Source organism: Suncus etruscus, chromosome 4 (genome assembly GCF_024139225.1).
Source record: "Suncus etruscus isolate mSunEtr1 chromosome 4, mSunEtr1.pri.cur, whole genome shotgun sequence".
NCBI lineage: Eukaryota > Metazoa > Chordata > Mammalia > Eulipotyphla > Soricidae > Suncus > Suncus etruscus.
Window position 1 is genome coordinate 65,697,850 of NC_064851.1, and position 144,179 is coordinate 65,842,028.

Below are 144,179 nucleotides of genomic sequence, written 5' to 3' on the forward strand. Positions count from 1 at the left end.
GTGGTTTTTTTTTTTTTTTTTTGTGGTGCTTAGCGTCATTGTTGGAGTCCTCACTGGATATTTGACACTTCTTTTTGTACTGGTGGAGTGTTTCACCTTTTTCTCCTTCGTCTCTCTAACTGAGGATGAGACCCTCTAGAAGAATTCCGCTTATTTTCTGCATATTAGACTTTTACCCCAGTTTACTACTTTTCTCTTCTTCAAACAAAACCACATAACTTGAACAGGCTAGTCCTGCCCCCCAGTTAGAGGGGGAAACAAGGGAGGCACCAGGACCAAACAGGCGCAAGACTACTAAGTTGTAGGCAGATACAGAGGGGACAACATATTCTGGCAGCCCTGGGGGTGAGGGAAGAGCATATGGGAGGTAGGACAAAAACGGAGGTGTAGGGAGGACAAATTGGTGATGGAAATCCCCCCTGATTTTATGTAAATATGTACCTAAAATATTATTGTCAACAATATGTAAGCCACTATGATCAAAATAAAAATTATATTAAAAAAAAAGATAGCACCTTCTCAAGTTCGCCTGTGATATGACTTTTATCCATAGTTCAATGGCTTTTGGGTAGTTGAGCTTGGATTAAGAACTAAAAAAAATCATTATTTTCTTTAAAAATACAAAAATTCTATTGTATTTATATTAAATTAAAAAGATCTTAAATAAAGATACTTTTCAGGATCAGGATCACTTTTGTGACCTCTACCTTCACTGGTATCAAATCTTAAAGCTTTCTATCCAGTCCTTGTCTCTTTGACAGGTAAATTTCACCTAGTCCAGATGAAGTAAAAAAAAAAAACAAAAAGAAGTCTAGATTTGGAAACTTAATTGTGTTTGGATGCCAATTCTTCATGCTAACCCTTGAGAGAACTTGCTCTGAAACTGTTCTCTCATGTGATCATTAGGCTATGCTTTTAGTTAGTTTTTGATCGATTTATTTGTTTGGGTGTGGTTATTGAAATTCTTGTCCCCAGTTATACTTATTTTTTTTCTCTTCTTTTCTTTTCTTTCTTTATGTGCTCTGCCATGTTCCTTATCTCAAGACCATGGCATTTTTTTTTTTTGTGGTGCTTATCGTTATTGTTGGAGTCCTCACTGGATATTTGACACTTCTTTTTGTACTGGTAGAGTGTTTCACCTTCTTTTTCTCCTTCGTCTCTCAAATTGATGATGAGAGCCTCTGCAAGGATCCCGCCCATTTTCAGCGTATTAGACTTTTACCCCAGTTTATTACTTTTCTCTTCTTCAAACAAAGCCACGTAACTTGAACTAGCTAGTCCTGCTCCCAGTTAGAGGGGGAAACAAGGGAGGCACCAGGACCAAACAGGCGCAAGACTACTAAGTTGTAGGCTAGATACAGAGGGGACAACATATTCTGGCAGCCCTTGGGGTGAGGGAAGAGCATATGGGAGGTAGGACAAAAACGGAGGTGTAGGGAGGACAAATTGGTGATGGAAATCCCCCCTGATTTTATGTAAATATGTACCTAAAATATTATTGTCAACAATATGTAAGCCACTATGATCAAAATAAAAATTAAATTAAAAAAAATTTTAACTGGGGGGGGCAGGGAAGGGAGCCAGGGATGAACATTTTGTCTTTTTTTTTTTTCCCTTTTTTCTCCTTTGAATAAATGTCACTTTTGAGGCAAAAGAAGGAAATATATATTTTAACTAAAACGCTATGACACAGAGTTCTTTTTTTGAAGTGTGTGTGTGCATGTATGTGTCTTTGAGGAAAGTATAAATAGACAAATATACAAAAATATAGCCCCTCTGAGTGCACTGATATTATTAAGAATGAGCTAAATGGACTGAGCAGAACTTTTCCTGGGACCATAAAGGATGACCTTGGTGTTTGACAATGTCCAGAGCTTCTAGCCAGTCTTATGACAGTATGCTTCAAGGTTAGAGACACCTTGTATCTGTTAGACAAAGGGAATTTTCTTTCTAATTTTCCCAATGTTTAATGTGCCTATGCAAAAAACAAACAAAAAATTAAAACTACATCTTTTCCCCCTCTCTTTTTATTCTCTTTTTTCATTTTTTCTTCTTTTAATTTTATGTATAGCTTCTAGATAGGGGCTCCTACATTTTTTATAGAACCATAGAACATGAATCATATTGTTCTACCTAATATTTTTATGTTCTCCTACAAATTGAAAAGCGAAAAAAAAAAAGTGGATGGGACCCAGGTACCAAGTGGTCTCAGGAGTATTGAGTGGAAACAAAAAATGATCAGCTCTAAATACCCAAACTAAAGTTAACAACAATAGAGTCAGGAGACCCAAACTATAACAAGCTATACACAAAATGGACCTGTTATACTAGCAGTCCAAGGGGCTAAGGGTGGAGGTAAGGGATGCATGCTTGGAACTATGGTGGAGGGAGGTCAACACTGGTGGTGGGAATGACCTTAACTCACTGTCACTATATACTTGAAATACTACTGTAATTCACATTGGTTTCAATTAAAAAAAATAAAAAAAGAATGAGCTACATGTACAAAGAATAATAAGCCAAAACTATGATTTATTAATTTTAAATAATTGAATATTAATACAGTGAAATCTATTTTAGAAAATGAACTTTCTAGCAAATAAAATTAAACACAATAGGCAATTAAGAATTTCTAAAAACAGGGGCTGGAGAGATAGCATGAAGGTAGGACATTTGCCTTACATGCAGAAGGACAGTGGTTCAAATCCCGCAATTCCATATGGTCCCCAAGCCTGCCAGTAACGATTTCTGAGCATAGAGCTAGGAGTAATCCCTGAGCGCCACCAAGTGTGACCCAAAACAAAACAAAACAAAACAAAACAAAAGAATCTCTAAAAACATACAGGGAACTAGATGAGTAACCCAAACTGGTATCTAAGACAATTAAATAGAAGGATAGTTAGAAAAAAATAGAGATTCAGGATTTTCTTTCACACTTCAATGTTACTTTGATTGGAAATGAATGCTTATTATCTTCTAATTAAACAAAAACAAAAGTACAAAGAATAAAAATAAGCTTATTGACCTTGGAAGACAAATGCCTTATACATGGAGAAAAATTTTATTTATTTATTTATTTATTTTTAATAATAATTATTTAAGAACTATTTTTTAAATATAATTTTTATTTTGATCATAGTGGCTTACATATTGTTGGCAATAATATTTTAGGTACATATTTACATAAAATCAGGGGGGATTCCCATCACCAATTTGTCCTCCCTACACCTCCATTTTTGTCCTACCTCCCATATCCTCTTCCCTCACCCCCAGGGTTGCTAGAATATGTGGTCCCCTCTATACCTAGCCTACAACTTAGTAGTCTTGCACCTGTTTGGTCTTGGTGCCTCCCTTATTTCCCCCTCTAACTGGAAGGCAGGACTAGCTAGTTCAAATTACGTGGTTTTGTTTGAAGAGGAGAAAAGTAGTAAACTGGGGTAAAAGTCTAATACGCTGAAAATGGGCGGGATCCTTGCAGAGGCTCTCATCATCAATTTGAGAGATGAAGGAGAAAAAGAAGGTGAAACACTCTACCAGTACAAAAAGAAGTGTCAAATATCCAGTGAGGACTCCAACAATAACGATAAGCACCACAAAAAAAAAAAAAATGCCATGGTCTTGAGATAAGGAACATGGCAGAGCACATAAAGAAAGAAAAGAAGAGAAGAGAAAAAAAATAAGTATAACTGGGGACAACAACTTCAATAATCACACCCAAACAAATAAATCGATCAAAAATAGGTAAATAATAATAATAATAATAAATGAAGATAAAAACAATATATAAAAATAAACAATGTTTTGTGCTTTTTGCTTTTTTTTTCCTCCTGCACTGGCACAGTAAATATTGGGGTCATTCGAAAAGGAATTCACTTGGCCTAAGAGATATGGGGTTTCTCTGTCCTTGGAGTATATTGTCATGGGATCAACTATAGACTCTGTTCAGGGTCATTTACTCTCCCGGTGGTGCTTTTGTGGTGTTTTGAAGACTTCTGCTTTGTCCTGGGTGATACAATCAGATCTCTGTATCTAGAGATCTCGGTATCGGTACAGGTCCAGGGGTGGGTCTTATGATGAAGTCAGTCTTTGTGGTTCTAGAAGTTCTATTCCCTCAGTGTCATTTTAATCCATCTTCTGTGGTTGGTGGTCTTGGTCTTTGCACTGAACCTAGGATGGCACCTAGGATAGCATCTTTCTTTGTGTTTCCAGAAGCCCCATTCCATTACAATTGTCTCTGCCAGACCTTTGGAACTGGGTATCATGGTTATTGTGCAGGTCGTAGTTCAAACCCTAGACTAGGGCTTTTTTATTGGTCCCAAGATATATACAGTCTGGTCATGGTTCTAGCAGCCAGTCATCTGTAAATCGCGATCTTGGCTTTTGGACCTACCAAAGGGTGACAAGTCTGCTTTTGTCTTATTGTTAGCTGGTAAGGTAGGATAACCTGCTCTTAGGTCAAGTTGTTCCCATTTTCCTCGTTGTCAGGATATCATATTAGAGCTGGCACTTGTTGGTGACCCCACAGTATTAAGGCTGTCCCGGATGGGATTTGTTTCCTGCAGCTGTTGTGAAGAACTGTGCCGTTTCTATGTCTGGGATCCAGGGTTCAAGGCTGGATGGATGGTATCTAATCACCTGAGGTCTAAGTTGATTCTACATGACATATTTTCAAGGTAGGAGATATCCCTGTATTGTAAACAACTATGAGTTCCTATCTCTAGTAGATAAGAGCTCTTTTTTATATGTAAGATTTCCCCCCTTTTTTTAGTGTTAAGCACTATTTTTACAAACATGTTCATAGCTGGGTTTCAGCCATAAAATGCTCACCCCGCCCCTTCACCAGTGCAAAATTCTCACCTCCAATGTCCCCCATTTCCCTCCTCCCCTAGCCCTTACTTGTTTTCAAGACAAGAATTCTACTTCTCTATATATAATTGTAGTGGTAGTTGATAGTGTAGTTATTTCTCTAACTGCACTTGCCACTCTTTCATATCATGGAATGGTCCTTCTGGGGCTCATCTCTATTGTCTCTGGATATTATTACTATACTTTCTTTTATTTTTCTTAAATACCACAGATGAGTGAGACTATTTTGTGTTTATAGCTCTCACTCTGACTCATTTCATTCAGCATATCTCCATGCAAATTTCATGATTTCATTCTTTCTAACAGTTGCATAGTATTATATTGTGTAGATGTACCACAGTTTCTTTAGCCACTCATCTGTTGTCAGGCACCTGGGTTGTTTCCATATTTTGGCTATTGTAAAAGCACTGCTATGAACATTATTGTACTGTGTTATTGTGATCCTAGGATATATCTATCCATAGTAGTGGTATTGCTGGATCATGTGGGAGCTCAGTTTCCAGTTTTTTTTTTAAGGATATTCATATGTTTTTTCAGAGTAACTGGACTATCTGGCATTCCCATTAGCAGTGAATGAGATTGCCTTTCTCCCCACATCCATGCTGCAGTAGTTGTTCTTGTCCTTTGTGATATGTGCCAGTCTCTGTGGCATGAGATGATATCTCATTGTTTTCATTTGTATCTCCCTAATTATTAGTGATATGGAGCATTTTTCATAAGCCTTTTGGCCATCTGTATTTCTTTTTTGAAGAAATGTCTGTACATTTTTCTCCCTATTTTTTGATGGTTATATGTCTTTTCTTGCTAAGTTCTGTTAGTATCTTGTATATATTAGAAATATATTAGCTCCTTATCTGATGGGTATCTGGTAAATAATTTCCTCCATTTTATGGGTGACCTTTTAATCTAGTCACTGTTTCCTTGTCACTATTTGTTGAATCAAAGCAACTGGGCATATAATTTAGATGTAGTATATTTGGATACAAGTAATGGAAAACCCAACTCAAACTGACTTTTAAAATAGATATTAAGTTAGGGCATCTGCCTTACACTCGTTAACCTACAACGGACCGCAGTTCAATCCCCCGGCGTCCCATATGGTCCCCTAAATCAGAGTGATTGCTGAGCACATAGTCAGGAGTGACCCCTGAGCATCACCGGGTGTGGCTCAAAAACAAAAACAAAACAAAACAAAAAGGGGATATTAAGTGGACAGAGCAAAAGTACAGTGGGTAAGAAATTTGCCTTGTACAGTCAGCCTAGGTTTGACCCCTGACTTCCCATTTGTGGTTCCACAGCTTACCAATGTTAGAGTAACAGGTGTTTAATTTTTTCAGGATAATTCTTCCGGAAATATCTCTGGATTGGCCCCCTACCTACTTGTTTTCTATCTATGGGGGTAGTCCTTTTCTTCCCAATGAAGACCTTGGATCAGAGAGACTTCTGGTTTTGATTCCATAGCTAGCCTGTCTGCCTGTCGGTATCTTTGCCTGCTTGCAGAGAGCTTGTGGTGGAAGTTGCTGTTTTATCTTCTTAAACTGTATCAATTATTTCCTGTGTCAGCGTTGCTTCCATATTCGTGTTTCCCAATCCCTGTGGGATTTAGGTATGAGGCTTCCACTTCATACCAGGAATGATTCTTGAATACCACTTGGTGGGCTCAAGCCAAAAAATAAATAAGGAAGGGTACTAATTGGAACTCATAACCAACAATCCACTTACGAATTTTTCTGGTGACATAATACAGGAGTCCAATTCTATTTTACTTCTTTAATTTCCCCTCTCCTGGATACTGACTTTGCTCTTCATCTGATATGGAAATGAAATCAAACATATATAATCATCACACCTCCACAAGAACAATGAATTTTGGGTTTTTTTGTTTGTTTGTTTTTTGGGCCACACCAGTGATGCTCAGGGATTACTCCTGACTATGCGCTCAGAAATCGCTCCTGGCTTGGGGGACCATATGGGACACCGAGAATGGATCCAAGGTCCGTCCTGGATCAGCTGCCTGCAAGGCAAAATGCCCTACTGCTGCACTATTGCTCTGGTCCCAGGAATAATTAATTTTTTAAAAGTTTTTCCAGGAGATGAAGTAAATATCCCATAAAATCTCTACTAATCTGTCACTGGCCAAACTGCATCTTGTTTACAACATGAAAAAATTCATTGGCAAAGGAGGTGGATATATTATTAGGGCTATTCTTAGAGTAAGGCTCACATTAGGACATTAGGACATTTCCATAGGAATATGAACTGCATTAAGGAAGATATGGGATTATACATCTGATAGTATTATTATTCTATATAGTATATATTACACCTCATATAGAGATTATATAATATTATTCACTATACTATGTTAGTGAAGAGAAAAGGGAAATGGTGACTATGTTCAAACAACATAAATAGTGATATAGTTCTGGTGCTAAAGGAGTTTACCCTTCTGAAAAAAGGAAGTAATATCAGTAAGCATTATGAAAAAAAAGAAATTGAAGATTCTCTGCTTTGATAACAAATATTTACTGTTGACAGTGTTATAGGGACATTTGCAGACCATACTAAGGAATGAGTATTACCTGAAGAAAAGAGAAAGAAAACAGAATAGTGAACAAGAAGGTCAATAAGTTTAATAGGTTTAAATAACTGAAAGTAGTACCTATGGCCAGACCCTAGAGAAAGATATGAAAACTAAGTCTTTCACCTATCAGGACAAAAATTATAAATTCCAAGGACAAAGACAAATGTATAGAGAGGTAAAGGAGCAATGTAGTTTGTATAAACAGAAAAGACCAATGAGGATAGTAAATACTGCCTGTTCCAGTGACAAATGAAATTGAATTAAAAAATAAACATATCCCATTTTTCTTCTAGCAAAATTAAAATGAAATCTAGAGTCGGATATTTGGTGGAACACTTACTGCAGTAAATGTAAATTAATAAAACTTTTTTAGAAGTCAATCTTTGATAAGCCTCCCTCTAGTTTTTTTTAATGACTCCTTTATGAACCAACCAATTTTTCTTTAAAATTTATCTAAAATGAACATAAAACACAAAAGAGGATAAATATGTTGGCTGTAATTCATGATAGTATATGTAAAATCACTGAAAATCAATTATAGGCAATTTTGGAAATCATTGGAAAGTGATAAAATATGTAGAAAAATTTAAGGTAGTCTTTTCATAAACTTGGCCATGATTTGAAGATAGCATGGCCATTATAGGTTAAGCAAACATATACATGGGCAGATATTAAAATACATGCACATTTACACTATGAGAAGCCACAGGTTCAGCTTTCATGGTCAAATTGGAGTTTGTTAAGGGTGGAGGTTTATTAAAGTAATGAAATATTTAGAATGTAAAATAAAATATAAAATGTACACTTATTATGAAAAGCATAAAATGTCCCATTTTTAAATCTGCCACATGTCACCATAGCTAGAGAAATACATTTATTAATTTAACCTCAAACCTTCCTACCACTTTTCAGCTTATATTGGATATATACTCTGATAATAACTGTATAGCAAAAATCATTTGCTAAAATTATCTATGAGGATATCAGAATAACTCAGTATTTTATATCATTGCTCAGATTCATTATATTTTTATTTTGGTGAATGGGTCACACCCAGCAATACTCTGAGTTTACTTCTGACTTTGAACTAAGAAGTTACTTCTAGTGAGGCTTGGGGGATCTTATGTGGTATCAGAGATCCGACTTGGGTTGGCCATGTGCAAGGCAAGCATCCTACACACTTCACTTCATCTCACTTCACTTCACTTCATTATTCCAGCCCCTCAAATTTCATTTTTAAGTTATAGAATGCATAAAATATAATAATAAACATATACATTTTATTCATAATATTACTAAAGACTTTGACCTTGCAAAAACAAGAAGTTTAATCAAGTTATTCTCAAACTATTCCCATTCCTCTCTAAAATAAAAACACTTAAGCCGATTTTTAATTGCCTTATTTAAGGCAATTAGACTATTAAACAAGATGGAAACATCTACATATATTAAATTTCAATAAGAACTAAATTCTCCACTTGTAATAGCAATACTACATCTGTAATGTACACATTAATACATTGATATTAATAATAGCAATAAGTATAATATAATAATTAATATCAATAATTTATATTAATATATGTACATATTAACATATGTAATATACATATTACAATATAACATATCAGTATTTCCACATATTAGTTTCTGCCTTCAAATATTCCAAAATTACTTCTTTATTTTCCTCTTATTTCCAGTGCCAGTCACAAAAAGATACATTTATGTAGCAGTACCTTCCTGTCACAAAGTATGAGTCAGCACAGTGGGGAGTGGGAGTATTCCTGGAAACCCTTCCTACATTAGACTTGCTAGCAGTGATTTAATGATGTATGCATCCTGCTAAGCTAAATTAAAATTTGTCCCCAAATCAACTTGTACCCCAAAATGCCTACAAGCTCCCAAAGAAAAGATATATTGTTGGGTGTGGATCAAAAGCCAATATATATATATATATATATATATATATATATATATATATATATATATATATATGATGAAGGCAAGTCAAAGGGGAAGAAAGATCTGTAGTTCCAGAGTAAGTGAAAGAGTAAATACATAATTATTAATTTATATTATTTTTACACATTGTATTGATATAGACAAACATGTAATACACTGCAAAATACCAATCAGATCCTTAAAAGGTGTTCTGGCAAGTGAAATGCCTAGAAGTTTACTTAAACTTCATTAGTTTCACATTAAATCTAGCTATATGAATAAGAGAAAGGTAGGTAGAGAGAAAAACCTTGTGAATACCGGTAAGATCATAATAATAACAGATATTTTTCTGTAGGACAGAGGTATGGAACACAGTCCAGAAGCAGAAAAGGAGATAGAAGTGATTCCAGTAGACAGAGTTGCATATTAGAAACAAAAAGCTGAAGAAGTGTTAGCTGAAGGTTATATGGAGAATTGGAGCTAAGAAAGAAGGGAAAGGAACAAGAGTTTTTTTGGAGCCTATGAAAAAGACAGCCAGGGTGCATGAAAGTTTTCTAGGTAATGTTGAATTCAAAATAGTTAAAGAAGATGTACTTGAAAAGTCATCGTTGGGGGAGGGATGAGATATACCGGTGGTACTCAGTTCTTACACATATCTCTGTGCTCAGGGATCACTCCAGGTAGTGATTCAGAGACTATATGTAGGGAGCCAGATTCTCCCTCACAGCCTTAGCATAAGCACAGTCATCTTGTAGCAAACTGCCATTTTCTAACAGGCCTGTCCTTTAGCTATACATTGTGTACATGCAAACTGGCCATGAGTTGACACAGATCAAAAGAACCATAAGGTCACACTCTTCTGGCTCAGGAAACTCAGATCTATAGATAGAGCATTTGGTGTGATAATAGGATGTTCCTCAAGAAACTTGTATCAAATTAACAGGCACATGCCAAACCTTTTGAACTGCATGCTTGACAAATGCATGCTTGACAAATGTTTGCATTGTTCCCTCCTCCCTTGGTGTAAAAACTATATAAGTCATGGCATTTCAAAAATAAATTGACTCCATAATCAGAATCCTCGGTGGTCCCCTTTTTCCCACCCATTTCTTTTACAGGTGCAGACCCTTTCCATGACCACGAATAAACTGAAGCTGCAGGCCGGCACAACTATATATGTTAAGTGATCTGTTGTGTATGTAAATATTTTGGGGGATTACTATGTTGCTCACCCTAATCTGATTAGGTGATTGTGCCCTACCCTAGGGTGTGACCTGGCATTCTGCCCCCACCCTAGGGTAGGACCTGATTCTGCTTCCACCATTGGTTGGTATCTGATCCCACCATTGGGTGGGACCTGACTCTGGACTATAAGAGCAAGGGCCTGTGGAAGGCGAGAGGCTTTTGCTCGCTGGAACTGAATCGGAGTCTTTGGACTTCAGTTTTGTCCATCCGAATAAAGCAAATATTTCCACGAGCCTGATTGTCTGCGAGCTGTTTACCCGCCGTTTCACCTCAGAACCGTGGGCTAGACAGGGTGGCAGACACGTGCTACGAGCTGGAAGAAAAGGGCCTCATTCTCCATCCCTCCATCAGTCAACCTCTTCAGGGGCTGTCCTGCTACAGTGATCAAAACCAGGTCTTTCAAGTGTAAGGCAAGTGTTTGGGACTAAGCAGTTTCCACCCTAATCAAGACATTTCTTCTTTGCAAGTGCTTGTCCCACAATTACCTCTGAGCTGGGCCCCTACCTCTACCTGTTCTCCATCTATAGGGTTGGTCCTATTCTTATCAATAAAGATCTCAGATCAGAGACTTCCACTGGCTTTGGTTCCACAGCTTGTCTGTCTGCCTGCCTGTGCCCTTCGTCTTCTTACAGCTAACTTGTGGTGGAAGTTCCTGAACCTGATGCATCTCCCAAAATTGTGTGGACTATTTCCTGTGTCGGTGTTGATTCCAGACCCATGTTCTCCTATTTCCCAGTATGAGACTTCTACAGAAAGCACTTCTCTCCTCCTCTCTCATAAAGAATCCACCAAGTTTTAGGGTTGTATGACATAGCATCTAGCAGAATTCAGCTTAGAATTCAAAACTAATGAAAATGCTAAGTTTCGATAACCCAAGACTTGATACTTTATTAACAGATCATCACTTTAGTCACTATACACCAATTTCTCTGCTCTTACTCCTATTTTTCAGCACACACAATTATGAAATCAGGGTAGAGTATATTACTCTGATCCAAATGGGTGAATTTCTCTGTGGCTTATGATGAACATTCTTTACTGAATATTTTTAATGAATATGGAAGTAAAATAGTACAAATAATGTATTTAAAAAGTGACATAAGAAAAAAGTAATATGAATTTTCTTAGGCAAGGAAATTGACAATCCTCAACAAGAAGTAATATAATATTTATTTTTCTATTAGGATTAGCATCATTAGCACTGTGTAGACATTAAAATGGTCACTAGGAAAAGTCAGATATCCGGAATACTTTTTTTGTTTTATGACCTTCTGTAAGGTCCCACAATGAAAAGATCACTTATAATGAAACTAATTGGGAAGGATTGAACATGACTGGCATGCTACTAATGGAGACCATTTCTATTTGTGTTCTGCAATATGATATGGGTAAAAATCCAATAAAATGAAGCCAGGTGTTAGAAAAAATAAAATTCTTTGTTTAAAGTTATAGTTAATATCAGGAACAACAGGAAAGTATAATTACTGATAGGATATGTTTCCACTCAATTCTATTCTATTACAAATACTAAAACTAGTCTGCAAAGAGAAAATTCGCCTAAATTCAAAAAATATCATGGGTTGGAATCTAGGAAAAGCAAATTATTTGGTGACTCCTACTACCACTATTAATGTCATCTCTAATAAGATACCTAAATGTAAGCCATTTGGTTGAGTATTAAGTACAACAGCCAATACTAAAAATTAAAACAATACAAGATGCAGAGACAAAAATTTCCAGGTGTAGTTTTAAAATTGAAAAATACTGTCATGACATAATGTCTGACTTTGAGATATTAAGACATGGAACACAGGAATGAAAGGGTAAAATGGGGGGGGGTGCTCATATATTGAGAAGAATTTGCTGACTTGTTCTAAATCAACTCCTAGAACTATGAAAGTTTATTAACTCAAAGTAGATTATTCCAAGATGATAACATTTTAAAACTTATTTTTCTTATTTGAAATAGGGTTGTCCTTCTGAAATGCAGACCAAAAAGCAATACACAAAAATGATATTCCCTAAAAAGCAAAACAGAAATCACATGCTTATTAAACATTTCAGTCCAAAATATCCAGGTTAGATTGAGGCTTTTCTTTTAGTAAACTAACTGTATTTATTTTATAACAAATATTTAGAGTAATACATTTTAGAAATAAAAGAATATGAGACATAGACAACTTAGGCTATTGACCTTCATTAACAAATTTCCCAATCTGTGGGTACATTTAATTAATATTTTTTGGTTTTGGGTTCACACCTGGCATTGCTCAGGGGTTACTCCTGCTCTGCACTCAGAAATCGCTCCTGGTAGATTCAGGGAACCATATGGAATGCCGAGATTCGAACCACTGTCCTTCTGCATGAAAGGCAAACGCCCTACCTCCATGCTATCTATCTGACCCCATAAGTAATTTTTTAATGTTGGAATTTGACCCAAATCCAAACCATGTACCTTACCAGGAAGCTATATTACAGTCTGTGTACTGTAATTTAAATGGTCTCTTATGATCAATTGCAATTCTTGAGGCTCAGAGTGGCAGATGAAAAGTCTAGGTGATGTACCAGAATCAAGGAGAAATCTTGTACCAAGTAAAATATATTTGTGAACATTTTTATGGAAACTTGTAGTCATTAATTCAATTATACTTTTTTTTAATAGTTTTCAGCACTCCATGGACTCTCAAATACTGTGAATTCAGCCCAAGTAGTACTTCAAGGGAAACAGGGCCTACACAGGACTAATTCTTATGAGCCTCTATAAAATTGGGGCTCTCATATTTTCAGGTGCTATCTGCTCTTTGGAATATTATAGCCAAAATAAAGGACCATCACTGTTTCTACTATTATAGAAAAAATATGTTTTCACAAAAACTTATCTCTTCTTCATCCATGACGTACAACTAAAACATGTTTCCACTGAAGAAAAGTGTTGCCTTTGTGGCCAAATTCTACAACAGCTCCGGGAAGAAAAAGAATGAATGCACTTCCAGGCATGTTCTCTAAAATCTCTTACCTAACCAGGTATGATACCTCTTTTATCCCAACTACTACCTGAATAATGACTCATCTGAATCAAGATCCAAAGATAATAAAACTGCTATCATCTTGTGAAGTAAAAGATGAAATAAAGCCAAAACAAACTGTGAAACAGATCATCACAAGTCAGGATAAAAATAGCAAGCCACTTACATAAAAGGTCAAGAGATCAACCCAAGAGGCTTATAATGGAGGAACCTGAAGAGAAACAGTCTGTGTGAGAACAGCAGAACTCTAGATTTCTCTGGTCCCAATAAAAAGATAAAAGATAAAAAATAACTTTTTAAATAAAGACAATATTTATATATATAATTTATGTATACAGATTTTATTGAGGTAGCAAGATTTAAAATGCTGTTAATTATACTTTTGATTCAGACATCATTTCATTCCTTTACTACACCCATCACTAGAGTGCCTGTTTTCCTCAATAATCTCCAGATCCAATGACTTACGCCACTTGTTGCTCCCATATTGTTTCTTTATATCCTACATTTAAAAGAGATTTTTTAAGTTTAATACTTCAATTATCTGCCAAAAAGGACCCTCACACTGGCAGTATTAGTGTTGTACCAGCACTCTCAACATTGATTATACTTAGGACATATCTGCCATTATATACCTAAACCTCACTTTTGTCTCACCTCTGTCCTTTTGACTTTCTCTTGTCTATAATGTGTAAGTCAGTGTCTCCCTTTTGCACAAGCTGACGACAAACACAACTTGGATTTCTGCATTATTTTGAGTAAATTTCTATCTACACTGAGAATAAGAATACTGGGTTCACAGACACTATTAGCTTGATGAAGCCTCTTCCCAATATCCTCACTGCTGTAAAACTATTCATCAACATTTGGTCATATGCCAGTTCTTTTTATTTAATTTTGTTCTGCACTTGTGCCTCAAACAGATTTTTATTTTCCACTTCCAAGTCCTCACATATCTAAGTCTCAGATTTGAACATTTCTCATAAACTACTAAGTAGTTATCCTATCTGAACAATGCTTCAAAACCTCAACACAAGTGTCTTGATTATTTAGTATCAAAGGTCTTCTGTTGCCCTAGGCTACTAGGACTCTGCTCTACTAAATATTATTGGTTCAATCCTGTGTTTCCTATTTGAAAATGATAAATTCATGACTCCAGGCCATAATGAGAAGACTCTTGTTTCTTGTATAAGACTGAAAATTATTGCTGAGGAGTGTAACCATTCTAATGGTAGAATATACCAAGTTGAAGATGAGATGAGTAAATAGCCAGATCATAAAAGTCACGGGCAAGGAGACCATTGAAGAACTGAGTATAAATTTGTCATAGGACCAGAAGTAACAAGTTGAATTAGGAAGCTATCTTTGAGTGAAGACATCATATTTTAAAGAAAAGTTTTTATGTTTTTATGTTATAAGTTCTTATGATCAAGGGAAACATAAGGTTACAGAAACAAGAAAGTAGAAGCAAGTAATTGGACAGATGATGTTATATAATTTTAAAAAATTATATTACCCACATTGATATAGGTTTGATTCACTATATCTTCACTTTGTGTGTCCTATGGCCTCATAAGAGTTAATCAATCACAAGGCATCTAATCACAAAATAACACCCTAAAAATACCCCATTGAGATTTTTTTTGGGGTCACACCTGGCAGCACTAAGGGGTTACTCCTGGCTCTATGCTCAGAAATCGCTCCAGGCAGGCTCAGGGGATCATATGGGATGCCGGGATTCAAACTGCTGTCCTTCTGCATGGAAGGCAAACGCCTTACCTCCATGCTATCTCTCGGCCCCCATTGAGAATTTTGTTTGAGTAACTCAAAAGCATATTGTGAGATGGTGAAGAATCAAGCCCCAGGTACCTCTAATTTTTACCAGGTATGTCTAGGCAAGCTTAGATAGCACTGCCTGCCAGAGTTAGCTGAACCACAAAAAGCCTTCCACAGTCTGCCCATGATTAACATTGGACAAATCACCTCCTGACAAATTTCACTACCGTCATAACTAAACTGACTGAATTTATCTGTGAATTTATCTGTGAAATTGAGTGTCATTTACCTAACTTTTTTGCACCTATAAAGGCTCTGGATATGAGGCAACTCATCACACAGTGATCCTTGGGGGATTATTATATGAAGAATACTGGCATGCTAATATATATCTCCTAAGTAATTACTTGTACTTGGCTTCAACAATATCTCATTCACTGTAGGGTGAATAGTAATGATGGTAATTATAGTAATGATAGCACATAGTAATGATCTCCTAGAGTTGATATAAGTAATTGAAATTATATATTTATATAGATATTATCTAGTAGGCATCAAATAATGGCTACTATTAGTATTATCATTAAGTTATAAACTTTTTATAAATCTTAATCAGCAATAAAACCCAGGATCAAATAAGTGGAATTTTTTTAACACTAAACTTACTTCAATAATAATGAATCAGTATTTAAAACTTAAATAATTTTGTATTTCTTCTCTGAACAGAATAAGCTAACTTCTTTGTAATGTAAAAGTATAAAATCACTGCCAAACGTACAGTACTCCCCAGTAATGTTCCAAGTTTTATGCTAGTTTTTGACTAGTTGCTGCTGACTAGTTCTTGGGATCCGGTTAAATTAGAGAACTTTTTGAGTCCTCTTGAGAAGAGTGGATGAAAGGGCAGCAAAATATGAAGAAAAATGAGCACAGAATATGTGTGAAGAAAAAGCATTCTAAGTTTAATGTCTGGGACAGGCATATAAGAAGTAAATTGTCAAGCCAGCGAGGTGGCACTAGAGGTAAGGTGTCTGCCTTTCAAGCTCTAGCCAAGGAAGGACTGCGGTTTGATTCCCCAGAGTCCCATATGGTCCCCCAAGCCAGGGGCAATTTCTGAGCGCTTAGCCAGGAGTAACCCCTGAGCATAAAATGGGTGTGGCCCGAAAAAAAACAAAAACAAAAAAGAAGTAAATTGTCAGTCATAGTTATGAAAAAGATTCCTACAATTACTAAGCATAACAATAAAAAATACATAAGGATAGGGTGATAAGCAGTAAGAATCCTGAGTTACAAAGGAGAAGATTAATTTTAACATCTCAAAATCAGTTCCTGGCAAGCTAGCCTCAGATGCACTATAAGAGATTAATGAGAAGAGGGAATTCTGTAGGAATTCTGTCAAGTTCCTATTCTAAGGGGATAAGTTTCCATTGTTTTAGAGGTCGAAATGATGGAGAGAGCTAAGTCTACAAAGATGTAATTCTTAATTTCTAGGAAAAGTATAATAGCCTGAAATCTGCATCCTAGGCAAAAACCTTTTGATTCCCAGAAGAAACTACAAGGACAATTTGAAGAAAGAGAAAGAGAAAAAATATTGTCTATAACTTGGTGCTGAAAATTTCCAGGCAACGAGAATTTAATCAAAGCTATATTTTGGTCTGAAAATAGGCACAGCAGAAGGGAGAATTAAGTTTAGATCAAATATATATGAAGGAAATATAATGTTAGTACCATAACATAAGTCTCAAAAATATCTCTACAAAATTTTACCAACTCTCTATGCAGGGGTGAGACTTCCACAGCAGGCCTTTTGGTGAAAATCCTTTTGGGGTATTTGAATAGCCACCCACTCTAAGAATATGACCTCCTAGCAGGTCTTCTGTCCATCCCCCTCAAAGAAATATAAAAATTCCTATAAATGGTGCAACAACTAGTCATCTTTAAGCTGCTTTTTTTCATGTAGACTGTCTTTCCACACCCAATTCTCTCCCTTCCTCCACCCCTCCCTCCCTCCCTCCCTCCCCCTTCCTTCCTTCCTTCCTTCCTTCCTTCCTTCCTTCCTTCCTTCCTTCCTTCCTTCCTTCCTTCCTTCCTTCCTTCCTTCCTTCCTGCCTGCCTGCCTTCCTGCCTGCATGCCTTCCTTCCTTCCTTCTTTCCTTCCTTCCCTCTTTCCTTCCTTCCTCTTTCCCTCCTTCAACCCTTACTTGGTTCTAACCCCATGTTATATCATTTGGTCTATTTATATAAGTTCACATAGTTCACTTATTTATATAAGTTCACTGAGTTTCTTCTTAGTAAAGACAATGAGCACAGTGAGCTTACTTAGTAAATGTTACATAATAGTAACTGTTAAATGCTCCTTTAAAATTTCACGAAGCTTTTATCTTTAGCTTCTACTTTGGGATAATTATATACTTCCTCAAAGCTATTTTTAGCTCTCATCAGGAAAAACAACTGAAAAAAAATGTGTTCACAGTCCTGCCAAAACTATGGTGAAAGTGATTTAAACTCCAAATTTTATTGCAAGTACTCAAATGGCATTCAAAATATGGATGTCTAATTCCAGCAATATGGAAAACTTCTCCACCCAAATCTTCCTGATTGAGGTGGTTATTGCATATATTTTAACTATATCATCACTGTCAATCCCAACAAAATGAGATTATACAAAACAGAGAAAAACACCTTCTACTTATAATTACCCATCTGTCTGTATCGCTGCTCCTCAGCTATACCATAAATCATGTTCTTCCTCTACCCTTTGAAATCTTAATTCTATTATATTTATTCCAAGATCATAAGTAACCCCTGATCATCCCTACAGGAATGAATTAGGATCATCTTTAAAGCAGGATTTACACATCACAGAGTCAAAAAATTATATGGACCATTAAGTCACTGGATCAAACAAACACAATTTTAGTACACTCATTCTCTTAACTAGCTGTGTCAGAAACCTCCACAGGACTTTTCACCAGACAAGGAGACAGGGCTGCTCATTGGGCAGATATGGAATAGGCTACTTACTGGTCTCAGCGTTTGCATCTTGACATCTGTTTGGTTTGGATAAGTCCAGTATGATTTTCACCATGAAATGATTCATTTCCAGACTTTTTCAAACACTTTCTGTGAATCATCATGACAGGAGCCAGAAATCTAATAAGCACAGAACCCTGTTTCTGGAGTTTAGTGCCCAGTGGGGGAAGAGGGGAACCTGGAGAAAAGATAAACCTAGACTATCAGATCTAGTATATGTCTTTTTTGTTTTAGTTTACAGCTGCCATCACCTCTTTGTCAGATTACATTCTGTTTCCCTTCAGTGGTGCATATTGTATTCCTTCTATTTGTGTTAGTAAAATTCTTTCTTGTCCTTGAGAAAGCTCAAATGGAATATGCTTCTTGGCAATAGTAACTTTAACACAGATTAATATAAGATATTGCAAAGTCTTTTTTCTTCTTGGCAGGGGAGCACAGATTAAGCTAATTTAATAACCCAGAGGCCCTAAGGATTTGCTCTTGGCTCTACATTCAGAATTTACTCCTGACAGGCTCATTATAGGAAGCCAGGAATTGAACCCGTGTCAGCCACATGCAAGGCAAACACCCTCCCCACTTGTGCTATCACTCCAGTCCCCAGATATTGTAATGTTCTGCACTCTATGTTAATCATGGTTTTCTTTGTAAGTTCATATATGTGGTTTGAAGTCAAGCAAGAAAACTCTATCTTTCTTCCTGTGAGAGAAAGATATCTTTGGGTCATTTACCATTACTTTTCTTACTAGATAATTTCTGGAAGAAGATGTAAGAGCAGAACAAAATTACCTTATTATTGAGGACTCTCCAGCATCCAGGACATTAAAGTCTTTTCATTTTAAATCTAGAAGAAAATACTAGTAATACTTATCTGAGCAGGTCTGGCTGTGTAAACCCAGTTTTGGTCCCCTTCAGAAATTTAAGTTCAGACAAAACTAACAGCTGGTTCACAAACTGGGGAGCAGTCATTCATGGTTGAACACAAGAAAGACAGTATACTACAAGGGTGGAGAAACCCCATATCTCTTAGGCCAACTGAATTCCTTTTCGAATGACCCCAATATTTACTGTGCCAGGGCAGGAGGGGAAAAAAAGCAAAAAGCACAAAACATTGTTTATTTTTATATATTATTTTTTTATCTTCATTTATTATTATTTTTTTATTTACCTATTTTTGATCGATTTATTTGTTTGGGTGTGGTTATTGAAGTTCTTGTCCCCAGTTATACTTATTTTTTTCTCTTCTTTTCTTTCTTTATGTGCTCTGCCATGTTCCTTATCTCAAGACCATGGCATTTTTTTTTTTTTGTGGTGCTTATCGTTATTGTTGGAGTCCTCACTGGATATTTGACACTTCTTTTTGTACTGGTGGAGTGTTTCACCTTCTTTTTCTCCTTCATCTCTCAAATTGATGATGAGAGCCTTTGCAAGGATCCCGCCCATTTTCAGCGTATTAGACTTTTACCCCAGTTTACTACTTTTCTCTTCTTCAAACAAAACCACGTAACTTGAACTAGCTAGTCCTGCCTCCCAGTTAGAGTGGGAAATAAGGAAGGCACCAAGACCAAACAGGTGCAAGACTACTAAGTAGTAGGCTAGGTACAGAGGGGACCACATATTCTAGCAGCCCTGGGGGTGAGGGAAGAGGATATGGGAGGTAGGACAAAAACGGAGGTGTAGGGAGGACAAATTGGTGATGGGAATCCCCCCTGATTTTATGTAAATATGTACCTAAAATATTATTGTCAACAATATGTAAGCCACTATGATCAAAATAAAAATTATATTAAAAAAAAAAGAAAGCACCTTCTCAAGTTCACCTGTGATATGACTTTTATCCATAGTTCAATGGCTTTTTTGGTAGTTGAGCTTGGATTAAGAACTAAAATAAAATCATTATTTTCTTTAAAAATACAAAAATTCTATTCAATTTATATTAAATTAAAAAGATCTTAAATAAAGATACTTTTCAGGATCAGGATCACTTTTGTGACCTCTACCTTCTTCACTGGTATCAAATCTTAAAGCTCTCTATCCAGTCCTTGTCTCTTTGACAGTTAAATTTCACCTAGTCCAGATGAAGTAAAAAAAAACAAAAAGAAGTCTAGATTTGGAAACTTAATTGTGTTTGGATGCCAATTCTTCATGCTAACTCTTGAGAGAACTTGCTCTGAAACTGTTCTCTCATGTGATCATTAGGCTATGCTTTTAGTTAGTTTTGTTTCATTTTGTTTTTCGGCCACACCCGGTGACACTCAGGGGTTACTCCTGGCTATGCGCTCAAAAATTGCTCCTGGCTTGGAGACCATATGGAACACGGGGGTGGGGGGGGGCGTGTAGGGGGAATGGGAGAGAGGGTTTCCAAACTGCAGTCCGTCCTAGGCTAGCACAAGCAAGGCAGATGCCTTATGGCTTTCGCCACCGCTCCAGCCCCATTTAGGCTATGTTGTTTTAAAAAAAACTTCAACGATGTTATTATTTTTTTGTAAGATAATTAAAGTATTCTTCCACTACACAAGGTTTTGGGATAATGTTGTACACAAATATTTGCTTAAGACATTCTAATTAATAAACTAAGCACTAGCAGGTACCTGAAACAACTGATGTTTTAAGTTAGGTTAAGATCCAGTAATGAAATGGGCAAGTAAAGCTAATCTAAGCATCAAAATGCTCCTGATTTTGAGCTTGCAGCTCTAGTCTTATCTGCTCGGTTTTGTAGTAAAATACTCTCCAACACTGTATCATTTATCTAATCAATGATACTAAATAGTATCTAATACTAAAATAGTATCTAATACTAATAGTATCTAATACTAAAATACTAAAATTGCAGATATGCCAGTATCTCTCAGAAATTCTAATAAGTTGTTTTTCCTTTTATATTTAAATGCCTTGGTTTGGCTTATATATGAAGATGTCACATTATTCTAAGACCCCAAATTTAGGTGTCCTGATCATTCCTGAAAACCCAGGTTCTGATTTTCTACACATCTCTAATCATTGTTTTAAGAACACTTATTAATAATATTTATTGAGTGGGAATGGACCCTCACAGAGGTCAACACTGGAGTTATAGCTGTGGGACATAGACCCTGGTCTGCTGAGAAAAAAAATATCTTGAGATATTGAGAAAAAATTGAGAAAAATTTCTCAAGATTAAGTTTTAAACTTTATTCATCCCCCCCCCCCCCGACTTTGGCAAGTACATCCAGAAAAGGCAGGGCACATAGAAGCCTTATATTTATTCTTCAAAAATTTTAAGTCCCATTCACCATGTCAAACTTCTTCACCTCCTCTGCCTTGATTTTGGCTATTACGAATAAATGCCAGGTCTTCAGACAAATGGGTACATAATTGAGTCTCGAATATTTATCAGAGCTTACACGGGCCTTTCTCAAAGGGTTTATGTAACTCAATTAATTCTGTGTATGAGTATCTATGTATCCCCGATATTTCTACCATACTTAAGTTACTTAAAGATTCTGGTATTAGATCTGTTGATTCAAACTCCAAGGTGTCATATTAGATACTCATTTTGTTTGTTTGCTTGTTTTTTGGGGTCACACCCGGCAGCACTCAGGGGTTACTCCTGGCTCTATGCTCAGGAATCGCCTCCGGCAGGCTCAGGGGACCATATGGGGTGCCTGGATTTGAACCACCGACCTTCTGCATGCAAGGCAAATGCCCTACCTTCATGCTATCTCTTCGGCCCCTACTAATTTTTAATAACAAAATACAATTATGGCGTACTTTTCTATCAATATGCATAGCATTGTATGTAACTTTGGTTCCTATTATTAGTATTTAATGCAAGTAGAGTAATAACCATTCAATAAGGAGCTTTGCAAATTCTTCTAAGGCCTCAGTTCTGTTATCAGAAAATAACAGGAGCAAAGTGTCTTCTTGTAAATCCAAGGATTGCCTGAAAAGTTAATCTTTTGAGAATAATTTTCTCGGTTAAGAATATGTAAAAACACTGGATTTAAATGATAGACTGAAAATAGCTGGTCAAAAATAGTACTCATCAATGTTATCATTAGTATACTGTTAGGCCAAAACATACTGTAGAAAATGGAAATACTTTTAAATGGTCATCGAAGACATAATACCTCTGACAGATTATCACAGATAATGAAAGCATACATTGTTTACATGTAAAAGATGGTTTACATAATCAAGTGACCACATTAATATTACTTTTAGAAATTCCAAAATAGATAAAATGAGTACTAACCTATGATTATGTGAATATTATCCATTATTTGTTTTAAATCTTATTTAACCATTGTAATCTAAAAGGTCCTTCAGAGTTGAATTTCACATATACAGTGAATCTGGGCCATTCCTACCACCAGTGTCAACCTTCCTCCACCAATGTTCCCAGAGCGCATCCTATATCACCACTGTTTGCCCTCTGGTTTGCCAGTATAACAGGCTCATTTAAGTTTAGATTGTTAAAGTTTAGGTCTCTTGATTATATTGTTGTTGACTTTGGCTTGGATATTTAATTCTGTCCTTTTTTCCTCCACCAATGCACTTTAGTCCACTTGGCCCCATTCTTTTTTTTTAATATAGAAAAATGCACAAATATTAGGTAAAACAAAGTAATCTATGTCCCAAGGTTCTAGGAAAAAGGTAGGAGCTACTATTAAAGATAAAGAAGAAAATAAACAAAATAAATGAAAAAAAGGGGGTGGCAGTTTTTTTACATAAAGTTTTTTTTTACAAAATTTGGGAAAATAAAAAGGAAACACCTTTGGCCTAAAAACAAGGAGACCTACCATTAAAACATCCTGTCCATAATAACAACTACAGGCTCTAGTCATACTAAGTTGTCTAACCCTAAAATCTTTCTTCATGGTCCCAGTAAAAGCTCTCCTCAATTATGAGTGTTACAGTCAGATTTCTTTAATTAGAGATCTTGGTTTTTGCATAGGCCCTATGTTGAAGTCAGGGTGTCTTGGAGCATCTTCTGGTTTCATCTCACCATTAGGTAGAGGGGCAGGAAAGCCTGTCCTTAAAGGAAATTGTTGCTGTTTCCAAGTCATCAGGATGTCATATGAACCACTCTGTGAGGTGAGCAAGTCGGTGCCAGGACATTAGGACCTTCCAAGTAGAAGTTTGATTCCTGATTCTGGTGCAGAAAACCATGCCGGTTTCAACAAGAATCCAAGGTTTGGGGATAAATAACCAATGTATGATCAATTGAAGTCTAAGTCAAATCACTATGATAAATGTTCAGGGTGAAAGATCCTCCTGCAATATAAAATTTATGAGTTCCTATCTGTATTAGATAAGAACTTCTTTCTGTACGTAAGATTTTCCTCTTTTTTTTTAAAAGAAAAATAATATCTTTATTTAAGCACCATGATTACAAACATGTTTGTAATTAGATTTCAGTCATAAAAAGAACACCTCCCTTCACCAGTATCTATGCAAAAGGAACAATGCCATTACTGGTGCATATGAAGGTAAAAATAAGCTAAACAATCCTATAACTTGGGTTCAGATCTCAAGAGAAACTTAACTACCAGAACTTTCTACTAAAGAAATCCAAAAAAGGGATGGAGGAAATTATCTACATAAGGAAATACACACTAATAATCATACCTATTAAGGAAATACATCTAAAGAAATATACAAAGGAAATATACATATTGTCTTTAAGTCTTTAGAAATGATCAAAATTATAGTGGGGAGAATAAAATCCAGACCAGTTATTCAGCCTGTGATGTGATCTTGTGGGGTCTAAAAATGGCTCCCAGCAGGCATAGATCAGGAAATGTCCTCAAGCTGAGGGTCTCTCAAAAGTCGAATCTAGTAGCGAGCAACAATGAAGAAAGGTGGGAGAAAAGGGGCTGCCAAGTGAAAATCAGCAGAAGCAGCAGCAGCAGCAGCTTCTTTCTGGGCCAAGGCAAGGAAGGCTGGGAAGCTGTCTTTTCACTTTGGGGGCCAGTTGGCAGCTGGTTGGGCTACACAGAGGGAGCGTTCCAGTTCTTGATGAGTTAGGAGCTGAGGGTAAAAAGTGTTAAATAGGGAGAAATAACATATCAGGGATGAGAGGGTGAAAGCATAGAAAAGAATTTGTGACATGGTAAGCAGGGGAGGGGAAAAAGGAAGGGTTATATATAATAGGGGGAAGGACTATATACAACACAGACAAACATTAGGTACATTACAGACGGACATTAGAGAGAAATAGAATTGGCCAACACATATACCTGCGCACATACATAAACAATGAAGATTCATCCATAGGTTGAAAAACTGACCCAGGTGGAACATATCAGAATGCATAAAAAATAAAAAAACCAGCAAGTCAGAAGAAAGGTTTTCCATATTCTAAACAAATCATCATTGGTGCGGGTAAACTTTATTAAAGAAAGGCCTCCTCTTTTAGATTGTGCATAGAGTACTCTTGAAACAATCATAATTTTCAAGTCTAGAATACTAAGCAATATGGTAATGAGAACTGTAAATGAAGTCTACACCATAAAGTATTGTCTAACAGGTCTTGAGCATTCAGGTTCCTTTCCTGAAAACAAAATGAAATCATGCCATTATGATACCATAGAAAACTTTCTTGAGTTGAAAATAAATTGCAATAATATACTCAATGAATGAATCCTGTAATAAGAATATATGGCATGCAGTTGCCTATTCTAATGTTATCTGTAGATACAAACATTAGATCATATTAGCAGTCATAATCAAATGGAACATGAATAGATTAGAAAATTTGTGAAGAGATTAGTTATGATGCATTTAGAATTTTTTTCATCCTTTGCAACAAATTTATCTTTACTGTTTACCTCAATAAAAAATTTTCCATGATCAAGTTTCTTGACTACTAACCTATATAACATTATTGAATACTGGGGCTGGAGCAATAGCACAACAGGTAGGCACATGGCCAACTTAGATTCAATCCCTGGCATCCCATTTGGTCCCCTGTCTGGAGTGATTCCTGAGTGCAGAGCCAAGATTAATACTTGTGTGCCACAAGGTGTAACCTAAAACAAAAACATTATAGAATTCTATATATGTAGTATATGTGTATATAGATAAACAAACACACATTTTTTGGTTTTGGGGTCAACCTGACTGTGCTTAGGGCTTATTCCTGGCTCTGAGCTCAGAGTTCATTCAGGGCAAATCTTGGAGAACCATATGGGGTTTCAGGAATCAAAACTGTGTCTGTTGTATACAAGGCAAGCACTCTACCTGATATCCTGTCTCTCTGATTCCTAATTATTATATATTAAATTTGACACATCAGTGTGATAGTTTTTTGTTTTGTCAGTTGAGCTAAGCTACAGGCTGCAGTTACCTCATCAAGAACTAACCAATGTGTTGCTGTTAAGATATTTAATATGTGATTAAACTCTGTACTTATATCTTATTAAGAACCTGGTTCTATAAATTAAAGGTCTTGAAAACAAAATTAAGAAAGAGCAGATTCCATCTATTTAGTTTCAGCTTGTGCATGCAGTGCTAGCCTACCATATCTAATTACCTTCTCTTTGGATTTCAGATTTACCTACCTAGAAGTATAAAAAAGTTAATTGCTAAATAAATTTCTCAGTAATAAATATCTTCTACTACATTAAATCTTATTAAGTGTATTTGATATTTAAGGTAGGAATTTCTTCTAAAGATTCTTATAATTTTATTATCAGTGAATTTGCTGTCACTCATTATTTTCACAGTGAATATAAAAGTGTCTTATATTCAACAGACTCCTATTTTGATAGCTTTTCTATTTTAGGTACTATCGAATATAGATTCAATGACAAATTTCTTTTGTAAATCAATCTTCATATATTGTTTAAAATACATCTATCTATTGACAGTGAATCAAAACAGAAATAAAAACCTACGTTCTAATTGGCAAAAAAAATTTTTGGTGAGGAGAGATGGACACATTTTGGCAATGCTCAGGGTTTACTCCTGGCTCTGAGACATGAATCACTCCTGGTGAAGCTCAGTGGACCGCACAGGGTGGTGGGGATTGAGCCAAGGTTGGACACATGCAAGACAGTGCCCCTACCTATTGTAATGTATTATTACTCCAGGTCCAAAACCTGACACTTTTAGATGCAAATAAATTGTACTTACTATGAATTTAAAGATGGGTTTTAGAAAGCATTAGAGTTTACAAATGGAAGGGCAATATTAAATCTTTTTTTTTTTTTTTTTTTTTTTTTGGTTTTTGGGCCACACCCGGCAGTGCTCAGGGGTTACTCCTGGCTGTCTGCTCAGAAATAGCTCCTGGCAGGCACGGGGGACCATATGGGACACCGGGATTCGAATCAACCACCTTTGGTCCTGGATTGGCTGCTTGCAAGGCAAACGCCACTGTGCTATCTCTCCGGGCCCATAAAATCATTTTATTAAATTTAAAGAAGACACTCATTGCTTTTCCAAGTGAAATCCAATTTTTAATGAATCAACAGTAACATTTTCATGACTCTTCTAAATGGAATTTCTTAAAACTGCATCTTAGGACTAAGGAGTTTTGTCAAGTTTCATTTCATTTTTAACTACTATGAGAACTTTTAAAACTAGAATATGTAATTATAAGCACACAGGCTCTTAAAGCTAATTTGCAAATAAGAACCCAAAGTAATCAAGACACAAAACCAACTTGGATTTTGAATTTAATAGACAGTATTACCCATGACAAATATTTCTAGGATAAGCAACCCTTTAAAAAGAAACCTCAATTTTTAGAAATATTAAATTTTTATTCATGTTCTTACTAGGAATAACTTTCCTAGCTATATTATATACAGTAACCATATTTTAATTTTTAATTATTACAACCAAAATTCAGTTTGTTCCTCAATACAGATGAAATATATAGTAAAATAAATTAATATTAATTACAAAGGACTAGTACCAATACATACCTATAACATGTATTACCATTTACCTGTAATAACAAACATGTGCTTTGATATTTTTGTTTTTAAAACTGAGTTTTCAATGAAGGCAGTTTATCAGGACTATCATAAAAATAAATTTGAATTAAGCAGATCTTTAACTTAAAAGATTCTACCACTCATGTACCACTCATGGTAGAATACAGTGCCAGGCAAGTGCGTTCTCTCTGCTATATATACATAAATATTTTCAAGTAAACAAAAGAAAATTCAAGAAAAACTCAATATCTTTGTTAGCAAAGAAATACACAGAGTAACAAAAAGGTTATTTTATTTTCTCCATGCTTTCATTGACTATGACTGGCATACACAGAACAATAGGCATTAGTTGTATCTTTACACTCCCCTCATACTCTTCAGGAAGTTACATATAATAAAGTTATCTTGCTAGTTGTAGAGAAGGTATCAGAGAAATTACACTTCTGAGAGTTATAACTTTCAAATATTAAACTGATTTCTGATTTACTATGAAACTCTATGTTTTAGCAGAACTTAAGGTAAAATCAACACTGGCAAGATCCAGCACTAACACATATGGCAGCAGAAGAGGCACAAAGATACAGAGATTTCCCTCTTGATGTAGTCTACCTATGTACTAGGAGATAATGACTTCAAACATAAAGCCAACTATTTTCATGAAACAAGTAATATTTAAAGGAATAGAGGACTATTTCTTGTATGTCCTAGAGCATATTTAAATCAGAATCAGACAGAATGCTGTCATAAAAAAACTAGTACATTTCTGGACTCAACACCAGAACTACTGGCCCAAGGAACCTGCATTGTTAAGAAATATCCCTGGGACTATCCAAACATTTATACGTTGTTGAAGTTTGAATATCACTATTCCAGATTATTTCCTTTGAACTTTCTTTTAACTAAAAATATTCTTCTGTCATTCTTCTATGAGGCTAAAAAAAAAAAAAAACAGTTCTGATACGTCAGTCTGCAGTAATAGTAGTGTTATTTTTCCCCTTAAGAAAATAGGGGAAAATAGGCAACATATGATTTTGCACCTAAATTTTTCAAAGTTACATTATAGTACTTTTTTCAAAAAGCTTTCAAAATGTGTACATGATAAAAAAAGTTCAAAATTATTTGTAAACTGTCATCAGATCAAGATTATCCAGTGTAAAGACAACTGTTGTACAGTGTTGCCTAACTATCTAAGGCCCCCATAGTCATCTTTCACAAATATGAAATCTCAGCAAGCAATCCAGTGCTCTCATTGCCAATGAAGCAGCACCAAATTACTCCACAAAAGCACATAGAAAAGGACAGAGCAAACAAAGCTGTTTCAGCTCCAAGTGCAAGCCTTAAGACCCCTAGTACCAATACATGAGAATAAAGGTCAAGCTGACTTCCCTTAATAGTCTACTTAAAACTATACTTAATTTATGATTGAATCCAGTTTATATTGATTAGAAAACATGTTACACTTCAACATGCGGCTATATCTACAACATTGTTTATGTTGTATATGGTCTTCACAGACCAAACAATTTTACCTGTGAAAATTATAGATTAGAAACCAAAGAGGTAGGTAATGATCATCATCAGAAGATGATCCCAAACATGTTGCATTATATGCTTTTTTTCACTAGAAAGTGATCTTTCTCATGTTCTAGTACATTAGTTAGGTGTTTTTTTTTGAAGTCAACAAACTTCCAACACCTTAAATCCTGTTATCTTGCTTTGTGATCTTCAGACACTGAATTTTTAGAAATAGCTGATGAACAAAACTGTAAAGAAATAATACTGGTGACCAAAGTGTGCTGCTCAAGTCAGCAAGGCTCTTTAAAAATCTCTACTTTCGGGGCTGGAGAGATAGCATGGAGGTAAGACGTTTGCCTTTCATGCAGGAGGTCATCGGTTCAAATCCCAGCGTCCCATATGGTCCCCCGTGCCTGCCAGGAGCAATTTCTGAGCCTGGAGCCAGGAATAACCCCTGAGCACTGCCGGGTGTGACCCAAAAACCACAAAAAAAAAAAAACAAAAAAAAAACTCTACTTTCACATAGAAGGAAGTATGTTGGATAACACCTGTAATCCAATTCCTCAGTGGTGTAGAGGAAAAATGGGCTCCCTTTTTAGCATTGGCTCACAGAGCACTAAAAATCAAAAGTTGTGAAATTCCAAAAAGCTTTCCCGGTTAACTTACCTACATATAATGATACCTACATATAATACCACCAAGAGACTACACTTTCAATTCTTAAGGCCTTAGCATAAATCCTGTCCCTGTTGGTTGCTTTATGAAATGTGCCAGAGTTTCAGAGAAAAATATACAAAGTCCCTAAAAGCAGGAATCAACACACAAACCATCAGCAAGAGGGAAAAACAAAACAAAATGAAACAATACATTCCAGACCTGCTCTACTAATACTTGCTCTGTGCTTCTCTATATACTCTTCCCATTTCTCTATATAGTCTTCACAAGTGCCATGAGCTTGAGCAACAACAGTTCTGACAGAACATTGAGAGGTATAGCTGAACAACTGGAAACCCCCAAAGCTGCAAGGCAAAGACCTTCACCCATAAAGCTGCTCTGAACTTCTCAATCAAGTGTCAAGCCAAAAAACAAAACTTGTTTGATTTGCTTTTAGCCTTATTTATCTAGGATTTTTCTACTCTGCCTTATAAAAGGTAGTGTAACTATTTTCCCTTTCCCAGGCTTTTTGGAATACCTTCCAGGTAGCTATTTTGTTTGTTTTTGTTTTGGGGCCATACCTGGTGACACTCAGGGGTTACTACTTGCTATACGCTCAGAAACCGCTCTTGGCTTGGAGGACCATATGGAATGCCAGGGATTGAACCGAGGTTTGTCCTGGGTCAGCTGTGTGCAAGGCAAATGCCCTACTGCTGCACTATCTTTCTGCCCCCCCCCCCATTTAAAGAAAACAGATGTAATTTAAATAAATGAAAGTGTACAAAAGTTTCCTGTTGACTATGGAACATCACAGCCTGCATGAAGTATTTGTGTGGCTCAGCAGAGCAGGTCAGGCTCTTAGCAGAGATTTTTGAATACTTGGGCTACCACTAACCTTTAACAGGGCTTTAGTCTGAGATGTGCCTTCTTTATCTATAAGAGATAATACATAACTAATAAATCTTAGCGCAGTATCTAGTACATGAGTTTAACAACTGGTTTTTCAGTCATCTTTGTACTGGACTTTGCAAATTCTTGAGTGAAAGAATCTCTGCAGCCCACACTGGCTATCTACTCACAGAACCCGTTTACTTGTGGAAGAGAGCTATTTCTTGACTGTGTCCAAGCATAAAGGATTCCTATTGTGCTTAGACAAGTTTTACATTTTTATGTTTTCTACTTTAAAACGGTACATGCAGATAAAACATAAGCTATCATCCTAGGAATTATTACACAATGCCTCCTAAAGCACATGTCAGGTATAAAAACAATCCTGAAAAACATGACTTAATTAGTTTGTACATTGTTTCTTAGAGTGCACCAAAGTAAATTTTAATGACCTTTAAAATATCATTAACCCTCTGGGGCTATTCTTTTTCTAAAAATGAAACTACATATTTATCTATTGAAATGTATATGGAGGGTTTTTGGCTCCAACAGGATGACATAAAGCAGCAGCATGTTCCAGATAAAGAAGATTTTATAAAATAAACTAATAAGCAAATCTTAGCAGCATATAAAACACCTACAATTCAATGTAACTGCAGGCTCAGTAATGCACAATCTTAAATCCTACTACAAAACCAAAATCCAAGGTGAAAAAAAAAATCTTCCTACCAGACAGGATGATTTCTTTTAAATCCTGGAGTTAATGCTCATTTCCCTATAGTGTATCTTTGATAACAGATTTATAGTTGATGAGCTTGTTTTCTTTATACCTCCCAAACACACACATACAAGCAAGTAAATTTTAAGTATGAAATTCATGGAAAGAAGATGCAAAGTCAGATAAAGAATAACCATCATCCAAAATGGCTGGTAGTTTCAACAGTCACACAACTGTCCGATGTTCTGAACACACATAGATAGCACTGGGGCGAATCCGGCGCCTGGTGTGACCAGGAAGCTTCGGCAAAAACTTGAAGGACTTCGGCATCATGTCCAGGCAGGCGTCATGGAATTTTTTAATCCTCCAGTAGTAAATCAGTGGGTTCAATGCAGATTTGAGGTAGCAGAGCCAGAGTAGCCAGGTGCTAATCTCAAAAAAGTTGTGCTGATAATAAACCTGCTTGTTGAATGTTGCCAAAAGGCTGTAAGTGGTGAATGGGGCCCAGCAGACTATGAAGACAGCAAAGAGAATCAGAATGGTGGTGAAGGCACGCGTTTTAAAGCCCATGTCAATGCTCATCTGGAAGGGTCTCTGCAGACTCATGAGACCTAGCTTGCTAGCCTGGCTGAGACATATACCCTCAGGGTAGCTATGGATCCTCAAAGCGTTGTGCCGAAGAGTGTTGAGTATGCCCATAAATGAGTACAGTATCACCAAGAAGGGTATGAAGAAAGAAATGAGAGAAATCAAAATCACATAAGCCTGGTATCCTGGATTAGTTGTGTACCCAAATACACACTGCGGGGCTCGGGAAGGTAACTGCAAGTCAGGATTTCCTACAGCCAAAGGGAAAGCTATACAAAAAGAAGTTGCCCAAGAGACTGCAATGAGAACTTTAGCCCTATATGGATTTAGCTTATCCTGCTTCTGAACTATAATAAGAAACCTATCTATACTAATTATGAGCAAAATGGCTACTCCTTCTATCACAAACATCCAGAAAAACATAGCAGACACCCTACAAAAAAATTTCCCAAAAATCCATCTAGTAGTAAGGATAGTTACCAAGGCAAAGGGCATGTTCAGCACGGCAAGTAACATATCTGCAAATGCCAGGCTTGCAAGGAGAATGTTAATTGCAGACCGCATGGCTGCTTTTTGGTAAACCATCAGGCAAACAACCAAGTTCCCGAGAAAAGACACAAAGAGAATAAATATCATCAGAGCAAAAAGGATGATTTGGAGAGGCAAGTTGAGGCTCTCAAAAGCTGCTGGTACTGGGGATACCGCTGTGCTATTTACCATCAAGGAACTCATCCCAGTAAAAGCCATCGTTTCAAAACTATATCTAATCAGTGGGCCAATGCTGGGATGGTGGAATGGCGGAGGGGCTGTCATATTCATGTATGTATTTTCATACACTATGTACGTTGTGTTGGATGTCCCCGGATGGGATGCAGTCAACATTGCTAAGAATACCATGGTTTCTGTTGCATAGAAGGTGCCATCAGAGATGTGTCTCTCTCAAGCAGCAGAATCATGTTTCACTGAGGAGCCTTGAGACATAGTCTGAAATCCAGAGTTCCATCTTCCACAGGAATCCTTTTGCCCAAAAACAAGCCTGAAGCACAAGAAGTAAAGGAAAAGAGTTTTTGTAAATAATATTGAATTTCTTACCTTCCCCCTTGAAGGATTTCAAACTTTATTCATTATTTAAGAATCTTTAGGTCTCTAGTTACCTGAGCATAAAAAAAATTGTCATTGTGCTGTTTAATTCTAATAAATCGTGATTGAAATTCCCTGACATTCACACACAAAGTAAAGATGAACAGAATCAAAGTAACAATGTTGCCTTCTAGGGAAAAAAAAAGTTATAAATTGTTTAAATTTCCAATAATAACACTATGAACACAGATTTTACTATTTGATTCTCCTGTGATTTATAAAAAACTTTTTTTTTTGTTTTTTGGGTCACACCCAGTAGCGCTCAGGGGTTACTCCTGGCTCTACGCTCAAAAATCATTCCTGGCAGACTCGGGGGACCATATGGGATGCCAGGATTTAAATCGTCGTCCTTCTGCATGCAAAGGGAAACGTCTTACCTCCAAGTTATCTCTCTGGCTCCCAAATTTTGTTCTTAAGTAAAGGCCTACCCAAACAATGTTCAGCCTATTGGAGCTAAGAGGCCATGTTGTGTTAAAGATAAAATCCTGGCCTTTTACCTTCTAGAATACGTTTAATAAACCTTTGGTATAGGTTCATTTCCATTTTTACATGAGCACAAAACTAGATAGCAAAGAGTTCTGTACTATTCATTATTAAAGGCAAAGTACATGCTTCTAAACCAACAGCTTATAATAGATGATAGGTTATTTCTACTGAAACTCTAAAACAGCCTTTTGAAAATATATCTTCCCAGTAAATATAAGGGTGAAATTCTTCAATAAGAGAAAAAAGTGTACGTAAAAATATCTTATTCATATTTTTCAAGATTTCTTATCATATTTTTAGAGTTCACTTCTTATATTCACTTTTTTTGTGCACATCCACTTTCATCCTTTTTTGAAATGGTACATATACTTCCATTGCCACAATTCTCTTGAGATTGATATTAGCATGTATTAACAACTTGATATGTCAATCAGAAAACGAAACAGAAATTGTAAGAGATAACAAAAAAAAATTTCAGGTATGGAAAATCTATTCCCAAGTACTTACAAAGATGTTTAATTGCCGAAAGAATAAATACCAAAAATACTTAAAATAATTTTTCTTACCAACATAATAGTTGTCTGAAAGGGTTTTCATAATCTATCAATCCAATAACCAATAGATGGCCAATATTCCTGTACATTCAAAATGTGCATTTTTATATTTTATACATTTAAAAAGATTTTTGAATGTAAAAGACTTTATTTTTAATAACAGGACCATTTTAGATTAGATTTGGAGTCTTAAAAGACCACAAATGTGTCTAAGGACCCTAAAATGGGTAGTGACCATGTAAGAGAAAGTGTTTGTGTAACTATAGTAACATTTTTTTATTATGATAAACGTAATATTTTTATGCATTTAAATACTTAATTACATTTACAATACATGATTGATTGATATGATGTATATACCATTAACATACCACATTAACCCATAGTATTCAATGGCAACTTTAATAAAGTGGATAAAATTTAAGACAATAAAGCATTGTAAATAAATGATTATAAATCCAGAATCCTAATCACTTATTTACAATGCTTTATTGTCTTAAATAATTGTCTTATAATCAGGAGTATAAGGATTCAGGATTTATAATCATTTATTTACATGACTTTACTGCGATAAATGGGTTTTTCACTTAATTAAATGTGCACTGAATACTGTGGGTTAAATAGTTCAGTGGCATACCATTCAGTTCAGCTGCCTATCTCTTTAGTTCAGCCACGACTTGTGGACTGAAGACGGCAGAAGATGATTGGAGACTGTGCACTGTATGTGCACCAAATCAAATAACCTGTATGACCCGAGAATAAGTTGAGTTCGAGTATATACTGTACCATTTATTTTAGACGGTAGTTTTGTCCCTCTTAGATTTTATCTATCTTCACATATTCACTTTGAAATACAAAAACATAAATAAAATGATAAACAAAATCAATATCAAGTAGACTAAAGCACAGACATGAAGAAGAGGAGAGACAATTGATAGTTATAATGCTTTACAACTGAACAACCATAAGTTGCTTCAGAATTACCTGAATATATATAAGTAAGAATAAAGACTGTTCATCTTGAAATAATACACTACACTGTTGGTTTTAAATGTTGATTTTTCAGTGCTGTACACAGAAACATATGTCATCGTGCAAAGATACTTAAATTAAAAATAGTCATAAGATTAAACAGTTTTCTTAACATATTGAGGAACAGGATGCTTGAGATGCTAAGACTCAGAAGGAATTGACTTTATATAAAGGATAGTACAACAGCAGTGGCATTAGCCCAAGTGCTCATCACCTGAGAACAGAGTCCCCTCTCTTGCAAGTGATGCACATGGGAACAAGATGAGTGGACCCCAACCCAACACTACAGCAGTACCCACCAGGTCACACATAGGCCCAAAGAGAAGAGCCTAGCCTCACCTGCCAGTGAAGCGTCGGAAGTCAATTAAAGTGAACAGGTTCCAATCCAAAGTGTGGAGCCGGAGGAGCATGAACAAGGAGCAGAAAGGCCACACACTTTTCTTAATCAATGAACTCCAGAACGCATAGAAAATACCATACTACAAGTGTGATAGTGGGGGGAGACAATGCAGGCCTCCACTATGCTTAGAAAATGAAGAAAGCACCTCTGATGACACAATAAATACCAACCACCTATTCAGCCTTTCAGATAAGAACTTTAAAGAAGAAATATGGTGGATGTTCATAGATCTCAAAAGAAAGCATGAAAAGAACTAATGAGCCACAAATAAGAATCAAGATATGAAAGTTGAAATAAGAAAACACCAAACTAAAATAACAGGACTGAAAGATTTTATAAGTGATATGAATACCTCACTGGAAAGCCTCTCTAACAAAGTTACAGCAGCTGTGGACAGAATCAATGAGCTGGAAGATGAGATGCATATCAGCTCCATACAGCAGAAGAGATTGGTAAAGAGCTTTAAAACAATGAGTGGACAATGGAAAAAATTCTCAAAGTATCTGAACATACAAAAATAAAAGTCTATGATAAACTCATCAGAAACAACATAAGACTCATTGGAGGGCCAGAGCAATAGCGCAGCAGTAGGGCATTTGCCTTGCATGTGGCTGATCCAGGACAGACCTTGGTTCAATCCCCAGTATCCCATATGGTCCCCCAAGACAGGAGCAATTTCTGAGCACATAATCAGGAAAAATCTTTGAGCATCACTGGGTATGGCCCCAAAACCAAACTAAAACAAAACAGCAACAACAACAACAAATCATTGGAGTTCCAGAAACCTAGGAAGAAAATAAATCACTAGCAAAACTCACATCAACAGAGACTAATCAGAAACTAATTTGAGAAACTCTATGTCATAAAACAATAGAACCTGGAAGAAATGGATAAATTCTTGGAGTCTTACACATCCAAGATTGAACCGGGATGATCTAGCATTTCTGAATAGACCAATCACTACTGAGGAAGTTAAAATGATGATAAAAAGTTTTTCCAAAAATAAAAACCCATGCACAGACAGATTCACTAATGAATTATTTTCAAACCTTTCAAGAAGACTTACTACCAAGACTTTTCAGGCTTTTCCCGAAAATGAAGAAACAGAAACACCCCCAAATAGTTTTAATGGAGCTAACATCACCCTGACAACCAAAAGCTGACAAAAATGCCACAAAAAAGAACTACAGACCAATATCCCTGATGAATACGATGCAAAAATCCTCAACAAAATCCTAGGAAATAAAATACTATGCCTCATCAATAAGGTCATAAACCATGACCAAGTAGGTTTCATTTCAGAGATATAAGGATGGTTTAACATATGCAACTCAATCAACATAATATACCATATCTATAAAAGAAAAATAAAAACCATATGATCATATTAACAGATGCAAAGAAAGCATTTGATAAAGTCCAACATCCATTCATGATAAAAACTCAGCAAGATGGGAATGGAAGAAACTTTTCTTAGTTTATATAAAGCCATTTACCACAAGATCATGGCAAATATTAAATTCAATGGAGATAAGCTGAAAGTCTTTTGTCTAAAATTTGGCACGACAATCTTGCTATTTCTATTTAATATAATACTGGAAATACTTACCATTGCAAGTAGGCAAGAAAAAGATATCAAAGGCATTCAGATAGGAAACAAAGAAGTCAAGTTCTCACTGTCTACAGATGACATGATACTATATTTAGAAAACCCTAAAGACTACCCAAAAGTTTCTAAAAACAGTAGATTCATATAGCAAAGTGGCAGGCAGAAAACTTAACATGCAAATACTCATGGCCTTCTTATACACAGAAAACGGTAGAGAAGAAATAGATATTTAAAAAATTCCATTCACAAAAGCACCATAGAAACTCAAATACCTTGCGTCAACTTAACTAAAGTGGTGAAGGACCTACACAAAACTACAAAATACTGCTTCAAAATAAAAGTGAAAAAAAGCAATGGGGGCATATAATCTGTTCATGAAATGGGAGGATTAACATCATTAAAATGGCAATTCTTCCCAAAGCCTTGTAAAGATTTAATTCAATCCATCAAAGGATACCCATAACATTCTTTAAAGAAGTGGATCAAACATTCCTGAAATTCATTTGGAACAGTTATCGCCCATGAATAGTTAAAACAACCCTTAATTAAAAGAAGATGGAAAGCATCACTTTTTTCAACTTTAAATGGTATTACAAAGCAATAGTCATTAAAACAGCATGGTGTTGAAATAATGAGACCCTCACATCAATGGCACAAACTTGAGTATTCAGAGAATAATCACCAGACACACAATCAATTAATCTTCTACAAAGGGGCAAGAAATGCTACATGGGGACCAGAGCAGTGGTGCAGCGGTAAGGCATTTGATTTGCAAGTGGTTGACCTAGGAAGGACCATGGTTCGATTCCCTGGCATCCCATATAGTCCCCAAAGCCAGGAGCAATTCCTAAGGGCAGAGCCAGGGGTAAACCCTGAGCATCACCAGGTGTGGCCCCAAAAAACAAAACAAGACAAAACAAAAAGAAAAAGAAAAAAAGAAAAGAAAATGCAACTGAGTAAGTAAAATCATAATGTCTCTAAAACATAAAAATTTCACAATGACTATAAAAATTTTATAAATAAATTAATTTTTATGTTTATTCAAGGACCTAATACATGTCAGGCACTAGAGGAAATTTGGTGGATGGATGGTTCCTAAATTTCACATAATGGGTAAGGGATTAAAATAATTTTTAAGAAAAAAATCAAATAGTGGGATGGTTACTGCCTAAACAAAATAGAACAGAGAACTATTTATTTTCAATAATTCTAAAAACATACTTAAAAGAAAAAAACTGAAGTACATTGTAGATTTCCAGAAAAGTTCTGAATTTAAAGATACCAACTAATATGGAAAGTGCAGAAAAATTGACTGAAAATCTTCATGGATATTAAATATAAAACTGCACCTCCATGTGTGATGCCCTTTATTGATTAACCTAAAATCATGAACCCTCATCTTATAACTCATTCTCTTACTCTTACTCCCTACACCACCTGTTCCCAAACTACCAGAAGCCAAGTAAATGCTACCCTGCTACCCATGCTGAAGAGAAGAGCAACTCAACATGTCCAATAATTAAAATCCTAGAGGAAAAATCTCAGATGCTAGCCTATGATAGTACCACCAGAAAAATGCCAGCTTGGAGATATGTCACCCAGTAAATTCTGAAGTCTTGAACAGATGTGCACAGATTTTAACATGTTCTTATATTGAAGCAAAGCTTTTGCCTTTTACTTCATTACACTCTGCCGCCTCAGAATGTAAGTGTCACATGGGCAAGATTCATTTTCTTTTTTTTTTTTTCCATACCTGTGGATATTCAGGATATTTGCACTCAGGGATCAAACCCAGGTCAGCCCAAGTCCTACCCATTGAACTATCACTTTGACCACCTTCATTTTCTTATTGAGAAGTACAGAAGGCAAAGCATTATTTTCTAATTATAGTAGCAGTTATATTTAAAAGTTCTTTTTTCCTGATTCCCATGAAATTCAATTTTGTTTCCTTGAATTTTATTTAAGACTAAAAAAGCTTTGTGTTTCAATTTTCAGTGTACCAAGGTAATGGAACAGTAACAGTATGGAAATATAAGACAACTTATGTTGGTAATATATGCATAGCAATTCAATTTAAATTTAATGTACTCCTTACTTGCCATTTGGTGAAAACTTTTACTACATTTTCCTAGTAGGGCAAACTTGAAATTATTTGTGAATGTGTGCATGCTATATATTTGAACATATGCATACATGTATCCACCCTGTAGTCTGTGTACTGCAAAACTGATATGTGACTGAAGTAAATAGAACTATGAATATTTTCTCTCTATCTTCTTATAGCATTTTATGCTGGAAGCATGCCAGAATGTTACAATTACTGGTGCTTTTGTGGTTGGAATGGATAGTGAATTTTGAGGACTCCTCTCGGTCTGCCATTCATTATTTTATCTGTTATGGCAATGACTTAGATCAGATGTAGGGACTGTTCAAAACTGTATACCTTAAATTATTTTTTGTTTTGTTTTTGGGCCACACCCATTGATGCTGAGGGGTTACTCCTGGCTATGCACTCAGAAATCACTCCTGGCTTGGGGGACCATATGGGATGCCGGGGGATCAAACATAGGACTAACCAGTCCTAGGTCAGCAGCTAGCAAGGCAAAAACCCTACTGCTGCGCCACCACTCTGGCCCCTATATACCATAAAATTTTTAAGAAGTGATATGTAGAAGTGAGAAAATAATGACCAATACACTTTAGACTGAAAGAATATTTGACTACCATTCATTTGATAATGAATTAATATTTAAGATATATAATGCACTAGTAGAATTTTACAAGGAAAAAAATCATCCAAACCCATCAAAATATGGGAAGGAATGAACAGAAGCTTTCTCAAAGATATACAACAGCTAAAAGGTAAATGAAACAAGTAAATGCTCTCTACCACTAATCATCAGGGAAACTCAAATCAAAACAAAGAGATATCACCTCAGATCAGAGAGACTGGCACACAAAAAGTACAATAACAACCAGTATTGGTGTAGATGCAGAAAAAGGGAACCCTCATCTACTGCTGGTAGAAATTTCAACAGGTCCAGACTTCTTGGAAAACAATATAGACACTACTCAAAAAACTAGAAATTGATTTTTCATAAGATTCAGGATTACACTTCTTGAAATATACTTCCAAAACACACAATCCAGAAAAGACACCTGTATTCCTGTATTTACTGCAGCACTGTTCACAGTAGCCAAAATCTAAAAAACAAAACAAAACAAACAAAAATATCCCAAGTGCCCAAGAACAAAATAAAAATGGTACATATGCACAATGGAACACTACACAGCCATTAAAAAAGATAAAGTTGTGTGTATTGCTGCTACATGGATCTGGAGATCGTGTTCAGTGAAATTATTCAGAGAAAGGCAGAGTATTTCTCATATCCAGAATATATAGAAAATTAGTAGGGTAATAATAAGTGTCCAAAGATAATAGAAACCACATAAGAACTAGTCCTCAGCAGGAGATTAGGTCATGGAAGGGGACACTAAAGTGATATTTCTGATTTTCTATCAGTAACAAAACTGAAAAACACAGTGTAAAAGAAAAAGAAAGAAAGAACGGTGTTTGCTACAGAGGCAGGCCTGGAGATGGAAGGAAAACTGGGACATTGTTGAAGAAAAGTGTGCTTTAGTGAAGGCACTGATGATGGAACACTGTATTACTAAAAGGCAACCATGAATAGCTTTATAAATTCATGGTGCCTCGATTAAGAAAAAAAATTTTTTAATGATGTGGTCGGGTCATGGTTTATGATGAGATAGAAAGATATGCTTCTCATCAATTGTCCAGGTCCCTGCTAGCACTTTATGGTCCACAAATAATATTATAAATATCTAAATAGTCCTTGGCAGGAAAACAATATCCAGCCCCGGATTTAGATACTTATTTTAGTCATTTAAAAAATAATGCCCTCCTAGGAAGCAAAGATAGATTTTATTCATATCACTTTCCCCTATTACTACTGTGATTTGTTTGCTATAACTCAATAAATAACTGGTGAACTAAATTTGTTTATGCTGTGTTTTGTAAGCTTATGGGATTTCTTTTTACTCATTTTAGTATTTGTCAGATGATAAATGAGTCTAATATTTAAAATACAAAATGAGATTTAAAATGACAAACTATCAGACTTGTACCATTTTTCAATGTTCCATACTATTACTAATTTTAATTCTTTAATTTAATTTTTCAAGCATTTATTCCTAAACTGTATAATAAAATTTGGCTTTTGAGTTTGTTGATGCTACATATTAATTTCTGATTTTTTGTTCCACTAGCCAGATAAGATCTTAGCTATCATAGCAGCTCTGAAATTATTTCTCTTTACCATTCTCCTATCAAAATCTTTATTAGAATGTTAGAAAGACAGCAGAAGTGAACATATGCATTGATGCATAACTGCAAACACTAATATTAGCTGATATACCAACAGATTATTTTCCTTTCTATATAAGTTCTGAATTTCCTAGAATTAATGTTTATTTATTTTTATTTCTAAATATAACTCAATCATTTTTCTTCAACTTTTTCATATAAATTATAAGTCTATCAGTCAGGTTTTATACCTGAATATTATGGTGGTGGGTGGTGAATGGCCATATTCACTAGTGCTGGCTCTGTTCTCAGGGGTGACCATTGGGAGTGACCATTGGGAGTACCAAAAGTAGTACTCAGAATTCAAAACTTATTGGCTACAAGCAACATAAATGCTTTAACCCCCATCCTCTCTCTCACTTACTATAGCATTTTAATGAACACAAGGAAGGTAAAATTTGGGCCTCTGTTTGATGATAACTGTCTTGGATTAGATCAAATGTAGTTTTCTTAGAAAATCTTGAAGACATACTTTTTAATAAATATTTTATAACACTATTTACCAAATTAGTCATTATACAGTCATTTCAGGCTTTAAATGCCCAACACCAATCCTATCACTAGTGTAACTTTCCTTGTACCCATGCCCTCAATTTCCTATCAACCACTTTGCAGCCACAAACACATTTACTTAATATTGTTTGACATAACACAAAGGCAAATGAAATTATCAAAACTTAGATCAACAAGGGTCAATCTGAGATAATTGTTATATCTTTCCATGGGGTTACTAAAGTCAGTGTCTATGGATTCATTGAGCTGTAGTTGGTGCTAACAGCCTTTAGGCTTATGCTCTTGGTAGATTGCTATGCAACTTTTCCATCATATTTCACGTGATCTACTGGGCTGACACACAAATATACTTTTGGGGTATTGCATGGCCAAGAAGTCCAAGAATTATAGATCTAAAATAAAATTGGTGGGTTGGCAGATTAGTAAGGTTAAATTGTGGAGCTGGGTTATTTCTATTGGAAGATGTAGAGTATAGCAATGGGCTGCTGTAGTGTATGCAGAAAGGGGAATCTGCCCCAACCATTCTAACATTTCCATGGAGGTATGAGCCTGAACCCAACTACCTGAAAAGTATCTACAGCCATTATTTCCTTTTAGAGCTTGGTATAGGAGTTGCGGCATTTTCTGCTGGAAATGGAAAGATGGCCTTTTTAAAAAAATAAATAAAACTGAATTACTGTGATATAGAATTAAATCGTTGTTGATATTTTCTGTCTCTATCGCTATTTCTCTAACACTCACTCTTTTCCTTTAGGTACCGTGAATGAAGATATATTCTGAATTAGTAATTCTAAATGTTAAGGGCACCTAAAAATCAACTAGAGTACAATGAAAATAGACTGCTGGACTCTCTAATTTGCAATCTGGATGGGACCAGAATTTGCATTTCTGAAGAAAAGGTCGGTTAAGGACTTTAAGCTCCAAACTCAAGGAAAGATGAAGATCCAAAAAGCTTCTTCATCCCCACAAAAAAGAAGTTTTTATCTCTTATAGCCCCAGAGAAAAGGTTTCTGAAAACTAAACCAAAGACTAATCCTGTGGGTGGCTGTATTACAATGCAAATTAGATTCTCAAACTTACAGTATTTTCTGCTAAAGTTAGAACATGATTAAGAAATGGGAGACTTAAAAATATGGATGGCAGCATATGGGAATACTAATAAGGCTGAGGACCTTATTCTGCAAAGATTGTTGATTGAAATCACCTTTCTTCCTTCCAATATCTAATGAGGTTATGTTCTTTCCTAAAGAAGCACTAAGAGCCTCATCTTAAACTTAGCTTCTTATACTGTGGGTCATGGCTCCATATAACGGATTGAACTTTTAAAAAGTTTGTTTTAAATACATTTCTTTATGCTTTGTCAGTGAATAGAGATTTTATAGCTAATTTGTATGCTTCTATACCTGGTCCCAATAACATTTCTTGGGTGAAAGGTAGTGGTAAATGGAATAAGTTTATTAAGTCCCTACCTAAAGTCATTCTTCATTTTTGTTCTTTTTGTTCTTCCTAAAAAAAACTCTGCCTTTCAACCTTATTGCTTCTAGCAGAACACAGCCAGATATTACAGTTTCAAGTATAATCTAGAAAGAAGTACCATTTATTTTCCTTAATGCAAGATTTATATTCTAATTTAACAGAACCCAGAGCACATGCATAGAATTCATAAATTAATTGGTGCAAAAAAAGAAAAATAACTGGGGCCAGAGCAAGGGGTAAGGCCAAGCCAGGAGAAATTTCTGAGCACATAGCCAAGGAGTAACCCCAAGGGCGTCACTGGGTGTAGTCCAAAAACAAAAGCAAACAAAATAAAACAACTATGGAAAGATTTTGGCAGAAAGGACTGCTTAATTGGAATGATCAGGTAGAAGGTAAGATCTACTTCACTACTTCTATCTCTTGATAGAAGCCAAAGGGCACATACTTTACCAAAGTTTTAAAAGATACATTGGTTTAGAGGACCACTGGCTTTCTTGAAAATATCTGCAGTAGTCTTTTCTGTGCAAAAGGAAAGACAATATGCAATACTGTTATCCAGAAATAGGATCCCTGAATTGAAGAGAGTAATTTCTATACTACTGATCCATCTGGCAGCAGGCTGAATACACTTCCATCACTGAAGTTTGTTATTATTGAATAATACCTATATGCTAGATACTCTTTTAAATTGAACCACTGAGCATAATATCTGTATGTTTTATGTCCATATCATACTTGTAGCAGTAAAATGAAAAGCAAATCAATACTACTATACCTTGTATTTTTGGAGTAAAAATAATTGGGAATTGTTTTGTTAGTATTCTTAAACAATAATGTTTTAAGTACTTAAAATATATTACATTTGAATAAATGTTATAAGATATTATGATATTCAAATAGTAAATATATATCTTTTACCAGTTCAAGGCAGAGTGACTACCACAAAAAATAAACTTTTTTTTTTACTAATTTTCTGAGTAATGTTTAGTTTTTCCATGAAGTTTTACAATTAATTTATTAAGCATGAGGATTTATTTGCATTCATGTTATTCTTCCTCACAAACAAGAAGGACAAATGAAACTAAATGTCAGCAGAGGCTGTTTCAGAAGAGAATATTCCAAGTGATTTTTGATGACAAAACTAAAACGCAAGAAGCATAAAACAGTCAAAAGCTAGTAGAAGAGAAATTAATTATAATTAAAAGTAGGAAATGTATTTTTAAGTGACTGATAAAAGATCAACCTTCTGGAACCTTCCTAGAAATTAAAAAAATGATAGCCTGCAGGGGCAAAGGATTTTGTTAATTTCATCTCCTATTTTCATATCTCATGCTTTGTTTCACATTCATTGATTGGGTCACGGTTCTGCTGAGAATCTTTAGCAGTCTGAAAAATATTCTTTGGGGAAGATGCAGAAAAATTTAATTTCATCAGCCTTTTGGAATAGATTATAGAAACATTACTTTCCTGTCAGCAGTGCATCTCATAAAAGTGCTGATTTTATGTAAATATGTACCTAAAATATTATTGTCAACAATATGTAAGCCACTATGATCAAAATAAAAATTTATATTAAAAAAAAACAATACATGCATAATTCAATTCTGAAAAAAAAAAGTGCTTAACTATAAATTCAACATTTGGAAGGGAACACCAGTTCTTCTCAGATAATGAACCAGGAGTCTCAAAAATAAATCATAGGTCTGCCCAGACCTAGTGCAATGTTAAAATATTAATATCTCCTTTCTTCATTTATTTGCAGAGACAGGGTAACACCAATTTTTGTTTTGTTTTTACACCTAACGTAGTACAGCAGCATTCAGATTAAAATTACATTGTAGGGGGCAGAGACTAGCACAGCTGTAAGGCATTTGCCTTGCACATGGCTAACACAGGACAGACCAGGGTTAGAATCTCAGCATCCCATATGGTCCCCTGAGCCTGCCAGGAATCGCTTCTGAGTACAGAACCAGGAGTAACCCCTGAGCGCCACTGGGTGTGACCCAAAAATAAAACAAAAAACCCCCCAAAAATCTGTAAGCTGTAAGTCTTATCTTAAGAAATACATTAGCTTTTTAAAGATTTTTTTTTATAAAAGCTTTGTTTCTCATGTCAGAAGCAATCACCTTGCTCATTTCTTAAATTACTGTTAGGCAAAAACAGTAATATGCCAAACTTCTGATTTCTGACCTCACATACTCAAATTCTCATTTAACATTCTTCACTTGGATAACACAAAGGCACTTCAGAATCTTTCTGTCCAAAATTAACTAGGGAGGATGTTTCTTCATCACTCACCTACAGTCCACATATTGCTCAGTAATATGATTGCTAACCATCTAGATATACAAACAGAAATTGTCACTTTAACCTTTCATTTTCCATCCTCAGCCATAATCTACTCTTCCCCGAATAACTATGTATTTCAATTTCCAAATACTTTTGCCACTCAGCTACTTTCCTACTCCTCTGCCTTCATCCAGATCCATATTACCAATAACATTCACGAGATAATTTTTTTTTTTTTACCAACTCAGCAGTGCTTTGGAATCACTCTTAGCAAGCTCAGGGGACCATAAAGATGCCAGGGATTAAATCTGGGTCAGTTGCATGCTGGTAAATTCCCTACTCTGTCATTCCAAGAATTCCAAGATATTGACAACGTGATTCTCAACAACAGTGAGCGTGCCTGCTATATAGTTGGTATTCATTAAGCATCTGCTCTATGAACAACCTCTTGCTAATCATTCACCCATCCCCTGTTCACTCAAGAATTTCCTCTTATCATAACAAAGTGAATGAATGAGGGAAGTAGAAAGCCTGTCTCGAGTACAGGTGTAGGGGGGTGGGGAGGGAGATCTGGGAAATTGGTGGTGGGAATGTTGCACAGGTGAAGAGGGGTGTTCTTTACATGACTGTAATCATACAACTATAATCATGTTTGTAATCACGGTGTTTAAATAAAGATAATTATATAAAAAAAAGAATTTCCTCTGGTTACACAACCAAGTCAGGCACCTTCTTTCATTTTATTGTGTTATGTCAACATGTACTTACCTTTGAAGATGCTGTCAGCTAGTATTTTAGAGTTCTACATGGCATTCCTTAATCCAAATTTGTTCCTGTGCCTGCCCCACCCCTGTCTTATCTACACACTAAACATCAGGAAAAGAAATGTGAAACATAGTTTTACGTAGCATTGTATACTTAAACCCATTTAAACATCAGTCACATAGTATATACTCAATAAAAAGCACCATCACCTTCTTCATAATCTAATGTCCCCCTTTCTTTTACTGTTTGTGAAACCCTTAAAAGAAGAGAAAATTCTACAGCACTGCATTTATAATTCTTAACTGCAACATTTGTATCTTGTTTATTTGAGAAGCAAACTATGCTGATTAGTTCAATAATAAAGGAAACACCAAAATCAGTAACCAAAGGGATCTGGCCCCAAGATAATACGAAGTCTAGGTAATGATATAATCTGTATGTCCATCCTCCCTAAATGGGCATATTTGGAAATGATCATGTCACCAGAGCAGGGAACTTTCCTTTATCCCTTTGCCTTGAAAGTTTATATCTGCAATATCAAAGAATGATTCTATCCAACATTTATGGCACCCTAATCTCAGGTTTCCAGACTCTAAAATTGGAGAAAAAATATTTTATTCATGATACCTAAAATCTTATAATAAACTCTGAAGAGACTAGGACCAAAGCAAAGAGACCAAACTTATTTGATTTGTCATCCCTTTGCAGAAAACAAAATTATTCAGCAAACCCCTGAAAATAAGAACAGTTCCTACTAAATGGATACAGTGACCACCTTCTCCTGAGACACACACACACACACACACACACACACACTCACTCACACAAGTAGCATTTACCACTGGAGAAAGAATTAAATAGAAAAACAAAATAATTGTATGCCTATTGCCTGGAAACTGAATGTTAATACATTTGCTAGTTCACATAAATTAAAAGAACATGAATTTAAAATTAAAAGCTGAACAATATGGCTAGAGTCATATTAGAGTACAGGGGTCAAAGTGTTTGCCTTGCATGCAACTGGCAATCCCAAGCACTGGATATGTTTCCCACAAAAACACTGTCAGAAATGATCACTGTGCAGTCAACAGTAAGCCTGGAGAACCACTAAATGTGGCTTCAACACTTCTCTCCATTTCCTAATTCCTAACTTTGTCAAAAAATTTAAATGATAAATAAATAAAATAGCATCATATCATAAGATATTTTATTTTATGTTAACAATGGAATAAGACATACAGGAAACAAGATATAAAGCACAGAGCCAGAAGAGTCAACAATGTACTTTGCAGCCAGTTTACTAACCTTCCAAATCTCATTCAAAACCCCTTTCTTCTTGGGCTTTGATAACTGCCCTGACCCTATCAGCCTGTCCAAATATATCCTCACAGAACTTTAGAAATTCTGCTTCTTCAATGACTTAACTCACATTATTTGCTATACTAGAAGCATGGATCGAATTTTAACTGACTGTCTCAAGTTGATCTTTAACTCAGTCCAGAAGTAAAATATGAAAATAAAAAAATCCAATAAGGGTAATTTAAGTCATCAGAGAACCACAAGAGATAGAAAGAATGTCTCTCACTTGAGTCTTTGATCTGACCAGGTTTATGGAGAGTTCTTGAAAGCCTGTCTAGGAGACACACGATGAAGGTGTGTGCACACCACCTTAATTTTAACTTTCCTTCCTCCCTCTGTTTCTTTTCTTAACTTTTTTTGTTTAAAAACAATGGTCTATAATGTTGTTCATAATGCAGTTGTTTTGAGTAATCAGTGTCCCAACACCAATTTACCACCCATATGACTCCACGATTGTCTCCAGTTTCCCATTCACTCCCCAAACCTGAGCTCTTAGCAGGCACAAAAAAATTATTTATGTGCTAGTTACAACAAAACAGTATTCCTTCCCCCCCATCACTACTGCAATCTAAGAATTGCATTTCTCAAACAGCCTTTCACTGACTTTTGTGGGGGTTTTTGTTTTGTTTTGCTGGGTTTTGGCAACTTGCCCCAAAACATCCCCATGGTTTTTTGTTCCTTAGTGCAAAATCTGAGTTTAGGGCTTGGGACAATAGGCACAGCAGGTAGAGTGTTTACCTCACGCAAAGCCAGCCTGGCATTCCATATGTACTTCCAAGCTTGCCAAGGGTAATTTATTTTTTATCTTATTTTTTTTTACCATGATTATATACATGATTGTAGTTGGGTTTCAGTTGCCCTTCACCTGTGCAACCTTATTTCAAGCTCTGGTTTCCAGGAAGCAGTGAACAAGAGATACTAATCTAAAATACTCTGCTACTATTATTTTCCTTTGCTGCTACTATTATTTTCCTTTTCTAGCCTAACTTGTAGTTAATGATCTCACCAAACTTTTACTTAAATCCAGGACCAGCAAGCCAAAATCCAATCCTTCTATACAGCACAAATGACTCTATCCTACCCATTTTCTCCCATTCTTATTGATAGGATATAAATTATAATACTGTCACTAATTTTTATACATACCTAATTCCAAAGTCACACCTAGCACCAGTGTTCACTTCTCTCCATCCACAACACTCCAAATCTTTGTTCTCAAAACACCCCAATGACAGAGATGTTCATATCTCAAACACTTCTCTGTTTTTGTTGCTTTGGCCAACACATTTGTACTCTTACTATATTCCTTTATATTCCACATATATGAGAGAGATCATTCTATATCTATTGTTCTCCTTTTAACTTCATTTGACATCTTCCCTTGTTCCATACAGAAAGTGCAAACTGTATGGTTTTTTTTTTCTTTTTTGGGCCACACCCTGTGATGCTCAGGGGTTACTCCTAGTTATGCACTCAGAAATCACTCCTGGTTCAGGGGACCATATAGGAAGCCGGGGGATCAAACCAAGGTCCATCCTAGATCGGCCAAATGCAAGGCAAACACCCTATCATTGTGCTATTTCTCCAGCCCCCAAACTGCATGATTTTATCTTTCTTACATCTGAGTATTCTACTGTGCATTTATATCACAAGTTCTTTATTTTGTCATGTATGGTTGAACATTTGGATTGTTTCCAGATTTTGGTTATTGGTAAATGCTGCAGTGAAACAGAAGTGCAAGTATCTTGTCATAATAGTATCCATGTCTGTCTATGCAATTAACTTTCATTACTTCGTTTTACCTAATGGCTGCATCGTGTGGCATGCCACAATTTCTTTAGCCACTCAGTTGTTGTTGGACACCAGGGTTCTTTCCAGATTTTGGAATAACATTGCACTGAACAGAAGAGAGCAGAGATTATCTTTTGTGTTGTGTTTTTGTGTTGCTGAGGTATATCTCTAGGAGTGATATTGCTAGGTCATATGGGAGATCAATTTCTAGCTTTGTGAGGAATGTCCATATGTTTTCCCAAAAGGCTGGGCCATTCTACATTCCATCAGCACTGAATGAGAGTCCCTTTCTCTTCACTCCATACCAGCAGTGGTAGTTGTTGTGTTTTTTGATATGTTCTAGTATATCATTGTTTTGATTTGCATCTTACTGATGATTAGTGATGAGGAGCATTTTTTTCATGTGCCTTTTGGCCATCTGTATTTCTTCTCTGAGGAAATGTCTATTCATTACTTCTCACTATTTTTTTGATAAGGTAAGATTTTTTTTTTCTTGTAAAGTTCAATCAGAGCCTTGCATATTTCAGATATTAATCCCTTATCTAATGGCTATTGGGTGAATAATTTCTTCTATTCTGTGAGTAAACTCTGTATCATAGTTACTTATTTTTTTGAGCTATAGAAGCATTTGAGTTTGATACAATCCCATTTGTTTATCTTTGCTTCCATTTGCTTACTCAGTGGTGTTTCATTCCTTTTTTTTTTTTTTTTTGACCCCCATTCACAATACAGACCAGGCAAAGGGCCTGGGTTGAGGTACATATGGGGTGCATTTACTGTACCTCCCCTTCCAGTCAGTGTAAAGAACACAGCCTGTGGTAAGCATTGGGAGACCTTATCTTTTCTTTTCTCTTTGTTTTTTTTAATTTTATATATATATATATATATATATATATATATATATAATATATAATATATATATATATATATATATATATATATATATAAACCCTTCACCAGTGCAACATTCCCATAAAGTGTCCTTCCTCCCCACCTTGAAAATGGCTTTAACTTCAAAGTCATGAAGCATTCTGCTTACAATTTTCTCTATGTACCTTATGGTTTCAGATCTGATATCAAGGTCTTTAATTCATTTTGATTTGAACTTTGTTCATGGTGTTAAGGGGAAGTCTCAGCTCATTCTTTTGCATGTAGCTGACCAGTTTTCCCAACACCACTTGGTGAAGAGGCTTTCCTGCTTTCTCTTTGTGCCCCTTTATCAAAAAATAAATGTTCATGAATCTGTGGGTCCATTTTCAGATATTTAAGTCTATTCTTTTCCATCTTTTTTCCCCCAAAGATATCTTTAACTATTTGTAGATGTTTATTTCTCCATATGAATTTTAGGAGTCTAATCCATTTCTTTGAAAAATGTCAAGGGAATTTTTATAGTGGTTGCATTAAATCTGTACAAAGGTATAAGAAGTGTTGAAATTTTTATAATAAGTATTAATCCTCCCAATCCATGAGCAGAATATGTGTCTTCATTTCCTTGTATCCTCCTTTCTTGAAGCAGTGTTTTGCAATTTCCTTTATATAATTCATCTCTTTAATTAAGTTGACACCAAGATACTCAAATTTTTAGGCACAATTGTGAATAGGATTGTTTATTTTGATATATTCTTCCTCTCTTTCATTATTTATTTATGTATAGGAAAGCCATGGATTTTTGCATATTAATTTTGTATCCTGCAACTTTACTATACAAGTCTATTGTTTCTAGAAGCTTTTTTGTAGAGTCTTTAAGATTTATATATATACATATATACATATATAAGATATATATCATCATTGTTATCTGCAAACAATGCAAGCCTCACTTCTTTCTTTCTTATATGGATGCCCTTGATGTCTTTTTCTTGCATAACTGCTATGGCAATTACTTCCAGTACTATATGGAATAAAAATAGTGAGATGAGACAAATTTGTCTTTTGCCAGATCTTAGTGGAAAAGCTTTTAGTTTTTCCTTATTGAGTATGTTTGCAATGGATTTGTAATGAATGGCTTTGATAATATTGAGAAAAATTCCCATCTTATTGCGAGATTTTTATCATGAATGGTATCATGATATCATATCATATCAATGGTATCATGAATGATCTTGTCAAAAGCTTTCTCTATGGCTCTTGATATGATCATATAGTTTTATTTTCTTTTATTTGATATGCCACATTATGTTGATATTTGTGTATATTAAACTATCCTATGTCTACATTGTTGGTGTGTGTTGTTGGTCTATGTTATTTCCCCATTGTCCTGCTTGTAGTTTGTTGCTTTCTACATGTTCATGTCTGTACATGACAGAATTGTATGGTCACAGAGAGAAGTAGAGCTCCTCTGGCTCTGTCTATCAGGGCAGAGCCAGCAGATATGACTTACAAGGGTGTTCAAGGCACTTAGGGAAGCAAAGGACTTTCTCTGTGCCTGTCTTTCAGGGCAGGGGCAGCTCACCTGACAGACTACAGTGTTCTGAGCACCAGTAGGGAGGCAGAGGCCTTTTTCTGGGTCTGTCTATTAGGGCAGAGGAAGCTCACCTGGCAGATGATGGTGTTCTGGGCACCAGCAGGAGGCAGAGGCATTTCTCTGGGTCATCCATCAGGACGAGGCCAAGTCACCTGGTTGATGATGGTGTACCAGACACCTGACTCCTACACATTCTAATGCAGCACCTTGAAACCAGCACTCTATCTATGGTTCACTCCAAGCAAACTTTTAGGCTGCCACTGTGTTATAATGCCATTTTTTCTCAAGAGCAACGGAGCTGTTGGGAAGTTGTCATTAGCTTTTTCTAAGAACAAGTGGTAAAGAAAGATTTTTAAAAATGTACCAGGTGATTCCTTTGAACTTAATAGTTATTTTTTTTATTTTGCCTCTATTACTTTTTTTTATTTATTTTTAATTATGTGAACAATGATGCAAAGAAAGAGGACAAGGTAAAGTTACAGTGGAAGAACAATCACCCAGAAACAGAGTTCTCAGAAGAAATCCCCCTGCTGAAACCTTAATTTTGAACTTACAGTTAAAGAACATTAAGAAAAATAAAACAGAAACCATGTACAATTACTTTGTCCCTCAAGACCCCAGATTGTAGTATATTATAACATTTCTTAGTGGTACACAAAGCAATCTAAAGCCATAAAATTTATGTAACTCCTTAAACTTGAAATCATAGTAGTTTTTAACATTTCCATGCACATGCATATTAGTTTAAGTTAACCTCAAAAGTTTAAGTGTATTTTTTTTTAAGGTTTAGAGTCAAAGGAGCACAGTAGAAACGGTGTTAGAATGGCAATTATCATTTGCATAGGCCCACCAAAGTATGGGGGACATGGAAAGAAAACATTTGGCCTGAATAAAAGGAGCCCCTACCCCTGAAGTTTCCTGGCCTAACGCCAACTCTAAGCTCCAGGCAAACTAGTTTGTCCAATCCAGGTCATTGTCTGTAGTGCCAATACAGTTTTATTTTTCACACAGTCTCTGTTGTTGGTATCATGTTTCTGTATTGAAGATCCTGGAATCTGTATATCCTACAATGAAGTCAGGATAATGCGGAGCATCCTCTAATTTCAACTCACAATTAAAGGGCAATGCAGAAAGCCCTGTCCAGTAAGCAGGTCGTTGTTGTTGAGTCTTCTCAGTGTTAAGGGAAGACTCTTTTGAGTAGATCAATGTCAGAGCAGCAGTAGGGTCTTCCATGGTAGAGGATTGCTTCCAGGTGATGTTATAGACAACTTTGGATATTTCATAGATGGCTTCCCAGGTTCAGGTTTGAATGGAAAATGCCTATTCTTCTGAGGCCTGTGCCAGGTCATTATGTCAATGTTCAGGTGTAAGGTCCCATTGCACTACAAGATTTGTGTGTTCCTATCTCTATTAGATAAGAACTATTTTGTATGTATAGTATTTTCTGTTTTAATGTGCCTATGCAAACAAGAAATAATGTCACATGGCATTATCAGCACATATGGGGGCCACAAGAACAAGTCCAACAATCCCCGTGACTTGGTTCAAACATAAGCATTGAACTGAGGGACTCTTTCACCAAAATTCCTTATTGAACAGTTCACAAAGAGAAAAAAGATAAAAAGTGGGGAAAATAAATAATCTAACTTAAGACAGTGGACACAATTGTCACCGTAGGGGATATTCAATAATAGTTATAGCAGTTGAGGGAATATATCTACAATATTTAAAGGAGATATGTATGTCCCTTTTATGTCATTAGAAATAGTCAGGAGGTTGCTGAATCCTGGACACCACTTTGGTCTGGGATTTAGCCTTCTGGAGTCTGCAAAATGACTCCCTGTAGTTCCATATAGGGAAATGCATTTGAGTGGGAACCAGCCGTTCCCCTATTTCTCCCCTGGTCTCTAGGCCTTCCCTGAGTGCCAGCTCAGGTGGCCTGAAGTGGGTTTCAGGTGGACTCTTTTAGATGTCCTCAGGCTGGGCAGCCAGATATCTGGCTTCGAGTCTCTTGACCCCGGAGGCCAGCTCTTCCCAGGTATGGGGTTAGGGGACACCCCATGCCGGAGGCCTACTCCCTAGCTTGGGGGTGCTGGGAGGCTTGGCAGGCCCCCAGCCATTCCCCTATTTCTCCCCTGAACTCTAGGCCTTCCCTGGGTGCCAGCTCAGGTGGCCTGAAGTGGGTTCCAGGTAGACTCTTTTAGGGGTCCTCAGGCTTCCCCTGCCTATTCTAGGAGGGAGGAGCATGGGGAGAAGGCCGGGCAGATATCTGGCTTCGGGTCTCTTGATCCTGAAGGCCAGCTCTTCCCAGGTATGGTGTAGGAGACACCCCATGCCGGAGGCCTCTTCCCTAGCTTGGGGGGGTGCTGGGAGGCTTGGCAGGCCCCCAGCCATTCCCCTATTTCTCCCCTGGACTCCAGGCCTTCCCTAGTTGCTGGCTCAGGTGGACTCTATAGTGGTCCTCAGGCTTTTCCCCTTTCTCTCCCTATACTAAGGGGGGGACGCATGGGGAGTAGGGTGGGCTGATGCAGCACTGGTGTATGTCGGGACATTCACTCTTAATTTTTTTTCTCATTGGTCTCCATTTTAAAAACTGCGTGAGAGCATACAATATATATTCAAAATAAAAATGAGAGGATGGACTCTCAGTCTGGGAAGAGACCAGTACTCTTTTCCTACTTCTTTGCTCTCAGCGGCCTCTTGGCCACTTCCTTCTTTCATTGTATAACTGTTCTTGCTACCATACTAGGTTTCTGATTAGTTCCCACTCAAATGTATTTCCCTAGAGTTATTAAATCTAATAGCCAAATAAAATAAGCATCTTTGGAAGCCCTTCAATAAAAAAAACCTGTGGCATATATTCAAGATTAGAGATAATCTTGAAACTCAAGAGGAAAAAGATACCAATATATATTTCCTAATCTTCTAACTCCTTTTACCTATGTAGATTACAAATAAAGTCTTGCTTTTTATCTTTATCTTTTGAGTCACACCTAATGATGCTATTCCCAGCTCAGTATTGTAAAGTCTCTCCTAGATGCTCAGAGTACAATGTTTGTGCCGGGGATCAAACCCAGCACTACCATATACAAAATATAGTCTTAGTCCTTTGGGCAATCTTCCTACTCCCAAATGCACCAGTTCTTCATACACATTTTAATAATCTCATATAATTTTGTAAACATTTAAGAGAAACTTTTTTTAATAATTATTTAAGCATCATGGTTACAGAAATGTTCATAGTTGGGGTTTCAGTCATAGAATATATACCACCCTTGGGGCCGGTGATGTGGCACTAGAGGTAAGGTGTCTGCCTTGCAAGCGCTAGCCAAGGAAGGACCACGGTTTGATCCCCCGATGTCCCATATGGTCCCCCCAAGCCAGGGGAAATTTCTGAGTGCTTAGCCAGGAGTAACCCCTGAGCATCAAGCAGGTGTGTCCCCAAACAAAACAAAAAAACAGTGTAACTTTTCCCTTATAAAAAATGATATAATAGTACATGTAGACTTTAATTATAAAATTCATAGATACACATAAACACACACACAAGCTCAAGGGAAATAATCTTTCTATTCTGAAAACCATGTTAATAGTAGTGAGAACATGTTTGTTCTTTCTTTTTCTATCTAGATTTTAACAGGCTTTTACTTTTTAATGAGAAAATTAAAATCATTAATTTGAATCTCAGGAGTATATTTTCAATACATTAGAAAGCAAGCACAAAGACATTTCACAATGAAACTCTAACAAAGCAATAGTCAGACTAGAAGAGCTTTTATCTTTCTTTCTTTCTTTCTCTCTCTCTTTCTTTCTTTCTCTCTTTCTTTCTTTCTCTCTCTCTCTCTTTCTCTCTCTTTCTTTCTTTCTTTCTTTCTTTCTTTCTTTCTTTCTTTCTTTCTTTCTTTCTTTCTCCTTTCTTTTTTTGGAAGATCTTTTCTTGAGAGCAGAGTGATCCAGGTGATACTAAGCTCAGTCAGTAAACTTCAGCATTTTTAGTCTCATATGTATATATATATATATATATATACATATATATATATACACACACATATATAATATGTAATGTAGAGAAGATAATTTTGTGGAAAACAATCAGAGAAAAAATATTTTCTCATTGATTTGTTCATGACTTTACTAGTCCCTAAGCAGAAACAAATAGTCTCAACCAAGCAATGGGAATGAGGAAGAGTAATAAGTAGCCTAGAAATAACATAAGGAAAGTGGTGGAGAGTCTTGGACACTTGGGTGCTGGTTTTTATAAAAATCAATTCTTCCCCCAAACTATGGAAGTAGGCAAATAATTTAAGTTATAAATAAATCATAAAAATATTTTGTTATAATTGTCATACACCCACTATCCTGAATTTTGTTTATCTGTTCTGTCATGCTATGCCTTTTAGGTGGCAAATTCATATCTTTTACATTTAGGATATAAGAATTTATTGCCATTTCACTGTTTATAAGGGATTTTCATGATTTAACACTGTTCTTTTGCTTTTAATGTCATTTCATCTCTTGCAATTTAACATCATCCATTCTCACTCTCCAAATGAATTACTTCTCCAGTTTCTTAAGTTTTTCATCCACAGATTTTCATGTTAGGTCTTGAAATTTATGAAGTTCTACTTAAATAAAAAAATCTGTGTTCTTTATGGGAAAAGTTAACAGATGCAAACAAGTTATTATCTAATAGAAATGGGAACACAAAAATTTTTATACTGCAATGGAACTTTACACCCTAAACCCTTGGCATAGTGACTTTTCTTAGACTCCAGTTGATTGGTCATTGGCCATTCACCCCTGAACCATGGATACCACCTAAGGAAACAAATATGTTTTCCTACACTAGCACCAGGCACATAAATTCTACCAAGGAAGGCCGCTCTACCGCCATGGCACTGACTTACTCCAAAGACAGTTCTTATATCACCCTGACAAACAAGCAACAGCAACAGTCTGATTTTATGGTAGAATTTTCTGTAATGCTAACTGATGGTGAAATGCAACCAGAAGACACTACACATCTCCTGGTCTTCGACATAGGACCTGTACAGAAACCAGAATCTATAACTACAGAAACCTGACAGCAACAACTGTGATGCTGAAGAGCTGGCCACCGAAAATGACTAGGGGGTTGGACAACCTAGTATGCCTGGAACCTTGAGTTGGACTTGTGTCAAAATACTTCGGGGTTAAGGTCTCCCTGTTTTTTAGGCCAAAGGTCTTTCTTTCTAATTTCTTTCTTATTTTTCTGTGCCTACGCAAAAGACAACTGCCACACACACACACACACACACACACACACACACAAAATAGACATCTTGTTGATTTTTAGTGTATCTCCCATCTCATATTTCTTCTTGTATCATGTCCCATATATCTATAATAGTATATGCAATCATTCAGTAACTGAGGGATATGAAGGTTATTTCCATTTGATGTATATACAACATAGAGTGATTTTTGTTAACAGTAGAACCACAAGACTAAAACTTAATAAGGATATACTGGCTTTGAAGGAATAATTAAAAGAGAGTGACTTAGTAGACATACATAGGGCTTTCCATTCCCCAAAAGCTGAATACAAATTATTTTCCAATGCAGATGGGACATTTTCCAAGACAGATCATATGCTAGTCCAAAAAGCACACCTCCATGAAATCAAGAGGATAGAAATTGTGTCTTGGGTTACAAACTCATATGGCCACCTGGAAAGCCATAAAAGAAGGGTCTCTCTCTCCCTGTAAGAGCTAAGAAATCAGTTAGTGATGCCCCTTGTAATTATTGTTTAGGGGAAGTTGTTGGCAGGGTATACAAGCCCACAGCTCAAGTGTGGGGGTGGCTGCTTCTCCCAGACCCTGGCTGCTTTTCCCCGGATGGTTTCTCTGGAAGATTTCTGCCAGACTAATAAAAAAAACTATTCATTGGACTTGCTATTCCTGTTGGCTTGTTGCTCCTTCTGCCTTTCCCTTTCCTCTAGTCCTCTCTGACTGATCCCTAACCTCAGCGCTCTCTCTCTCTCTCTCTCTCTCTCTCTCTCTCTCTCTCTCTCTCTCTCTCTCTCTCTCTCTCTCTCTCTCTCTCTTTTCTGGCCTAGGAGTTGGTTACAAGAATCCTGGCTTCCCTATTTTTGCCTGTTCCCCTATAACCCAATTTCCAATCAAACCTTTTATTGTCAAAGCAGTGCCTACTTAGCAGTGGGCTTTGGCAGGATCAACTACCTTCTCAGACCATGATATACTAAAAATAGAGGTAATAAAGGGAGAGGTGAAGAGTACATGCACCCACATCCTGGGCACCAAAGAGTACCAGCTAAGAGAGACCCAAATAAAATCACCCCAGGCACATCTTAGTCACAGTGATGAAAACAATAGAGCTAGAATACTAAAAGTAGCAATATCAAAAATGGAAATGAATCAATACAAAGGAACATCCTTAAGATTTACAGCAGATTGACCACAGCAACTTCAGGCCCAAAGGAAGTGGTGAGACAGAGTGGGAAAAAAATAAAAACTTCAGCAAAATTAACGTCTCACCAAGAATATTTCACCCAGCCAGATTCTCATTCAGATTTGAAGGTAGGATATACAGCTTCACCATTAAACAACAGCTTGTGAAATTTATAAACTCAAAACCAACATTAAAAGAACTGAAGGGGGTACTTTAAGGCAAGACAACTCCACAAACACCCCAAAGTTTTATGAAAAGATGGCACAAAATCCCATGGCAGTCATCTCTTTCAATGTCAATGGACTAAATGCACCTATTAAGAGATAGAGTAGCAAAATGGATGAAAAAGTTGAATCTAACATGTTGCTGACTGCAAGAAACACATTTGAATAGTCAGAAGAAAAACAAACTATAAGTCAAAAGTTGAGGAGCCGGAGCGGTGGCTCAAGATATAGGGCATCTGTCTTGCATGTGCTAACCTGGCAATCCCATATGGTCCCCCAAGCCAGGAGCAATTTCTGAGGACATAGCAGGAGCAATCCCTGAGCATCACTGGGTGTGGCCCAAAAACAAACAAACAAACAAACAAAAACCCTAAAAAATGTTTAACACAATCTTTCAAGGAAGACAACTCCCTTAAAATTTCTAGGGTGGCCTTAACCTTGGATACCATCAATGGAAACAAACATGGTTTTCTACATCATCATCAGGAATTGAACTTCTACCAGGGAAGACCCTACTGCTGGCCTGGCATCAACTTACTCCAAGGAGGGTTCTTATGACACCCTGACAACTTAGTATCAGCAACAACCTGCTTTCAGGGCAAGATTCTCTGCTTTGCCACCTAATGGTGAGATGAAACCAGAAGGTACTCCATGTCACCCTAACTTTGACATAAGATCTGTACAGAAACTAAGAACTCTAACTACAGAAATCTGACAGCAACAATCATATTTTGAAAAGCTTTGCTAGGGCCACAGAGAATGACTTTGGGGTTAGACAACCTAGTATACCTGGAGCCTGGAGTTGGTCTTAAGTCAGAATACTTCATGGTAAGTACTCCCTGTTTTTAGGCCAAAGGTTTTCCTTTCTATTTCACCCATATTTTGCTGTGACTATGGAAACAACAAGTGCCCCTCCCCACACACACATACACAGATATTATTTTATCTCTTATCTATAAAATAAAAGAGCTTACTAAACCTTCTGCTATTTATTTATTTAATGACTTTACTGGAGATATAATTTTTCACAAATACACTTGCTACTGAACTTTTTCTTCTTTCTTTTTTCTTCCCTTCCATTTTATTTATTTAGTTTTTCTTTCTATTTTTTCTATTTTTAATAACTTTGCTTTCTGTCATATTGAAACAAATATATTATGATCAGTTATGCCAATTATGTGGTGCATTTTCTTTAAATAAAATAATTTTGTTTGTTTGTTTTGGGGCCACCTCCAGTGATGCTCAGGGGTTACTCCTAGCTATGTGCTCAGAAATTGCTCCAGATTTGGGGGACCATATGGGATGCTGGGGATTGAACCGAGGTTTGTTCTGAGTCAGACACATACAAGGGAAGCACCCTACTGCCGTGCTATCACTTTGGCCTTTAAAAAAGTTATTTTTTATAAAAATTCTGGGGGTGGCCATATTACTGTCATATGGCATAGACTTCAAAAAGTATTAAAAAACAAAGAGGGCCATTTCTTAATAATCAAGGGATATCTACATCAGGAAGAAATCACATTCATATATATATATATATGCACCAAATGATGGGCCAGCAAAATAGTTAAAACAATTGTTAAAAGATTTGAAAGCATCAATAGCAACATAGCAGTAGTTGGAGATTTCAATACTGCTCTGTCACCTCTTGTTAGATCAACCGAGCTAAAACTCAGAAACAATATACTGATTTTGAAGGAAGAAATGGAAGACAGTGGAATTCTATAAGGCTTTTCATCTCTATAAGCTGAAAGCATCATCATATATGTCCCAAAAGCACCGAAGCACTATTTGGTGTTTGTGTTGTTTCGATATCTGGCTATTCTATTAAACACTGCAATGCATGTAAGTATGCATATGTCTTTTAGAACTGTTGTTATGTGTTAAATACCAGTAAGTGGAATTCTTGGGTTCTATGGGAATTTTACTCACATTTTTGAAAAATTTCCATACTGTATTTGACAGGAGCTGAAACAAGCAAATTTCCCACCAGCAATGAAAACAAACTCATTTTATCACATCCTTGCTAACAATAGTTCTTAGCAGTCCTTTTGGTAACATTCTCATTGGTTACTTTGATATCTCATTGCATTTTGATTTGTATTTCTCTGATCATAAGTAACTTTGTCATATACTTATTGGCCACACATATGTCTGCATCATGAAAATGTCTGCTAATTTCCTCTTCCCTTTTTTTTAATGAGGTTATTGGTTTCATTGTTCTGAGCTTTGTTAGTATTTTACATATCCTAGATTTTATCTCTTTGACTAATGTTCTGTATGCATATAAAGATCTTCTTTCATTTAGTAGGATGCCTTTTAATTTTCACTTAAGTTTCTTTGCAATATCTACATTATTTTTAATATCTACATTATCTACAATATCTACTACAATATCTACATTATTTTAAGTTTAAACTTCAACCTACCATATATCAAATATGGTAGATATATTTGTACCAAATATCTACTATGTACTCATTATGAAATTAGAGAAAGAAAAACGAAGCACAACTTTTGTCTTCAAAATCTTGAAATGGGGGGCTGGAGCAGTGGCGCAAGCAGTAGGGCATTTATCTTGCATGCACTAACCTAGAATGGACCATGATTCAATCCCCTGGCATCCCATGTGGTTCTCCAAGCCAGGAGCGATTTCTGAGTGCATAGCCAGGAGTAACCCTTGAGCATCACCAGGTGTGGCCCAAAAACTCAAAAAAAAAAAATCTTGAAATAGGACCTGAGATCGTAGTACTTACCTTACATGCAGCAACCCCAATTCAATCCCCAGTATCATATATCAAGTCCCCCACATATGCCAACAGGACTGACATCTAAGCATGCAGCAAGGAATAGCACCTGAAGACAACCAGGTGTTACACAAATCCTTACCCCACTTGAAATAGAATAAAGATCAACAGAATAGTTAATTTTCAATACATTAAAGTATAACCGGGGCCAGAGAGGTAGCACAGCAGTAGGGCATTTGCCTTTTTTTTTTTTTTTGCCTTGCACATGACCAACCTGGAATGGACCTTGGTTCAATTTCCTGCATCCCATATGGTCCCCCAAACGTGCCAGGAGCAACTTCTGAGTGCAGAGCAACTTCTGAGTGCAGAGCCAGGAGTAACCTGAGCACCAAAGGGTGTGGCCCAACCCCCTCCCAATTATAACCCTTTATTTCCTTTGCATAAATTAGTATTAATATAATAAATGTTATATACTTTTTTAGAAACAACTAGTAGGTAAATAATAAATGAAAGATTCAAAAGACCAAGAATCTTTTGAAACAGTGTTCACTCTTATTAGTATAAACTTAAAAAGTTAGAGGAATCAAAGAAATAGCTCAACAGGCTATACCAGTGGTCGGCAACCTGTGGCTCACGAGCCACATGTGGCTCTTTACACTTTTAATTTGGCTCTTCTGTGTGCAAGGCTGCCGCTGCGAGGTGTATCAACCCTAAAAAAAGATGTTTCCCCCAACGTCATCCTTTTTAAACCTCTTCCTTTGATATGTAAAAAGTCCACTGAATATTTACTTCTCTCTCTCTCTCTCTCTCTCTCTCTCTCTTGACCTGAAGCCTCCTGGTATTGGGAATTGGTTTTAATAAAGAAAGAGGTGTCTAGCTTCTTGGGCTTGAGGCAGAGAGTACAAGGTAAAAGGCCATGGAATCCATGATTATTCTTTCCTGGCTAGCTTGGTTTATTATTTCTTTCCTCTACCCTGCTTCTTCAGATCAGGTTGGGTGGTGTTTAGAAATACAGTGCCTGGAGTGATCTTAAAACACATATTTTATTTTGTACAAGAGTGGGCATCTTCCATGAAGGGATCCTCAACTCAGAGTTTTCTTTTCCGTGGATTCTCATGTTCAGAGTACTCATGATTAAAATTGTGAGCTAATGCCCTTAAATGCTGTTTTTCATATTGATTATGACTTTCTGCATAATATAAGTGCCAATCAGAAATTTTTTGCAAGAGTGGAAACATTTCATATCTCCTCAAACACAGCTATCCCAGAATCAGATTCTTTTTTGAACACATCCATCTTGTGTCTCACTGTAAAAACTACTTGTGAAACACCCCTGCAGAAAATATTAAATTCATAGAGAAAATGAACAATGTCTTCCAAATACACAAGTTTAGCTACACACTCCTGGTCCAACTAGGGCTGTACAAAGTCAGAGTTCTGCTCTCACAGGAACTGCACTACTTCTTCTCTCTTGCCAACAAGGCGAGAGAGCACCCTTCCCCTGAACACCCAATTCACTTCTTCATGGAGAAGATGCTAGTAGTGGGCATCCATACTCTCACCCAGGGTGGTAAATTGCCTGAATTTGATCACAATTGTGAATTTCACAAATTATCTTTACTGTGTAATCTGTCACAGAGTTTAGTTCAGCAGGGAGTTTTTTTGAATCCAGTCTATCATACAATGAGTGGCTACAATGTAAGGGTGTGCAACTTCTGTTTCTTGTGACTACACAAAAAAACTGAGCCACGCACTGTGCATCATCTGTACATACAGATGTACATACATGCATATACAACACATCAGATTATTATTCTAAGTGAAATGAGTCAGAAGGAGAGGTGTAGACACAGAATAATCATTTGTGGCATTTAGAGATTAATAAATGGCAATATGGTAATATTATCTAGAGAAAATAGAGATGAGGGACAGGAGGACTAGTCCATGATAGGAAGCTTGCCATAAAAAGTGGTGAGTTCAGTTAGAATAGAGACAGGTACATTATGATATTGATTGTTGGAACTTACCACTCTGGACAAGAACTGGATGCTGAAAATGGATAAGTGACATGCATAGTACCCTTTAATTAACAATATTGCAAACTATGGTGTCATAAAAGAAAATTTGCAAACTTCAGTATCATAAAAGAAAAGAGAGATTACAGGGGAAGGAACCACAATTTTTTCAATGTCAGAAGAAGTTATTTCGTTTGAAAACAAATTATCTGTTTTTGCTCAAGATTTTGACCAAGAAACTTTGATTCACCTTCCAAGCCTGTTGAAACGTCGCCAAGAAAATAATTCTGATATTGACATTACCTATTTTAAAACAGCACTTTTAAATATGAGGGAAGCTTTTCTCAAGAGGTTTCAGGATTTCAGAAACAGCAAAGCGACGTTGGCCTTTGTTAAAAAAAACTCTAGATGCCACTGTAACGGAATTAAATTTTTCTCCCTTTAATATTGACATTGGCAACTTTGAAATGCAATTTCTGCGTTTTAAAACACAAAGAATAGTGGAGCTCGAAATTTGAATGTCTTTGTGCTAATTTAGAAAGATTGGAGAAACACAAATGTCAACTTAGTTCACAGCACAAGTGATCTGCTTTGAAAGACCTGGAGAAGGAAGATATGTTGATTTTTTAACACCTGGAATAGTATTCCTGACTCATATAATCAACTAAAAAAGCTAGCGTTTGCTGTTCTTTCCTTGTTCGGGTCTACATATTTATGTGAACAATCATTTTCAAGCATGAATCTTATCAAGAGTAAGTTGAGAAATCTTCTCATCAATGAGAACCTGGAATCGTGCCTAAAATTAAAAACAACAGCATACAAACCTGACTTACTCAAACTATCCAAGGAAATGCAAGGCCAATGTTCACATTAGTGTTTGTGACTTTGTTAGTAATTGTCAGGATATAATTTTCTCTACATTGTAAGGCAAATTTTATGGAATTTAACGTTATCAATAAATAATATCGTTCTAAAGTTTTTGTTTTATTAGTTGTGCTATTTGTATCCTCCTGACCTATGTGGATACTTGCATGCAGAATATTCTCAATAAAAACTTATTGAAACTAAAAACAGTGTACCATCCTATGTATTTTCAGTTTTAAAAATGTGGCTCTTAGGGCCAGAGAGAGAGCATGGAAGTAAGGCGTTTGCCTCTCATGCAGAAAGTCGGTGGTTCGAATTCTGGCATCCCATATGGTCCCCTGAGTCTGCCAGAAGCCCTGAGCTCTGCCAAAAAAAAAAAAAAACCAAAAAACAAAAAACAAACAAACAAACAAACAAAAACAAAACAAAAATGTGGCTCTCAAAATAAATTTCAATCGTGGTTTTAGCGAGATTTGGCTCAGTTGAAAAAAAAAGGTTGCTGACCACTGGCTATACACATACTTTACATGTTGAAGGCCCATGTTCACAATTACAATCACAATTACCTAAGCTAGGTTAATCACCTAAACTCTGAGCCAGGAGGAGCTCCTAAGTACTGCTTGGCCTTACACCCAAGACCAAATAAATGAACATTTAAAAATGTTATTTTTACCCAGTAAATTTTCAAATGTATAAAAATTATTAAAATAGCCCTAATAAGTTAATATTCCAGCAATTTAGAGTAATTCAGCAAGTTGTTTAACAATCAAAAAAAATCATTCTAAAGTCTTCTTTCCTAGAAAGGCAAGCCAAATGCTCTCACCAAAGCAATAGGAAAGCTATTATGTTTTGGTTTGGGGTTGGGGTTTTTTGGGGGTGGGGTACACTCACAGGTGTCAGGGGTTACTCCTAGGTCAACACTCAGAAATTACTCTTGGAGTAATTTCTGAAAACCATATGGGATCCAAGGGATTGAACCCAGGTCCATCATGTGCAAGGCAAATGCCCTACTGGCTGTAATATCTTTCCAGCCCTACTAGCTAGATATTTTTTAAAACCTCTATGAAGTCTTCAAAAAGCTAAAGCAGAACTTAAGAGGTCAGAATCTCAGAGAGAAGGAAGGTGAAGTAGTTTAACATGTGCCTATGCTTTGCCCCTAGAGGCATGAGCCAGTTCTAAAATGCTAACTCAAAGGATTCTGTTTCTCAAGGCAGCTAAGATGCTGAAACCCTGAAAAGTGGCATGAAAAAACTTTTCTTTTTAAGCAGCTGAGAAGATCAAAGGTGAATAAACAAACTGAAAAGCTGCAGAGTCTATATCAGTCTCCAGGGTGTGGAAGCTGGTATTGAAGGCTCCTGGGAGGTCGGAGGAAATGACTTCTGAAAGACATCACTCCTGGCACAGGCCAGGAGAAGAAACTAAATAGAGTCCTCAGAACAATCAAACACCAACCTCTAATTAGCTCAACTTTAAGTTTCTCAGTCCTAATTAGCTTTTCAAAGCAAGTTTATCTTTAAGACACAAATAGGTCATCAAAAGATCTAACTATAAAGAAGAAATTGAGCAAAAAGATATCATGAAAACGAAAAGGTATCCCAAAAAGTAGAAGATAATTGCAGTTACCTAATTAATCAAGGATTCAAACAAAACCATTAGTTTATCAGTGTCTACAAATAGAAAAACCCAAACTAACACCATTGAAAGATAAGCAAAGTTAAGCAAAAGCTTCCATATAGGAAGATAGACACCCTCTCTCCTTCTTTCTCTATCTCTATCAAGATGCTCTCAGTACTCATTGGCAAAACGCAAATTAAAAAATAAAACATCAAAAAGCAAATCTTATAGAAATTAGCTAAAATTTAAAAGAGAAACATGAGTATTGATCAAGATGTATTATAACTAAAATTTGTATACACTGCTGCTGAGAATGACAAATTATAAGTATCTGTAGAAATCAGTTTGTTATTTAAAGAAAATTTGTAGGTATACCTGCCCCTTAACTTAGCAACCCAACTCCTGAATGTATGCTGAACAAAAGTACCTTTGTATACCAAGTCAACTATAGTATATTTCTACCATCATTATCTAAAAAGTCCAAGTACCAGGACCCCAAAAATGTATATCAATAGTGGAATAAGTGATAAATGTCATAGAGCCATATAATGAAATACTTTACTGCAATGAAAACATACTACTATAACACAACACAAGGATGAATCCTACAGGAGCAAAACTCACAGACACAAAAATGATAAACAGTATTATCCAGTTTATATAAAAGTCTATGATTTTAGTGATTATTGCTCTTCTCTGGGCTTCTGAAAAGTTCCCAGGGATTTCTCAAATATTGGCAGCAGTCTCTGTTCATGTGTGGTAGCTATATACAAATATTTATTTTTTTGTCAAATTTCACTAGGTAAACCTTATAATTCCTGTTTATAATATTAAAAATACCTTATTAAAATGAATGTATTAAAAGTAACAAGATATTGGGACCAGAGCGATAGCACACTGGTAGAATGTTTGCCTTGCATGCAGCTGATCTAGGACGGACCTTGGTACGAGACCCAGCATCCCATGTGGTCCCCCAAGCCAGGAGCAATTTCTGAGCTCCTTTCCAGGAGTAACCCCTAAATGTCACTGGGTGTGACCCAAAACACAAACAAATAAAAAGTTACAAGAAACTTACTTCTTATGTTTAATCCCTAAGAAGTTTTTTTAAATATCTTTTAAAAAATTCCAAGATGGTTTTTTTTTTTTTGGTAGAATAAAATTGGGAGTGAGTTCAACAAGCTCAACACACTTTGCATGCAAGATTTTTGGTTCAATTCCCAGTACCACATGGTCCCCTGAGCACTATCAGCAGTGACCCCTAAGAACTAAGCATAGAGACCCCCAAGAACTAGCATAGAGAGGACCCTGAATACCTCTATTCCTTAAAAAAGTGTGTGTGTATGTGCATGCGTATGTATGTTATAGTGTGTGTTGTAAAATATTCAAGACCTTGGTTTAGACAAAAAGTCTTAGATTTGATATCAACTTGCTATATGGAATTTATCAAAGCACTAAAGTTTTTCGTATTTAGATGACATCATTAAGAAAATGTAAATCAAGCAACAGAATAAATGTATTTGTAAAACATGCACATAATAGACATGTAACAGACTTTACAAATAACATAATATGTGAACTCAATCCAAAATATAGATAATATATTTGTTGCTCTGGAGCCATAACTGGTGGTACTCAGAGGCTACTCCTGGCTCTGTGTTCTGGGGTAACTCCTCATAGAGCTTATGAAAAGACCTTTCAACTAAGAAGATAAAAAAATACCTAATAAAGACACAAGATATTCCACACACTTTCAATAAGAAACTGTATATTAAAATTACATTGCAGGACCCAGTGGGATCATAGAGCACCTGCCTTACAAAAGACTAACCTGGATTCCAACCCTGGCACTATAATATAGTCCACAATCCTCTGTAGAACCAGGTGAAAAGCTAGGAATACTTGAACACCACTGAATGTGGCACACACACAAAAAAAGACTGGACCAGTCTACATTTCTCCCATCAGCAGTGAGTGACAGTCCCTTTCTCCCTGCATCCTTGCCAGCACTGGTTCTTCTTGTTCTTTGTGATGTGTGATGTTCTCTGTGGTGTAAGATAATAACTCGTTTTGATTTGCTTCTCCCAGATGATTACTGATATGGAACATTTTTCATGTGTCTTTTGGCCATCTGTATTTCTTGAGAAAACACCTGTTCATTTCTTTCCCCATTTTTGGATTAGATTATTTTTTGCCAAGTTCTATCAGTACTTTGTATATTTTAGATAGTAACCCCTTATCTGATGGGTAATGAGTTAATAGTTTCTCCGATTCCATGTGTAGTTTTTTTTTAACTGCTGGAGAAAATATAAACTGGTCTAGTTTTTTGGAAAACAACATGAATGATGAGTGACTGAAGAAATTGTGGCACATCTACACAATGGAATACTATGCAGCTATTAGGAAAAATGAAGTCATGAAATTTGTTTATACATGGGTGGATATGGAGATTATTATTCTGAGTAAAATGACTCAAGAGGGGGAGAAATAGACATAGAATAATCAATCTCATTTATGGGATATAAGGAAAATAAAAGATAGTACGGTAATAATATCCAGAGGTGATAGAGACAAGAACTAGGGGGACAAATTCATGGTAGGAAACTTGTTATAAAGAGTGGTAAATGCACTTAGAGTAGAGAAGGGACCACTCTGACAACAGTTGGAACTGATCACTCAGGACAAGACATGTGTGCTGAAAGAGAATAAAGTGGCATGCATGGTAACCTTTCAATAACAATACTGCAAACCACAATGTCAAGAGAGAGAGAGAGAAAGAGAGAGAGAGAGAGAGAGAGAGAGAAGTAAAATGCTTACCCAGAGGCAGTGGGAGTGAGTGGATAGGTGCAAAACTGGATCATTGATGGTGAGAAAAGTGCACTGGTGAAGGGTGCACTTCTATGACAGAAACTCTATGACAAAATTCTATGACAGAAACTAAATTTGAACGATTTTTTAAACACAGTGCTTAAATAAAGTCATTTAAAGAAAAACTACATTGTGACAGTTTACACCCTGAAAGAATGGCTTCACTTCATTAGAAAGCAAACAACAAATATTGAATAAGAATAGTTAGAAATAGAAATCCTCATAATATTGCTATTTGGAATGCAAATAGTAGAAATACTTCTGAAACTATTTTGCCATTTTCAGAAAAGTTAAACGTAAATGGGACAGAGGGGCTAGAACAGGAATTAGGAAACACATCTTACACAGGTTTAATGCCTGACACCACATGGCACTGCAAGCATGCTATATGCAGCCTTGGAGCATCATTGATTGTGGTCCTCAGCAGCACACGAGAGCCCTAGCAGCACAAGGTCTTAGAAGAATGTAAGCATCACCACTTTTTCGCATCCTCACACTGAATTGCCAGTACAGTTGAGCAAGTATCACAGGGAGTAGCTTTGAGTATAAAATAAATCCCCTAGTAGTGAGATCACCCCACATTCTGCACTTCCACCCCAGACGAACTGATCTGAAGGACAGTAGTGAAGTATTAATAAGCCAAGCCAGTCAGGAGATTCATGGAGTTAGTTTACCTCATGGTGTCTCCAAGTCCACCAAAGCCAAAATTGCTTTCTTTCTTAGCCCAGTACAAAATTCAACAAGGCGGGACAGGTTGGAGAAAGATTCAGGTGGACTTTTACATATCAAAGGGCTAGGTGAAAAGGAAAGAGGAAGATGTAAGAACATCTATATTTTGGGTTAATAGCTTGGTATCATCTTACAATTCCACCCTTTCTGTTCAAAAGAAAATAAATTTAGAAAGGAAAATAAAATAGTTTCATTCTACTTTTTTGCCCAGAGACTGGAATCCCAGATCAGAAATTATAGGAGTAGTTGTTATTTTGCATAGGCACAGAAAAAATTGGCTTTAAAAGCATCAAAGATTAGATGGTAGGGACTGGGGAGAAAGCAGAGCAGTAAGGGCATTTGCCTTGCATGCAGTCGATTCAGGATGAACCTGGTTTCGATCCTGGTGTCCCATATGGTCCCCAAAGCCAGGAGCAATTTCTGAGCAGATAGCCAGGAGTAACTCCTGAGCATCACCAGGTGTGGTCCAAAAAACAAACAACCAAAAAGGCTAGATTGTATATGTCATTCTCAAAACAATCAGATGTTTTTATATACTTGTCTTATATATATCACAAAAAAATTTCATAGACTTCTTTGAACATAGACATTAGAGCTTTTCTTCAGATATACTTAATTTGAAAAGTTCTAAGCATTCTTACACTGAACACTATAATACAAGTCTAGAACATCCAAATTCATTTTGGGTCACACCTGGCAGCGCTCAGGGGTTACTCCTGGCTCTAAGCTCTATATCGCTCCTGGCAGGCTCAGGAGACCCCACGGATGCTGGGATTCGAACCATCGTCCTTCTGCATGCAAGGCAAACACTCTACCTCCATGCTATCTCTCCGGCCCCCAAATTTATTTTCAATAAACTTCTCTAAACAAAATCACAAGAACATTTCTGCAGATGATATATATATATAATTTAATATAAATCTGCTAAAACATTCTTATAATGAGCACTTAATAACTGTATAGTATCCACATTCCTTTCCATCAAATTTTGTGGACAAAAACTTTAGAACATTTTTGTAGACATAATATGAGAATAAGTTGCTACTTAATTTATATATATATATATATATATATATATATATATATATATATATATATATATAATTAAACACTGCAGCAATTTAAAAACATTTCCAATTGGATAGCTTAGCACTATTAAAAACCTGACATTATACATTTTCCCAGAATTATGCAGGCTAATATTAAAACATTAAAGTTGGATACAAATTTTTCTGTTTGCAGTGAGGATAGAACAAAAGAGTAGCTATTTAGATATATATATATAGTAGAACACACAGTTTAACCTGTAATAGAGTAACTGAGGCAAATAGGATCAAGAAATTAACCTAGATTAAAGTTGCAGGAGATCTTTGAAACCAGTTTTTCCTCAGTTAGTCTTTGACTTGGCTTGTATCCTCCATCTTCTCCTTCTATAGTGGGTTACTGAGGTTTGTCTGGGATGGAAAGACCTTCAGTTTCTGGGCCAGAATCTGGGTGGGGGATCTACTCTTCTCCCTGCTATTGGTCCTCTCAAATGGGACATTCTCTTTGGCTTCTACCCTATTAGTGACCTCGATAAGCTGCAGCAGGCTGAAGATGTAGTACCTTTGGTAGAAGAAAGGCAGTGGGCCTCAGCCTCTGGGATGCTGCTCAGAGTCCTGAGCTCGCTCCCCTTCACTCTCTGCTTCTGTCAGGCTTGAGGGTGTCTCTACCATGTTCAGAACAGGGGCCAGGTGCACCAATGTTCTGGTCACAGGTACTACACACTGAATCCAGTTTAAGGAAGCCATCATTTTGATTAGCCTCCAGAAGGTTAAATCACTCACCATCGTTGAGATTTTCTCTGATTCTTGGTTGCTGTTTGAGAGCCAGTTGTAAAATAAATTCCCTTGTTGTGAGATCACCTTATGCACCACACTTTCATCCCCAAGTGGATGGTTCTAAAGAAGGGCAGCACAAAAGAGACAAAAGAGAGGAGGGCTGGAAGGTTCAGCTCAGGACATGAAGCTCACCACGAAGAGTGATGAGTGCAGTTAGAGAAATAATTACACTGAGAACCATCATAACAATGTTAATGAATGAGGGAAGTAGAAAGCCTGTCTAGAGCACAGGCCAGGATGGGGCAGGGAGGAGGGACACTTGGGACACTGGTGATGGGAATAAAAATTTTATAAATACTTAGTGATGAAATGAAGCTTTATTTGATAAATAAATTAATAAAAAAATAAAGAAGGGCAGCAGTGAAGAATGAATAAACCAAGACAATCAGGAGAGTCATGGAGTCAGTTATGGTATCTCTTAGCACACCAAAGCCAAAAGTGCTCTTTCTTTATTAACCCAGTACAAAATTCATCAAGGCGGGCAAGGTGGAATAAGATCCAGGTGGACTTTTACATATCAAAGTGCTAGGTGAAGAGGAAAGAGGAAGATGTAGGAATGTCTTTGTTTTGGGTTAATAGCTGGGTGTTACCTTACACTCAGGTCTAACTTAGAAATTCCAATCAAAGAAAACTACAATATGATTCCGATACAACTCTAAAATTGTACACAGCAAAGAGAAATGAAAACATATAGCCCACAAAGACTTCTTTAAGAAAGCTCAGGGGCTGGTGTGTTGGCACAATGGTAGGGTATTTGCCTTGTTTATAGCTGACCTAGGACGGACCACAGTTCAATCCCCCAGCTTTTCATATGGTCTCCCAAGCTAGGAGCTATTTCTAAGCAGGACTAACACCTAAAAGTCACCTGGTGTGGCCCAAAAACAACCCCCCCCAAAAAAAAACTTCTCTTATGAAAATTCATAGCAGCATTATTCATAATAGTACAAAATGGGTAACTACTTTGTAGGGATACAAATTCATCCCTACACATCCCGATAACAACAACAAAAAGTTGATGGACCTGTATCCCTACAATGGAATATTGTGCAGCAATATGGAATACTGACAGATATTACACCTCAGATGAACTTCAAAAATATGCTGATCATCAAAAAGATCAGGCAAGAGAAATCACAAACTACATAATTTCACTTACATACAATGTTTAGAAAAGAGGGGCGAGGTAGGTTGTATACCTTGCATGTGGCTGACCATTACCCTGTGTGGTCCCTTGAGCCCACCAGAAATACAGAAGCAGAAGTAGCCCTGAAAATCACTAGATGTGACCCCAAAACAAACAAACAAAAATAAAAAATGTACACAAAAGACACTTCTATAGAAAAAGAAAGTACGTTGGTAGTTGGGAGTAAGGACAGGAGAGATATTGATTACAACTGGTTGTTTATAGTTAAATAGGTTTTCCTTGTTCCAATTTGTATTTCTTGCCTTTATCAAAGACTATTTGATCATATACCTTCAGGTCAGTCTCAGAATACTCAAGTCTATTCCACTAATCTGAGGGTCAGTCTTTGTTCCAATACCATGATGTTTTGATGACTGTTGCTTTATAGTACAATTTAAAGTTGGGCAAAGTGATGCCTCTCATCTTTTTTTCCCCAAGGATTGCTTTAGTATTCATGGACACTGTTCATTGTTCCAAATAAATTTCAGGAGTGTTTGATCCATTTCTTTGAAAAACATCATAAGTATCCTTAGAGGGATTGCATTAAATCTGTTCAGTGCTTTGGGAAATATTGACATTTTAACGTTGTTAATCCTCCCAGTCCATAAGCAGGGTATATGTCTTCATTTCCTTGTGTCCTCTCTTACGTCTTAAGCAGTATTTTGTAGTTTTCTTTATAAAGCTCTTTCAACTCTTAGTTGACTCCAAGGTACTTGATTTTTCTGAGCCACAATTTATGTCTTAATTATCACTGCTTTTTCAAGGATTCCACATTTTTCCAATTATTTATTTGCTAATATAAAAACAATACTGACTTTCTTATATTAAACTATCCCTCTCTGGTTCCCACACATATTCCCTGGAAAGCAATACAATTTGCAAAAACAAAACTAAACAAAAAAACAAGGAAACAACAGGAAAACTTATTTTTAATTTCATGCCACTCTTAATGGTTTTTTGTTATTGGCAGTTATTTGTTTATTTTTTAGGAGACAATGGTTTATAAAAATCTAAACTATTTTTAACTTTTAGGAGTACAATACTGCAATAACACATCTACCATCAAGGTAATAATATCCTTCCATCATAGTTCACAGAACTAGTTCAACTCACATCCCTTGCACCCCACTCTCCCACCATGGTCAACTTTTGTCCTCTGACCAGAGCCAAAGGATTTTATTTTTTATCACACATTCTCTATTTCCTTCCTTTGCTTCTTTAAAACCACCCGAGGAAGACCATCTGGTATTCATCTTTCTTCTCTGACTTATTTTGCTTTGCACAACCTTGCTGTTCAATAAATGTAGCCAAAGGTAAGATTTTATCTTTTTCTCAGTTGAGAATTATTCATTCCATTGTGTATTTGCCACAACTTCTTTACCTACTCATCTTTCACTGGTTATTTATTTGGGTTATTCCTCAATTATAAATAGCACTACAATAAGTAGAGATGTTCGTGTATTTTTCAAAATTAGTGTATTTTTATAGATACTTAAGATTTGAATTGCTATATTATGTGGTAGTTCTATTTTTTGGGGGGGGGGCTATATCTGGCAGTGCTCAGGGCTATTCCTGAATCACTCCTGAAACTGCTCAAGGGGTCATATGTGGTACCAAGGATTAAACCAAGTTGTCTGTCTGCAAGACAAGTGCCTCACAAGTCCTTCTATTCTTAATTTTAATAACCTATTACTTATATTTCTAAATTCATACTGTTTTTTTAAGATTTTTGTTCTTGAGTATGTGTTCGTTTATCTGGTTTGACTTAGGGTCAATTTCTGTGCCCAATTCAGCTTGCCTAGCATTGTATTGAACTTTTGTGCCTCAGTGTTCAGGGGCCTAAAAGGCTACTCTCTACCAGTGGTATTTGGGCCTTCAAGACTATACCTATTAGGGGCCAGAGTGATAGCACAGTAGCAGGGCATTTTTCTTGCATGTAGACAACCTGGGATGGATCCGTTTTCGATCTCTGGCATTCCATATGGTCCCCCGAGCCTGCCAGGATCAATTACTGAGTGCAGAGCCAGGAGTAGCCCCTGAGTGCCACTGGGTGTGGCCCCAAAACAAACAAACAAAAAGACTATACCCACTAATGCTCAGGAGTACACTCGCAATACTAGGGATCAAAGCAGGGTCAACTCATGCCAAGCATACACCATAATTCCTGTATTATCTAGTACCTGGTCAGATCACTTAAGTATTTGAGCCTTCCCCTTATGTAATATTATAGCCCTATTGATCCCTTATTGCTACCTGCATGAGGATTAGATAATTTTGTTTTGTTTCGTTTTGTTTTAGGGTCACACCCATCAGCGCTCAGGGATTACTCATGGCTCTATGCTCAGAAATCACCCCTGCTAGGCTCGAAGGACCATATGGGATGCCAAGATTCGAACAACCGACCTTCTGCATGCAAGGCAAAAACACCTTACCTCCAATGCTATCTCTCCATAGATGATTTTTCTTTAAAAAGTCACAAAGTTAACACAATGAGAGTGTCCAAGATCTTATAAAATGAATGTCATATAATGAAAATTAAAAGTTTTCACCATCATATTGGCATATTTTTATGAAAGTGCTAGTTATCTTTTTTTGAGGGTTGGGTGTTTGAGCCACACCTAGCAGCGCTCAGGGTTACTACTAGCTCTGTGCTGAGTAATCACTCCTGGCAGGCTCAGGGGACCATAGGGGATGCCAGGGATTGAACCTGGGTAGATCCCAGGTCAGCTGCGTGCAAGGTAAATGCACTCCTGCTGTTCTATTACTCTGGTCCCAGTGCTGGTTATCTTTATATTCTCCACCACCTACTACTACCAATTATTTTGGAATATGCTTTGAATAAAATATAAAAGCTGGTAGGATCATCGATAGCTTTCTACTGAGCAAGACCATACTCTTCCTTCAATGTCCACTGCATGCATGTTAGCAGTGGTCAGAGAACCTGGTTGTCATTTACAAACTGTATTATCACTGGACTTACTTAAATATTTTCTTAGGCAGAAAAGCAGAAGTGATAATAGGGTAGCTTAGCCCATGAAGCCCTAGTAAGCATGAAATATACCTGAAAACTAACTTATAGTCAGCCCTTTTAAATGCAAGCTATTAGTTCTACTGAAGTAAAAAAAAAGAAACTATTCCCTTCCTTACAATAAGTCATGAATGGGCTTTTTATTTTATTCGTCACCCTTGCCAATGACTACTTCACATCCCAAACTGAATTTAGACCTTCCATATTCTGTACAATGTGTATGAAACTATATATTTTTTTCTCTTCCTCTGATCATCTTTGAGTTAGCACCCTGGCCTTTTTACTTGCTTTTTAATAACATTTGTTGCTAATTACTATCGCCCAGGTGAGGTTCATGCAAGTCAATTAAAAAAATTTCAACTATGTGCTGGGCACTATTGAAAATTCATGTCTGACATGTTACCTGTCTATGAAAAACAAATAGAAAACATAAACTTATACCATGATTTTACTTCTTCCTACATATCTGAATAATGCCACTACTTAAAGATTAATGGTCCAAGCATCAGCTCTTGGCAGAAAATGATCTATAAAATTCCCTAATATACTACTTTGCTAGTGATCTCACCAGCATCAGCTAGACATTTTATCCTTTGATAAAGCAGAAATTTTGCAGAATGTGAAATTCGAGGACCTTCATGATATCAACAAAAACCTCTCTATTTCTACTTCCCACACAAATATGCAAAATATATATATAAACACACAGTCAAAAGTTAAAGAGGGGATGATGCTAATGTGTTTGGTCTTAGCATTTAAGTATATAAATGTAATTCATTAGCATAGTAAATGTCAAAAATGAGCATACGGGAAAAGATGAGATTATTAATTTTTATGAATAGGAAGCTAAAAAATAATGCAAGAAACAGCGAAGAATTAATGATCTTTACACACTTATTATGCCTTCTAAAATAGGATTGCTTAAGAGCAGTTGACTCATCCTCAGAATTAATGATAAATCTGTCTTGACCTTGATTTACTGTCATGATCAAATTAATTCTAATTAAATTTGGAAGACTGGGGGCCGGAGAGATAGCATGGAGGTAAGGCGTTTGCCTTTCATGCAGGAGGTCATCGGTTCGAATCCCGGCGCCCCATATGGTCCCCTGTGCCTGCCAGGAGCAATTTCTGAGCCTGGAGCCAGAAATAACCCCTGAGCACTGCTGGGTGTGACCCAAAAACTACAAAAAAAAAATTGGAAGACTGAACAATTTATAAAGTTTATACTTAAAATACTTAATATAAGATTAAAAAAACTTAGGAAGCTAGAGTTGCTTTATTTAGTGCACAAAGTAGTCACCAAATAAACATAAAAGAAAGCAAAGAACTGAAATTACCTTCTTTTACAAATTCTGTTCTGTGCAATCTTCCATCATGTCTATACATTTTTGTCATATACTTTGCAACTTGATTTACACATATCTTTAAAATTAATTTCATCCTTCCCTTTTAAATTTTTGTTATTTGGGGGGTTTTTTGTTTGTTTTTGGTCACACCTGGCAATACTTAGGGCCAATTCCTGGCTCTGCATTGAGATTACTCCTGGTAAGGCTTGGGGCGGGAGGCAATCAGAGTGTTGAGCATCAATCATGGGTAAGCCAAGTGCAAGGCAAGTGCCCTTATCTGTTGCATACTGTTTTTCCAACTCCCTTCCTTCTTTTCTAACATAAATTAAGACCAACTCTAAATCCAATTCTAACTAAGTCAGGCATACAATAAAGAAAAATACATGTATATCCCCTCATCTAATGTAGCTCAAATTCAGTGAGGTTACTCACTGTGATGGTCAATTTTAAGCCAACCTCACTTTGAAACATTAAAACATTAAAACACATTTTTCCAGGTGTTTGTGAGAAGGTTTCTTCATGAAATTAGCATGTGAATTGATGGCCTGGTTAAAGCCTCAGATGATCTTCCTTAATGTGGGTGGGACTTATCCAAATCCACGTGGGTATAAATAGAATAAAATCTTGGAAGAAATGGGATTCTGCACTCTCCCTCTATGAGTTAGGATGGAAAATGAGCCTCAACTGACTTACATTATATCACTAGCCATCCAGTTGTTGTTTATTTTTTAATTTTTGGGCCACACCCAGCATTCCTCAGGGCTGACTCCAGATTCTGAGTTTAGGGATCACTTCCTGCAGGGCTCAAAAACCATTTGGAGTGCCAGAGATCTAACCTGGGTCAACTACATGTAAGGCAAGCAACCCCAGAACGGGAGAGTTCTTAACATTTTCATCAACTTTTCTGGATCTCAGGATTTGGTATAGTGGGACTCATAATCACATGGTGGTGTTCAGAATTATATGAGTCAACTCTTAATAATAGATCATCTATTTATCTGTTTGCTTATGTTTCTCTGGAGAATCATACTCTTTTCAAAATATAAAAATCAAGCACACAATAACCAATGTATTAGACCATGTAGTGTGTGCTTTCTAAAAGCTTAGAATAGTATGAGTACAAAATAGAAAAAAGAATTTTTCTCTTTTATATAGCTATATATTCTTATTAAAGGCTTTAAATCTTAGCATCTATGATCATGTTTTATTATCCTCTAAGGTGATATCAAAAGATATAAAGTTGAAGACTAGTACTTTTAGGTTTTGAAGCTATAGTTCATTTTGTATTCCAATTTTGTTTTTGTTGAGAAAGGTAGGAGAAAAAAAGCTATAAATAAAAGTAAAATAAAATTAGGTCTAAAAATCTTTCCATTGTAAAACAGACCAAACTTTTATAAAATGTGATCATGAAAAAATGTTTTCTAAAACTATATGCTTTTAGGGGCTAGAAAAACAGCACAACAGGCAAGGGACTACCTTGCACGTTGCTAGCCCAAGTCCAATCCCTGGCACTCCTAAACCCACAAGGAATGATTCCAAAGCATAGCCAGATATAGCCTGAAAACAAACAAAAACAAATTTTAATAAAATACCAAACACATTGAAATCCAGGAAAATAATTCTTAGCACTTTACTATTCAAGGACTTTTCTCTAAATTCTCCCATAAATCATGCAAAAAACTGATCTTTGGCCCAATCTTATTTCCATTTCTTTTATTCCTATATTGTTAGACCAAGTTTATGATACATACAGCAATGGGAAAGTACTGCTTTAAGACAAAACAGCTATGATGTGCTAAGACATTTGCCTTTCACGCAGAAGGTCGGTGGTTCGAACCCGGCATCCCATATGATCCTCTGAGCCTGACAGGAGCGATTTCTGAGCATTGAGCCAGGAGTAACATCTGATCGCTGCCAGGTGTGACCCAAAAACCAAAAACAAAACAAAACAGCTGCAGAGTTCTCAGTCTAAATTCAAAGCTCTAATGCCACCTCTTGACACTCACCTCCTCTCCCTTCCACACCAAAAAAAAGACAGGATAGATATGTCTTAGTAAAGTTTTTTTTGTTTGTTTTTGTTTTTCGGCCACACCCATTTGATGCTCAGGGGTTACTCCTGGCTAAGCGCTCAGAAATTGCCTCTGGCTTGGGGGGACCATATGGGACGCTGGGGGATCGAACCGTGGTCCTTCCTTGGCTAGCGCTTGCAAGGCAGACACCTTACCTCTAGTGCCACCTCACCGGTCTTTAGTAAAGTTTTTTTAATTTTCAATATTCATCCTAACTTTTTTATAAATTATTTCAATATCAAGATATGAACAGTTGCATACTAAAACACCAAAGAACAAATTCTCATTATGCATTACAGAGACAGAAGAGAAGAAGAGATTCAAGGTGAGGTAGTAAAAGGTTTGCTCTGCAAGACTTGCTTTCTACTCCTATTCTTCTGGTCTTCTGCTCAAAGATTAAGACATCAGTTAAAAAAAGCCTCGTATGTTCACAAGGTTCTGGTGCAACTGACAGACAGCTAGGAAGGCCAAGGAACCATAAAGAGATCACTTCCCAGTGTCAGCTATATATGCAACAATCAGAACTGTACTTCTTGAATTTCCTATTATACTAAAAAGGAGAAATAAAGAACACTAAATAAGTTGTATAAACATCACTGCATATACTTGTGTGAAGTTTTTCCAACTTTATTTTACTTCACTAATGCTTTTCACTTCTCACTTCTTCTGACATACATAGATAGCCTATATATAGCCTATAAGCCTATATATATGTATATATATATGTGTATATATATATATGTATATATATATGTATATATATATATATATATATATATAGCCTATAAGCCTATCAGAAAGTGGTGGGTATGAATACATTTACTTGTGTACAAACTCAATATATTTTCTTTTTTAACTTTTCTAATATTTTTATTATTTTTAATTTTTGGTTTTTGGCCTACACCCAGTGACGCAAAGGGGTTACTCCTGACTATGTGCTCAAAAATCACTCCTGGCTCAGGGGACCGTATGGGATGCTGGTGATTGAACCCTGCCTCTTTCTAATATATTTTCAATAAAGGCAAGAACCATTGCAGTAGAATGGCCCACATATCAGGATTATCTAGTGGAACATATCAAGAGTAGCAAATGGAACAAAAGTGTAAATGTTATCTCATATTTATCATATTTATTATGCCATTATTCTATACTTATGATCAATAACAAATAACTTAATATTCATACTTAAGGGGCTGGAGCGGTGGCACAAGTGGTAAGACATTTGCCTTGCACACACTAACCTAGGACAGACTGCGGTTCAATCCCGCACCGTTCCATATGGTCCCCCAAGCAAGGAACGATTTCTGAGCACATAGCCAGGATTAACCCCTGAGCATCACCGGTGTGGCCCAAAAAGCAAAACAAAAAAAATTATACTGTAAAATAAACAGAACATGATATTCTGTGATGGACAGCATTCAGTGAAAGGATCACTCCCAAGTTTCAAATATATATATATGTATGTATGTATATATATGTATATACATATATATATTTTAAATACTAGGGAGAAGTGATAGTAAAGCAGGCACTTTCTTTGCAAGCAGTAGGCCCAGGTTCTATCCCTGGTGTGCTATATATTACCCTAAGCACTGCAAGGAATGATTACTGAGTGAAGAGTTAGGAGAAGCCCCTGATTATTGCCAGATATGCCTCAAAAACCAAGATAATAAATAATAAATAAAACAGAAATTAAAAAATTGAAAATTCTTTTTTTTTTTTCAAAAGTCACAAACTAGATTAAAAGCTTTATATACTATGGATTTGATGTAGGAACACCTTGTGTACACAGCCTAGCTACTGAAAGATAATTTCCTGGTATGATGGTATAACCAGTCTTCACCCTGTTCAGTATATCTCTTTTTGTTGGTGTTTGACATGATTGGATGGAACACCTTTGGATTGGTCTCTACCCTACCTGTTCTTTATCCCAGGGTGTGTGGTCTTGTGCTTCCCAATAAAGACCCAGTCTTTATTATTTTAGTACTCTGGGTTACCTGCTTAAAAGCAGAAGGTTTGCATGTGGAAGTTTCTAAACCTGTTTTATCCCTTAACTGTGTGTAAATTATTTCCTGTGTCAGTGTTTACTTCCAAACCCACATTTAGGACCCACATCCCTCCAATCCTCTGGGATTGGGGCATGAGGCTTCCGCTACATTGCTGCTTTTTTCCAATCTAAAATCTAGATGTAAACAAAATCCTTACCAAAATAAGATTCTATTGTGTGAGTGAGCTTCAGAAGCCATTTTTATTCTGGTGCTTCTTTATGCAAGATGAGAAGAATTAATAGAACAGAAAGGCAGATATTAAGACTCAGAATATATAAAAAAAATTTCATAAAGAGTTGAGGAAATAGTAAAGTTTATTTTATGACATGGATAATCATAATCTAACAAATATAAAAATTGTACAAAAGTAACCAAGTTAATTGTATTAGTTTTTTTTGTTTGCATGTGACTCCATTTTTCCATTATATCTAAATTTGTATTGCTAAGCCACAGTGAGTACAGACAGATATAAATGTCAAGGTTCTTACTAAACAGTTTTAACTGTTCGTTGCAACCACAAATACACCCACATAACTACATCATGGGGGGGGACTAAAGAAAAAATATGAGTATGATATAACAAAAAACAGAAAAATAAACATTTCTCTGAATATTTACAAAGCTGTAACCATTTGAAATAAACATAAAAATTACTACTTTTCAATGCATACTATCCAGAGGAGCCCTATAGTTTTCTATTTTGAATTTGCTTTTGAGAGAATAAGTAAGAGCAAAGAAGACCCTGGGTAGCTTTATAATTTCCCTGTTGCCATTTTATTTATTTGTTTACTGAATTGAAAATATAATTGGTTTTTTTCCAGAAAAGGCTGGGGCCACTCTAGGCAGTGCTCTGGCAACTGTGCTGTGCCAGGAATAAAATCCAGGTCTCCTACAGACAAGCATGCACTGAGTCTTTTGAGCTATTTCTCTGGTCTGAAAAATAGAATTGGTAGGGAGATTTGAATAAGGAAGGCAGCTCAGTGACTGCCATGAGTGCAAAGCCCACCATTTGTCCAAAAAAGCCACAAGTAGTGATATGTTTGTTCCCCAAAGCTACATGGTATCAGATATTTTTCTGCCTTTTTTTTTTTTTTTTTTTTTTTTTTGGTTTTTGGATCACACTCAGCAGCACTCAGGAGTTACTCCTGGCTCTACACTCAGAAATCACTCCTGGCAGGCTTGGGGGACCATATGGGATGCCAGGATTCGAACCACTGTCCTTCTGCATGCAAAGCAAACACCCTACCACCATGCTATCTCTCCAGTCCCACGTTTCTTTTTATCTTCAAATCCATCCACATTAAGCTAAGAAAAACCTCACTTCTTGGAAATGTGAACCTTCTAAACTTAAAAGTTGTCCCAATAAAAGAGCTTAGTCACATGGTCCTTGTTCTGCAGCTTATTGTGCAGATAGTGTGGCCCCTGGCTTCTTTTCTTGGGCTTTTCAAAGGCATCTTGTATACCTATCTGGAGCCTAAGACTGAGCACTAGAATAAATAAACAGAAATATAAATAAGAATATATAAGAATAAATATAAATATTAATAAATAAAATATAAAGCAACAAAAAAGAAAGCTTATTTATTATTTATATATGAATATATTATAATAGATATAAAAAGAATGAATATAAATAAGAATAATAAATAGGAAATATAAACAAACATAAATAAACAGAAGTTAATTGAAAAGGGCTGTCTCCAAGGTAACTTGTGTGGTCCACACAAAAAACAAGTTTGCAGATATTAAAGCAAGCGCTTTCTGTTCACAGCCAACACCCAACAGTTCAACTATTGCTTACATGCCAAGCCCAGAAATCTAAAGCAATAACAAACTAAAAGTGACTAGCTATGTCTTTCAAGATCACAGATGAAACTAAAAAGTATATGATGCCTACACGAACTCCCTTACAACACACTGTAGAGGTCCTAAAGAAAGAACAGCAGGTATGGTTTTGCATTGCAGGCAGTTGACCCAGGTTCCATCCCTCGCACCCCATGCAAACCTCCAAGCCTGCTAGGAGTGATCTCTGAGCATAGAGCCAGAAGTAAGCCTTAACTGACCACTGCTACATGTGACCCCAAAACAAAACAAAGCAAAAATGCAGTTAGTCTTACGCTGAGAACTATCATAACAATGTCATTGAGTGAAGGATGTAGAAAGTCTGTCTTGAATACAAGTGTGGGGGGGGTGGAGATGGGGGCATTGGTAATGGGAAAGTTGCACTGGTGAAGGGGGGTGTTCTTTTTATGACTAAAACACAACAACAATCATGTTTGTAATCACGGTGTTTGAATAAATATATATTTAAAAAAATAAAACGTATGATCCAGCTGTTGTTGAGCAGCATGTTGTTTAATCTCCAGGTATTAGTTTTTCTCCATTGTTTCTTCTTGACATCAATTTTGACCTCTGTTGCATAGTGATCTGAAAGGGTACTTCTAATGATCCTTACCTTTGTGGTCTTATATAGGTTGGCTTTGTATCCTAAGACATGGTCTATTCTGGAGAAGGTTCCATGTGGGTTTGAGAAGAATGTGTATTCTGCTTTCTGGGGATGGAGGGCTCTATATAAGTCTATTAGCCCTAAATCTTCTAATTTTTCATTTAGAGATCTTATGTCTTTGCTATTTTTCTGTTTGGTGAATCTGTCCAGTGGTGATAGTGGAGTATTGAGGTCCCCTACTATTATCACATTTCCCTTCATGTGTTTCTCCAGGTTTGCCAGTAGTTGCCTCACATATTTTGCTGGCTCTATATTAGGTGCATAGATATTGACCAGGGTTAGTACTTCTTGATCTAATGTTCCCCTGATCAGTAGGTAGTGACCCTCTTTGTCTTTGATCACTTTCTTGAGATTGAATGCAATTTGGTCTGATACAAGAATGGCTGTCCCTGATCTTTTTTGTCTTCCATTGGCCTGTATAATTACTTTCCATCCCTTTATTCTAAGCCGGTGCTTATCCTGTAGTTATAGGTGTGTTTCTTGGAGACAGCAGAAGTCTGGTTTATTTTTCCTAACCCAGTTCTCTACTATGTGTCTTTTAATTGGAGAGTTTAGTCTGTTAACATTTAGGGAAATTATTGAGAGAGAGGCCTATTGAGAGAGACGACTGTTTAAAACAGACTCTTCAAACAAAACAATATAACTTGAACTAGCTAGTCCTGCCCCCCAATTAGAGGGGGAAATAAAGGAGGCATCAGGACCAAACAGGTGTAAGACTATGAAGTAATAGGATAGGTACAGAGGGGACCACATATTCTAGCAGCCCTGGGGGTGAGGGAAGAGGATATGGGAGGTAGGACAAAAACGGAGGAGTAAGGAGGACAAACCGGTGATGGGAATCCCCCCTGATTTTATGTAAATATGTAACTAAAATATTATTGTCAACAATATGTAAGCCACTATGATCAAAATAAAAATTATGTTGAAAAAAAAAACAAACGTAGCTAGTTGTGACCCTGAATTACCTCCCAGTCTAAAATTAAGAAACATTTTATAGGTTTATATGAAATCACAATAGAACCTGAAAACGAGTTTACAGAATGATAGAAATGGGCTTACCAAAAGCTGGGGATGTGAAGGATGTTCCTGCAGCAACAGTAGAAAGATACAGACACAATCCTAAGGAAGAATCAAAATAATTGTGTTACCTGACTTTAAACATACATAACATGACCAAAGATAAGGAGATCATAATGGAGAAAGTTTCTTTTAGAAGCAATTTTGAGAAACAAAACTGGACAGCCACATGCAAAAGAAACTGAACAATTCTCTAACCCAGAATCGAAAAAAGAAGATTAAAAATGAATTTAAGATTCAAAACATCAATGTACATAAAAGACAAAGGTTTCATACTGTTATCATTTGAGATGCTGGAAAAACTCAATCAAACAAGGAAAATAAAAGCAAACTGAATAATTAGGATTACATTAAATTTAAAAACCTAGGAAGAGTAAAACATAAATTAAAATGACTACTAAAGAGAAGATAATTGCATAGCATACATTTGAGAATAAATTAACATGCATGTATACAAAGAAATGATTACCAAAACATATTAAATCAAAATATGGCAGACTTCAACATACACTTCACTAGAATGGTTAAGTTTGCCAACAGACATATGAAAAAATGGTCATTGCCACTGACCATTAAGGAAATGTAAATTAAATATAGTGAGAAGCACCTCAGAACTGTAAGAATATAAATTGGTACAACCGTTTGGAAAATAGTATGGAGCTTCTCTAAGAAGTAAAGATGAAGCTCTCTTAAGATCCAGAAATTCCACTTGTGGTATCTATTTAAAAACTATAAAAATATCAACATAAAAAATTATAGCCACCCCTTTTTTATTGGTTATTCACATCAAAATAGTAAAAATGGAGGCAAAATAATGCCAACAGATACTTTGATAAATATATAGCTTAAACCTATATCTTCATTATGTGTTAGATCCTTGTGTGATTTTATTTCTTGAATTTCAATTATATTCCATTAATCTGTGTGTCTACTGTTATTTCAATATGAAACAGTTTAAATTACCCTTTTTTGTAGTATAAAGTCAGTGTTTATATGGGTTTATATCACCCATGATAATCAATGCCCCGCCTCTATTTTTCAACTACATAATTATACATCAGGATGCTATTAAACTCTTTAAAAGATGAAATGAGCTCAAGGGAATTATGTGAAATAAAATAGGTTAGATGGAAAAAGCCAAGTACTGGATGATTTCACCTTTCTTCACAATATATAAAACTATCAGATCAAGCAAAATGATAAAAAGAAAATAAACCAGTGGGTATGGTAAAAAACTCAGGTTAAAGAGAAGGGAATGAAGGAAGAATGAGAACACAGTGACAAGAAATTTTTATATATATTTTTGAAGAATTTAGCAGTAGGACATTAAATTCAACCTTGATAGGTTACTTTTTATATTAAAATACAAAGGTATGGTTCTGATATTCACCTTTCAATATATTCATTATAAATTTGTGCCAAATAGGTAAGCAAGGTACTAAAAGAACAGAAAAGGCTCAATCTGGCTTTTAAATGAATAAAAGAAATAGTTTTGCCATGGAGAAGACAAAAACTGAAAAATAATAACTACCTCAGATTATATGCTTGTGTATGTATATTTACCTTATTTTTCTTTTACAGGCAGCACATGAACTTGCATTTATTAGGGTTATTTTTAATGGGTAAAATTAAATTAATGGGGCCTGTACGATACGAAAACAGGGACGGATTTGCCTTGCATGGGGTTGACCTAGGTTCCATCTCCTGCATCCCATAGTGCCCTGAAACCACCAGGAGTGATACCTGAACAGAGAGTCAGAAGTAAGCCTTGAGCACAGCAAAGTGTGGCCCACGAAACAGAAGCATGAATTAAAATGAAATGATAAAAATAAATTTATTTGAGCAATAATGGAAAGAAATATCAGTCCTTTTTTTAAATCCCTTTCCTTTACCTGATTGTTGACCTTCGTATATCATCAGTTTTGTTCAGAATGTGATCCTATTTTTGATATGTAGAAAATACTTATCTAGCTCCAAAAACTAATTTATATAATAAGATTAATTTTAATTATGAGAACAATATGCAAAGAGGACAAGGTAAAGTTACAGTGAAAGGGTGAAAGGACAATCGCCCATAAACAGAGTTCTCAGAAGAAATCCCCTTGCTGACGCCTAAATATTGAACTTACAGTCAAAAAAACATTAAGAAAAATAAGGCAGAACCCTTGTACAATTACTTTGTCCACAAGTCCCCAGATTGTAGTACATTATAACATTTCTTAGCAGTACACAAAGCAACCTAAAGCCATGAAATTTATGTGACTCCTTAACATTGAAGGCATAGTATGGCCAAATTTGGGAGCCTTTCTGCCTTGCTTATCAAGCCCTGCTTACACTCTTGGTGATTATGTTTGTATCCTGCCACACAGATGGGCTTGTAACACTTTCCATAGTGTCCAGCTCTGCCATGGGACTAAAGCAGGGTGCCACTCACTGCTAAACTACTATCTCTAGGAACACTGCTGCATAGCTGCCTTTTCTCCACCAATCTTTTTCTCCAAAAGTCTGATGCCCCTTTGCCTGGCTCTGTAAGATGATACCCAGCTATCAACCCCAAACAAAGGTGTTCCCCCAATTTCCTCCTTGCTTAAACCTCTTCCTTTGATATGTAAAAGCCTACTGGATAGTACTTTTGTCTTACTCTTGACCTTCCCCCACCTGATGGATGGATGGGTATTGGTATAATAAGGAAAAGTCAGTTTTGGCTTGGCACTCAGGGGTACCCCCAGGCACAGACTGACTCCCTGGCTCTCTCCTGTCTGGCTTTGTTTATTATTTCTTCCTAACCCAGATGTGCCTAAGGGGTTAGAAACACAGCATGTGGGGTGATCTCACAACTCATAAATTTTTATTTTACATGTCTTGAGGGCAGAAATTTTATACTTGGAATTGCTTGGGGATGATCTGCTCTTGGCTCCTGCATGATGCTGCTGCTGAGGCTGCTACTGCTGCCACCATTTTTTTTCCTCTGCTTCGTTAAGTTCTTTTAGTACAGTTCTACTGAGTCCTGCTTCGAGTTTGAAGGGTTCCTTATTTCAAATTGAGTTCTTTAGCGATATAATAGGATGCTGAAATTAAGATTCTCTAGTTTTCATAAATGCCTCAGTTAAGTTTGCTCCTTTCTTTAAAAGTGTGGCTATGTTGGGAGCTTTTTGTTTTTGTTTCTATATTTTATAGATATATCAACTGATATTGTATGTTTCAAGCTCTTTTTCTTATAATAGGATTTTTTGGCTATAATGCAACAATACGTGCTCATGACAAGCAAAAAGCAGAAAACAAAAATGAAAAAACAATTATACTTGGAAGTAACATTTGATGACATTTGCTATACTAGATTTTTAGGTATATGGAGAAAAATTGCATAGAATTTTAATTTATAGAAATGATTTAAAATATTGAACATGAATTACATTATTAATGAATAATCTTTTCTTGGGGTGAGACTTGTGGTGGTACTGGTGATTTTATCACTTGGAACACTGACATACTGGGTATATATAATTTGAAGATAATTTGAAGATTGCATGTTGTATTTATTTATTTATTTTTGGTTTTTGGGCCACACCCGTTTGACGCTCAGGGTTTACTCCTGGCTATGCGCTCAGAAATTGCCCCTGGCTTGGGGGACCATATGGGAAGCCTCGGGATCGAACCACGGTCCATCCTATGCTAGCTCTTGCAAGGCAGACACCTTACCTCTAGCGCCACCTTCCCTGCCCCTTTTTTTTGTTTTTTAAATAACTTTATTTGAACACCATAATTACAAGCATGTTTATAGTTGGGTTTTAGTTATAAAAAAGAACAACCCCCTCTTTCCTTCCTGGGAGCCGGGAGTCTAGCAGCATGGGGTTCGGCAGGCCTCCGCCATGCCAGAAGCCTTCTTAACCAGGCCTGGGGGGGGGCGTGACTTGGGTAACCCCAACACCCCTCTACCGCCTTGCTCCAGGTCTCCAAGACTTCCCCGGGCCACGTGCCTGGGCAAGCCAGCGAGTTGGGTCCCTTGGCAGAGCTTGAAGGTACCCTAGGCTTTCCCCCATTATCCATTCGGCTCTTTAGGGAGGGTCTGGGTGGGGCTTTAAATTTCCAGCCTCCCAGTGTCCTGACGCAGTCACTGGTAATCTCTTTCCAGTCTATATTTTCAAAGATATATTAATAGTACTCACTATCATTGAATTATGTCTTTATGTATGCAGAATGTCCATTTTGTACTCTGCCCTTTTGCACACCCCTACAAAAGATCATTTTTCTCTTTAACTCTCTTAACCCCTATCATCATTACTCCTCATTTACCCTTTTTAACTTAAGTACTGTAGAGTCGAGTCCTAAGTCACAGACCAAAGTGGTGCCCTGGAGTTAACACCCACCCAACTATTCCAAAAGGCATAAAAAGGACACATATGTCTTTTCAACATTTTATGGGTGTTTTCTTTGATGGCTATAACTTTTGCTGAATATTTTTTTAATACAGTGATGATCCCCCCCCCACTTTTTTTTATCTTCTCTTTGTGAACTGCTCAATATGGAATTTGGTGTGAAAGAATCCCTCAGTTTAATGCTTATGTTTGAACCAAGTCATGGGTATTGTTGGACGTGTTTTTACGCCCCCATATACTCTGATAACGCCACGTGGCTTTATTTCTTGTTTTCTTAGGCACATTAAAACGGGAAAATACTATACATACAAATAAGTTCTTATCTAATAGAGATGGGAACACACAAATCTTGTAGTGCAATGGGACCTTACACCCTGAAAATTGACATAAAGACCTGGCACAGGCTTCAGAAGAATAGGCATTCTCCATTCACCCCTAATCTAGAGAAGACATCTACAAAACATCCAAGGTTGTCTATAACATCACCTGGAGGCAATCCTCTACCAGGGAACACCCAACTGCTGCTCTGACATCGACCTATTCAAAAGAGACTTCCCTTAACACTGAGAAGACTTAACAACAACAATGACCTGCTTACTGGACAGGGCTTTCTGTATTGCTCCTTAATCGTGAGGTGAAACTAGAGGATACTCCACACCAGCCTGACTTCAATGTAGGATGTGCAGATTCCAGGATCTTTAATAAAGAAACCTGATGCCAACAATAGAGACTGCATAAAAATAAAACTGTATTGGCACTACAGACAATGACTTGGATTGAATAAACTAGTTTGCCTGGAGCCTAGAGTTGGTCTTATGTCAGGAAACTTCAGGGGTAGTGGTCTCCTTGTATTTAGACCAAGGCTATTCCTTTCTTTGACCCCCATATTTTGATGGGCCTATGCAAACAATATTTGCCACTCTAACACCGTTTTTACTGTGCCCTTTTGACTAACCCTTAAAAAAAACCTCTTAAACTTTTGATGTTAACTTAAACTAATATGTATGTGCATGAATAAATAAAAAAATACTATGCCTTCAATGTTAAGGAGTCACATAAATTTCATGGCTTTAGGTTGCTTTGTGTACTGCTAAGAAATGTTATAATGTACTACAATCTGGGGACTTGTGGACAAAGTAATTGTACAAGGGTTCTGCAAGCCAGGAGCGATTTCTGAGCACATAGCCATGACCCTGAGTGTCACCGGGTGTGACCCAAAAACAAAATAAAGATTCCTGTAAATAAATGAGAATGAAGACACAGATTATCAGATTTTATACAACAGAGTAAACGTGATATTAAAAGAAAAGTGTATAGCTTTGCAAGCATTCACCAGAAAAAGGAAAAGACCAACATAAATGTCACAGCTTAAGTAATTGAAAATGACCAACAAAATGAGCTGAAAATAGTTAGTAGAAAGAAAAAAATAAAATTTAGAGCAAATATTAATCAACTGGATACCCAGAAAACAATATAAAAGATCAGTGAAAGCAAAAGTTGGTTCTTTGAGAAAGTAAACATGACCTAAAAGGCATTAGCAAGACTCTTAACAAAAGTGGGAAAGAGAAAATAAACAGAATCAAAAATAAAAGGAGAGTGTTACTAAAGAAATTACAGAAATTTAATGGGTAATCCGAGATTATCTTGAGAATCTTTATAAATGTATAAATTAGTGGATTCCTATAACCTCCTAAGGGTGAAAAAAATAGCCTGTAATGCCTGAGAGTGTGCATCACTATTGAGGAAATTTAAATAATAATCAAAAGACTTCCCCCCCAAAAAGCCTAGGCCCAGATGAATCCACTAGTGAGTTCTATCAAATCTTTACCAAAGGACCTAATGCCAATCCTTTTTAGGTTCTTCCAGGATATTAAAGAAACATAAACACTCCCAAAGAGTTTCTATGAAGCTACCATCACCCTGATAACAAAAGCAGACAGCACAAAAAAAAAAAAAAAAGGAGAATTACAGACATATTCTTGATGAACTAAGGTGCAAAACCCCTCAACAAAATATTAGCAAACAGAATCCAACAATTCATAGACAAGGTCATACATCAAGACTAAGTAGGATTCATTCCAGAGATGCAAGGATGGATTATTATACACAAGCCTATCAACAGAATACACCATATGAGTAAGATAAAAAAAAACAATATGATCATATCAACAGATGGAGAGAAAGCTTTAGACAAGATCAGCACCCACTCATGATAAAAACTTTCAACGAGATTGAAATTGAAGAAACTTTTCTCAACATAGTCAAAGCCATTTACCACAAACCCATTGCAAACATGGGGAAAAATCTAAAGCCTTTCTTCTAAATTGGCAAAAGACAATTTGCCTCTTAGTGCCACTTCTATTCAATATAGTACTTTCCATAGCAATTAGAATAAAGATATCGGAGGCATCCAGATAGGTATAGGATAAGTCAAGTTCTCACTATTTGTAGATGACATACTATATTTAGAAATCCTAAAGAATTCACAAAGAAGATTCTGTATGGTAAAGTATCAGGTTGCAAAATTAATATGAAAAAACCATAGCTTTTCTATATACAAACAATGAAAGAGAAGATAGTTTTCTTTTTAAATGATCACAGAACCTATTGTGTCTCAGGAAATCAAGTACCTTGCAGTAATATAAGTAAAGAAGTGAAAGACCTACAAAGAAAACTACAAAAGAGTGCTTCAAGAAATAAGAGGACACAAGGAAATGGAAACATATACCCTGTTGGTGTATTTTAAAAATACCCATGATATTTTCAGAGAAATAGATCAGACAGTCCTGAAATTAATATGGAACAATAAATGTACATTAATAGCTAAAGCAATCCTTAGGAAAAGAAGATGTAAAGAATAAATTTATCAATGTCTTATAAAGCAGTAGTCATTAAAACAACATGGTACTGGAATAAAGACAGATCCATGAAATAAATTTTAATACTCTGAGATGGACCTGCAGGTATAAGAACAACTAATCTCTGATAAAGTGACAAAAAATACAAAGTGCAGGAAAAAAAAGGCATTTCAACAAGTTGTTTTGGGGAAACTGGTCAGCTACATGCAAAAACAAGGAACTCAGACCCCTATTTAACATCATGCACAAAGGTCAAATCAAATAAATTAAAGACCTAGAAATCAGACCTAAAACCAAACAGTAGGTACACAAATGAAAATGAAGAAAGAACATTCATGGCACAGAAGCTCAAGGCATCTTCAAGGAAGAAACACCACTGGTCAAGCAAATGGAAGAAAATATAAACAAATAGGACTGCATTAATCCAAGAAGCTTCAGCACCTGAAAGGAAATGGTGAATAGGATACAAAGATTACCCATGAAAAGGGAGAAACTATTCACCCAATACACATCTGATAAGGGGCTAATATCTAAGATATGCAAAGCACTGATAGAACTCAGCAAGAAAAAAGTCTAACCAGGTCCAAAAATGCAGAGGAAAAAACTGAACAAACATTTCCTCAAAGAAGAAATACAGATAGTCAACAGTCACATAAAAAAAAATGCCCACATCACTGTTCATTAGGGAGATGCAAATCAAAACAAGGTATCATCTCACACCACAGCAACTGGCACACATCACAAAGAACAAGAATAATCAGTGCTGGTGCAGATATGGGAAGGAAAGGATTCTCATTCACTTTTGGTGGGAATGCCTACTAGTCTAGCCTTTTTGAATAACAATAAGCATATTCCTCAAAGAACTAGAAATTATGCTCCCCTATGATCCAGCAATATCTAGGGATATATACCTAAGAACCTAAAATACTATGCAGAAAAGCTTGCTGCATTCCTATGTTCACTGCAGCACTATTTACAATAGTCAGAAACAATCCACATGTCAGAACAACTGAGTGACTAAAGAAACTGTGGTACATCTATACAATGGAATGAATATTATGCAGCTGTAGGGAAAACTGAAGTCATGAAATTTGCTTATATATGGATGGATATGGATATAATTACACTGAGTGAAATGAGTCACAGGAAGACATAATCTCACTATATGTTATATAGATATAATCTCACTCATTTGTGGACTATAAGAAAAAAGATGGTATGGTAATAATATCCAGAGACAATTGAGGGCCAAGAGAACCAGTCCATGGTAGGAAGTTTGCCACAAATAATGAAGCAGAGCAGTTAGGGTAGAGAAGGGTACACTATGACAATGATAGTAGGACTGACCACTTTGGACAATAGCTGGGTATGAATGAGATAAAGTGTACATTGTAAGCTGAAACTCAATCATGAACAACTTTTTAATCATAGATAAAAATAGATAAGAAAAACATAAATAAAAAGATGTCAGGACAGCTAGCCACAGGCCCCCTGGGCTGAACACCTAGTCCAGGGGACCAAGGTCCCCCCAATCCTGGTGGGTCTTCAAGGCCACACCTGGTTAATTGGGCCCTGGGGGGAGGGGGGCAGAAATTCCTCCCTAGGCATCCAAAAACTACAGAACCGCACGGGGGCTCATGTACTTCATATACTTCATGTTTTCAGAATATTCCTTATTCTTATGTTATGTTTTGCATATATAGAATGTTCACTTTGTATTCTACCCTTTCCCACACCCATACAAAACTCTTTTTTACTCCTTAACTCTCTAACCCCCTCTCAAACATCACTAACCTACATTACTCTTTTTAACTTCAGTAGTGTACAATCCTAATCACAGTCCAAAGCTGTCCATTGTGTGTGACAACCCCAAACTATTTCAAGATACATAAAATGGACACGTATTTCTTTAGAATATTTTGTGGTTTTTTTCGGACAGCTATAATTCTTACTAAATTTTGTCTTATACAGTGATGATTCTAACCACTTTTTTTTTTTTTTTTGGTTTTTTTTTTTTTTGGGGGGGCCACACCCGTTTGACGCTCAGGGGTTACTCCTGGCTATGCGCTCAGAAATCGCCCCTGGCTTGGGGGGACCATATGGGATGCCGGGGGATCGAACCGAGGTCCTTCCTTGGCTAGCGCTTGCAAGGCAGACACCTTACCTCCAGCGCCACCTACCCGGCCCCGATTCTAACCACTTTTTATCTTCTCTTTTTGAGCTGTTTAACAAGGAATTTTGGTGGAAGAGTCCCCCAGTTTAATGCTTATGATTGAACCATGTCATGGGAATCATTGGAATTGTTCTTAGGGCCCCCATATGCGCCAATAACACCACGTGGCATTGCTTTTTTATTTGCATAGGCACATTAAAATGGGAAAATACTATACATACAAATAAGATCCTATTTAATAGAAATTGGAACACACAAATCTTGTAGTGCAGAGAGACCTTACACCCTGAACATTGACATAACGACCTGGCACAGACCTCAGAAGAAAGGGCATAATCCATTCTCCCCTGAACCAGGGAAGCCATCCACGAAACATCCAGGCTGGTCTATAACATCACCTGGAAGCAATCCTCTACCACGGAAGACCTACACTGCTCAGACTTTGACCTGCTCAAAAGAGACTTCCCTTAACATTGAGAAGACTTAACAATGACAATGACCTGCTTACAGGACAGGGCTCCCTGCATTGCCCTTTGATTGTGAGGTGAAAGGAGAGGATGCTCCACATCCTGACTTCAATGTAAGATATGCAGATTCCAGGATCTTTAATACAGAAACATGATACCAACAACAGAGACAGTGTGAAAAATAAAAGTGTGTTGGCACTACAGACAATGTATTGGATTGGACGATCTAGCTTGCCTGAAGCCTAGACTTGGTCTTGTGCCAGGAAACTTCAGGGGTCGGGTCTCTTTGTACTTAGGCCAAGGTTATTTCTTTCCATGTCCCTCATATTTTGGTGGGCCTATGCAAACAACAATTGCCACTCTAACACCATTTTTACTGTGCTCCTTTGACTCTAATCCTTAAAAAGAACTCACTTAAAATTTGAGGTTAACGTAAGCTAATATGCATGTATATGGAAATGTAAGAAAATACTATGCCTGTAATGTTTAAGGAGTTACGTAAATTTTATGGCTTTAGATTGCTTTGTGTACTGTTAAGAAATATTATAATGTGTTACAATCTGGGGACTTGAGGGACAAAGCAATTGTACATGGATTCTGTCTTATTTATCTTAATGTTCTTTGGCTGAAATTTCAAAGTTAAGATATCAGCGAGGGGACTTCTGAGAATTATGTTATGGGTGATTGTCCTTCCACTGTAACTTTACCTTGTCCTCTTTCTTTGCACACTTGTTCTCATAATTAAAAAAAAAAAAAGAAGAAAAAAAAAAAAGATGTAACAAGCAATCGGTAAATGCTGGGCATGGGAAACTAAAAGGCATCAGGATTGGGACAAGACAACAGGAAAACAGCCTACTTCTTAACAGGTTGGAAGAAATGGGAAAACATAAGCTAAGATGATGAAAAGACAGGATTCTATTAGAAGTACACATAAAAGCAAACATTCTGTTTACTGAAAGGCAACAGATGTGTCATTTGGAAGAACCATTCTTTCCTTTTGCAACAATATCATCCCAGAACCTATTTATGTTAAAAACAAAAACAAAAACAAAAAAACCCTAGTGTCCGAGCAATGGCACAGTGGTAGGGCATTTGCCTTGCATGCAGTTAACCTAGGACAAATTGAGGTAGAAAGTAGTTGTCTTGTAGATTTGATTCCCAGCATCTCATATGATCCCCCCAAGAATCCCCAGAATTATTTGTATAACCAGGAGTAACTCCTGAGCATTGCCAAAAAAAAAAAAAAAAAAAAAAAAAAAGAAACCAAAAAACTCATAATGGGCGTTTATCACAGTCAGTTACTATTGAACTAACCTAGCAGTCAGTTACTATGTCAAATATCTAGCATAGATTTTAATTAATTCTTTAGTTATTTTCAGCTAAAATTTATATTTTGATCCAAAATTCTAATCTCTTCAAATATAAATATTCATTCTCTAAATTGTTTTATGTACTTGATTTTGTTTAAAGGAAAATTCGAAAGAGCTGATAGTGTCTGAATAAAGAAAATCACACACCTCCACACCATCCCTGCAAAATAAATCCTCAGAAGAAATAAACTCTGCCAAGCATTTTTGTTTATTTATTGTTTTGTTTGGGGCCAAATTCAGTTGTGCTCCTGCCTCTGTATTCAGGGATCATTCTTGCATTGCTCAGGGAGCCAACAAGATGCCAGAGATTGAACCTGTCAGCCTGTACAAAGTAAGCACCTAATACCCTATAGAATCTCTCCAGTTCATCAATTATTTTAAATTTATATTAAAAATAATTACAAATTATATTAAAACCCTCCCTCAGGGTCCAAAAGAGCACAACGGATTGAAGTGCAAGCCTGACATACACAAGGTTCCAAATTTAATCCCTAGTAACAGGATGCCCTCACCCAGCATGCTGCTCATTCCCTAAACCTGCTGGAGAGAACAGTCAAAAAATAAATTCTAGTTAGATCTGTTACCAGTCACCTAGATTGGACCATTTTCACATGAAGCCTTTTCAATCACAAATTTTACATACTTTTCTGTCAATTACCCATATTTAGTGAATATCATTAAAGCATCTGAAAATTATTCTAGGCAAACTTTTCAATTAATTTTTATAAATAAACACTAGATTATCATCTTAGCTGCAATGTCATATTTTTGTCCAAGACCTGAAAGTTAAAATTCATCCCTCCCAATTTTCATTGAACATAAATGAGCTTTCCAGTGTATTCAGCAACAGTTTCATGCTTGAGTTTTCTGAATTTTTGTTATACTGCCAGTAAGGGAATAAAGTATTTTTACCAGTCCTGTCCATATTTATTGTCATAAAGACTAACAGGCACTTTATTCTGTATGTCAAACTCAAAAATGGAAATAGCATTTTGTCAGTTTCAGAAACCATTTTTAACCAGCATGGCACATTGCCTCGACCCAACTGAAAAACTAAATACTAAAGCATGTTGGGTTACCCACACTACAAATTATTTGGAACGTACTCCATAATTTGTGGTTGTAAAAGTACCTATTTCAAATTAGGGCCATATCTAACCCTAAACAAAATTTCCAAAGAACTGAAATGATTACTGACCAACATCCATCAGTTCTGAGTGACAGAGGCTAATAACATTTCAAATACTATTTTAAAAGTGGGAGAGATAAACATAAAATCCATGAAACATGTTACTGGTTCAAGTAAACACAAAGAATTTACTCTAAATACAATAAGCCACAGCTGCAAAAATGAAAAGAAATTCTGAAAAATGCAACAAAGCAAATACATCTGTAGAAAATATAAACACATTTCTATAAAGTGCCTAACAAATTAGGACAGAAAATATGTCTGAAAATATTTTATTTTTTACTTACATATATTGAAATGTAGCAGCTTCAATTGTGATAAGAAACATGATAAAGCTTTGTTTATAGTAGCCGGAGCACTGCATTATAAGCATTATTTTTCCAAGTATGAATAAGTGCCTATTTAAAATCAAATACTTAATAAATCATTTCAAAAAGCAGAATACCAAAACTTGGGGCCAAAGAGATAACACGGTGGTAGGGCATTTGCCTTGCACGCAGCCGATACAGGACAGACAGTGGTTCCAACCCAGCATCCCCCATGCCTTCCAGGAGCTATCCCTGAGTACAGAGCCAGAAATAACCCCTGAGCGCCACTGGGTATGACCCAATAAATAAATAAATAAATAAATAAATAAATAAATAAATAAATAAATAAATAGAATACCAAAACTTACCCAAGGTTTGCCTATCAAGCCTTTGAGGTCCACCCTCTAGATCCCATACCTGCATAGATGCCAGGAAAGACATTTTTGAATAGTTAAAAGAAACACTAAATAAACAATAATTTCAGTAATTTCTCCACTAAAGATAGATTACTAAAGAATAAGAAATATCTCTTCCAAATATCCATTGATACAATGATTGGTGCTATGGGTGAAGACCAGGCCAAAGTATTCAAAGAAAATCCCTACCTGCTATACCATCTCTCCAGCCAAAGCACTGTATTTTTTTCCTTAATTGATACTGATAAAAGTTCTTATGGAAGAAAAAGCTCCAAGAAGAACCACTCTACCTTCCAATTTTTCAGAACTGCTGTTATTATATATAGACATATGTCTTATCTATGGAAAAACTTAGAAACAGATTTATAATATATAATTTCAAAAACAACAATTTCTAAAACAATTTTTCAGAACTGCTGTTATTATATATAGACATATGTCTTATCTATGGAAAAACTTAGAAACAGATTTATAATATATAATTTCAAAAACAACAATTTCTAAAACAATCATCTCCAACCAAATAAACTACATACAAAATCTCCAGGTACTCACATTAAACATATGAGTGAAATTTTAGAATTTAAGTAACATCTATTATAGAACCCTGAATTCTTACTGAATGTCATACTTTCTTCCTGGAGTCCAGAAAAAAAATGGTAAAATGATAACAGAAGTTAGGATGCTAAAAGTGTGACTTTTTCTGAGCAATTTTTTCACAAATTTTCAGAAAACACTTAAAATGATACTCTTTTTAAAAATTTCATTTCTGGAATAATTGACATCAAAGTAACAAGATTATGCTCAGAGATTAAAAAAATCGTACAACCAAAAAAATAGTTGTAAAATTAATAATTATTCTGGAATTATTTTCTTGCAAAATTTTGCCCTGTAAATAGTATGTCTCCTACAATAGTCTCTGTTTTGGTAGTGCACATTCCCACCCAAAACTATACACAGAACATATATCTGAACAGCTAAACACTACATGATATCCTTTAACAAGATCCCATATTCTACTTTTCTTTTTCAAAATAATTGGGATGTAATCACATGCCAAATTTGGGCTGTGCTAAACTTCACAAAACATTTCCTGATGACTAATTATCAGAGAAATGCAAATCAAAACAATGAGGTACCATCTCACGCCACAAAGACTAGCACTCATCACAATAGGAAGTCTCATTCACTGTTCATGGGAATGCCTTCCAGATCAGCCTTTATAGAAAACAATATGGAGATTCCTAAAATAAAATGGTAGTTGAACTCCCAAGTGATCCAGCTATACCTAACTCCTAAGGATTTACCCTAGGAACACAAAAACATAAAACAAAAATGCGTTCTGTATACCTATATTCATTACAGCACTATTTACAATAGCTAGAATCTGGAGACAACCAAGATGCCAACAACAGATGAGTGGCTAAAGAAACTGTGGCAGATATACACAATGGAATACTATGCAGCTGTCAGAAAAAAAGGAGTCATGAAATTTCCTATACATGGATGAACATCGAAACTATTATGCTGACTAAAATAAGTCAGAGGGAGAGAGATAAAGAGTAGCCTCACTCATCTGGGGGTTTAAAAAAAATAAAAGACAGTTGGATAATAATACCCAGAGACAATAGAGCTGAGGGCCAGAAGAACTAGCCCATGATATGAACCTTACCACAAAGACTGGTGAGTGCAGTTAGAGAAATAACTACTCTAACAACTATCATTACAATGGTAGTAAGTGAGAGAATTAGAAACCCTCTCTTAAACACAGGCAGAGGGTGGGAGAGGAGGAAGATGAAGAGCATTGTGGTGAGAAGGTTGCACTGGTGAGGGGGGAGTGTTTTTTATTTTTAACAACTGAAACCCAACTACAAACATACTTGTAATCATGGTGCTTAAATAAAGATATTAGAAAATAATATACAAAAATAAATAAAATTAAAAATAAACCCTTCATATATTGCTTCATAAAGAAAAGTTTTAATAAATATTTATATAATTGCCACAAAAAAAAAACCCTCACAGAACACAGATATCTTCCAACAGTTTCTTAGTGTGTAAGGAGAGGTATGGTGTAAGAGAACAGAAACAGGAATAGAAAAGTGTGGGAGACATCTGGGGGTGTGAGAAAATGGGCTTCCTTCTCCCACAGGACACATTTAACCATCTGTGTACTACACACTAGGTCTCATCAAATAATTCCAGCTATTACTCTAGCTCATCCAAGGGTTAAATAGTCTAAAGCAATGTTAAATCATTCAAGAAAGGTCTGGTTGTATTGATGATTTTTAGAAATACTCTTCCAAACATACGTGGAGCCTTTCTATATCAAAAACATAATACAGATCGAGTCCACCAATACACACCAAGAAAACCTTATCATTAAACTATAAATATATAGCTACAACCCCCTAGCTTTTTACCTCCTTGAAAAACCACATCCCACTCTCAGAACACCTAAAGTCCCCAGACTGAGTCTAAAGATTTCCTCAAGGACTTAAGTGATGGGTTTTTAAAAAATGAAACTATCCCTGGGGCTACATTTTAGAAAGTCGTTGTTTGTGTGTTCTAGGCCCCCTGGCCCTCTAGGATTTTTTAAATTCAAATAAATAAAAGTATGCATATCTGTTTCCCATGGAGGGGTAGGGTGCCTACAGAGGGAGCACTAAAACCAGGGTATAGCTGGAAAAAAAATCCACCCACAAAGGCTGACAGGTACCCCCGGAAAGCAAGCTTGCACACCCGCCTGGAAGGGCCAAGATCTGGGAACTGTGAGGCGCTCCAAGCCGAGCCTTCCACCTCGGGCCACCCCGGGATGGATTCTCTGCAGCCCCAAGAGCGCCCAGACCGCGTTGCAAAAGTTCCAGAGGCTTCCAGACTCTGATTTCGCACACACCCAGCACTTAGCTTCCAGAAGAGATAGCCGGGCTATGGAAAAGAAAAGCGAAGAAAAAGAAAATCGGGGCGTCGGATTTCAATCTTCCACCCTCAGGAAACACAGGAGGCCTCAGAGCTCCAGTGTGTAAGGGAATGGGGGGGCTGGGAAGGGATGGGGGGTAAAAAATCGAGTCCCTGCCAGCCCTGCCAGCCCCTTACCGGGTGGCATCGGCTGCTGAAATAACTCCAGTGCAGCTGGAGAAATCTCCCCGCAAAGCCCACCAGCTCCTCCTCCGGCACAACTTCGTTCACAGCAGCCTTCTCCTCCTCTTTTGCCACCCACTCCAACCCGCCAAGCACCCGCCAAGCACCCTAAGCCCCAGGGGCTGGGGGCCCCGACACTCACCTCCTGCAAGGCGCGGCGCGCGAGCGGCGGAGCCCCGATTGCATGGCCCCCTGCGCTCCCTCCCCGAACTTTCCCGACATAGCACTGGTCCCCGCCGCTGCAGAACACCACGCTCCGAGGCAGGGCAGGCGGAACGCAACGAGGAAGAAGAACAGGAGGAGGAGGAGGAGGTGGAGATGGAGGCGACCGCGCGGCCGCAGCGGCCGCTGGAGCCGGAGTCGGAGCCCTTGCGCGTCGAAAGGAGCATCACGGCGGCGCGCGGCCGCCGCCCGAGCTGCCGAGGGGTTCCCACCCCCAGGGGCACCCCAGCTCCCTCTTAAAGGAGCCTCACACGTTTTGGCTTGGAGGGGAAGGGGAGACCAGGAGAGAAGGGAAAGGAGGCAACTGGAGATGGAAGGGGGAACCAGGGACTGTCTGATTTTGGAGGCCATGGATGGGACTGGCCCTTGGCTGCTCTGCTTGCGCTGGCTCAGCTCCTTTCCCTGCTTCCCTGCAGCTCCGATCGCCCTTCACTACTAGGGTAAATGCATTGAGTTAGGGTTCGTGCTGCAACTGCACAGATTAGCCATCGATAGAAACCCCCAAGACTGTCCTGGGAACCTCGCCCCTAGGGTTCACCAATATGATCCCTAGATTCTAGACCTTGGCTTTTTTTTATTTTTTATTTTTATTTTTTCCCCAGGGACACCGGAAAAGCCTTAGCGCGCTGCTGGCGACTGCCCCCTGAAATTGCATTGGCAGTATGGTGTTTTCTGCTTATTCTTCCTCTAGTTCAAGCAGTTCTAGTTCGAGTCCCCCCCTTGCAGCGCAAAAATCTGAATAAAGACTAGTTAAGGCACCAAGGCACCTGTCCCCCCCACCAACGTGTCTCAAGACATATTCAATGTCCTGTGCTTTCTTTTAGTCCAAATGGTCCATTGCCATTTCGATTTCTTAAACTACTGATTTGCTTTTAACAAAGGTTGAGTGGCAAAGAGAATCTAGCAGTGGTCCTCAAACTATGACCCGCGGGCCACATATTGAATTTGTATCTGTTTTGTTTCTTCATTGCAAAATAAGATTTATGCAGTGTGCATAAGAATTCGTTCATAAGTTTTGTTTTTACTATAGTCAGACCCTCCAATGGTCTGAGGGACAGTGAACTGGCCCCATGTTTAAAAAGTTTGAGGACCCTGATAGAAGATCTGAGGAGATTATCCAGAATAGATACCTTTTAAGGACTAGTAAGGGGGGAATGGTTTAAAAGCAAAAGCCTTTTTCCAGTAATCATTATTGTAATCTCTGCTAAGAAACCTCCGTAGGTTCAACCAATGTGGGGGTCCCCTACAGACACACAACATAAACAGTTATCATCACCCTAAGAATAGAATACAATCAAGAGTATGATGCAGCTCACCCAGCAACAGGTGGGTTTTCTACCATGGTGTTTTTTATTTGTTTATTTGGTTTGAGAATCACATCTAAAGGAGTTCCGGAATTACTCCTGATTCCATTTGTAGTGGTGGTGGGCCTGCTTGCTTCCACATGAGGTGGCAGGGATTGTACAAGGACTTCTGCATGAAAGGCCCTGCCCACTCTAGGATCTTCCCAGCCAATCTGACTCATGTTTCTTAGCAGAGAGCCTTAGCATATAGAGTAGTACTTTTGTATCCTCCACAGTGGCCTTTGGCCTATTTGGCAATGGGCAGGTAATTCTAACAATAATGGGGCATGGCCTTCAAATTACTGAATGAGGACTTGTAAGAAGGAGAAGTAATTTCCAACTCAAGGAGCACTTACTCTCAGAACTTCACGTTGTCCTTTCTAGGACAATATGTAAAACATTATGGCAACTTCTCTTACTAGATGGAAATAAAACAAATTACCGTAAAAGCAGGAAACCTCTCCAGGATCAAACTATAATGATAAGAGGTTAACAGTAAGCAAAAATGAAGATGTTCTGGTTATGATCAATTTCTGTGTAGTTAGAACAGCTGAGTATATAGGCAACCACCTTAAACTAGCTTAAGAAACAGTACAGTGGAGAAAATTGGAATTTATTGGCTCATATGCTTATAAATTCCATGAGCATAACTGGTCCCCCAAAATTAAGTTTTTTAAATACTTTTAAAAATAAACATTAAAAACCATTAATAATCATAAAAAAATTGTTGGGCTACAACTAGCTAAACAGGATACACAACAAAAAGATTCATAAATAGGGGCCAGAGCGGTGGCACAAGCGGTAAGTTATCTGCCTTATCTGGGCTAGCCTAGGATGGACTGTGGTTCCATCCCCCAGCATCCCATATAATCCCCCAAGCTAGGAGCCATTTCTGAATGCACAGCCAGGAGTAACCCCTGAGTGTCACTAGGTGAGGCCCAAAAACCCAAACAAAAAATATTCATAAATAAATCCTCTCATAGAGAAAAATCAAAGCAGTAATTAGGATAAAAATAATAATAAAATATTAAGCATTAATATTAAATATTTAAGTAATTTAGTTTTAATTAATTGGTTTAAATTTAATTTTAATATTAAATATTAAAATATAAATATCACATTTTAAAAAGTTTCTCCCATTTTATAGTTGGTAGAATATTAGGACTCATTCTCTCTATATCTTAACTTTATTACTTTTGTTTACTTGGGTTCACACCCAGTAGTGCTCAGAGAATAAAACTCATGATGCCAAGGTTTGAGCTTGATTCTATTACATACCAATTTAGCCCCTACACTTTTTCTCAAGACCCCCAACTGTATTTTTTTCACTGGTATTATTTTCTCCTCAAGGCTCTAACATTCAGCATCCAAAACAATTGACCCCATGAAAAAGAAAACAGGCATTGAATGCTGAATCTTACTTAGATCATGTACTATTTGTAGTATCTATGGGCTAGAATATACAAGGCCTGGTTGGATCTTTTATCTATGTCTAAACAATGTTAAAGAGATACCTTTCATGCCTACCTCATTACTACACACCAAAACCATTATGTACTGAGGAGAAAAATCTTCCATTCCCTTCACCTTCCCAATACAAACACACATATTCAGAAATGTATATAAACATACATTCACACATACACACATATGAATACACTCTCACACACATACCTCACCATTACCAACAAGACTAATTACCCCTTTGTCTCTTCTGCTGATAGCCTTAGGATTAAAAGAATGGTGTGACCCATGCTGGAGCAAGTGCGGAGAGAAAGGAACTCTCATTAATTGTTAGTGAGAATGTCGACTAGTCCAGCCTTTTGGAAAATGAATATGGATATTCCTCAAAAACACTAAGAATTGAGTTCCCATATGATCCAGCAATAGTACTTCACCTAGGGATATAGCCTAGGAACCTAAAATCACCATGCAAATAAGCCTTCTGCATTCCTATGTTCATCATAGTACTATTTACAATAACCAGAATCTTGAAACAACTCAAGTGAAGAACAGATGAGTGGGTAAAGAAACTGTGATACATCTATACAATGGAATACTATGCAGTTGTTAGTAAAAATGAGTCATAAACTTTGCTTATACATGGGTGGATATGGAGAGTATTATGCTTGAGTGAAATGAGTCAGAGAGAGAGATAGACATAAAAAAATCTCATTCATTTGTGGGATATAAGAAAAATAAAATATAGTATGAAAATAATGTCCAGAGAAAATATGAGAATGAGTGCTAGGAGAATCAGTCCATGGTAGGAAGCTTGCCAAAAAGAACAGTGAATGCAGTTAAAGTAGAGAAGGAACCACTATGACAATAATAGTTGGAACAGATCACTCTGCTTAAAAACTGGATACTTAAAGGGGATAAAAAAAAAACATGTGTGGTACCCCTTCATTAAAGATAGTGCAAATCACAGTGTCAAAAAAGAAAAAAAAAGATTTGGGGGTAAGAAAAATGCCTGTCCTGTAGACAGGGACAGGGGAAGATTGAAACAGAGACACTGGTGGCTGGAAAAATACACTTGTGAAGGGTGGCATACATTCTATGATTGAAAGTCAAGTATTAACTTTGTAATCCCAGTGCTTCAATAAAGAAAAATTTTAAAAATTTAAACCCGGCAGTGCTCAGGGATTATGCCTGGCTCCGGGCTCAGAGATTGCCCCTGGCGGGCATGAGGGACCATGTGGGGCGCAGAGATTCGAGCCGATGACTTCCTACATGAAAGGCAGACGCCTTGCCTCCATGTGATCTCTCAGGCCCCTTCTTTTCCCTCTTCATGGTCTCTGCCATGATGCCTTTCTCAAGACCACGACATTTTTTTTGTTTGTTTGTTTTGTTCTGTTTTTGGGGTGCTTAGCGTTATGGTTGGAACTCTTAATAGATATTTGACACTTCATTTCGTAGGGGTGGACTGCTTCACCTTTTTTTTCTCCTTCGTCTCTCAAACCGATGGCGAGAGCCTCTAAAAGAACTCTGCTTATTCCCGGCGTATTAGACTTTTACCCCAGTTTATTATTTTTCTCCTCTTCAAACAAAACCACATAACTTGAACTAGCTAGTCCTGCCCCCCAATTAGAGGGGGAAATAAAGGAGGCATCAGGACCAAACAGGTGTAAGACTACGAAGTAATAGGATAGGTACAGAGGGGACCACATATTCTAGTAGCACTGGGGGTGAGGGAAGAGGATATGGAAGGTAGGACAAAAAAGGAGGAGTAGGGAAGACAAACCGGTGATGGGAATCCCCCCTGATTTTATGTAAATATGTACCTAAAATATTATTGTCAACAATATGTAAGCCACTATGATCAAAATAAAAATTATGTTAAAAAATTAAAAATAATAAAAGAATGTTTATAGTCAATGAATGATTTGCACACAAGTAAGCCTACAACATCCTTTGGTCTCAGAAGACATTGGAATGTCCTTAGTGATATTTTACAAACTACTTGCAACCAAAAAATATGCAAAAATATGTAATATTTTTCCTAAAATACCATATCTCTGCTAACAGACTCCCAATGCTACATTCATTGTTAAACCTTATGTAATCAATTAAACTTCATAATACTATGAAAGTTTCTTATAAGTATATATTCATTCAACTTGGAAAACAAATTATTAATAGAATTCAGTATGCCAGAGACAGCTTCCAAATTCTTTTTCAAACTCCAATACATTCTTTAACTTTTGAGACATATTCCAGAGAAATTTATACTTTACCTATCAAAAATACTTCCCACTCTCAAAATTTTCAGTTTCTTATATTTCCCTTAATTTATACACTTTTCTATCGCATCTAAGAAGTCCATATATACCATAGAAAAGTAAGTGTAAGAACTGGAGAGATTTTAAATTTTTCTAAAGCAATCCTTCCATTTCAAGGGTGATAAAAAAAAAAATCAACCAAAAACACTGATAAACTGGTTATTTTCCCAAGGATCACAGCTGGTTTGAATAGTTTTGTTATGCTTAGAAATATACTAGACATTTTGAAAATTAAAAAAGCTAAAATATGGAACACAGTTATAATTCTCAAGAATATTAAACTTAGTCACATAAATATAATTATTAAAAACAAGAAAATTAAAACATCACACTATGTCATGTAATTTGGTAAAAAAAATACATGATGAGCTTTGTGTGTTGAAACTATAAGGAACTAAAATAAGAGGTACTGTGAATCAGGGCTGTCAGAATCAAATTTGATGCTATTTTAATAATCAAGGAAAAGATTACCAAAAATATAAGACAATGGATAGGGTTCTTGCCTTGCACAACAGTAACTATGATCTGCTATTGCAGATCACTAGGAGTGATTCCTAAGCACAGAACCAAGAATAAATCCTGAACACCCAGGTATGGCCCCAAAACTACAACAAACACAGAAGAAAAGAGTAGGATTTCTAAGTGAGGAAACAAAGAAAAAAAAAGAGAAAATATTGATTTAAAAAAATCTTGCCTTGTGTTAAAACAGAAATGAAATCTTTACTGCAGTGACTTAAAAGGAGAATTTTAACTGCCTTGAAATACGTTTAGTAAACTTTGGCCAGTATTTTTTTAATTTTAGAAAATATAAAATATGAGTATATCACACTTAATAGATTAAATATCATTTGTTAAACTTGCTACCTATTATCTTGAGTGTTCTAATTTAACCAAAAGTGTATTTATTACCTTGAAAGGTCATTGTCAAAAAAAGGTAAAAAGACCTAAGTTATGCAACATACTAGATAAATTCTGCAATGTAGCAAGATATTGAGCAGATAACCTCTTTTCAAGCATCAGTTTCCTGGACACACAAATAGAACCTCTTGTTTTATGGCTAGATGAGAGATTTTAACTTTGATTGCATATTAGAATAATCTAAATTTTTTTTTCATTTATCAGTAGCTGGATCTCAAGTTCAGAGACCCAGACTTCTTTGGTGGAATCTAATTATGAGTATCCTAAATGTGATTTCTCCCCAGAAGGATCACAGCTGAGAATGCTCAGATGGACCATAGCAGAACATATTTATTTATATTATAAAAGGAGGGTTTCACACTGATTTTTCATCTGTGTACACATTGACCTTCATTATTCAGTTTTATATTTCTTTACCAAACAATAGTTAGCATGATAACTAATCAGTGGATTTCAAACTGGTTGATTGGGCTTTTAAAATCTTCAGGTGCCAACTGTTCCTGTTCATCTCAGTCTGTAATACAATATGTATCGTGATGCATAATCTCTTAGGGTTTCTCCACATATACAATTTATGGTCAATTTTCAGTATAAAATAGTATTACATAATGTAATGTTATGACACTCACTTTCTCTCTCTATGCTCTATGGTTTGCACACCTGTTACTGAAAAGAGCATGCATATAATACACATCACATGCACATCATTGTAACTCCTTTCTTTTATTGTGACTTTTTAATAGCATGCCTTCTAAATTTAGTCTCAGTGATGTTCTTTTTATAATTTTACCTTTAGTAATACCCAAGTGTTAATTTTCCTCTAGCCAGTCAGTCCCTGCCATATGAAGTAAATGTTTCTTCAAACACAAATGTTCAAGTGTTAGACCTACTAGTATTCTACCTAGTAGAGTTGTCTGTGTAAAGGTTATTTTTAGATTGGCTAAACAAAGAAATGTAGCCTAATTTTAAGTGAATAACTAAAGAAGGACAAAATATTAAAACCTAAAAATTTGACAATGAAACACTTTGTCCATCACAATATGGTCAAAATACAAAGTACCTAAAATCATTATGAGTTATTATCAGCTAAGAAAATGACTCTGAATCTAATCAAATCTCTTGATAAATAGTAAATATAGGGACAAAGAATCAAGTCTTAAAATTATTCTCAAGTAAGCAATTAGTTAAATCCAGAAGACCAAATGTTTAATGAGAAAAATCACCAAATCAAAGGCATAAAAACAAGGAGCAGTTTATAAAAAAAATGAGTTATTTAAGAATTATAATAATAAAATGCAATGGGTGGATTTTATAATCTATTTTGACCATATCACCATGAATAAAACCTTTCAAAGAAACCAAAAAATCAGATTAGAGTATCTGAGATATTGTACAAAGATAGTACATTTGTGCTGTGTGCTGCAGACCCAGGTTCAATCCCATGTACCTCATATGGTCCCCCCAGACCTTCCAGTTAGCACAGGTGGGTAATGCTGAAAAAGGCATTAATAAAAAGGCAGAGAAAGCAGACAATATGTTTATTTAAATAAGTATTATACTATGCCATAATGTTGGTTTATTATATTGATCCAAAATAATATAATATAAATAAATATATGTTAATTTCATTTTCATGTGATAATGACATGACAATTAGATTTAAACCCAAAATATCCTCAGAAGTGCATATATATAAGTATTTATAGAATATATATGTGCATTATGATTCCAGAGGGGGGAAAATTCAGTGAGGACAATATTTTTAAATGAGAATTTTAAAGGATGGGCATTGGATCCAAAGAAGTTTATTATTCTGTATTCACTATTATTATGTATATTTAAAAATTCCTAATAAAATGTTGCACTTTCTATGTGAAGTTAAAGATAGCATGGAGGCAAAGCGTTTGCCTTCCATGAAGAAGGATAGTGGTTCGAATCTCGGCATCCCATATGGTCCCCTGTGCCTGCCAGGGGCGATTTATGAGCGCAGAACAAGGAGTAAACCCCGAGCGCTGCCAGGTGTGACCTCCAAAAAACAAAACAACAACAACAACAAAACACACACACACACATACAAAATATTTTTATTCACTTTGCAAGTAGGATAAAGATTAAAAAATGTGCATATAGGCATCATTAGAAATGAGTTTTTAGCTTTTCTGCTGAGCCAGACTACAGACACCAAGGACTGTAATCTCTAAAGGACCCACACTCTGTAAGATGTCCCTGCCCAACGAAGGTGGGGCTAATTCCTGCTGTGTGATTGGGAACCCAGAGACTTATAAAGAACAGCGGCCATGCTCTCTGCCTCTTTTCTGCTGAGCCAGCCTACAGACACCAAGGACTGTAATTTCTCCAGGACCCACACCCGAAAAGCGCAGCCGCACTTATCTTGTAACCCCTGAATTCCATTTCTGCACATTATAAGAAGCAATCTACAGCCTTACCAATGGAGTAATTTTGCAGTACACCTCCATATTTACAGAAATCAAGATGGCTCCTCTAATAATCTAAAAATTAGGAAACAGCTAGCTCTTGCCAGGTATAGGTTTTGGGGAGGCCCCATACCAGGGCCCTTATCACTAGTCTGAGGAGTACTGGGAGGCTTGGCAGGCCCCCAGCTGCCCTTGTCTTTTTCCCCTGACTCCAGGCCTTCCCTGGGTGCCAGCTCAGATGGCCAGAAGTGGGTTCATGTGGACTCTTAGTGGTCCTCAGTCTTCTCCCCTCCCTTCGTACTCCAGTGGGGAGGTGCATGGGGAGGAGGAAGGACAGACATCTGGCTTCCGGTTTCCTCCTTGATTCTGGAGACCAGCTCTTGCCAGGACTTTCTCCCCTGGACTTCAGTCTTTCCCTGGGCTCCGGTCTATGTGGACTCTATAGGGGTCAACAGGCTTTCCCCCTATCTCTCCCTACACTAATGGGAATGCACTCTGGGAGGAGGGCGGGCTGTTCTAGCACTGGTTTATGTTGGGACAGTCAGTGGAAATTTTTTCTTCTTGTATTCATATTGATAGTATTGTATGCATATATTCTATATATCCATAATATCTATCTTGTATTGTGACCTTGATACTGCCCTACAAAGCTCATTTCTAATATTTTACTGCCTCAGTCCCAACCCTTACTTCCCCCCATCTTCCCATGTAGGTGCAGCTAATGACATGAAGCTCACCACATAGAGTGATAAGTGCAGTTAGAGAAATAACTACACTGAAAACTATCATAAAAATGTGAATGAATGAGGGAAAAATAAAGCCTGTCTCGAGTACAGGTGTGGGTGGGGTGGGGAGTAGGTAGATCTGGGAAATTGGTGGTGGGAATCCTGCACTGGTGAAGGGGGTGTTCTTTACATGACTGTAACCATACAACTACAATTATATTTGTAATCATGGTGTTTAAATAAAGATAATTAAAAAACATAAGGGTAATAATAAACATAGAGATTAACCTTAAAAAAAAAAAGAAATGAGTTTTTAGGGGGCCAGAGCAGTGGCATAGCAGTAGGGCATTTGCCTTGTACGTGGCTGACCTAGGAAGTACCTGGACCACAGTTCTATCCCTTGGCATCCCATATGGTCCTCCAAGCCAGGAGTGATTTCTGAGCACAGAGCCAGGAGTAACCCCTGAGCATCACTGAGTGTGGCCCCAAAACCAAAAAGAAAGAAAGAAAGAAAGAAAGAAAGAAAGAAAGAAAGAAAGAAAGAAAGAAAGAAAGAAAGAAAGAAAGAAAGAAAGAAAGAAAGAAAGAAAGAAAGGAAGGAAGGAAGGAAGGAAGGAAGGAAGGAAGGAAGGAAGGAAGGAAGGAAGGAAGGAAGGAAGGAAGGAAGGAAGGAAGGAAGGAAGGAAGGAAGGAGGAAGGGAGGGAGGGAGGGAGGGGAAAAGAGAGAGAGAAAGAAAGAAAGAAGAAAGGAAGAAAGAAAGAAAGAAAGAAAGAAAGAAAGAAAGAAAGAAAGAAAGAAAGAAAGAAAGAAAGAAAGAAAGAAAGAAAGAAAGAAAGAAAGAAAGAAAGAAAGAAAGAAAGAAAGAAAGAAAGAAAGAAAGAAAGAAAGAAAGAAAGAAAGAAGCATTTAGGTTTAGAAATTTTTGGCAAATATTTATTTCTCTAAGTGCAGTCTTTTCAATATACCATTAGTGACTCAAGATTAGACCAAAAGAGTGATCTTTGTTGGTCTTTGTGAGAACATTACAGGACTATTCCACACAAATGACTGTACTGCAGGTTTTCAGTTTCCAGGTATCTCTGTACTCCAATGATTATTTCCAATAACTGTCTTTAGCTGACTCCACTTTATTATATCCATGATGAACTCTGCAGGCAAGTGTCTAAGGACATGTTGAGTGGAAGCTTCTATCCTTTTCTTGTAAGCCAGTGGAGACAGTCCCTCTTAGCCTTTTAATCCCTTTTATTACACCTTTCTTCATCACATTATTTTCCACTCTCCAGACCAGTTATCTACTCAGTCAGCTACATGCATGCACCAAAAGACAAAGTAGTGATAATATTGAGTGGTCAAGTTAGAGAGCAATCATTCATTCTTCTTTTAGTGTATGTTTTAGTCTTGTATTTCTTTCACAATGGTATCTGGACTAATGTTGGCACATTATTCTATTTTAGAATAGTATAACCTTTAATACAGCTATTTAATTTCTAATAATTTAAAATTATAACTATCACATTAGTCTCATGGAAGAGACTTCATAGGGTGAGGTGACATTTAAAAAGAAATGAGATGATTACAATTATTAGATGAATAAAGTATAGCTATTTTGAGGTTATGTCAAAATTTAGAAAGGTGCTTCATATAAGAATGAGAATGTTTGACATTCTTCCTTTATCTAGACAAGCAGAAAGAGGCTTCAGAGCTAATACTATGCTGGCCAATTCAGAGGAAGTTTTGCTAGCAATGAAAGTAAAATAGTTGATAGGTAAATCACTTGTCATTTTATTGTCATAAGTTCTAATTCTAGCTGCAGCATAATTGAAGAACTTGAGGTAGTTATTTAACCTTTCCAACCCTCACCTTCTTTCAATGTAGATTTGGAATAAGAATTAGGTGTTAGAGGATAATATAGTAGTTAAAGAGCTTACTTGCATATGGCTGAACCAGGTTCAATCCCTGCCACCCACATGGTCCCCTGAGTGATGTGATGCCTGAGTATAGAGTCAGGAGTAAAGCAATGCCAGATGTGGCAAAAAAAAAATTAAATAAAACATTCATCAAAATCATTAAGTCCAGTTTATGATACTAAGAAGCTAGATATCAAGGGCATCATTATGACACCAACTTTATATTTTTTAGAGTTTATTTTTATGTCATCCCTTGATTAACATTTTTTCATTAATACATATAATACAGTATGCAATGTTATGCCCACTTACTGGTTTTTTTCTAATATGCACTTTTTACCCAACTTAGAATACATTCAACCATTTTATTTATCTTTCTAATTTGTTGTTAATACAATTTATATTTTTGGTGATGTGGCTCAAGTGTTAAAGTTCATGCTTTGCACTTTGCATTTTTCAAACTCCTGGTTTCAATCTGATGTACCACAGGTGTGGATCTCACAAAAATGGCAGATATTATTATATCCTTGAAGAAGAAATAAAGATAGGAAGTAAAGCTAAAGGCAGTGTGCTATACATAATACCCTACCTCACTTCAATATCTAGACTATTAGAATTTTTCCATCTTATTAACAGCTTGTTCCAGACTTCTCTATTTCACAACCCAGATTGCACACTATTAACTTCAAAGTTTAAAATTTATAGCACATCCTAATTAATGGTTCTCTTCCTTTCTGGTTTTCAAGTTTAGGAGCATACATGATAGATTGTGGCATTTTGACAAGTGTGAACACACTATACCTCAGGTGAATCTTCATGCTCTCTGAGCAAAATGCACTGGAGTACAAATAATTCTGTTTCTTGTTGTTGTTTTTGTTTTGTTTTGTTTTGAGGCCACACCAGTGGCACTCAGGCATTACTCCTCTGGCTCTGTATGTAGGCATAGAATCTGGGCCACATGCAAGGCAAAGGACCTACCCACTGTGCTATCACTCTGGAGACTAATTCTTCCTTTAAAAACAAACAGGGGCCGGAGAGATAGCATGGAGGTAATGCATTTGCCTTGCATGCAGAAGGTCGGTGGTTCGAATCGCGGCATTCCACATGGTCCCTCGAGCCAGCCAGGAGCGATTTCTGAGCCAGGAGTAACCCCTGAGCGTTGCCGGGTGTGACCCAAACAAACAAACAAACAAAACAAACAAGCAAGCAAACACCCTAGCAATACTCTCTGGATATATATTTGTCTTATTTTTTTGAGGAAAGACAAGAGGGTATAACTGGATTTGTTCAAAGCTTACTCCAGGTGGTGTGCTCAGGAACTATTCCTAACAATTTCAGGAATTGAAATGAAATCAGCTTGCCTGTGACCTGGGATCACCTTAACCCTCTATAATGTCTCCTATCTCTCTGCACCTAGTGGCTTATCTTTTAGGTAAATACTCATATGTATTTTTATTACTCCTCAAAGTTGAGGGTTAGAATCGTAAATTTGAACACTCTTATGGATGAAGAGAAAGTTCAACTGCTGGAGTGTATACTTCACGTGCAAAAGCTCCAAGTTGGATCTCCAGCACTTCAAAAGCAACAAAAATTTAGTCATCAAAGTGTTTCTATCTGTATTCCTGCTAAATAATCTATCACTATACAAATATCTTCCCTATTTTATAAATATTGGTTATATTTATCAGTCTATTCTGTATCCTTAAGGGCTCTGGATAGCAATAAAAACAAAACAACATCATTCAGAATTGTTTGTGGCAATTTAAGTGCAACTATTTCAAATGCTTATTGTTTCAGTTGCTTCCATATTTCTAAAACTATTTTAAGTTATTATTATGTGTTCCTGGTAGCTTCTGTTTCCCTTTTTTAATAACCATGTCACTTGTAGTGGTATTTTTGATATATGTTACCAATAAAATTTAATTACATTTGCTGAAGGCTACAGTAAGAAAAAAAGCTCATATTAGTAACTAACTTCAACCAAACTACTTCTGACTCAAAAAAAACATAAAGTTTTAGTTTGGGTTAAAAATATTAGCTTATTATGGGGTTAGACTGATAGTACAGTGGTACAGTGTTTGCCTTGCACGCTGCTGACCCAGAATGGACCCAGTTTTGATCCCTAGTTCTGGTCCCAGTTCTGATCCCATATGGTCCTCCAGAGCTTGACAGGAGTGATTTCTGATTTAGTAACCCCTGAAAACCTCCGAATGTGGCCCCAAAATCAAATATATACATATATAATATATATTAGCTTATCAAGGGCCAAAATGTTGGTAAGGCCTTCCATGCAGCCTACCCAGGTTTAATTCCTGACATACCAAATGGTCCCCCGAGCATTGCTAGGATTAATTTCTGAGTGCCACGGGTATGATTCAAAACCAAAAATAAATAAATTAAAATTTTAAAAATGTTATCTCATTAGGAAAAGAAATGTGACTTTATTATTCATCTAGATTGTAGATGATATTGTAATCTATGGCATGACATTGTATGATAAGAAATTTTTGTCTTTGAACAATTTGACTTCATTTCAGTTATTAGGACAGGCCTTTATTGAAACTTTTTGGTGTAAATGATTATGAAATATTGTAAGGGATATAAAAGTGAGCAAAACTAAATGACTTCTTTCCAATAGGGAAACTTTATTCTAAAGCAATCAAAATAAGTGCGTTAGAGAAATAAAACATAATAGGGATTTGATGTGGAAGAGCCTTTATTTTGCCTCAGAGATCTTGAAAGTTTTAGGGGTAATAATATTTATCTAGGAATCAGTCATTGAACTGATAAGAACCTCAGAGGAACTTGTAAGTAGGTAAAAGAAAAACAGATTTCAACAGGCAAGAAGTTAATAGTCTCAGTATTGAAGCTCATGTAAATTATAGCATTCATAATGTAACTCATAAATACAACAAAGCATTACTATATTTAATATATACTAATGTATGTATGAGGAAAAGCACTAAAATCATAGTAGAAAGATAAAAAACATATTTATAGAAGATAAAATATAATCTGATTAACAGACATTAAATGCATTCAATTTTCTCGTCAAAGAAATACAAATCCAATCATAACTGTGTTCTAAAATAGAAAACACTTGAAAAGGGGCCCGGAGAGATAGCACAGCGGCATTTGCCTTGCAAGCAGCCATCCAGTACCAAAGGTGGTTGGTTCGAATCCCATTGTCCCATATGGTCCCCCTTGCCTGCCAGGAGCTATTTCTGAGCAGACAGCCAGGAGTAGCCACTGAGCACTGCTGGGTGTGGCCCAAACACCAAAAAAAAAAAAAAGAAAAGAAAAGAAAAGAAAACACTTGAAAAGGTATTATTTAGGACTAATCATTAAGATGGATATTTTGCATAAACTGATATAATATCTTTAAAAAAGAAATTTGATGTTCTTACCTAAGAGATACAAAAAGTTTTCTTATCTTTAATGTTCCAAAAAATTCCACTAATATTCTCTATAAAAATATTCTGAGTAAAAACCATAATCATAATATAGCTAAAGATCATGTGAGATAATTTGCATTATAAGATATTCTTTAAAAAGTAGATTAGTTAAAGTATGCTGTAAATTTCTTATAAAATATCAAACAAAATGATGTTTAATAAAAATTTTAAAGACACAAAAATGCTAAATATTCACTAACTAGTGAATAAAATAGAATATAAAACAATATATTTTATTTTATTCTCTTCATCTAAAACATCATGATATGGGTAAAATGAGACTTACGTTACTCTCTTTTACATATTATTTTTGACATTTTCTTCCATTGAGCATGTAATGCTTTTATCACTAGGAAAGATAGCTCTTCAAAGAAATATTTGGCCTTTTGCTCTTACCCCACCACATCTAATTCAAAAGAAATTCACAAACAGACCCATATATATATATATATATATATATATATATATATATATATATATATATATATATATATATGACAGTTGTGTTGTCCAGCATTGAAATTTGTTCATCTTTTACCCTGACCCAAAATAAAATCTAAAGTTGCCCTCTGCTGCTTCTACTTTGCAGTAGAAGGCAACACCCTTAAGATAGCATTAGCTATTTAATACTATAGTATTCTACATTTAATCTTTTTATCTAATAATGAACAGAAATGAGGTTTTATAAAAGTTTAAAATAAGAAATTGCTCATATCTGGTCTTTATTATAAAAAGCAGAATGGTTTGCATTAATCTAAGCTTTATGTAACTAATCTAGAACAAGTACACATAAATTTGTAATGAAATGTACTGAAAACAGACACTATCAAATAAACTCTCATTTTATATATTAAGATCTAATTCTCTTTTTGTTGTTGTTGTTTGGTTTTTGGGCCACCCCGGTGGTGCTCAGGGGTTACTCCTGGCTGTCTGCTCAGAAATAGCTCCTGGCAGGCACGGGGGACCATATGGGACACCGGGATTTGAACCAACCAGCTTTGGTCCTGGATAGGCTGCTTGCAAGGCAAATGCCGCTGTGCTATCTCTCCGGGCCCAAGATCTAATTCTTTTATTTATATTTAAAAATTAATAATATATTTTAGGCATAGTGATTTACCAGATACACAATTTTCCAGTACTACAGTCTCCACCAGTGTCCACTTTCCTACATCAGTGTCCCATCGATTCCCTCAACCTCATCGTATCTCCCTTGCCATGGTAAGCTAATTTCTGTAGGCCATTTTTTATTTTCTGTTGCTTCGGGGTTATTTTTAATTACGATTTTTTTCTATACCCCACATATGACTGAGATCATTCTATAACTGTCCATTTCCTTCTGACTAACTTCACTTAGCATGATTCTCTACAGTTTCATCCACATAATAGAAACTACATGTATTTTGGATTATAAAGGGATGAAAACAGACTTCATAGAGAAGATAGTACCTGAATCACCTTCACAGAAAACAAGAACAGATGCATAATTAGTGTTGAGACATATGCCAATGCTGGGTAAAAAACTAGAGCAGCTTAAAAACTCAGACCATGGGGCCGGAGAGATAGCACAGCGGTAAGGCGTTTGCCTTGCACACGGCCAACTCAGGACAGATGGTGGTTCAAATCCTGGCATCCTGTATGGTTCCCTGAGACTGCCAGAGGCAATTTCTGAGCTCAGAGCCAGGAGTAATCTCTGAGCACCTCCAGGCATGAACCAAAGTTAAAAACAAACAAACAAACAAACAAAAAACCCTCAGACCACAGCCTCAAACACAAAGGAAAGATAATTAATTTTCATCAATTTAATCCAAGTTCTAATTTAGAACATGCTTCGCTGGAGATTGATTCCATTTGGATCATTACCAGGACCCCAGATCCATCTAAAGTTTTAACAAAAACCAAAAATCTTTTATGAATTCAGAAGAAAGAAGACCTCTATTATTTTTGTGGTTGATATGGCTTCCTCATTAAACAAATATAAAATGATCTATTAAATTCTTTGCTTTATATTTGGAATACAGTTTAGTATTTCACCTCTATTGCAGCTATTACTGGTACCAAAGGTTCTGCATGCTATAAGCCTTTTCTGATCTCTATACCAGCAGACATCTTATTCCAGAATAGGAGGACTTTCCTGTTCAGAATCTTCAGACATTGTATTGTTTTCCAAAAGGCCTATTTCACAATGAGTTGTAAAATTATCCCCAAAACCTTTATATTAAAACTAATTCATTTTTCCTTGAGGGTAGAAAGAAATCACTCTCCAAATTCTCCTAGACGATAAGAGAATATTTTTGTTTCTAAGAGAGCAGGCTGGAATTGAAACAAAACTAGAAATACCTAAATTGAACAAATTACACTTTCTATTTTCCCACATTTTCCCATTTTATACTCATCATATTAGTTTCTCATTATGTTTTAAACTGCTTTTTCTTTCTACAAACATACCTTCATAACACTTCTAAGTTGATGTAAGTAAAAAAGGATATATTTTTATTTTCAAATAAAAATCACATAAATCATTAATTATTAAATCTTTAACTCTTTTTAATCTTTAAATCATTAAAATTTTGTCTTCCTTTTTATTTCAACTTATGTTTCCTACGACACAACTCATTGAGACAAGAGAATAAGAGCAGAATTGTGGTCTATAGCTAAACTAGAAAGTCTTGTCTCAGAAAAATATTCCTTTGTGTAGGTGTTGAAAAACTTAACAATTATAATATTCTGTTATTTTAAAGAACACATATAAGTGGTTGCACAGACATGTATCTATTATATTTTGCCCTTTCCTATGTCAAAATTTGTCACCTCATTTTTTTCCAAAATTGATCAATTCCAATCTTTACGTAGGTATTTCTTGAAACTCTTCAAACAAAGACCAGAATCATGGTATGTTTATGCCAACAGATTTAATAGGACAGGGAAACTGGGTACCAAAGGGAATACAGCAAAATCAGATGAAAGAATCAAGTGATTGTTAATAACCCACAACCTTATTACATACTCATTAGTCTACATTTACAGTATAAAAATCACATCTACTTACACCATAGCATCTTATGATTTTCAAAGTAACCCCAAAAAGTGACAAGTCTGATTAGCATCTTGATATGCTTTGACTTTGAGAAATAGCCATTCCTCAAAGCTCTCGCTTCTCTGAAAGTCTGTGCAAGTTCCACTCCTTATTAATATACTATTTTATACCTTTATAACCCACACATTTGTGTACAAAGAGACTACTCTTTCTTGGGTAAGCATGTATTCCAACTTTGAGTGTATACTCTTAGTTTTAGTAAATATTAATAGAAGTATTATTAGAAGTATTATTAGAAGAAATTTAGTATCTTTAGGTCATGCCTGCACTCTAATTTTTAATTTTATATTATGCTTTAATAAATTCCTCTTTGGGGCCAGTGCGGTGGCGCTAGAGGTAAGATGCCTGCCTTGCCAGCACTAGCCTAGGACAGACCGCGTTTTGATCCCCCGTTGTCCCATATGGTCCTCGGGGAGGGACTTCTGTATGCATAGCCAGGAGTAACCCCTGAGCATTACCGGGAGTGGCCCAAAAACCAAAAATAAATAAATAAATAAATAAATAAATAAATAAATAAATAAATAAATAAATAAATTCCTCTTTGTACTTTGTTTCCTGGCTGATTTTTTTTTTTTTTTTTGGTTTTTGGGCCACACCCGGCTTTGCTCAGGGGTTACTCCTGGCTGTCTGCTCAGAAATAGCTCCTGGCAGGCACGGGGGACCATATGGGACACCGGGATTCGAACCAACCACCTTTGGTCCTGGATCGGCTGCTTGCAAGGCAAACGCCGCTGTGCTATCTCTCCGGGCCCCTGGCTGATTTTTTTAATGCTTTCCTTTGGTGAAAAAAAGAGGCTGAATTTCCAAGGGAGGACTAACAGCTTTAACCCTGATCAAACTTTTCCTACAACTATATGGAATTAAGAAGTTTGTAAAAATAAAAGCTCTGATCAAGTATTTTGCCGCACAAGCCCTTATTGAAATGTTTCAGCAGTTTCATGTATGAAAGATATCAATACTTTCAGTCAAAGTTGATTCAAGAAGTCCAAAGAATAGATGTCTGCACATTTCCTGACCCTACCACTGTACTGAGTTTTAAAATATCTCTTTGATATCTTCCTATAACTAAAGAAATGCTGTGATTATACTGGAAGCTCTTCTCTTCCCATTAAGACCTCACTATTAAACTTTAAAAATCTTAAAAAACTTAGTATTTGAGTGTTCTAACAGATTCTTTCTGCCAGTAATAATTGGAAATGTTTGCTTTTAAGTTTTCTTGATTTTTCAAAATATTTATAATGTGAGTGAAAATAACTTAATAACAAAAATTAACTCAAAGGCAAGAAAGAGCTAAAAATCAATACATAGTCACACATTTTTCTCAACTTCTTCATTTTTTTGGTTTTTGTTTTGTTTTGTTTGTTTGTTTTAGTTTTACCAAAGCAGTGGCTGAGTTGTCTCCTCTTGGTACAAATTGAGTTTTTCAGATTCAACTTATAGACCAGATATTATCTACAGAAAAGATACCTCCATAAAATCATAAAACATACCTCCATAAAATCAAGAGGTTAGAAATTGTACATACTACCTTCTCAGACCACAAGGCACTGAAATTAGAAGCGAATTACAAAGGGACACAGAAGAAAAACTTTAGCACCTGGAAATTAAACAGCTTACTACTGAACAAACAGTGGATCAGTGGGTTTCCTCTTTGAAACCAAAGAATTAATTAAAAGATTTCTGTAAACAAATACCAATAAAGACACAAATTATAAGATTGTATGAAACACAGAAAAAGCGGTACTCAGAGAAAAATTTATAACTTTGCAAGTACACATCAAGAAGAAAGAAGAAACCTACATAAATAGCTTGATTTCATAGCTTATAAAATTAAAAAATGATCAACAAAATAAACACAAAATAAGTAAGGAGAAGGAAATAACAAAGCTTAGAGCAGACATCAATGAAGTGGAAACCCAAAAAACAATCTGAAAGATCAACAAAAACAAAAGTGGTTCTTTGAAAAAATAAACAAGATTGATAAATCACTAGCAAAACTCACAAAGAAAAAAAGAAAGGAAGGAAGAAAGAAAGAAAGAAAGAAAGAAAGAAAGAAAGAAAGAAAGAAAGAAAGAAAGAAAGAAAGAAAGAAAGAAAGAAAGAAAGAAAGAAAGAAAGAAAGAAAGAAAGAAAGAAAGAAAGGAAGAAAGGAAGGAAGGAAGGAAGGAAGAAAGGAAGGAAGGAAGGAAGGAAGGAAGGAAGGAAGGAAGGAAGGAAGGAAGGAAGGAAGGAAGGAAGGAAGGAAGGAAGAAAGGAAGAAAGAAAGAAAGAAAGAAAGAAAGAAAGAAAGAAAGAAAGAAAGAAAGAAAGAAAGAAAGAAAGAAAGAAAGAAAGAAAGAAAGAAAGAAAGAAAGAAAGAAAGAAAGAAAGAAAGAAAGAAAGAAAGAAAGAAAAAGAAGAAAGAGAAAGAAAGAAGAAAGAAGAAAGAAAGAAAGAGAGAAAGAAAGAGAAAGAGAGAGAACTAGAGAAAAATATCCCTGATTAAAACATGCAAAGATACTCAACAAAATCCTGGCAAATAGGATCCAACACCTCAAGAAGGTCATACACCATGACCGAGGTGGTTTCATTCCAGGAATGCAAGGATGGTTTAACATGTAAATCAATCAACATAATACATCATATCAACAAAAGGAAAAATAAAAACCATATGATCATATCAATTGATTCAGAGAAAGCATTTGATAAAGCCCAACACCTATTCATGATAAAAACTCTCAACAAGATGGGAATGGAAGAAACTTTTATCAATATAATCAAGGACATTTACCACAAGCCAATGGCAAATATTATTCTCAATGGGGATAAACTAATATCCTTTTTTTTTAAATCTGGTACAAGACGAGGCTGCCCTCTCTTCCCAATCATATTCAATATAGTACTAGAAGTACTTGCCATAACAATTAGACAAGAAAAAGATATCAAGGGCATCCAGATAGGAAAGGAAGAAGTAAAGCTCTCACTGTTTGCAGATGACATGATATCATATTTAAAAATCCAAAAGACTCTGCCACAAAACTTCTATAAACAATAGATTAATATAGCAAAGTGGCAGGCTACAAAATTAACACACAAAAATCAAAGGACTTCTTATAAACAAATAATGATAGAGAAGAAATGGACATTTAAAAAACAACAATCCCATTTACATTAGGGCCACACAAACTCAAATACCTTTGAGTCAACTTAACTGAAGAGGTGAAGGACCTATACAAAGAAAACTACAAAATACTGCTTCAAGAAATAAAAAAGGACACAAGAAAACAGCGACATATACCCTGCTCATGGATTGGGATGATTAACATAATTAAAATGGCAATATTGGGGCTGAAGCAGAAAGGCATTTACCTTGCATGTGGCCTACCTTGATTGGACAGTGGTTTGATCCCCTGGTGTCACATATCATTCCCCAAGCCATGAGTGATTTCTGAGCATATAGCCAGGAGTAACCCCTGAGTGTCACTGGGTGAGGGCCAAAAACCAAATATGTATATTATTATAAATTATATATTATATATTACATATGCTATTATATATCATATGTTATATATGTTATAATATTTATATATAATATATACAATATAATAGTATATATTATATGTAACATATATAATGACTATATTTCCCAAAGCTTTGTAGAGATTTAATGCAATCACTCTAAGATTACCCATGATATTCTTCAAATAAATGGATAAAATACTGCTGAAACTTATTGGGAACAATAAATACCTGTGAATAGCTAAAGCAATCCTTAGGAAAAAGAATATGGATATGGGATGCATGCTGGGAACAGGGGTGGAGGAAGGACAACACTGGTGGTGGGAATGCCCCTGATTCAATGTCACTATGTATCTAAAATATTACTGTGAAAGATTTGTAATTTACTTTGGTCAAAATAAAAATTATTTAATTAAAAAATAGGTGTTTTGGGCCGGAGAGATAGCATGGAGGTAAGGCGTTTGCCTTTCATGCAGGAGGTCATCGGTTCTAATCCTGGCGTCCCATATAGTCCCCCGTGCCTGCCAGGAGCAATTTCTGAGCCTGGAGCCAGAAATAACCCCTGAGCACTGCCGGGTGTGACCCAAAAACCACAACAACAACAAAAAAATAGGTGTTTTTACAATGACCTGGATTGGACAAACTAGTTTGCCTGGAGCCTAGAATTGGACTTATGTCAGGAAACTTCAGGGGTATGGTCTCCTTGTATTTAGGCCAATGTTTTTTCTTTCCATGTCTCCCATACTTTGGTGGGCCTATGCAAACGATAATTGCCTCTCTAATACTGTTTTTACAGTGCTCCTTTGACTCTAAACCAGGGGTCTTCAAACTTTTAAACAGGGGGCCAGTTCACTGTCCTTCAGACTGTTGGAGGGCCAGATTATAGTAAAAACAAAAATTATGAACAAATTTCTATGCACACTGCATATATCTTATTTAGAAGTGAAGAAACAAAATGGGAATAAATACAATATGTGGCTCGCAGGCCGTAGTTTGAAGACCCCTGCAGTCTAAACCTTTAAGAAACCACTTATAAAACCATCTGGAACTGCACTTTTGTTTTTGTTTAGTTTCAATTTCCATTCTTGAATATGTCTGTTGGTGGGTTTTTTTTTTTTTTTTTTTTTTTTTTTTTTTTTTTTTTTGCTATTTGTTCCATTAAGTCTTGAATGGCTGTGAGATTCTAAAACTATGTTTATTTCCTCTGGGTGATTCAATTTAGTTAAAGTTAGTCCAGACATTCTGGATGGGGGGAGAGGGAGGAAGAAAAGGGAGAAGAGGAGAGGAGAGAGTAGGGGAGTGGAGGAGAGGAGAGAAAAGAAAAAGTATATATCTCAGAGACAGGCAGGGGAAAAGGCATAAAGGAGGATGGGAGGGAAATTGGAGACATCAGTGGTGGTAATGTGCACTGGTAAAGGGTATTGTATATTGTATGACTTTAACTGTGGAAAAAACAACAAATGTATTATGAACAATCTTTTAGCCATGGTGTTTAAATAAAGTAATTAATGATTAATGATGTATAATCCAAAGATGTGATAACAGAATATTTAAAATTGCATTTAAAGTTCCTGACTTGAATAAAAACATTTGATCCCTTTTAACATAAAATAGGTGTTTTATCCTAAGAAAGGAAATATTGATAAGAGAGATAAAACATATAATACTCAATATAAGTGAGATGCTATTTTATTATTGAAATATATAACATTATCTAGCAATTAGGGGTAAGCATATATACAAAATATAATAGAGGACAATTCTAAGCTCTATCAGTGAATGCTATCCTCAATGGTACATGCTGAGAAGTTTGTTCTTACCTTTAAGAAAGCTCCTATAATGCTTCCTATAATATTGGTCTCAAAACTATGAATTCCCTAAGCTGCTTCCTGTCCCTAAAGCTTTGCATCATTCTTTCAATATGAATGTTAACCTTGTTGAACAGAGTATTCTTGGTGAGGTGTTCATTTTGTTGAGTTTTTGTATTGTATCCCTTCATCCCCTTCTGAATCATAGTGTCACATTTGATAGATCTTCTGTGAATCTTATAAGCTTTCCTTTGTATGTAAGTTTCTTTGTTTATCTTGCCGCCTTCAGTATGGAGTTTCTAACTTTGAAATTTTTTATTTTGAGTGTTTTCCTATTTGAGTCTATTTTCACTAAGATCCTTTGGGCATCCTTGATCTCAATGCCTGCAATACTCAAATCTAGGAAGTTCCTCTCTGTAAATTGTTTAATATTGTTTCTTCATCAAATTTGTCTCTCTGAAATTCAAAACTTCAACTCATTCAATTAACTCAATTATTGTTCCTTTTGAGCTCAACTTGTAGTTCTTTAGTATTCTGTTTATTTCTTTTCAGACTATTTTCTGCCTTCAGTTGTTTCCTAGGTTACTTCATCTCATCCAGGAGTTTCTTGGTACTTTACTCAGCTGCTGTTAATCTGAAGTTCAGCCCTTCTGTTGAATTTTAACATCACCCACCAATTATACATATTCTTCATTTCTACTTTTTAATTTATTCATTTCAGCACTCAATCTCTTTTGCATTTTTGCCTTTGCTGATGACCTATCCTATTATTTCATTGATTTCATTAAACAGCCTCACAATGGTGTCATTAAAATCATTGCCTGAGGATTTACTGAGACAGTTGGTGCTAGGGAACCCTCTGTGTTCTTGTTTTGCTCATTGAGCTAAGTAGGCATCTATCTATCTTCCCCATCTGGTTTTTTTATAATTTTATGGTAGTGTGAGTAGTATGAAATAAAGAGGAGCTAAAGGGTCATGAGTTTTAGGAGTTGTGGAGCTGGGTCCCTTACTATGCTAAAGTTTGGGAGGAAATACACTTACATCATAAATTATACTATATATAGATAACAGCTTAAAAGATGATATACAGAAGGTGAAAATATATGATGCTGGAGAATAAGATTATGAGAGAAGCTTCTCTATCATATTAAATTTAATCTTAATTAGATAATTTATATTTACATAAAATTATAGAAAAGGTTATTTTCTCTATTAATTTGAATGATTAGGGTATTTCATTCCAAATAACTTAATTTTAATGCAATTGTAAACATTTTAATGATGTTCATTATGCCTCACTAATTGAAAATGGAACTAAGATCTACTATTGTAATGAATGTTTAAAAAGTGCCTCCTTGGGGCAGGCATGGTGGCGCTAGAGGTAAGGGGTCTACATCGCCAGCGCTAGCCTAGAACGGACCACTGTTCGATCCCCTGGCGTCTCATATGGTCCCCCAAGCCAGGAGCGACTTCTGAGCGCATAGCCAGGAGTAACCCCTGAGCGTTACTGGTTGTGGCCCAAAAACCAAAAAAAAAGTACCTCCTTAAGTATAACATTCAATTCATAATACCAATTTTTTTAGACTGCAAGCATTTTCAAGAGCTACTTTATTAATTCAAGAGAAACTAAATTTATTGAAGAGAAAAAGTTGTGTATCAAATATATAAATGCATCTAATTGCTTAATCTTTATTGCTTCCAAATAAAAAAGCATAAATTAAATAACCTCATTTCCCAATTACTAATAATGAGGCCTCTATTTAAATTCTCCAAACTTTCATGTAATTGATTAATGTTGAACTTGGAAAGAAAAGATAGATATACATTAAAACAAAAGATTCTATTCCAAGATAAATTACAGAAAACATTCATTTTTGATAATACTTTTATTTAAACACTGTATTACAAACATGATTGTAGTTGGGTTTCAGTCACAAAAAGAACACTGCCCCTTCACCAGTGCAACATTCCCATCACCAATGTCCTAAATCTTCATCATTCGACCCCACCTTTGTCTGTATTCGAGACAAGCATTTTACTACAGGAAACTTTTAAATGATAAAGTATATGTCATCAGAGAACATGTTTCTCCCTTAGATGAAAATGGATGTTTCAATCCTGATCTTCACATTTTATTCTGAATTAATTTTGTTGAGGTATTACTATAATAAGTTAAACTGCACATATACATTCATACTCAAATTCCAAAAGGAGAGTGCATTTTGACTATTTTGACATAGTTCTGCCCATATGCTTATTAGTACTAGTGGAAAGATCTGTAAAGCTAATGATTTCATAGATTTCATGTAAAAGCCTGCACAAATTTGCATGGTGCCTAAGCACTATATATGCATTTTTCATGTTGCTTTTCTTCATATGTCCAAACTGGCACTCCAGAGAGTGCTTACTTTTTTCCACAGACTTTTCCAGGCCTTCCAAATCTTGAATTACATTTTTCCCCCTACATTATTTCAACCATTTGAACATTCAATTATTCAATTACCCAATACCTTAGACAACTGTTTATATATTGTGAGTGTCCATCCTGTCAATTTTCAATTATGACAAATTCACTTAAAATCTGTGACTCACTTGGTCTAATTTGGCTTATGTGACTTTACCTACTCAAGTACACTGAACCTTGATTTATTCATCTGAAATATGGAGGTAGTTGACTCTTCTCAGACAGGTTTGATTATAAAGTACCTTTGACAATAACTTACACAAAATAAGATTTGAAATAAATGTTAGTATTTTTTTTTTTTTTGGTTTCGGGTTTTTTTTTGGGCGGGGGTGGGGGGAGTCACATCCGGCAGCACTCAGGGGTTACTCCTGGTTCTCCACTCAGAAATCGCTCCTGGCAGACTCCAGGGACCACATGGGATTTCAGAATTCGAACCACTGTCCTTCTACATGCAAGGCAAACGTGCTGCCTCCATGCTATCCCTCCGGCCCCAAATGTTAGTATTTTTATTAAGATTACTTATATAAGAAAAGAAAAAAATAAGAAAGAAAAAGATTATTTACATATCTAATATTCTACTTAATGGCAGTGGCTAAATCTTATCCCAGAAGGTTAAATATAAAATGTTGATAGAACAGAAAGATGGTATCATGCACACATCTGACCTGGGTTCAATCTTTGGCACTCCATATGTTCCCCAGAGCCCTGCCAGAAATTATTCCCAAACACAAAAACAGGAGAGAGCCCTAAGAACTCCCAAATGTGGCCACCAACAAAGAAGCATATTAGAAAGATATACAAAATATACATACACATGAAACATAAAATTCCTATCATATATGAATTTACCTAGATTTTAAAAACATTCATAAATTTTACCTAGATTTCTTTCTTTCAACAGAAAACATTTTGCAAAGATTGATATGCAAACAAAAATTTTTAAATAATGAAAGATTTCTAATGGAAAGCAAAAGTTTCTTTGGGGATAGAAGGTGGGAAATTAAAACTGAATTTAGCAGGGATATATGTAAGAAAATAATGCACTTTTTTCTCAAAAAGAAAAACAAAAAAACTCAACACCTGAAGAGTATTAACCAGGACATAATGTCAGAAGAAGGAAAAAAGTAACACCTTCAAAGCAGAATATAAAATATAAAGTACATATATTTAGATATATAAATAGGTATGTATCTATGAATCAGCACAGGCCAAACCCCTTTGGTATTTGTATCACATTGTGAGACTTTTTAGCTGTTGATTTTTCCTCTTAACCAAGCAAATGTCATTCAGAGTTTAGGTCTGAACAAAATGTCTGGGCTAAAATTTGACTTAATGATGTCAGAGAGTCTCAAAGCAGTTTGCACTGAGTGAAGCAAAACAAAGCCTCTGTCTCCAGGGTGCTTATACTCAGAGGACACGCACTGAAGCACACAGTACATTTTGCAATGATGTTTCTCACTTTTAAACTGATTTAAACTATCTCAAAGCTAGCCTTTGTTTCACATAGGCCCATTTGGATGTTTTTAGACCAGTCATGAAAGAATTGAACTGCCTGTTTGTAGATAATTTTCTTTCGTTATGGTGGTAAAACGTATGGATAGGGGTACTAATTGGCAAACACACGGGACCAACAAAGTCTCTTGAGCAGTGATCAACAGGCCTGCCATTTAATGGGAAAAGGACTGGGGGATTCATAGTAGAATGTGTCTTTTATCAAGAGCTGCACTTAAAAGGAGTAAACCACAGAAAGATTCCACTCAAAAAAGACATACTGCATTTTGAGGTCCTATACTTAACATGATTAAAATTGCAATACATAGCAAATGAAATTATTTTAAAAACCACTCAATGATTTGATAAGGGCCTACTCAAGGAGCTGAAATGCATCAAGTTTTATACAATCTGGGTTTTGCTCAAATTCAGTTAAGTTACTGTTTTGTATTTACAGTAGCTCTTTTGCAGGGTTGTCTCCCAGCTGTGTGCAGGGTCCCAGGACCACTCTTACTGATGAACTGGAAATTAGGAACATGATCTCTGAGTAAATCATTAAGGAACTGAACAGTATGGGTTATTAATTATGGAATTATTAATATGATTATTAATTATGGGTTATTAACAGGAATGGGTTATTAATCATTTGGAACACTGTTACAATACTGTTGCCCCATTTGTGGGGTCCCGTTTACTCCTTTGTTGGGTATTTGTGTATTCTCAAAGAGCTCCCAGAATGAGAAATTGATTCCCATCCCCTTGTTCCCTTTTGGGAGGAGATCTTGGTAATAATTATCTGCAGCAAATAATCCACACAGACAGGAGGGTTAAGGGGTAAAAGGTTGGGCAAAGAGAGTCCTTTGTCAGCCTGCAGCACGCTCCAAAAAACCCCTGGAGCCAGACAGCAGACTCTCCAAAAGACCCCAAACACCTTGCTCCCACAACATCGCCCCCACCTGGAAGGTCAAGGTGGGACAACAGGCAAAGAATAATCTTAGGGAAATATTTTCATATACCACACAATACCAGGTTGGATCATGTTGTAGAAACAGGAACTAAGAAGTAAACTAGCTATGAAACTTGTAACAGAATATATCAGCCATGGAAAGCATTAGCTGCAGGATTCTTCACCCAAGAACACAAATCTTGTGTGAACTGTACTCAGCAATTTGACTCCAGTGGCAGTGGCCAGGACAACTTTAAATGTGTAAAAAAAAAAAAAAAATGGGAGTGGTGGTGGTGGCTTCCTCATACAACTTAAGTACATCTATTCCTTAGTCAGAATTCCATAACAGTGATACGAGGCTGGCAGTGCAGGACTGACAATTTGCTGCTTGGTCCAGCAATGTAGTAGTACTCTTTCAACATGGTGATGCTGGGGGCTCCCCTCCAAAAAAATTACAAAACTTAAGGGGTTGAAGTAGCATTATTTCAGACATATTTAAATTACAGATTAAATCTACCCATGAAATGAAATGTTTGGAGGAGACTAACTTGGAAAAATATTCTAATAATGTTCATCTCTTTAAAGTTTCAAGAGGACCAGAGACAAGTACAGTGAGGTCGGCCCTTCCCTGTATCTGATTCCCATACTACAAATGGTCCCCCAAGTATAGGCCAAAGTGATCCCTGAGCGCATAGCCAGGATTAAGCCCTCTACCAAATATGAAGCCTCCCCCTTAAAAAAACCCCAAAAATATCCAAATAAAGAAGATTCATAAGAATTCATGCTGCTCTAAATTTTAGCAATTAATCTTCTACAATGTAGAAAATTGATGAGTAGATCATTAAGAAACATTTGAGCTCCCAAATCTGTAAGAACTCAAAAATAGGGACAACCATGAAATTCTCACACTACTTAGGATCTCAGAGAACAGCATATTCATTTTTATTGAATATATCAAATCTGTCTTCTCTAATAGTGACAGCTAGCAACTGCAAAATTGTGTTAAATTAACACTTGATAAGTGACTGCCACATATACAAGGCATGGTATTAGATGCTAGGTGGCAGGAAAGATGGACACAGGTCACTTACTAAAGAATCAGACAGTGAAAAAGGGTTAAGTGTTATCTTCAAGTTTGCTCTAAGGAGTCAAAATCTACACACACACACACACACACACACACACACACACACACACACACACACACACACACCGCCATATTTAGTCGAGTATAACGCGCAAAATTTTCTACCAAAAAAAATAAATCTAAGCTTGGGTGCTTGTTCTAAACAAGGGGTGGGGTGGGGTGGCAGTGGCGGCCAGTCCAATGAGGGCGCAGGGAATTGTGAGTTCGCACTGCGCCTTTTCCGGGCTGCCTCAAGAAACCTGGCCTATCTCTCGTGACATCCTGGGTTCAAACATCATGGGAAGACATACCAAAAGAAATGAGCCGGAGAGATAGCATGGAGGTAAGGCGTTTGCCTTTCATGCAGGAGGTCATCGGTTCGAATCCCGGCGCCCCATATGGTCCCCTGTGCCTGCCAGGAGCAATTTCTGAGCCTGGAGCCAGGAATAACCCCTGAGCACTGCCAGGTGTGACCCAAAAACCAAAAAAAAAAGAAATGAGCATCAAGAGTTTTTGGAAGACAGGCATCAGCAATCAAATGGACGGCAGAGAAGACGACCTGCTGTGGAATTCAGACTCAGAAGAAAGCGAAGAAACTGGAGAAACAGATGTTCCTGCCCACTGGAACACTGATGAAAAATTAACTCGAGAAGAATGGGAACAACTCGTTAGTGTATCTGATGATGAATCTGACTTTGAAGCATTTTAAATAAATATTGTTACCGGTCATTTTATTTCGGTATTGTGTTTATACCAGTTTACGTTGTCAATAAATGGTTTTTATCATGGCCGCGTGTGTTCAACAATGTTTTTTGTGGTTTTTTTTTTGTCAATTACAATGCTTGGTGTGAAACAAAATTTTATACCGGTTTTTAATCGAAAATTAGGGGTGCGCGTTATACATGGGTGCGCATTTATACTCTAATAAATATGGTATGTACACAAAGACAATCTGCATATTAATATGGAGTTGGTCCTTTAAGAGTTGTTTTTTCACATTATCATATTTTATAAATATTCAAAAGTTAATACATTTTAATTTTATAACAAAAATTATTAAATTACAAAAATTAAACATGGATTTCAAAGAGTTTATTATAATATTTTAAAGCTCATTTATCTCCAAAGAATTTGAAATATATTCCTAACCTAAAAAAAGTCAAGTAAAAATAAAGTCAAGTAAACATATATCTAGTAAATTAAGTCCTACATTTTGGAATTTATGTCTAATACACAGGTTGTTTTTAGTGGAAGTAACAGAAAAAATCTATATGAGGAAGATGATGAAAAAGCATAGAGTAATAGTATAATTTGTATCATCTTCTAATGTCTTTTTTCAGATTCTAGATACTAAAATGATGAATTCTTTAAATGCTTGAAGAGCCAAATTTAATGTAAAATCACAAGTGCTTCTGTCACAAATACAACCAGCTGTGTTTAGAATTTATGTCTTGGTATTTTAAAAAACCAACCATTTGAAATGTGCTGTGGGAGCTCATCCCTTTTACTACTCATTTCTGTGACCAGAGACAGAGCAAAGAATTTGCAAATAAATCCAGTTGTATTTACTTTCGTGTCTGATTTGATAAGTCTTTAAAAATACTTGCCAGTTGCTATGCTGAATAATAGAAATTAAAAAAGAGACATAATTATTAATAAAAAAAGTATCGCTCAACTTTTAAAATGTACAAAACACTTGAAAAACTTTGTAACAAATATATCCAAATAGCCAACAAGAAAATGAATAGGTGTAAAACATCATTAATCATACGATAAATACAAGTTAAAACTGCATTACATGTCCACTCAAATAATTAAAATTAGATGGCTTGCTATACAAGTATTAGAGAGTTTGTGTAGCAAATGCAAGGCTCTTTAAAGTGGGAGTAAAATGCTACAATCATTTTTAAAAACTCTTAAGCAGTTTCCAAGAAAATAAAACACAGGTCTGTTCTGTGAGTCATCAATTCTATTCATCAGTACATTAACAATAGAAATAAATGTATATACTCTCCAAAACATGTACTAAAATAATTTATTAACATTAATACTTTAATATACATATTGATGTTTAATTCAACAATATTTCATTATGTTAAAATTCTTTTAATATCTTTTTCTCAGCAAATAAAACTGAAAATACAGATACTCATCGATTAGAAAATTATATTGAGGAGTGAGTGAGTGAGAAATGGCTGCATGTGGGGGTTTTCAGGCAGAGTGCTGATTGCTCTACCTGCAAAGTCTCCACCCGGCTGTGCTTCTTCTGAGGAACTGAGCACCGGAAGGGAGCCCTGTCCTACCTTCTCTGTCTTTCCTGAACTCTGGAAGCTCTCCTCAGAGCCCTGGGAAGCGAACCCCAAAGAAACTACATTCGGAAGCTACCCAGCGAGCCAGTGAGTGAGTGAGAAATGGCTGCATGTGGGGGTTTCCAGGCAGAGTGCTGATTGCTCTACCTGCAAAGTCTCCACCGGGCTGTGCTTCTTCTGAGGAACTGAGCACCGGAAGGGAGCCTTGTCCTACCCTTCTCTGTCTTTCCTGAACTCTGGAAGCTCTCCTCAGAGCCCTGGGAAGCGAACCCCAAAGAAACTACATTTGGAAGCTACCCAGCGAACCAGAAACTGAGCACCTGAAGGGAGCCCTGTCCTACTCTTCTCTGTCTTTCCTGAACTCTGGAAGCTCTCCTCAGAGCCCTGGGAAGCGAACCCCAAAGAAACTACATTCGGAAGCTACCCAGCGAGCCAGTGACTCTCCTCAGAGTCCTGGGAAGTGAACCCCAAAAATACAGCATTCTGAAGCTGCCCAGCGAGTGAGTGAAAACTACGCCTGACCAGTGGGGCCCGACTGTGAAAAACTGTGAGTGCTGCCTGTGTGTGTCTCTCTGCTATCCTGTTGCGTGAACCTCCTGAGAGTGGGCTGAAAAGAGGCTCCAGAAGGCACTTAGCTCCACTTCGCTACGCAGCCGTGCGCTCTTTCTAAAGAAAGAACACCATCACAAGAAGAAAAAAACCACACTAAGAACTGTGCTGGATCACAGAAGCAAGAATTTCTCTCCAGACTGTCTTCTCTGCTGCGTGCTTGGGCCTAAGATTTGATCCTGTGTGAGGCTTCATCCATGGAGGACTCCCCTACCTTGGAGGCAAGTCGGCCCATCCAGAAAGGGCGGAACCAGAGAAGTGCGTTGCCTGCATCATATAACCAATGAATACCACCACAACACGTAGAAAAACCCACAATACAAGTGTGAAAATGGGGAAACAACGCAGGCCAGCATCAGACATAGAGAATGAAGATGACAATTCTGATGACCAGTTAACGACCAACCAACTAATCAATCTCTCAGATAAGGACTTTAGAGTAGCAATATGGAATATACTCAAAGAACTCAAAGAAACCATGAATAGAATAGAACAGAACACTAATAAGAATCAAGAAAATATGAAGACAGAAATCACAAAACTCCAAACTGAAATAACATGTCAAATAACAGGCCTGAAAAAATCAGTAAACGAAGTGAATGACAAAATGGATAAGCTCTGGGACAGGGTATCAGAAGCTGAGAATAGACTTGGTGCTGTGGAAGATGAGATACATAACAATTCCATACAACAGGAGAGATTGGAAAAAAAACTTAAAGCAAATGAACAGACAATGGAAAAATTAGTCAAAGAATGGGAACAGATGAAAATAGAGGTCTATGATAAGATCAACAGAAACAACTTAAGAATCATTGGAGTTCCAGAGACCCAGGAAGAAAATTTCCAGGAAGAATCAACGGTCAAGAACATCATTAAAGAGAAACTCCCAGAGCTAAAGAATATATGTGATCAAATCCTGCATGCTCGAAGAGTACCAACCAAAAGAGACCCCAGAAAAACCACCCCAAGACACATCCTAGTCACAATGACAAATCCCACAGATAGAGACAGAATTCTGAAAACAGCAAGATCAAAAGGGGAAATTACATTCAAGCAAGCATCCTTGAGATTTACAGCAGACCTGTCACCAGAAACACTCAATGCCAGAAAGCAGTGGTGGGATATTGTGACAAGACTGAATGAAATGAGTGCTTCACCTAGAATACTGTACCCAGCAAAACTCACTTTCCGGTTTGACGGAAGAATACATGGTTTCACAGACAAAAAACAGCTCAGAAACTTTACAGACTCAAAACCAGTCTTAAGAGAAAAACTGAAAGACCTAATCTAAGACAAGACTGACCAAAAGACACACCAAATTTCGATATAAAGATGGCATTAAATCCCAGGACAATTCTTTCTCTCAACGTCAATGGACTAAATGCACCAGTGAAGAGACACAGAGTGGCTAAATGGATCAAAAAACTCAATCCAACCTTCTGCTGCCTACAAGAAACGCACCTGAATAGTCAGAACAAACATAGACTCAAAATAAAAGGCTGGAGAAAAGTTATCCAAGCAAACAACACCCATAAAAAAGCTGGAGTGGCCATACTAATAAAAGATAATGCAAACTTTATACTCAGGAAGGTTGTAAGGGACAAAGATGGACATTTTATATTAATCAAGGGGTATGTAGAGCAGGAAGAAATAACTCTCCTAAACATATATGCACCAAATGAGGGGCCAGCAAAATATTTAATACAACTGTTGACAAATCTGAAAAACAATATCAATAACAACACAATAATTGTGGGGGACCTCAATACTGCTTTGTCAACACTGGATAGGTCAACCAGACTGAAACCCAACAAGAATATACTAGACCTGAGGAGAGAAATGGAAGAAAGAGGCCTAGTGGATATATATAGGACACTCCATCCCCAGAAACCTGGATACACATTCTTCTCCAATGTACATGGGACATTCTCCAGGATAGACTACATGCTGGCACATAAAACATACCTCCATAAGATCAAGAGGATAGAAATTTTGCAGACTACCTTCGCTGACCACAAGGCTCTGAAATTATTTGTAAATTCCAAAGGGACTCAGAAGAAAAACTTTAAAACCTGGAAGTTAAACAGCCTCATACTCAATAACCAGTGGGTCCGAGATGAAATCAAGAAGGAAATCAAAAGGTTCCTGGAAACAAATGACAATAAAGACACAAACTATCAGAACTTATGGGACACAGCAAAAGCAGTACTGAGAGGAAAATTTATAGCTTTGCAAGCACACATCAGGAAGGAAGAAGGAGCTTACCTGAGTAGCTTAATGACACAGCTAATAGAACTAGAAAGTACTCAACAAAAGGACCCAAAAATAGGAAGACAGAAGGAAATAACAAAGCTGAGAGCAGAAATCAACGAAGTGGAAACTCAAAAAACAATCCGAAAGATCAACGAAAGCAGAAGTTGGTTCTTCGAAAAAATAAACAAGATTGATAGACCACTGGCAAACCTAACAAAGAAAGAGAGAGAGAGAGAGAGAAACTTGATAACTTGTATTAGGAATGAAAAAGGAGAGATCACTACTGATATGACAGAGATTCAAAGGGTAATCAGAAACTACTTTGAAAAACTCTATGCCACTAAAAATGAGAACCTGGAAGAAATGGATAAATTCTTGGACTCATAATCTTCCACGGTTGAAAGAAGAGAATGTAGCATATCTAAACACCCCCATCACCATTGATGAAATAAAAATGGTAATCAAAAGTCTGCCCAAAAACAAAAGCCCAGGCACAGATGGATTCACTAATGAATTCTTTTAATCTTTCCAAGAAAAACTACTACCAATCCTGGCAAGACTCTTTCATGAAATTGAACAAATGGAAACACTCCCAAATAGCTTTTATGAAGCCAACATCACCCTGATACCTAAACCAGACAGAGGCGCTACGAAAAAAGAAAATTACAGACCAATAGCGCTGATGAATGCAGATGCAAAGATCCTCAACAAAATCCTGGCAAATAGGATTCATACCTCATTAAAAAGATCATCCACTACGATCAAGTAGGTTTCATCCCAGGAATGCAAGGATGGTTTAACATCCGTAAGTCTATCAACATAATACACAACATCAACAACAAGAAAAATAAAAACCACATGATCATATCAATAGATGCAGAGAAAGCATTTGACAAGGTCCAACTCCCATTCTTGATCAAAACTCTCAGCAAGATGGGAATGGAAGGAACCTTTCTCAATATAGTTAAGGCCATCTACCACAAGCCAGTGGCAAATATTATCCTCAATGGAGAAAAACTAAAAGCCTTCCCTCTAAATTCTGGCACAAGACAAGGCTGTCCTCTCTCACCACTCCTATTCAACATAGCACTGGAAGTACTTGCTATAGCGATTAGGCAAGAAAAAGATATCAAGGGAATCCAGATAGGAAAGGAAGAAGTCAAGCTCTCACTGTTTGCAGAGGACATGATGCTCTACTTAGAAAACCCTAAAGACTCTACCAAAAAGCTTCTAGAAACAATAGACTCACATAGCAAGGTGGCAGGCTACAAAATTAACACACAAAAATCAATGGCCTTTCTATACACCAATAGTAATAAGGAAGAAATAGACATTAAGAAAACAACCCCATTCACAATAGTGCCACACAAACTCAAATATCTTGGAATCAACTTGACTAAAAATGTGAAAGACCTATACAAAGAAAACTATTAAACTCTGCTCCAAGAAATAAGAGAGGACACGCGGAAATGGAAACACATACCCTGCTCATGGATTGGCAGGATTAACATCATCAAAATGGCAATACTCCCCATGGTGTTATACAGATTCAACGCTATCCCTCTAAAGATACCTATGACATTCTTCAAAGAGGTAGATCAGGCACTTTTAAAATTTGTTTGGAACAATAAACACCCTAGAATAGCTAAAGCATTCATTGGGAAAAAGAATATGGGAGGAATTACTTTCCCCAACTTTAAACTTTACTACAAAGCAATAGTTATCAAAACAGCATGGTATTGGAATAAGGACAGACCCTCAGGTCAGTGGAATAGGCTTGAATACTCAGAAAATGTTCCCCAGACATACAATCACCTAATTTTTGATAAAGGAGCAGGAAATCCTAAATGGAGCAAGGAAAGCCTCTTCAACAAGTGGTGTTGGCACAACTGGCTAGCCACTTGCAAAAAATTAAACTTAGACCCCCAGCTAACATCATGTACAAAGGTAAAATCCAAATGGATTAAAGACCTCGATATCAGACCCCAAACCATAAGATATATAGAACAACACATAGGCAAAACTCTCCAGGACATTGAGACTTCAGGCATCTTCAAGGAGGAAACTGCACTCTCCAAGCAAGTGAAAACAGAGATTAACAGATGGGAATATATTAAGTTGAGAAGCTTCTGCACCTCAAAGGAAATAGTGCCCAGGATACAAGAGCCACCCACTGAGTGGGAGAATCTATTCACCCAATACCCATCAGACAAAGGGCTAATCTCCAAAATATACAAGGCACTGACAGAAATTTACAAGAAAAAAACATCTAATCCCATCAAAAAATGGGGAGAAGAAATGAACAGACACTTTGACAAAGAAGAAATACAAATGGCCAAAAGACACATGAAGAAATGCTTCACATCACTAATCATCAGAGAGATGCAAATCAAAACAACAATGAGATACCACCTCACACCACAGAGAATGGCACACATCACAAAGAATGAGAACAAACAGTGCTGGCGGGGATGTGGAGAGAAAGGCACCCTTGTCCACTGCTGGTGGGAATGCCATCTAGTTCAACCTTTATGGAAAGCAATATGGAGATTCCTCCAAAAACTGGAAATCGAGCTCCCATACGATCCAGCTATACCACTCCTAGGAATATACCCTAGGAACACAAAAATACAATACAAAAACCCCTTCCTTACACCTATATTCATTGCAACACTATTTACCATAGCAAGACTCTGGAAACAACCAAGATGCCCTTCAACAGATGAATGGCTAAAGAAACTGTGGTACATATACACAATGGAATATTATGCAGCTGTCAGGAGGGATGAAGTCATGAAATTTTCCTATACATGGATGTACACAGAATCTATTATGCTGAGTGAAATAAGTCAGAGAGAGAGAGAAAAACGCAGAATGGTCTCACTCATCTATGGGTTTTAAGAAAAATGAAAGACATTCTTGCAATAATAAATTTCAGACACAAAAGAGAAAAGAGCTGGAAGTTCCAGCTCACCTCAGGAAGCTCACCACAAAGAGTGATGAGTTTAGGTAGAGAAATAACTACATTTTGAACTGTCCTAATATTGAGAATGTATGAGGGAAATGTAGAGCCTGTTTAGGGTACAGGCGTTGGTTGGGTGGGGAGGAGGGAGATTTGGGACTTGGGTGATGGGAATGTTGCACTGGTGATGGGTGGTGTTCCTTTTATGACTGAAACCCAAACACAATCATGTATGTAATCAAGGTGTTTAAATAAAAAAAAAAAAAGAAAATAAAATAGAATTTGCTGACTTTAAGTGTTGTAAAATAAATAAAATACCTATGTGTATTGGTACAGATTTTATTATCATAAAGAAAGATGACAAGCATTCTTTTCTTGAAATTGCTCATTTATTTTTTATGGAAATTAATACTAATTTGAATACCTAATTAAATAAAAGTTAAAGAAAACCCCCCCCCCCAAAAAAAAGAAAATTATATTGAGGTAAGATAGGCATTGTGAAAAACTATTATAAGAAACAAGAAGGGTTATTTGATGAGACTGAAGAAACTCATAGTTTCAGAATATTCTCACTTATCTATGGGTTTTAAGAAAAATAAAAGACATTATTGTAATAATGCCCAGAGATGAGGGCCAAAAGGCTTGGCTCATGATATGAAGCTCACTTCAAAGAGGGGTGAGTGCAGTTAGAGAAACAATACACTAACAACCAAGACAATGTTAATGAGCAAGAGAAGTAGAATGCCTGTTTAGAATACAGGCAGGGATGGGGGATAAGGGAGATAGGGGACACTGGTGATGGGAATGTTGCACTGGTGAAGAGAGGTGTTCTTTTTATGACTGACCCAACAACAGTCATGTTTGTAATCATGGTGTTTAAATAAAGATATTATTAAAAATAAATGCAGGCATTTCTCCTCCTGGCTAACTCACTTCTTAAAAATCCTTCCCCCAAGACCTAGCTTGTGCCTCTCCCTTGAGAGCACAAGCACTTCATCTTAGATGTGTGTTATTACTTTAGTAAACCCTTCTACTTATATCTGTAATTTGTATTTTTGAATTCTTTCAAGAACTTCTTAACTTATTCCTTATTTCTTTACCTTCATTTAGAGCTAAAATTTGTCCTTGTCTGAGTTCTCAAGCATACCAAATATTGCGTTGTGCAGATCAAGTAGAATTCAGGCATAGACTGAAAACTGCATCAGTACAGCTGCCAAGAATTTAACCCAGGCATTAGAAAAAAATCAGGTTCTGAATTTCATTCTTCTCTGATCTGACCTCTCTGTGAATCTGTGAATTACACAATGCAATTCAATTTTAGCCTTCTCCCATATCTTTCTCTCTATCTTTCTATATCTGTCTCTCTATATCTGTCTGTCTGTCTGTCTTTCTCAACTCAAAGGTTAAAAGCACATTCTAGCTTTGGTTCAGAGGTTCTTCTGAGATTCAGAATGGTAGAGATTAATTTCCATGTCATGCAGATTCAGTAGCAATTAGTGTGTTATGGGGGCCGGCGAGGTGGCGCTAGAGGTAAGGTGTCTGCCTCGCAAGCGCTAGTCAAGGAAGGACCAAGGTTCGATCCCCCAGAGTCCCATATGGTCCCCCCAAGCCAGGGGCAATTTCTGAGCGCTTAGTCAGGAGGAACCCCTGAACATCAAACGGGTGTGGCCGAAAAAAAAAACAAAAAAGAAAAAAGAAAAGAAATGAGTGTGTTATGATGATCACTGACTTTGTGAGACTAACCATGTAGTTGTCTGTGACAAGCAGAAACTTAGCTGAGTCCTTTCTTTTTTTTTGAGCCCTTCTCACCCACAGTCTAATCTTCAGCAAAATATTGTCAAACAATGAAATATAAATGTAAAAGAATAACCAACCAAATAGTAAAGGAACTCAAAAATATTATTTAAGCAAAAAGATTGCATACTGAGTTTAGTGTTTTCATTTATATGATGCTCAAAAACACGGAAAGCAATGTAATAGATATCAAAATAGTGCTTCCTAGGCCAGGGACAGAAACATGACTGTTGACTGAGAAGAACCCCCAGAGTTTTATAAGAGTAGTTGAGACACTCTACATCTTCATTTGTGTAGTGTATATCTGGGTATACATATATGAGCAGAAACAACTATTTTAGGTCATTTATATTTTGTGCATTTTACAACATGCTAATTATATCTCAATTAAAAATGAATAGGTATTTATCTCCAAGAAGTTTTAATAGGAGTGGATTAGTAATAAGGCATTGTATTAAGGACAATAATATATGGTAAATAATGTCTATCAAACTCAAAGTGGAAACAGAATATTCTGTGATGGAATTATGTTTCAGTCACCAAGAGCAATTATGAAACTGGTGTTTGATTGTGACATTTTTACCCCAGGGAAGTGTCTCTCTAGGTCAATGGTCCTCAAACTATGGCCCGCAGGCCACATATTGTATTTATCCCCATTTTGTTTCTTCACTTCTAAATAAGATATATGCAGTGTGCATAGAAATTTGTTCATAATTTTTGTTTTTACTATAATCTGGCCCTCCAACAGTCTGAAGGACAGTGAACTGGCCCCCCGTTTAAAAAGTTTGAGGACCCCTGTGAGTCTAGGTTATCACAATTTTCCTCATCACTGATATTATCAGCATTTAAAATGTTATAATTGAAGATTCATCCCTCAATCCCCAGTACATACTGCAGACATAATTGTTTTGTGTTAGCCAGTGTTTTTTGTCATGCAGTTCAATTTAATAAATGAATGTTTATTGGGGCATCAGTATTTCTTACATTTTGTTGATAGAGCAGATGGAGAAAAGTGAAACTAAATTATTGCCTTCAAGGAGTGTTCTTGTCTTTCAAAATATTGTTTACTATTTATCTCTTCTCTATGTTAGCATCATCTAAGATCAGTTCTCTTGCTTAAACTAGTCAGTAGAATTTCATCTAGTGGCCCCATTTCCTGGTACTTTCCCAGCCACAAGTGTTATGTATATGACCCTTTTTGTCGTTTCATACTAAGTGGTCTGAATCCTTCACTGCTATCCCAGGACACATACACCAAATGTTCACTCTTCAATATTGCTTATAAAGACCTTCACTAATCTGGCCAACCAGTTATTACCCCCAGGAAAGATAATATCTACTAAGTAACAGTGTACTGGAAAGGTACAAAGATGAAGCAAAAGAATAACTTTTATTCCATGTTTAGTTTTCCTAAAAGTTACTTTTTTCCATTGAAGTACTTTAATTTTTCTATTTGTGAAAGTTATTAATTTAAATAATCAATTCAGAATTTTAGAATACATTTATGTTTATAAATGAATGTTGTTCTGTTAAAGTGGCTTAAAGAAATTTAATAGGTGAGTGCAAGATTAAGCATAATTCTCTTCTTTAAAGAGAACATGAGACTACACTGAAACTGACAACACAGAAATCATATAAACTCATGCTTACCTCCAAGAGGTGACCTGAGTACCTAAAAAGTTTTGCATTTTATATGCTATGCTTAATTGTAATTTTAAACTTTCCCTTTCTCAGAGGTTCCTTGATCTGACCATAAATTCCTTTCTAAGTCAAATTTCTGATAATACCAACTAGGATGTTTTTTGACTCATGTCCAAGACTTTGAAAGCACAAAGCTAAGCTAAAATTGTGTAACTTGACTCATGGCAGCTTAAATAGCTAATGTTTACTGATAATTTTGAAAAAGTGCATCCCACCTAGAGAAAGAGAAACAACAGAAGACTCAGCAGGTACAAACAAGTTTCCAGACAGAAGATATTTGAGACAAAGACAGCCTTAAAATGTTGAGGGAATTATAAATTTTCTGTGAAAATATTTTTGCCCCTAGGGTCTGACTCATGCATTCAAGGTCTATCATGTGCAAAGTAAATGCACTGTATTAACTTGATCCAGAAACCATATTCCTCAAGTTGTCATTTAAGACCTAAGTTCTTTCTCCAGGATGAGAGATCTGGCATGGAAAGCAGGGATGGAGCCAGACAGCAGCCTCTAATGGGGAATAGGTAGGACTCCAACTTCATCTCCATGTAATTGTCACAAAACAGAAGAAGCTCAATCATAATGGAAAGTCAATCATACTGGAAAGGACAGCAATTGTAGTTGATGACTCACAGAGGAGTAGATTAGATAACTTCAATCTTTTTTCAGCTGTTTCTCCATATTTTGAAAATCACGGCCAACTTTTGGTCTTACATTTCCTGCATTGTCCATATTTCTTGAGAAACACAGATATAAATTACTCTGCTTATGATTTCATTTTCTTTGTCAAATTCAACAATGACTCATTATGAGTTTAAATGTTTATTCAGAACTAGTGAGAAATTACAGCTGTTGGAAAGTCAGAAGGTCTTTTTTATTGCAATGAGAAATAAACATTGAATTCAGACAGTAACAAGCAGTACTGCCTTGAAACAAGCATTGTACATATTTGATGTCAGCAAAATGTGAAGTCCTTATTCAGGTTAAGGAGGACCAGAAATGCTATAGCTCAGGGCTATGTGCAATTTTAGATTGAGTGTCCTCATTACTGAGTAAAAATAGAAATACCTACATAATATTGTGTTATTCCAAGGTAGATTAAAGAAAATAAGCCTGAATGAATCGTTTCTTCTAGAATATTTCAAAACATGATGTTTATGAAGTTCTAAGTATAAAAAAATCACTAGTAAAAATAATTAAGTTGAATGATGTATTTAAAAATACAAATTGAAGACTAAAAGATAATAGACATAGAAATAATGAGTTTGACTTTTAAAGGAACAAAAGAGCTTTTCTGTATCTCCTCTGGCATTACAATAAAAATAAAATGAGTCTACTGTATATATATTTTGCTTTATTTTAGGATATTTTTAGTTGTATTTTCATCTTTAGCTTTCCCCGTTTCAAAAAATAATTTTTTTTTATTTGGGGCCACCCCCGATGACATTCAGGGGTTACTCCTGATTATGTGTTCAGAAATCGCTCTTGGTTTGGGGGATTATATGGGACACCGGAGAATCAAACTTTGGTCTGTCTGGGGAATCAAACCGTGGTCTTTCCTGTGTCAGCGGCATACAAGGCAAATGCCCTATCGTTGTACCATATCTCCGGGCCCTCCTCCTCAAAAATTAACATTTCCTCTTTCACTTTTAGAATGATAGGTCTGAATAACTAACCTTATATGCAAATACTATACTTGAAAATCCAAGGGAATACACAATTCAAAGATCTTCAAATTCTCACCAATTTTTCCTAATTTCCTTTTCCAAAAGAGACTTCCTTTCTGCTGACAATGGGAAAGGAGTATTTTCAAATGATAAATGATAGTTAACACTTCTTTTAAGTCAAAAAAGGTTTTATTTAGAAATTATGAGGAAGGGTAGGAAGACAAAGATAAATATATATATTTGCATGTAAATATAGAGACAGAAAAAAGTGTGTGTGGGGGGGGAGAAAACACAGACATCACCATCAACTTTTGAACAAAATTTTATCTGTACTGTTGTGTTCAATTGCTTTGCCTGAAAATGATATATTTCAAATAGGATGAAATGTTGGCCAACCTTTGCTTCCTAAATCCTAAATCGACAATGGAGGAAGACTATTCTTATCTTTTATACCTGTAATTATTTGAAGGGCACTGCACAACCTACAAAATGTGTCTGATCCCAATCAACTAAGTGAAAGGAAAGAAGTCCAGGAATGGTCATATAGAATATCTAGCACTTAAAGTTATCTCAGCTACTGGGTACTGGGAATGGGGTGCTTATTTGCATAAATCTTAGGTTGTGCTAGACCTAATCAATAGAATTAATTCATTCTGCCTGGTGTAAAAATCAATAGCTGAGTCTTGAGTGGTAAACAAATATTTCCCTAAAAGTG

The 144,179-nt window shown here is 36.4% G+C and overlaps 1 protein-coding gene and 1 non-coding gene across 2 annotated transcripts; both read right to left on the minus strand.

Moving 5' to 3' along the window:
• Positions 1-31,339: 31,339 nt before the first annotated feature.
• Positions 31,340-101,294, minus strand: GPR63 (G protein-coupled receptor 63). Its single transcript, XM_049771336.1, has 3 exons — positions 101,100-101,294; positions 84,642-84,701; positions 31,340-32,788 (listed from the first exon to the last, which is right to left on the minus strand). The coding sequence occupies exon 3, from the start codon at positions 32,647-32,649 to the stop codon at positions 31,390-31,392; it is 1,260 nt and encodes a 419-aa protein (XP_049627293.1). The 5' UTR covers positions 32,650-32,788; positions 84,642-84,701; positions 101,100-101,294; the 3' UTR covers positions 31,340-31,389.
• LOC126007913 (small nucleolar RNA SNORA51) lies at positions 50,258-50,385 on the minus strand. Its single transcript, XR_007495385.1, has one exon. It is a non-coding gene; the product is annotated as a small nucleolar RNA SNORA51 (small nucleolar RNA).
• Positions 101,295-144,179: the final 42,885 nt, after the last annotated feature.

Excerpts from the sequence above, each read along its gene's own strand:
- GPR63 (XM_049771336.1), bottom strand. The coding sequence starts at position 32,649 with ATGGTATTCTTAGCAATGTTGACTGCATCCCATCCGGGGACATCCAAC.